The sequence below is a fragment of the Cyclospora cayetanensis genome, unplaced genomic scaffold, assembly GCF_002999335.1.
Source record: "Cyclospora cayetanensis isolate NF1_C8 unplaced genomic scaffold, CcayRef3 CcayRef3_contig_88, whole genome shotgun sequence".
In the NCBI taxonomy this organism is placed as follows: domain Eukaryota; phylum Apicomplexa; class Conoidasida; order Eucoccidiorida; family Eimeriidae; genus Cyclospora; species Cyclospora cayetanensis.
In genome coordinates this window covers 55,439-162,291 of record NW_020312761.1, presented here as the reverse complement: position 1 = coordinate 162,291, position 106,853 = coordinate 55,439, and the positions used below count along the sequence as shown (strand labels likewise).

At 52.2% G+C, this 106,853-nt stretch overlaps 11 protein-coding genes across 11 annotated transcripts; 7 read left to right on the top strand and 4 right to left on the bottom strand.

Annotated features, from left to right (window-relative positions):
- The first annotated feature begins 1,435 nt into the window (after positions 1–1,435).
- LOC34621515 (syntaxin-1B) lies at positions 1,436–5,205 on the top strand. Its single transcript, XM_026335983.1, has 7 exons — positions 1,436–1,823; positions 2,426–2,695; positions 3,639–3,730; positions 3,971–4,043; positions 4,300–4,410; positions 4,601–4,656; positions 5,125–5,205. Exons 1-7 carry the CDS (start codon positions 1,436–1,438, stop codon positions 5,203–5,205), a joined length of 1,071 nt encoding a protein of 356 aa, XP_026191768.1.
- A 360-nt stretch (positions 5,206–5,565) lies between these two features.
- On the bottom strand, positions 5,566–9,762 carry LOC34620414 (the record flags this gene model as incomplete). Its single annotated transcript, XM_026335980.1, has 4 exons — positions 5,566–5,741; positions 6,090–6,210; positions 6,496–6,832; positions 7,565–9,762. Coding segments are annotated over 4 exons (2,832 nt in total), but the record flags the coding sequence as incomplete, so codon positions are not given.
- Positions 9,763–10,648: 886 nt separating this feature from the next.
- LOC34623443 (profilin) lies at positions 10,649–12,093 on the top strand. The gene is made up of 3 exons (XM_022736566.1): positions 10,649–10,741; positions 11,467–11,685; positions 11,896–12,093. Exons 1-3 carry the CDS (start codon positions 10,649–10,651, stop codon positions 12,091–12,093), a joined length of 510 nt encoding a protein of 169 aa, XP_022590868.1.
- A 55-nt stretch (positions 12,094–12,148) lies between these two features.
- On the bottom strand, positions 12,149–18,106 carry LOC34617444. Its single transcript, XM_026335979.1, has 8 exons — positions 17,828–18,106; positions 17,465–17,558; positions 17,082–17,231; positions 16,613–16,815; positions 15,551–15,973; positions 13,880–14,681; positions 13,303–13,567; positions 12,149–12,293 (listed from the first exon to the last, which is right to left on the bottom strand). Exons 1-8 carry the CDS (start codon positions 18,104–18,106, stop codon positions 12,149–12,151), a joined length of 2,361 nt encoding a protein of 786 aa, XP_026191764.1.
- Positions 18,107–19,252: 1,146 nt separating this feature from the next.
- LOC34617445 lies at positions 19,253–21,279 on the top strand. Its single transcript, XM_026335978.1, has 3 exons — positions 19,253–19,556; positions 19,592–20,977; positions 21,017–21,279. Exons 1-3 carry the CDS (start codon positions 19,253–19,255, stop codon positions 21,277–21,279), a joined length of 1,953 nt encoding a protein of 650 aa, XP_026191763.1.
- Positions 21,280–22,899: 1,620 nt separating this feature from the next.
- On the bottom strand, positions 22,900–30,764 carry LOC34617446 (heat shock protein 105 kDa). The gene is made up of 11 exons (XM_026335977.1): positions 30,600–30,764; positions 29,883–30,026; positions 29,183–29,405; positions 28,220–28,478; positions 27,361–27,551; positions 26,614–26,765; positions 25,734–26,037; positions 24,241–24,905; positions 23,488–23,601; positions 23,055–23,189; positions 22,900–22,941 (listed from the first exon to the last, which is right to left on the bottom strand). The coding sequence occupies exons 1-11, from the start codon at positions 30,762–30,764 to the stop codon at positions 22,900–22,902; spliced, it is 2,394 nt and encodes a 797-aa protein (XP_026191762.1).
- Positions 30,765–37,991: 7,227 nt separating this feature from the next.
- On the top strand, positions 37,992–43,445 carry LOC34617447 (CTL-like protein 1). The gene is made up of 12 exons (XM_026335976.1): positions 37,992–38,081; positions 38,406–38,503; positions 38,893–39,029; positions 39,316–40,112; positions 40,440–40,596; positions 40,867–40,943; positions 41,304–41,703; positions 42,007–42,068; positions 42,358–42,450; positions 42,761–42,829; positions 43,038–43,221; positions 43,357–43,445. The coding sequence occupies exons 1-12, from the start codon at positions 37,992–37,994 to the stop codon at positions 43,443–43,445; spliced, it is 2,253 nt and encodes a 750-aa protein (XP_026191761.1).
- A 5,145-nt stretch (positions 43,446–48,590) lies between these two features.
- LOC34617448 lies at positions 48,591–56,858 on the top strand. Its single transcript, XM_026335975.1, has 15 exons — positions 48,591–48,821; positions 49,011–49,165; positions 49,270–49,384; positions 49,936–50,244; positions 50,808–51,111; positions 51,315–51,428; positions 52,049–52,358; positions 52,478–52,593; positions 53,142–53,259; positions 53,453–53,612; positions 54,131–54,315; positions 54,546–54,723; positions 55,089–55,313; positions 55,573–56,091; positions 56,541–56,858. Exons 1-15 carry the CDS (start codon positions 48,591–48,593, stop codon positions 56,856–56,858), a joined length of 3,357 nt encoding a protein of 1,118 aa, XP_026191760.1.
- Positions 56,859–58,652: 1,794 nt separating this feature from the next.
- On the bottom strand, positions 58,653–74,327 carry LOC34617450. Its single transcript, XM_026335974.1, is given in 43 exon segments — positions 58,653–58,819; positions 59,205–59,321; positions 59,487–59,593; positions 59,752–59,857; positions 60,037–60,227; positions 60,441–60,798; positions 60,919–61,091; positions 61,276–61,329; positions 61,460–61,550; positions 61,815–61,863; positions 62,021–62,158; positions 62,332–62,421; positions 62,543–62,656; positions 62,888–62,941; positions 63,232–63,331; positions 63,604–63,767; positions 63,992–64,067; positions 64,205–64,257; positions 64,868–64,957; positions 65,083–65,164; positions 65,549–65,726; positions 65,885–65,987; positions 66,169–66,267; positions 67,112–67,182; positions 67,314–67,432; positions 67,675–67,779; positions 67,949–68,031; positions 68,213–68,395; positions 68,664–68,798; positions 69,014–69,114; positions 69,311–69,365; positions 69,546–69,627; positions 69,846–69,946; positions 70,155–70,391; positions 71,134–71,237; positions 71,395–71,541; positions 71,867–71,987; positions 72,234–72,348; positions 72,650–72,761; positions 73,264–73,282; positions 73,549–73,638; positions 73,919–74,023; positions 74,205–74,327. Coding segments are annotated over 43 exon segments (4,962 nt in total).
- A 1,750-nt stretch (positions 74,328–76,077) lies between these two features.
- LOC34624308 lies at positions 76,078–83,318 on the top strand. The gene is made up of 14 exons (XM_026335973.1): positions 76,078–76,354; positions 76,466–76,634; positions 77,013–77,406; positions 77,728–78,335; positions 78,732–78,840; positions 79,144–79,269; positions 79,584–79,706; positions 80,057–80,548; positions 80,935–81,078; positions 81,442–81,784; positions 82,106–82,272; positions 82,354–82,587; positions 82,720–83,028; positions 83,268–83,318. The coding sequence occupies exons 1-14, from the start codon at positions 76,078–76,080 to the stop codon at positions 83,316–83,318; spliced, it is 3,546 nt and encodes a 1,181-aa protein (XP_026191758.1).
- Positions 83,319–86,525: 3,207 nt separating this feature from the next.
- On the top strand, positions 86,526–101,173 carry LOC34622030. The gene is made up of 28 exons (XM_026335972.1): positions 86,526–86,667; positions 87,013–87,122; positions 87,442–87,636; positions 88,108–88,195; positions 88,549–88,676; positions 89,066–89,332; positions 89,792–89,941; positions 90,538–90,739; positions 91,032–91,165; positions 91,398–91,483; positions 91,905–92,053; positions 92,491–92,591; positions 92,988–93,099; positions 93,421–93,521; positions 93,706–93,793; positions 93,990–94,117; positions 94,499–94,664; positions 95,269–95,376; positions 95,863–95,958; positions 96,225–96,422; positions 96,779–96,887; positions 97,626–97,765; positions 98,315–98,450; positions 99,041–99,173; positions 99,557–99,756; positions 100,074–100,121; positions 100,327–100,579; positions 101,132–101,173. Exons 1-28 carry the CDS (start codon positions 86,526–86,528, stop codon positions 101,171–101,173), a joined length of 3,810 nt encoding a protein of 1,269 aa, XP_026191757.1.
- Positions 101,174–106,853: the final 5,680 nt, after the last annotated feature.

Here is a 106,853-nt window from a genome sequence, read left to right as displayed (position 1 = left end):
ATATTTACAACCCTTTCTCTTTTTTTAACCACTTCACTCTCTTCCGGTTTCCTATGGTTACTTGCGTGTTGGTGTGTGCCTTTCTCGTTACTTTGTCTGCTTTCCTCTCTCTGTCTCTCTGTCTTCTTCTCTCCCTCTCTCTCTCTCTCTCTCTCTCTCTCTCTCTCTCTCTCTCTCTCTTTGTCTCTCTCTCTCTCTCTCTTTCTCTCTCTCTCTCTCTCTCTCTCTCTCTCTCTCTGTCTCTCTCTCTCTCTCTCTCTCTCTCTCTCTCTCTCTCTCTCTCTCTCTGTCTCTCTCTCTCTTTGTCTCTCTCTCTCTCTCATGCGCGTCTTTTTAATCATGGATCGTGCATATCACAACGAGCCGCTACCCCTTGTCTCAAGCGTTTCCGTGTGGCCTCTTGATTTGCACGTTCAGACCTCGTATTCTGCAGTGTTTCGACATTTAGGAAATCCATCTGTGCGCGGCGTAAAGGCCAGCAAGTGCGATCGTGCCCCCTGGAAAGATTTTTTCTTCAGGAGAGCGCCTTGCGCGACTCCTTCCTCGTCGAACTTTTGCGTCCTTATGGCACTCACTCCAAACATAAAGGCCAAGGGTCCCTGCTCTCGCTGACGCTGCATTTATTTTGTGCCTCTCTATGTGCGTGGCTAAAAGTCGATCCTCAGGGTGTTCGGAGCGCTCCCGCAAAAGTTTCGTTTTTTCCCCATAAACGCGTGTGTGTGTGCTAGATGGCAGCAGCCGCTGTAAATAGGCTGAAAAAAGCAACGCCGATGCCAAACAGATTGGAGGAGGAGGCACAGTTTTCTGCCAACAGGGGACAGGGGCCCCCCCCCCTCCCTGCGTAGCGTGGGAGGGGGGGCCCCTATCGCCCATGTCCGCTAGCAGGGGGGCCCCCTCCCTGTTCGCGGAACCCTCTGGCGAGATTTATTTTTGTCTTCAAGGAGGGCAAAGATATGTTTTTTCGCGTGTAGAGACAGCAGATTCTGCTTCTCCTCTCGAAGAAACGGCGAAGCGCCTTCCCCCCTTTGCACCCACGCGCACTACGGAGGGTTTCTGTTTGCGCGGCTTCCCTCTTCGTACTTTTTTGTCTCTTGAGGGGCCTCTCCGCGGAGAGCTCCCGTGTGCTTTTTCGCATTCGAATTGCAGTGTCTTTCGTGTGTAAGCATAGGTCTCTAGGCTTCTCAGGCGGCGGGGGGAAGGAGCGAGCGACCACGCTCGGCTGCAGCGGCTGCGTGGCTGCGCTTGTGGAGGCCCCTTTCTATCCTGCGCAGCTGCCCGCTTGCTTCTGCACTGCCTGTCTGCTGTCTAGACACCCCTCTGCAGCGAAGAGCTGCTCTCCTTTCGGAGGAAGAGATGGGGAGGCCTCTGGCTGGCACACAGCTGCCCTCCGCCGTCTGTGCAGGCAAGCGTGGCTTTGCAGCTTGCGATCTTGAAAATGCGTGACAGATTCGAGGAGCTGCGCACATTAGCTGTGCAGTTACACCCAGAGGCAGCTGCCCTGATGCATCGGGGAGAAGCTGCTGGGAGCGCCAGTGCTGCAGGAGGGGGGGGGAGGGGGAGAGGAGGCTCCCCCCTCCTTGCCGGCGACGCTCACGCTCTCCTTTCTGCTGATCTGGAGGCTGGAAGACATCCCGATCGCTTGCTGGCAAATTTCGCCGTCGAAGAGGCTAAGGGGCCCCCTGATGAGGAAGCGTTTCTGAGCGGCTACTTCCGCAAGGTGGCAGTCCTCACAGCAGCCTTGGCAGAGATCGGAGAAAACGTAGAAAAGATGCAGGAGCTAAAAAGAAGGGTTGTCGAAGCCACGAACTCCGAAGAAGAAAAAGGTAGCCGATGAGGAGTCTCAGGAAAAGACCACTTGTGCATGTGTGTATTTGTGTGTATGTGTATGTATGTGTGTATTTGTGTGTATTTGTGTGTATTTGTGCATATGTGTATGCATGTGTGTATGTGTGTGTATTTGTGTATGTGTATGTATGTGTGTATGTGTGTGTATTTGTGTGTATTTGTGTGTATTTGTGTGTATGTGTATTTGTGTGTATGTGCATGTATGTGTGTATTTGTGTATGTGTATGTGTGTATGCGTGTGTCTGTGTATTTGTGTGTGTGTGTATGCGTGTATGTGCATGTATGTGTGTATTTGTGTATGCATGTATTTGTGTATTTGTGTGTATGCGTACAGTCGTATATCTGTATGTGTGTGTCTGTGTACTTGTGTATGTGTATTAGTGTGTATATGTGTGTATGTGTATTTGTGTATGTATTTGCATCTGTGTGTGTCTGTCTGTCTCTCTGTCTGTGTGGGTATGAAGGGGGGTAAGTGTTTCTTCACGCCGGTAGAAGCGATGCGTCTCCAAGTTGCGCATGCCTCACAGCATGGCAGCTTGTGTGCTCAGGCAATGCATGCGCAGCTTTTTCTTGCGAGCAGATGTCTCGCATGAGCTGCACAAGGTGTTGGACGGTACAACTCTGCTCATGCAGAAGACACAAAGGGCACTTGAGACGTTGCGAACGGAAAACAGGCGATTCGCAGAGGCGCAACGAGGCAGCTTGTCAAGTGTTTCTGAGCTGCGCATACGCCACAACCTCCAGCAGACACTTGCTGCGCAGCTGCAGCAACATCTGCAGCTGCTGCAAATGCGACAAGCAGAATACAGACTGCAGGTGAAGAAAAAAGTTCTCAGACAGATCAAACTCGGTATGCTCTACTCGTTCTCCCTTACTAGCCTCCACACTGACTGACGCCACGTTCTCCCTTGCGGAGAAAGGACATACATATACACATATTATGCAACCGTATGTGAATCTACATGTATGCACAAGCACATTTTATCGGCTACACGCATGTAGAGTTACTAACAAATAAACACGGACAAAAATATATATCTATATGTGCACATGTACACACATACATACACAAACACACATACACATACATACATAAACACATACACATACATACATAAGCACATATACATATACATACACATACACATACATACATAAACACATACACATACATACATAAGCACATATACATACACATACACAAATACACACACATACACACATACATACCCATACACACATACACATACATACATAAACACATACACATACATACATAAGCACATATATATATACATACATAAACACATACACATGCATACATAAGCACATATATATATACATACACATACACATACATACATAAACACACATACATACCCATACACACATACACACACACAAATACATACACATACACACATAAACACATACACACATACATACCCATACACACATACATACATACCCATACACCCATGCACACACACAAATACACACACAAATACACATACACACATACATACACCCATTCCTACAAATACAAACACATGTGTATATATATATATATATATATATACAAGTATAGAAGCGCATATGAACATGTATCCACCCCAATCCAAGCGCAGAACGCCCTATAAGTTCGCCTTGCTGCACGCCTTGCGCACTTCCCCCGTTGCAACTTGCACTGATTCGCGAAAAGCAGACGACTAGAGAAGTTTTCTTGTGCAGTTTTGGAGTGGGAAGTTTGCCAGCCGACAGCTGGTGCATCGTTGTGTCGATTTATTTTGCAGTGTATCCTGAGGCTGTGGATTCGGAGATCGAGGGGTTAGTGGACTCCGGGGAGCTGACGGCTGTTACTGCCATCAAGATGCGGATATCGGGAGTGTGTGTGCAGCATTTTTTCTCCTTTTTTCCTCTAATTTGCTTGCACACACACCCCTTCTCTTTGCAGAGTCTCGCGGGACGGTAGTGGTGAAGCGGTGGGAATGTCTGCTAGCCGCTTCTGGCGCGTCGGCCTGTAAGAGTATTCCTCTCTCACGCTGACAGCTGCCTTCCTCTCTCCCCGTGTGCGTGCGTGTTTGGGTATGTGGCTGCACGTGTTGCTCTGGTGCATGCGTTGCAGAGCAACCAAGCCTTGCGCAATGCCACCGCAGACTTGCAGTTCAAGTATCGGGATATTCGCCGCTTAGAGCAAAGTCAGCAAACGTTGCGTAAAGGGCGGCGGCAGCAGCGTCAGTGCGTGCAAGGCAGCCGTGTAGCACCGTGCGTGTGCCTTGCCGCCGTAGGCAGTCATGCAGAGGGGATTGGTTTTAGATCAAGAGGCTCGCTCAGCGGCTGTATTCGCCCTTACAGGAGGCAGACAGAGGGAGACGGGCAGTTTTCGTGCAGCCTCGCGAATGTAGGGGAAGGGTGTGTGTCTGTCTCTGTGTGTGTGTGTGTGTATACACACAGGCGTTACTGAGCTGCATCAAATGTTTGTTGAGCTGTCTTTTCTCGTGGAAGCGCAGGGGGATATGGTGGAGCATATCCAGTATTCCGTAGCTCAGGCCAAGGAATATACAGGTTCGCTGCATGCAGCAGCATGGTCTGCGCCGCCCGAGTAGATCCTTCGTTAGAGTCTCTCTCGGGTGTCTGGGGAGGTAGGAGAGCGTTTCTCATGAGGCACGCTCTGCGGGGGTGTCTGGGCATTTTACTTGCTCGTGGCAGCAGCGTGCAATTCGACTTTGCCAGCCTTCTGTGCGTGCTCCCGCAGCAAAGGCAGAAAAGGAATTGTTGCAAGCGCGGCGAAATCAAAAGTCTGCTAAGGCGGTGAGCGTGGTCAAGACGCTTCTTGTTTACCCTAACCGTTCGAAGGGACGGACAATTTGAAGGGGGTTTAACATCGCATCCTCCTGAATGCTTGGTATAAATACCTGTTTGGAGGTGTACCTCTATGCGATGTGCAAGTGTAGGTACACGCACATACATGTATTTACATGCGTCTGTAGTTGTGTATTAAAATGTTTGCGTAAATATGTATGTACATGTGCTTCTTTGTGTGTACAAATGTGCATATATGTATACATGTGAATACATGTGTGTGTATGCTTGTATATATTATGCGTGTATGTGTGGGGTGTACACAAACGCGCACCTCGTGAGTGTATGCATGTCCGTGTATTACGGCTATTAAATATACATGTTTGTGTATGTTAGCCGAAAGTATGTTGCGCAATCTTCTACACACATAAAAATACAGTTCTCAATGGAGTTGTGTGTGTATGTGTGTGTATGCAGAGGATGTTTTGGATAACGGTTATTTTCATCGTCCTTGCAGCACTGGTGCTGGTTCCTGTGATTGTATCCCTCCTAAAATAGCGACCCTTTTAGATACGACGCAGGCAGGCACGAGTTGAGACATGCCAAACGGCCTCTACGTTTAGATGTGCTGCTTTTATGTCAGCGCCGGCTCCTTTCCTCGTTTCGACCACTCGGTGTGCAAAAAAGCCAGAGGCCTCCCGCGAACGCTCAAGGGTGCTGTGTACTAAGACGAACTGCCAAAATAGAGGCACACACAGATTTATTGCCTTTTGCTCCTGTTACTACGCGCATTCAAGAGGCGCTTCTTTGCAGAGCCATGTCCACCCTCTCTCGTTTCCCCCTTCCCCCCCCTCCCTCCATGCCAAAGTTGCACACAAATGCAAAACACGCCGCCCCGCGCGTGAGGAAGACTTGCACTCACAGCCAACACAGGGGGGAATGCCGCACAGCAACCACCCCCCGTGCAGTCGACGTCTTGCCTGCCTTCCCCTGCAGCAGCTGCGAAAGAAGGCTCTGCGAAGCGTGGCGAGACGCGGATAGCGGCTGAGAGGCGAATTCATACAAGCGACTCACAAATGCGCGTGCTCCAAACGCTGCAGAAACACAAGAAACACACAGAAAGCGATCTCTAGCGGAAGCGGAAGCAGCGCGCTAGAAAAATTCAAGCTCCCCGCTCCAGCCCTGCTCCTTCCCGCGATAGAAGACTGCATGCAGAATTTTTTTTCGAAAAAAAAACCACCACGTTGCAGCGTCAGGCTCACACAGGCCACTCGCAACAGCAGTCGCCAACACGCCTCTCCAACACTCTTGCCCTCTCTCTCTCCCCCACCCCGTGTTTGTTCCTCTTTCGACTCTTCCCACGATCTTCGCCGCAGCAGCACACAGACTTCAGCAGCGCCTCTCTAGCTAGCTAGCCAAAGAGAGACAGCGTCTCGCCTTACAGGAAAAAGGCCGAAGGGGCTGCTGCGTTCTCTGATCAAAGAGGAAGCCAAAGAGCAACTCCAATAAAAACGCTGCATACAGCGCCGCTGTCGGAGACGGTCCTGCTGCTGCTGCTTCCCTCTGCCGCAACTCACTGCTGCTGTCATGACACCGCCGCTTGCCGTCCGTCACTGCTGCTGCTCCTGCTGCGAGTTCATAGGCAGCAGTCTTCCGTCGCTTTTGAGTGTCACGATTCTGAAACGCCATGGCCAGAGCACCCATGGGGGTCGAATTCACCCCCTCTTCTTCTTCTCCTGTTTTGCTGCTGCTGAGACGGCGACGATCAGCAGCAAAGCGGCAGTCGCTGGCAGCACTGCTGCTCTCCTGGAGAGTAGCAGCGCTGCTGTTGCAAGTACCGAGCAGCGCAAGTTGACTGGCATCCCCTTCAGACAGCGTTTCGGTAGAGCCCTCTGCCGCGTCTGCATGCGCTCGCTTGCGACGTAGACGTCGACCACTGGCCCTTTGCTGCAAACTCGCAGCAGCGGCAAACTTCTTGCGAGCATCTCCCCCCTCCCAGCCTCGATCTCCTCGCCGAAAGGCTTCCCAAGCAGGCATGATAGCCAAGGCTCCCCGCGACGTCAAACTGCCAGCCGTCTGCACCTGCCGAAGCCACCGACGCAGCATCAAAGTCTCCGCTGCGCACCACTCACTGAACATTATGTCCAAAGCAACGAGATCCGCATGCGTCACAATCTTGAAGAACCTAAAAACAGTCCACACAACGCCTTAGACACACAGCAGCACTGCTCTGCCACGCTGCCACTCCCCCCACACAGCCCTCCTACGCAAAGGCTAAAGACAGGCCAAACACGCCACCCCCTTCAATACAAGCATACACATGCATACACATACACGTAATAAACATACACATAATACAAATAAACATACACATAATACACATACACATACATACACATAATACACATACACATACATACACATAATACAAATAAACATACACATAATACACATACACATACATACACATACACAAACATACACATAATAAACATACACATAATACACATACATACACATACATACACATACACATGCACATACACGTAATACACATACACATGCACATACACATAATACACATACACAAACATACACATGATACACATACATACACATACATACACATACACATGCACATACACGTAATACACATACACATGCACATACACATAATACACATACACATGCACATACACAAACATACACATACACAAACATACACATACACAAACATACACATAATACACATACACATACACATAATACACATACACATACATGCACATACACATACATGCACATATATGTAGAGCGGCCTTCCAAACGAGAGGACAGGTCGCAGTTGTGGCGTTGCATCTATACACATATATATACATATATATACATGTTCATGTTTGTATTTGAATGCACTTACCTCTTGACGATTCTCTGAGCCGTTGCACACGCGCAGAAGAAATCCTCCAGCCGCAGACCTCCCGAATGTGCAGCGCACAGTCGCAGCCTCTGCCGTTGCTGCTGCTGCTGCTCGTCTGCTGCTTCGGCGATATCGCGATGCAGCAGCAGGAGCAGCGGAGTCAGTACGGCAGCAAAGCAGCTGGAGAGGAGAGACATAAGACTGCTGCAGGGATAGGGCCGAATCTCCGTGAAATCGCAGACAAGAGGCGCAGCGCCCACAGGAGGCGAGTGAGCAGCGGCAGTGTCGCGTGGAGCGGGCGCGTACCTCGCCGCGCTGCTGCCTTCGGGAGCTTCCGAAGCAGGCGAGAAGAAAGCAGCAGCGGCTGCTGCTGAGGCAGCGGGCTGCAGAGAAATGAGCTGCAGCCTACTAGGTCCGAGAGCTTGCACGAAGATGCGATTTTCGCGGAGGGAGAAGGCAACAGCAGCTGCGCCCACCGCAGTGTGCTGCTGCACGGCGGCAAGAAAGAGGGAAGCAACGCCTTCAGGCAAGGCTTCTCTCTCCAGAGGCGCTTTCTGCCCGCTTGTTTCTGCAGGGTGCCGGCTGGGAAACCGCGCAGTGTCGGCAGTGGTGGAAAGCGGCGCACCTGCGAGTTGCACTTCGTTTCGCGTTGCATCGTCGCCACCGTCCTTCATTATTTCTGCAGCCTTGAGAGCCGCCACGGCTAGCAGATCCTGCGCTGCAGCATCCGCCGCCCTATATGTGACTCCAGAGGCAGAGGCTGCTGTACAGACAGCTGATGCTGCTGTCTCTGCTGCTGCTGTCTCTGCTGCTGCTGCAATGTGTTGCCTCATGAAGACCGGACCGCAGTTTTCGCTCCAAGTTCTCTGGAGTCTCTGCAGCAACTGTGTCTTGATGCGACGTGCTGCAGCATGATGCCTGTCTTGCAAGCTCAAGAGGAGCTTTCTATCAGCAAATAAGCCGCCGAGACACCACGCAGCTGCTGTCACTGCTGCGCTCGGAAGGAGAGGGGGATTGCCGTCTCCGCTGCTGCTGCTGCTGCTGCTACTGCTGCTGCTACGGCCCCGTTTCAGGTGTCTCTGCAGCAGCAGTTCGTCGGCACGGAGTCGGCGTACAATGATGAGTGCCTCACGCCGATGCAGGAGAGACTCTCGGCAGTCCTTACACAGCAGCACAGCTGCACGAGGCACTGCCGCACATGCTGCTGTCTCCAGTGCTTGCTGTGGCAGTCCTTTTCCAGCGGCTGTTCTTTCTCCCGCTTCTCCATCTGATGCTGCGGCAACCCCCTCGCTTGCTGACGCATGCGTAGCGTCCACCGCTGCCGAGGCTGCATCTGCGGCTGCATCTGCGGCTGCATCTGCTGCACAGGTGCTCCTCAGATCCTTGCCGCAGCGATCACAGTACCGACTATGGATGCATCCCCAAAAGACTTGCCGCCACGCTGCTGCTGCTGCTGCTGCTGCTGCTGCTGCTGCTGCTGCTGCTGCTGCTGCTGCCCCTCCACTTGCTTCTCTGGGAGTCGAACTGTCAGGCTGCTGCCCTGCTGCTGCTGCTGCTGCTGCTGCCTGCTGCTGCTGTTGTTGCCGCTTCTGTGCAGCTGCAAAGCGGCGAAAGGCCTTAGCGGCAGGGAGACGTCTCAAACAAAGCTCCCTATACGCCACGGCAGCGAGAGTCGCCTCGACAGCGGCTGCCGCTGGAACCTGCGCTGCAAGGCGTGCTGGGGGTGGGGTTGGTGTGGTGTCTCTCCAGCCAGCAGGTTGCTCAGGAGCGGCGTGAGGCGAGCGGGGGGGCCCCACAGCAACGAGGAGGCTGCGGATATCCGCCGACGAAGGCAGCAGCATCAAAATTGGGGTAGCCAGAGAGGGGCTCAGCAGCAGCCGTTGCAGACGACTCGCTGAGGCTGTTGCTGCTGTTTGTGGCTGCGGGGAGCCATCAGGGAGTACGATCTCACACTCATCCGTGTCGCTGTCGCTGAGGGTCGCCTCTTCAGAGCTGCTGCTGTTTCCGCAGTCTCTGTCGCTTGAAGCTACGTTGCTGCCGCTGCTGTCAGAACTGCTGACGCTGCAGCAGCTCACATCGCCTACCGCCTCCTGCTCCTGCCGCGTCTGTCGCAGCCGCGAACTGTGGCATGCGGGGGCCCCTACGCCAATTCCGACAATTTCGACGTCTGAGCCGCTGCTCGGACTGCCGCTGCCGTTCCGGCTGTCTGTACAGCCCGTGCGGCAGCGGCTGGGGGGGGGAGGCCCCCCTGAGACGCTCATGCAGAGGAATTAGAGGAGCGCGGCATCTCCTTGCTCACGGGTTTACAGTGCTACCAATAATGCCTTAACTCAAAGCAATCTCATGCGCAACATTCAACTATCCGAATACCCTACGCGGGGCCCTGCTGCAGGGCCCCCTCTACTCACCATAGACGGAAATCTGTACTCTAAACGTTACACCGTGGGAGGAACTCGGTTCAACTAGGCTCAAACGCGCGTAGGGCTTTTTATTGCTCTAAAGAAGCACTTTGTGCCACTATAAACACCATCCCGCCAAGGGGGTCGGGTCTTTTTCACGTGGTTCGCAGGTCAGAGGGGTCGCGTGTTTTCTGCACACCGAACCTATGGCAGCGCCCGATTCTGCCACTCGTGAAAGCAGAGCACTGCTGGAATTCAGGATTGTAGAGGCGTCGAGCTAACTGTGCAAAGCTGCCCAAAGCGGGCATGTTCTGTTCGTCCTGCCCTTTCACGCGGCGCTGAGCGGACCACGATGCATCATGAACGTGGCATGCGTTGCACACCGCCGCTCCCGTGGAAAGCGGAGAATTCGAGGGGGATTAAGAGGCTGCCAACGAGCGCAAGTATTTGGCAGCAAAACGGTAGAAGCATTAGGGAGATTACGCACGCATGCGGCCCCTTACAGCCATGCCGGTGCATCCAGCTGCAGCAGCACATCTCCCGCACACGGCAAGCCAGGCCAAGAGCAGCAGCTGCTGCTGCTCTTGGCGTTGCTCTACGCTTCTTGCAAGTATTTGTGTTTTATTTGTCCATTGAGTTAATCCATATATTGCCACCCCTCTTTATCTTTTATTTCCTCTGCAAAATGGGAGAAGAGGCAGATACGCAAGCCTGGGATGCAGCCGTCAAGGAGTACCTGGTGGACACTGGGAAAATTGCCGCCGGCGGCGTTGCTAGCGTAAGTGTTTTCCAGTAGTGGATGCGGCGCACGACTCTTTGATCTTTCTTTACTTTCACAAGGATGTGCACTCCTACGCGATTTGGAGAACCCGAGTGTATGCCAACTGCGTGGTTACAGCAGATGGCGCCGGTCGGGGGTCCTGCCGCGCTTTCGCGCTGTACCCGCAGGTTCCTCCTTTGTTTGGTGTTCAAATGACGCATGAAGCATTTCATGACGCGATTTGTCGTCTCATTTCTATTTTCCGAGGGTATGGCGCCGCGCGTTCAATATCTTCGTCATGTTAGCCTTCCGGCTGCGCACTGCAGGTTTTTCTGTCGAGAACAGTGCTTCATGCATCTTGCTACTCACTGCTTGTTTGCGAGTACACTTTTGCCTATTCTTTCACGGCTCCCTCGATAACTTTATGAAGGGGGGCAATGCAATTTCCTGCACACGTGTTCTAGCCGCTCGGCGTTGCATGTTCCACTTGTTCTACGGCGTTTCAATATTCATGAGCAACTTGGGGCACGTCTCTGTTTGGTAGCATCGGCGAGGTACAGGAAGTTGTATTGAGTGCCAATGTTATCGCTATTTAATGTGTAGTGGGGCGTGCCGCTCGGTTTCATATCAAAGGCCTGAGTTTCAGTATCGAAGATCGTGTGATTTCCTTTGACTTGTGCGGAGGAAGCAGCGGAATACTGGATGTAGAGGGCAGTGCTTTGTGTGTGTATGTGCGTTTTCAGATTGCTGATGGGTGCCGGATGTTCGGTGCCGCCATTGACAATGGCGACCCCTGGACGCAGTTGGTGAAGAGCGGCTATCAGATCGACGTTCTTCAAGAGGACGGGTCCACCACGACGTGCGATTGCGACGAGGCGGAAACTATGCGACAGGCGATTGTTGATGGACGCGCACCCAATGGGGTGTACATTGGGGGCGTCTGCTACAAGTTGGCGGATGTGGTGAGTTGAAATTATGGCAGCAACACAGCACAGGCGGTCTTCTTTCTACCTGGGGAAGGGCACGTATCATTAGTACATCTGCACGGACTTTCGCTCTGGAAAAAGTGCTTTCAGAAGACTAAGTCCAAGCCGCTGCTTGATCTGGATCGAGTTGTGAACGCGTTGTGCGTAGAGTAGTAGGGTCTTTAACGTGTTTGAATTTTTTTGCAGAAACGCGAGTTCACCTACAACGATCAGAACTACGACATCGCGATCCTCGGAAAGCAGAAGGGCGGTGGCTTCCTGATCAAGACTCCCAATGACAGCGTTGCCATTGCTCTCTATGATGAGGAGAAGGGGCAGAACAAGGTCGAGGCGTTGAACACAACGCTCGCTTTTGCCGAGTATCTATTCCAGGGCGGCTACTAGGCGTCTCAGCCATGGGAGTTTGTTTATTTGTCATTTAGAGAGCACGACACAGCGATCACTCTCTATCCACTTGGCAACCGCAGTTGGCGTCGTGTAGGGAGGCCCTACTATACACCACTCGAGGCACGGCAGCGGGGGGCAGAGAAGAACAAACAGTATTATCTTTTAATGATAATGCATGATCTTGTGTTTTTTCGTCCCTGACACCCGAAATGAGCGTTACATTGAAAGTTAGGCTTTGGTTTGATCAACAGGGCGTGCGCGATTTTGTACGTCATCGTGTAGGCGCCGCAAACGGTGCAGCCACCAGGTGTACATACATACAGGGGGTGGGTTACGCTTCGCGTGCACATTGTGCTGTCTTGCGTAGGGTTCAACAAGAATTAGTTTCTATACGTGCTGCTCGCCGTAGCCATAGTAGATACAGATACGCATCCATTTTAATCATTAAAAATCCACGAAAAAATCGTGGTCATACCGTAGAGAGGCACGGGGACGGGGTGGCGGAAAGAAAGCTGCATCTTATTCGGCAGCGCCCCCCCCTTCGTCATCCGCACTGCTTTTGGGCGGATATGATTTCGAGCACGCATCCATCGAGCTGCTGCTGGAGTAGCGAGCGAGAGTGTCAGGAAGGGTGCAACCGGTGCCTGTGTTGTCGAGCTTTATCTCATCACCTAGTCCTCATTCGGTAACCTGGTCCGTGAAGTGCAGTATTCCTCCTCCTCCGCGGTCCTACTAATATGTCGCATGTGATGGGGGGCGCTGCTGCTGCTGCTAAGAGGGGGCGTTGCGGGGACGTTCCCGCCATGAGGTGTCGGGGGAGGTATCTCTATGCTTGCCAACCCTAGACAAGGCCGCTTTTTTCCCCCGTTTACTGTGGAGGGGCTGCCGTAGGCGGCGAGTGCTGCGGGTGTTGTTGAGGCCGTGCCTGGAGGCACAAATTTCTGCACTTATTTGTATTGCAGGAAACGCAGTGCGATCGCACTGTGCACAGAATTCGTGAGGGAGCAGGCAGCAACCAGTGTAGCAGGGCACGCCGCCGCTTATTGCGAGCTATAGTCTATCTATAAGGAGACGTTTGTAGATAGAAGGCTGAGGAGGCGCCCTAGAGGGGCCTCTTATTAGCATCCAACGTCAACGTCTGTGTTCTGTAGACATGACATCAGCCCTCCCCCCCTTCCCTCGCGTTACTAAAGCGGCAGCTCGTGCGTCCTTGCTGCTGCTGCAGGTGCTCGAGAAAAGTGACTGCAGGAAGATGTGGAGCGGCGCTGCTCGGCATTGCCCGTGAACAAAAGATCCTGGAACGACCCTGAAGAACTTAGAGAGGACGCTCCTCCCCAGAGGGCTGCAGGATTTCCCTGAGGAAACGAATGCTGGCCGTCTGCTGCTTCGCCGTGCTGCCTTTGCATGCGGGGTGGAGCGCACTGTCGATCTCGCTTGACAGAAACCGAACATGTTGGTATGCCCTCAGTTTCTGCACAATGGAAACACCCCGCCGAAACAATGGGAAACAGATAATGGGCGTGCCCGCTAGAACAGGGCTCACTCAACAAGCCGCAGCAGCAGCAGCACATGCCTTCTGCACTCCCAAATACACGCGATACACGTTCGTGCATCTGCAGCAGTCGGACGGCTACAGAGAGGCACGAGCACAGGGAGCACACCGACAGCGGCCAGGAAGCAGGAGAAAGAGAAGAAGAAGCAGCAGGAGAAAGAGAAGCGAGAAGAGGGCGGTGTTTTATATATATGTATATGTCTATATATATATATATATATAATCTCGAGCTGTGTGACAAATAGGTTGTTGGAAGTGGATTGTGAGGCAGCGAGGCGTTGGATGGACCTGATTCTGATGTGACGAAGATTTCTTCTTCCTGAGGGCTCTCCCTCGTCTTGTCTGTAGCCTCTTCCCTCTGTGAAAGGAGAAGAGACAGTGCGTGTGGAGGGGGGGTGGGGGGGGGTGGTGATGGCTGCGCCGATCTGCGCGAGTGGTTGGTCTCGTTGCACAAGGACTGCCGCTGCTCTTGCCTCCGAGCTGCTGCGGGGGTGGGCGTCGTCTCCGAAGTCTTGCGTCTGCGTTGAGTGTGCAGACGTGGCGGCAGAGGCTTTGCTTGCGAAAGACTGCTGTTTCCCCCGTTTCTCAAAGCGTGATGTGCAAAGGGGGGGGTGGTTGCGCTCTCCCCGAAGCAGATACTGAATCTTGGCTTGTAGTTCAGCTTCTCATGAAACTCCCTTGGCGTCGAATTCTGAGGGCATCGTTTCTCTGGAGGCACATACTCGCCTTCGGGGCTGAAAGGCAGCATGCAGCGCCACAGCGGCAAATACGGGGGAGTCGAAGTGTCAGCGCGAGCTTCTCCGTCAGCGGCAGCGGGAAGAGGATGCATGCACGAGGCGGGGAATTCCAGAAACGTCATCACCACGGCAATGCATGCGTGTGGGCGCTCCGCAAGCAGCAAGTGGTGACAACTTGGAAACACAATGGCAGCGTGATTCGGAAGAAGTGAACAAAGCTGCTTGCAACATTGAACGTCTACCACGGGATCCTCTCCCCCCCAAAGCACTAAGCAGGGTGTTTGCTGAGCACCTAGCTGCAGCATCATCACGCAACAACAACGGCAAACACGCAAAAAGCAAAGACATTGCTAGCGAGCTAGTGCGGCAGCAGCACCACCACCTCTACACAAGAACAACAACTGCAAAAAAGCGCAAAAAAACAAGGGCATTGCTAGCTAGCTAGCGGTAGCACCACCTCTACACAAGAACAACAACGGCAAATAAGCAAAAAAGACAAAGACATTGCTTAGTAGCTGCAGCACCACCTCTACACAAGAACAACAACGGCAAATAAGCAAAAAAGACAAGGATATTGCTTAGTAGCTGCAGCACCACCTCTACACAAGAACAACAACTGCAAACAAGCAAAAAAACAAGGGCATTGCTAGCTAGCTAGCGGTAGCACCACCTCTACACAAGAACAACAACTGCAAAAAAGCGCAAAAAAACAAGGGTATTGCTAGCTAGCTAGCGGTAGCACCACCTCTACACAAGAACAACAACTGCAAACAAGCGCAAAAAAACAAGGGCATTGCTAGCTAGCAGGAGGCACTGCGCCGTAAAAAAGGGAGGTTTCTTCTGGCTGCCAGCCGCGAGAAGGAAGGGAGGAAGGAACGAGCATCTCTGCGGTTGGCGCACAGCCACACGCCTCTGTCAAGAAAACAAAAGGTGTACCCCCCCATACAGACAAGAACATCGCAGAAGGCAAGCAACCATGCATGCATGCATGCATGCAAGCTGAGCCAGCATACATCCAGGCTTGCCCAAGCGGAGAGAGAGAGAGAGAGAGAGAGAGAGAGAGAGAGAGAGAGAGAGAGACAGTCTGAGCTTACGAAGAGTCCTCCTGTGAGGCAGCACAGCGGGGGGAAGATCAGCAGCAGCAGATCGCATTGCGTCACTACACCTGTTCATATATACTTCGACCGTTCCACATCGGCACATGCGTGACGCAGCCGACGAACGTTGAAATGCTGCCTTTCTTTGCAAAAATTTGCCATGTGAGGCGCTTCCACAGAAGAATGCCAGGGTTGTTGGCGACGCTATTCCGAGAAGCTGTCTCCCTGGCGTGCGATCCTTCCGTGCCTGTGGAAAATTGCGATTCTCGAGCTGCAGCAGCGCTGACAGACTGCGCTTTTGCGGCAGATCGACTTTCTGCGGTGCTGCTGTTGACTGCGTGTTGACGGCGAGTGCTGCGGCTGTTTGTTTGCGCCTGCTGCTGCGTCTCCGCTGCGTTCACTCCGAGAGTGGCGTTCCCCCTCGAAGAGCTTTGAGGATCTTCGTCAGCGCAAGGTCGCCTACTTCTCTCTGAACCCTCCAGCTCGTATCGCTGCATGCATGCAGATCCATACACACAGGCACAGGTAACAGCACGCGCAGCGCATGCAAGTGCTGTTCCCCCAAGACTTGCTCGGCTCCCCTAAAGGGATGGCAAAAGGAAGCAGCGGTAACGCCGTTATAGCCGTCAGGATCGACGATAGAGTGCAGCATGGTGATGCATACATGCAGAGACACACAGAGACAGAGAGAGAAAAAGGGAGATATATATATATGAAGAGATAACGAGAGAGATAAAAAGAGATAAAGAGAGAGAGATAGAGAGAGAAAGATATATGAAGAGATAACGAGAGAGATAAAAAGAGATAAAGAGAGAGAGATAAAGATCGGTAGTAGCAGTGCTGCGGCTTGCCCCCCCGTGAAGAGAAAGCAGTTGGAGAGGAGAAAGAGCACTATGAAAGCGAGGGAGGTTTGTGTCTGGTTGCTAAAGCAATTCTCTCGTTCGCGGCTGATCCGCATGTACGCAGATGAGCAGATGCAAGCCCAGGCACTAAGACGCTGCATGCGAAAAAGCCTCTCTCATAGGTATGCCTGCGCTTCACGAATACTCCTGCAGACGCGCTAGTGAGCAGCTACTTAGGCCTCGGTGTATGCGAAGACAGCGGCGGGAGAATGTGACTCCATCACCTACCTTTAAAAACGCCTCTCTTTCAAAGCAGCAGCGGCAGAGGCAACAGGGAAAACACAAGTACAGGGGGGTGCAGCACCAACCACAGTGCTGCAGAAGAGACACGGGGAAGGGCTTTTTAGGGAGAAGACCAGCGGCAGAAATCAACGCAATCGACGTCACCAACGAAGGATACATGCAGGCGTAGCGTGCCGCAATTATCCCTCCTGCAAGCGCATGCAGACGTCTCAGAGACAGCCGCGCTGTCTTTGTACAGCAAGCACTCAATCGGTCCTAGAGGAAGCAGCAGCAGCAGCAGCTGCTGCTGCTGTTGCTGCCCCCGGAATCGCCAGAAAAGCAGTACCAGAAAGTCAACAAGCTGCGCCTCGCGCGCACGCATGTGGCAGCAACGCGTGCAAAAAGCCTCTTGCTTCCCCCCGCCGACAGCCGCGAAAACTGCGAGCATCCCCTCATGCTCCCCCGTTTTGCTTGCCCATGGAAAATCCAACGAGTGACAGCGGCGTGTCGCTCAAGTTCAGATGCTCGAGGAGTTCGCGGCTCTGCGCAACGAAGAAATCTGCGGAAAAACGCTTCTTGAAAAAGCTGTACTGAGGGGCTGCAGAGAGACCATGGCCGTACAGATCTGCACGCAGGAGAACAACCCCGAAAAAAATCGAAGCCGCCTTGCAATTCCGCATCTTTCCCACCTCGGAAGCTGCTCCGCAAGTTCTCCCTTTCTTTCTCTCATGAAAAGTGCCCCTCAATTGTCACTGCTTCGAGGCAAGCCACTCAGCAAGCGAGGGCAGTTTTGCAGTGGCACTCGCAACGAGGGCATGCTAAGCCCTCATGACAGCCACCACAGTTGCGGCAACACACCGAAAGTGATCACTCGAAATCCAAAACTGGCAAGAACGTTCTGTAGGTCTTGGAAGGTTTGCATGGATCCGTTAAGCCCATGAAAAGTCAACACCTGAGACGCATCGCGTTGCACTGCACGCAGGGCGCTTGTTAGAGGGGCGAAAAGGGAAACCTTCGCAGCTAAGAGAGCAAAAGAAGATCCCCTTTGGAGGTGCCACTGAGGATTCATGGCAAGCGACTGCTACGCATGGTGCTGGTGGTAGTTCCCTCCCCCCTCCCCCGTCACACGCCTACACCTACACGTACACAAACATGCACACAAACGCGGCTAGACGGCCCTCGCAATGTGTGTCAAGGGTGAGATCCTGTAGCTGGCTTTACCGTCTTGGTGTGTTGCATCCCCAAAACCTCGTAATTGATGATGCCGTATTTGCCTTTAAAGGTCTTGGCGTAGTCGCAAGGAGCACATACACCCTGGCGCCGAAGCCAGGCTGGTACTGGATAGTCTTCCTCCACGCTATGCACGCCTTTGTCTTTCGCCAGGATCTCCCTCAAGGAGAGGATGCGCTCATGCCGCGTGTCTGCTGCTGCTGCCTTGGCTTTGTAGCCTTTCGCAGTCAAGCGGCGGAAGGCTCCCCGCAGCAACCCCGATTTCTGCATTCCCGGATTCTGCTGGTGCTGCTGCTGCTGGCTGTGGCAGCCTGAAGGCGCACCTCCTTCCCGATACACCCGGGGGGGTGCCATGTGCAATCTCTTGGTGCTGGAGAGGCCTGCGCATCTGAAGCGCGAAAATTTCCCAGCCGCAGGCTTCTTGAAGCCACCTTCTGGCAGAAACGCGCGGCTTCTGAATCCGCTGCGAAAGAGGCTTCGAGATGCCTCTCGACGCCAGCACGGCACGAGAAGGAGCTTGCTGCCTGCCTACGCCCCTCCTTTAGAAACTCAGGATTTTGTTCGAGCCGATTCTCGGCCTCTTGGTTTCAGAAACCGCCGCGTCTTTTTCATGGGCGGTCACTCGCGCCGAGCTGATCATGAGACAAGCAGGCTTTAAGGCTGGAAGCACAGCATTGAACGTGCTGGGTGTACCTTACTTCTAAGGTCCAGAAGCGGGCCTTTTCAATGAACTCGTGGAGGCCATTCAAATATATTCAAGAAGAAAACGAAGAAAAGAACGGGTTCCCGTTTTCTGGTGAAGCTGTGCGCCTACGATTTAGGAAGTCGCACGCCTCTGCTGGACGGCGAACAGAAGGCGATGCAGCGCCCCCGTGCAATTCAAAATCCCTCTTTTCTTCATCAGCTTCCCTTGCCCACTCAAGCCTCAAATTCTTCCAAGTCAGAAACCCTAAAACCAAATATCTAAGCTCGGTTTCGCTCACCAACCCGAGCGCATGCATGTTCTGGTGTGACCAGCCAACTGCAAAGCTGCATATTCGACACGACCCCTGTTTTGTTCGGATACCGAGCGAACAACACCCCGCATGACTCAATGAAATTAATAGCAGGAAGGAAAGAGCAACAAACAACCGCACTTTAGCCCTGTGTCTTTGCCACTAGGCAGGAGCGTGCAACAACACTTACAGCCTCTGCCAGACAGACAGACACGCCATTCCTCCTTATCTGTAACATTCTTGACTTAGCCGTCCTCCCAACCTCCCCTCGGCGCTCTCTTTTGCGGCTTTAAGCCGCTGACGTTGCACCGTGTGCTTTCAAAGCTCATTCACCAACGTTCCCTCCTCCCCCTCCCCACTCCCCTCTGCCTTTTCCTCTGTGCTCTCTGCTCCCTAAGAAATAGCCGCTTTTAGCTAAAAGATGGGGAGTGCGTCCTCGTCTTCCGCGAAGAATGGAAAGAACATCGATGGCGCAGACAGCACCATCCCTGCCAGCCTCCTCCCTCCACTGAACTGGGAAGCCCTATCTTCGGATACAGTTTCGCGTTCACAAGTACTTCGACCATCAGCACTGGATTTGCATTACTACCCTCTAGACGGACGCCCTGAGCACGGTCAGTTCATAAACCACCTGCAATTAAAGATACATTATTACATATGGTATCCTCCGTGCAACAGCAGCAGACTCCGCAGCAGCTGTTGCTGCCACAAGACCAGCAGTAGCAGCAGCGGCATCCGTCCAGGGGAACGCTCCACCCCCATGTGAAAAGTGTGTGCAAGCGCGCTGGCGAGTCTCTCTTTGCCTCATGCGAAGACCAACAACAGCAGCAGAAACATGGCGAGCTGTGCGATCAGTGCAAAAGAGAAAGCGTGAAACAGAGCTGCGGCATCGTGGTGCTACTGCATGGCTATCAGTCGCATGCACGATTTTCCTGGCTTCGTCGGTGGGGAGCTCCACCCCCCGTAAAGAGAGACCCCAGAATTCATGGATATGTGTTGCATGAGGATTTGTCTCTCCTTCTTGCAGCAAACAAGGCGCAGGATACTGTGCCTGCGCTCGGGAGCTCTCTCGCTGCCACCACAGTCGCATCGGCAACAGCCGCACAGCCAGCAAGTGAAAAAGACGATTCTTTAGAGGCATGTGGCAGTTGCGCAGGCTGCTTGGGCGACCCTCAGTACAGAGGGAGCTTTGTGGAGCATTTGAATCGTCTAGGCTTCGTCGTGGCAGCGGCAGACTTGGAAAGCCAAGGTTTATCCGAGGGCTGGGGGGGTTGTAGGGGGGGTTTTCGAGAGGCGGAGGATCTGGCGTTGGATGCGATGCAGCTGCTCCACGTGCTGCGGCGGAGGATGCACGCTGTTCTTCAGGAGGATGAGGGGATATGTGGCAAGCCGAATGCGGAGGCAGGCGGGGAGCTAGGAGCTGAGGGCAAGACGCAGGAGGGGGGAACGGCAGAGGGCGAGAAGGCACTCGAGGCAGGGAATACTAGCACAGAGGATGCCATTTTAGGCAATACTGAGTTGCCGGTATTTCTAATAGGCTCTTCCTTGGGTGGTTGGACTGCTGCTCGGTGTGTAGAGCTGTTCAGAGATAGTGCAGCCATAAGGCGAGCGCTGCCCGCCGTTGCTTCTGCAGCAGCAGCGCGAGAAGGGGAGCAGCAGTCACCAGAGCCTCTGGAATGGGCAGCAGCTGCTCCTTGCTTGCGCATTCAAGGGTTGGTGCTGCTGTCTGCCATGTTTGATGTCGCCATGGCGAAGGCTGCCGCCATGTGGCGGTACACTCGCCCCTTCGTGCAGCAGCTGGCGGTATGGGCCCCTCACGTTCACATCAGCAAGGGAACCCACACGACAAAATTCAAGACTGAAACAGAGCACCGACAAAGGGATACTCTGTATATTCAAGAAGGGACAAGAGCGCGGACTGCCTGTGAAATCTTGCAGAAGGCGGAGGTGCCTGTACACCCGGATGAAACGGCTAAGATCAAGGAAAGTAGTTGTCGCGCCCTTTTGGTAGTTCACAACACCCTAGACGAGCAGTGTGGCATAGAGGGAGCTCTCACCTTTTTCAAAGGCGTGCAGCTTCAAGACAAGACGCTGCTTGCAATCAACGCGATACCCCCTGAGCGAGAGCCGGGAGAGGAGCAGCAACGCATGGTGCGCACAGAAACGGAGCAAGAGGGGGGCCAAGAAGGAGGGCTGCTCCAAGGAAAAGGCGATACGCAAGAGCATGACGGAATCGCCCGAGGGAGCCATTTCGAGCCGTTGCACTTCGACAAACGCGTTTCTCCCGAGCTTCAGAGAGAGCTGCAAGCCTGTGCCGACTGCTCGCTCAACGGATTGGATGTACACCACAGCATCGCCAGTGAAAGCGACGGCGATGTTGTGCTGGAAAAAATTGCACAATGGCTGCAACAGCGCGCCATCGGAGCAGCTAACTCGGCCGCTAGTTAGAGGAAATCTACAGCGTGTCGGGACGGCAGTCTGAAACGGAGTCAGACTCCTTCCTGCACGACGTGCGGGTGCCATAGGCAGCTGCGTAGAGATAGCTAAGCGCCGCGAACGGCGGCAGTGTTACTGATGTAGGAACTGTCTGGCTCGCTTTGACACTGCACGTCATTCCGTAAGGCAGAGGGCGGCCTGCTCCCCGCACAAGTGCTTTGCAGGAAGTAGGCGGTGTGAGGGCGAATGCAGCCGCAAATAGTTTCTTATTTCATGACCTTTTCCGAGCTTCCTTTTTAATCTCAGCAGTGATGCGGCATGGATTTCGTGTAGAGGGCGTTGTGCCTAACTTGATGCACACCCGCCTTGAGCGGATCCGTAGACAGCCCGCGTGTGCAGCGACCAGATGCATCTTCCCCATGAGCCGAGCTCTGAGAAATGCGTGTATCTGTTTGTGCATGCGGCACTTTTTGTGCCAAAAACTTTCCCTCATGTAGAAGCTGCGCAAAGGCACGGCGGTGCGTTCGCAGCCTATCGGGAGTCAAGAAAAGCGACAGCGCTGACAGGCAGGCAGCCTAGCTGCAAATTTACTGGTCCTTACGGTATTGCATGAGCTGCGTGCATGTACGTGTGTAGCTAGCGCGTTGCGCAGCCGGCGAGTTCTTTTGTAGATTGTGTCATGTCGAATATAGCCTACGGCAGCAGCGGCCCCTCTTGCTGCCCCCTACACTGCCCCAAAGTGCGTGACATCGCCCCTCCCTCGAGGAAACGTGAAGAAGGCTTTGGGAAGAAAATAATACAGCTCTCGGAGCCATGAATGTTCTGTTTGATGCTGTTTATCCCATCTAAGAAAGGGCAGGATAGCACAAATATATAGGCTGCTTGCTGCGCCGAGAAAGTTACACAGCTCCGTCCCCTTATGTTCATGAACCTCCGCAGCATCCCCGCCCTCTTCCCCCCATGTCTCGTCGTGATTGATGCTTCCGCTGCTGCACTGCTCTACTCCCCTTGCACACCTGCCAAGGCACCTCCCCAGTCTTTCGAAAAGCTCTCCCTTATCCTACGGGAAGCAGCTTCGCGCCATGGCCTACTCTTGAACGACTCTACAGAGAACCCCCCTGAGAGCTGCATGCAGTCATGCGGCTGCAGCCCCTTCTTCCGCCATAGGCTCCTCAGGCCCGTCATCCGTCTGCTGAGATTGCGACGCTCCCTGCTGGGGATGATGCGGCGTCTTTGAGGAAGTTGTTCCTTCAGACGGCACCCCCTCAACATCCATGATGTCTTCTTCCGTGGCAGGGGGAGGGGGAACCGGGCTTAAGGCTGCAGACGCAATACAAGTGCGTACTAGCAGTGCATGCAACACGGCGAAGGGACAAAAACTCGCGAAAAAAAACCTAAGCCTCCCTAATTTTCCTTCACAGGCTTCGTTTGCTGCCGCCTCCCGCATCACTAGCACACACTTCTAAGGCGTGTCAGATCCTAGCCGTGCCGAGTCACCGCCAAACAAGAAAAATTGCGCACTCTCTCTCTCCCCTACCCCCCCCATACCCCCAATGCTTCATGCATCCTTCATGCCCCAGGCAGCCGCCTTGGCCCCTGTCTTGCCCTCTAGTCCCCCCCGTTTTTCCCCATTCATTCTCCCCCGCTTTCCCTATAAGAAACCTCGTTCACTCCCTTTAAAATAGGCTCAGGAGGGGGTTAAAAGAAGGCGCAGAAATCGTAAACGGGTCCCCTTGTGCTTGTGCACACAACACAGCTGCGTGGGAGAAGCAACAGGCAGCAGCCACTGAGTCCTCACGTCTAGGCTTGGGCGTAGAAAGAATCTTTTTCGCAAGTGTCTCCAGGTCTGAACATCGCTGATCGATCTGCTCCGCAAGGATTGAAGGGTCCTTGAAGAGTGGAATGGCAGCCAGCTCTTCAAGCTGCATGCACATGAAGCCGGAGAACACGCTGCAAGTATCGCGAAAAAAAGGCACTCATGATGCAAAGTACATCGACGGTTCATGAATTTCGGATACAACATCCGACGCGCAAACACACAGAGAGACACACACAGAGAGACACACACAAACACACACACAAACACACACACAGACACACAAGCACCTGCATCCACAGACACCGTTTTGCAGGTCCAAAACCCCTGCTGCCCGTAATGCAAAGTAAGGCATTGGAAGTGATGTACAGAGTCTCGGGATGCCGCTCATGAATCTTACACACCACTCTGTTTAGCCACGCCTCGTCCGCCTCTGCTGCCTGCAACAGTTGCTGCATCTTCGGGAGCTCGATATGTGCGTAATCGGGAGACCCTCCTGTTGCAGCTTGCCGACTCTCCTGAAACACAAATACATTCCACAGTCCGCATTGCTCTAACTACACAGGCGTCAGCACGCTTCGCAGCGCCGGCAAGCGCAGTACAACTCACGCAGCAGACGTATCAAGTTGCACCAGCACCACCCTCACCCCCATACATCCACATATACACAGAGAGAGAGACTAGTCCCCGATACATACACATCCCCATACACGCATACACATACACATACACATCCCCATACACGCATACACATCCACATCCCCATACACGCATACACATCCACATCCCCATACACGCATACACATACACATGCACATCCCCATACACATACACATCCACATCCCCATACACGCATACACAACCACATCCACATCCCCATACACGCATACACATACACATGCACATCCCCATACACATACACATCCACATCCCCATACACGCATACACATACACATCCACATCCCCATACACGCATACACATGCACATCCACATCCCCATACACGCATACACATACACATCCACATCCCCATACACGCATACACATGCACATCCACATCCCCATACATGTACACATACACATACACATCCACATCCCCATACACGCATACACATCCACATACACCTCAAGCGTTGGGAGGCCCTGCGAATATTTTACCTGGATGGTTGCTCGCAGCTTGTTGACTGCGACTTGTCTCAGTTCGCTCTGTTGCCGCCTGTACTGTACAGGACCTGCAAGCTTTTTCAGCGCTTGATCATTCTCCCCGATGGCGCTCTTTGTGAGCTTCGGATCATCCTGATGGTCACCAACCCACATCTCGAGGTCCTCCAAAAGCTTGAGGAGGGCAGCCTTTTCCTCGCTCGACGCAAACACAGAAAGTGGACCACCCAGATCGTCGCGTACAGCATACACCTCCGTCTCGAGCTCGTTGAGCCGCGCCTGAATCTCCTTGAACCTGCGATCTTCATTTTCCATCTGCAGTTCCAGCTCCCGATACGTCTGCAGCTCCTTTTCCGTCAAGCGGCTGGCGCAAGGGATCCTGTGCACAGGCACCTCCGTCACTGTCTTGGCAGGAGGAGGTGCCTGAGGCGAGCCAGCGGCGGGGTCTGCGAGGGGGGGTTGTTGCTCAACCTCGGAGCTTTCTCCCCCTGCTGCTGCCCCTGCCGCTGAATCTCCCTGCTCAGCAGATGCGTCTGCCACATCCGCTTCCAGACTCTTCATGCAGGCACGCGGGAAACGCACGAGTCCGTTGTAATTCAAAGAGCAGAATACATGCACTTCGCGGGGGCCGCATCCCTCAGGCAGCTCCACGCGGCAACCCCCTGATGCAAAAACGTCGACAAACATGCAGAACACACACAGACGCATGAGAGCCAAAGGCTCAAAGTTATGCCTTTGTGACACAAGCTCTCCATGAGGAAGAGGAGCTCTCCGCGCCTCGCTACACTCATAAATCTAAGGCCTCATCTCAGTCAAATGAAAAAAAAATAAATGCAGACCTCAGTCCAAGGCGCATGTGTGCCCCTAAACCTCGGCGCGGCAGGAAAGCCGCAAGCAAACGCACACCACCATTGCGGTCACGTGCAAATGCATACATATACGTCATACGCATACACAACATCCATTATATATATATGTTACATTCATACGATACACATATTATAACATGCTGAATCAACATAATACACACATCCATCCAAAAAAACCTCCATATCCATTCAACATCACACTACACATCCATCCGAAAAAAACCTCCATATCCATTCAACATCACACTACACATCCATCCGAAAAACTAGCTGTACATCTATTCAAGAACACGATCCATATCCATTCAACACCACACTACACATCCATTCAACATCATAGGACACATCCATCCAAAAAAACTAGCTATACATCCCTTCAACACCACAGTACGCATCCATTCAACACGACAGTACACATCCCTTCAACACCACAGTACACATCCCTTCGACACGACAGTACACATCCCTTCGACACCACAGTACACATCCATTTTAACACCACAGTACACATCCCTTCAACACCACAGTACACATCCCTTCGACACCACAGTACACATCCATCCGAAAAACTAGCTGTACATCTATTCAAGAACACGATCCCCATCCGTATTTCGCACGCACCCAGATCAGCAGCCTTGCAGTCCCTGCCCAAATCCTTGTATGCGACGCGCAGATCGAAGGAGCCGCTCCTCAAAAAGGTGATTTTCCTCAAAGAATTCGTAGGCGTGCCCACTGGCAGCTCGATCTCGTGCGAGCCAACAGGGGGGAGGCTGTCAGAACAAGCAGTGCCGTCCGCTGGTTGGGGTTGGGTGCAGGAAGACACCGAGAGAGGGCCTTCTCCAGACCATGTGATAGACAAGGGATACCACAGCTTCTCGCTGAAGTCGAACTCCCTTACTTTGAAGTGCAGAGAAGCCATGGCCGCCTGAAAAAGGAACAGCGTCGGCACAAAACGGCACACGAAATGGAGAACACAGCTCTGCGAATTCGTGCAAGAACAGGCACCCCGAATGCCTGACGCGTCGGCTGTCTCGAGAGAGGCCTGCAGACTTTGCAGCGGTGGCAGTTCAAGACAGCAAATGCGGCGTTCGCTGTCTTGAATTGCTGCCCTGCAGCTGTGCACCCTAAAGCGGCAAATACAATGCACTTACATATGCACATATATATATATGTATATATATGTACATATTTCAAGCTCAAGAGCATCTCTCACTGCAATGAAAGAGAGTTGAACGTGAAAATTCAAAGACGAAACAAGCGACATACAAAACCATGTAGGGGCTTAGGCTGAGCGTGTGCTTTTATGACACGATTTAATTGTATTTTATTTATTTTGTTTTGTCCGGGTATTTTAAAGTGTTAATTCGTTTCTTTTGTATTTCTTCCGTGAATTTTCGCCGGAGACAAAACGTGGACCCAATTTAAGAGCAAAAACACCTTCCTAACGCTTGCCGCGCACCCCACCAAGGGAGAGTACGACGACCTGAGCAGCGATACACACCTGCAAGGCGCAGCCTCTCGCTACACATTCATCTCCAACCAGCGTCCTCGAAATGCCCTTTCCAAAAGCCTCGCTGATGCAGCGTTGAATCCAGGGAATGCGAGTGCAGCCGCCGATGGCCTCGACGTGTGCAATATCCGCGGAATCCACGCCTACAGAGCAGAAAGACACGAGCGCGCCTATGCGTGGAAGCGATAACGTGACGCCAGCAACGCGCATGCACGGCATGCAGCACACACATACTGTACGGACAAAAAAGCCCTAGTGCAATAAAAACCTGCACCTGTTGTGCCCAGTGAAAAAAACACCCTAGACATCCACAGGTACCAGAGTTTGAAACCATACAGCCACATGCAGACAGTATAGCACCACCGCTGTATCTATGCAAGTATTAAAAGCATAAATACACATGGGTGAAGAAGAGGCTCCAAAGAGCGAAGAAAGAATTCTACACGTTACCCTAACAAGCCGCGGCACACAGCACAAACAGAACCTCTTGATGGGAAAGACCAATGCACATATGTTCAAGAAATATACACATACATATATGCACGTATCCACATACATATATACATCTATCCACATACATACATATGTACCTACATACATACATATGTGCACACATACATATGTGCATACATACATATGTGCATACATACATACATCTATACACACGACCACAAGAGACGGTTATGTGCGGAGTTTCAAGGATTCAGAAGAGGTAAACCCGCAGCATGCACCACCCACCACTCAGAGTGATTGCCTGCTGAAGCAGCTTCAGGAGGAGTGGCTTGAAAGTGTCTTGACACAGCTCCTCGAAAAGCTTGCGAGTGATTGGACCCGACCAGTCTTTCTCGTCCATCAGGCATTCAACGGCAAAGGTAGTTTCGATATTTGCAGAAAGAATCTTCTTGGCTCGCTCTGCCTGATCCTCCAGCCTGCGAGACACGGGCGCAATTGCGCAGCATGCGTCAAACGCAGTACCCGAGACAACGATTAAAGGTGGGGGACGAACGAGCTAAAAAAAGAAATACGTCAGAGGAAACGCATGAACCACAGGATGCCCATGGACAGAGCGCGATGCGGTGTAATCGCCGTTTCGACACCTTCACAAGACACAGCACTTCTTCTCTTCTCTGCAATGTGCATTTTTAATGGTAATCCTAGAAGGCAAAAGGCCAACAGCTCTATCGACAAGAGCAACAGACCACTATCCAACCACATCCATATCCCATTACTATGAACTTCTCAAGTGCCCGATTCAAAACTTGGCACACAACAGAGCGCCCGTGTATGGCGAGAATCGTATTACACCTTCCCCCCACCGACCTCCTATTTATACCTTCCCCACCACTCATCTCTTACACTCATCTCTCATTAACACCTTCCCCACCATTCTTCTCCTACACTCATCTCTTATTTTCACCTCCCCCACCATTCTTCTCCTACACTCATCTCTCATTAACACCTCCCCCACCATTCTTCTCCTACACTCATCTCTCATTAACACCTTCCCTTCGTGCTCCCTCCCAACGTTCTCCACTTCAGACGCGTAACCTCAAAGTGCAAAAGGGGGCCCCTGGCAGCTTCCCGTGTGTCTACTCACTTGAGCTTCGCTTTGACGTTTGTCATAGGATTCATGCCATGCTTCTTTTCAAATGCTTTTGCAAAATGCTCTGCAATTAATAGATCCATGTCTCTTCCTCCCAAATCAGGATTCGAAACTTGAGCGAGAACCTCGGCTCCAGAGGAGGTGAAAGACGAAATACACACTGACGCCGTCGAATGACCAATTGACACAAACGCCACGATCGTCTTTGCATCCGAGAAGTGCTGGCGACGATAAAGGCCATAATCCAATGCAGCTGCAACAAAGAAAGAAGTGCCCCAAGCAGCAGCAACGCATGCCAGAAATGCTCATGAGCAGCACACCACCGCTTCGCCTTCTGTCGAGTCCCCCCCTCCCCGTAACGTACTTACACAAATGTTAACATACACACACACGCGCATGCATATATGAACATACATTCGCCCATACATGCATAACATATACATGTTTCCATGCATTCATACAAAATATATGCAGGTGTACACACATACATAGATTCACGTACGCATATATACATAGATCACATACATCTATACATGCATACATACATACACTCACACATACATATATACATACATACACTCACACATACATATATACATACACTCACACATACATATATACATACATACACTCACACATACATATATACATGCATACATACACTCACACATACATATATACATGCATACATACACTGACACATACATATATACATACACTCACATATACATATATACATACACTCACACATACGTATATACATGCATACATACACTCACACATACATATATACATGCATACATACACTCACACATACATATATACATACACTCACATATACATACATACATTCACTCACACATACATACATACATACACACATACATTCACGCATACACCTACTGGCCCTGGCTTGATAAGCGCCTCTTTTTCGAACCCGTGAACAGGGAGGCTTACTTGCAGTCATGTCACTAATAATCCGGAGGCAAGGAAGACCAGCAATTTGCGCAGCATCAAGGAGAGCCTCTCGATTCGCCTCTCGAAACCATGCAGGACAGGCAATTACAACCTCCCCTACAGGTCGCTGTGTGGAAACCTCCGCCACCTGTTTGAGTTTGGTTAAAAGGGCGGCGCAGACACGAGTGGCAGAGATGACTTCCTCGGCATCTCCCACCATTACCTGCGGCAGCAGCACACCACGAGCGCCCACCGACAACGCACTGCTAGGCTGTCCATACACCTACGTCCATACCTACATTCATACATACATATAAACATATACAGTTATGCATACAGCTACCGACGTACATGTCCTTCAACCAAAAGGAGGGCCAGCCAGACAGCACCCAGTACACCAACACTCAGCAACACCGAGTCAGTGATCGCACAGTTCAAAGGCGAAACACGAGGAAAAAGAGAGCTGAAAAGGGGCAACACCACCCCCAGAGCTGGGCACTTGGCTCGAATGCAGGCAGGTGCGGAAAGCCGCAGCTCTATGCACATCTGCATGCACGGTGTTTCCCCTTTCAAAAAAGATGAACGCCACTACATAGCGTCTTCGAGTGCGAGTCTTCCCGATGGGGTGCAAGGAAACCATGGGGAGGATAGGCAACAGCAAGCCTGCTCTAAATCGGCGTTGAAAGCCGAAGAAACCGACTTTGAAGCCAGCGACACCCCCAGGAGCCTCCGCAATTTCCGCGAGTTGAAACATCCTCTCTCGTTCGACGCGCGACGATCCAGAAAACGCCTCACCCAAAAGGTTCTTGAAACCACGGCAGCAGGCCTTCGCCTGACTTCTCACCTGCAACATGGATGCAAAAAATCGCAAAAAGTTTCGACATCCCAAAGAATGCATGCGATGACGCATTGGAAACGCGATGCCTTTTGCAGCGCTGAGTATGCGCGTTGGATAGCACAGGGTGCAACAAAAAGCCAACTTGACGTTTTAGTCCCACACAAGCCCGCATTTGAAACACGAGCACTTAGGCGAGCTCATGAGAAAAGACCTTCTCTAGAACACAAGTCTGCATGCACGAGTCATTGGTCTCCCTCTCTCTCCTCTCCTCCCCTCATATGCGATTCCTATTGCCCCTCGAGCGCTACTGATCTCTGTGCAACGCGCGTTTCAAAACAACCATCACGCCTCTGCTTTCACCGTCCGTCCCCTCCCAAAAAGCCCAGAGGGTGCCGCCACAGGCCAAAACACCATCTCTCAATGACGTAACGGGCGGTGCAGAAACGCGCTCTGATACAGAGCGCGTTTCTGGTCGGTTCAGACGAGGCATGGATCTTCAACCCCTGCAGGACGGGCAGATTCAGGTGCAGAAAGCAGCCTTTTCCACCCGAAGCCAGTGCAGCATGATCGCCAGCTTACCAGAGGTGCAGCATGATCACCCATGAGGCGGTGCCCCTGGGCAAAGAGAACTAACGAAGGTGTCAACCTGTCCGCCAATTCCGTTCGAACCACTGAGACAGACCCTTTATGAATAGTGGCGAGCACGCTGCTTTGCGTGCCGATGTCAATCCCCAAGACCGCCATTTTCCTGCTCAAGGAAGCCTCTGACACGTCCTAAATAAACTGAAAACGACCAACCCTCAAGCCAAAGCCCGCGAGCAAGGGAACGGGCGCTTCTCAAGTGCCACGGTCCACGAGGAAACTGAGGCTGAACAGCACTCTACCCTACAGACCCTGAACTCTCGAAACAAATTGCCGTAGAGATGAAGGTGGGGAGGGAAGGCGAAGCGCTGCACTGCGGCTGTGCCACGGCTTCTTCACCCCGTGGTATCTTCTACCGTTGTTGCAGCTTCTGTTGGTGCTGCAGCTGCACACTCTCCGGTAGCGCTGCCGCCGAGCCCGTGTCTCTTTTTCCGAGGTATTTATTATTCAGATGGACAACAGAGACCATGCAACATGCTTAGGCACCAAGGGTTAATGCGTGAGGCTACAGACACCGTCAACGAATGCTGCGCAGGAAGCCTCTCCTCCCCCCACAAACCACCTGGGCCCTCTCGCGCTGCGCGCTAGAACACGTCGTCGGCTTTTGTTTTTAAACCTTTTACACAAATTTGCACAAGGTAGAAACCGTTGACTTCAATGGCACGGGCGGGGCACATGGTTTCTATTGGCAGGCGTATCTCCGTCCTTCCCCGCCAGGCAGGGGAGGGGAGCCGAGAGAAGCGCTGGGGGGAACTGCACGGAAAAAACAGAGTGCAATACCAGGAGTGCCATCAATACCCCAAGTTTGGGCTTCTAGAAATATCTGCAGGCTTGTCAGAGAGAAGAGAGGTCTGTTAAGGCATTGCCAAGGAAGTGCTGCAACTCGGAATGCTGTTTCTTCATAAGCAGGGTAGAGGCGCTTTCTCACTGCGCTCTGCTTTGTATCGTCTGTGCAGACGAAGTAGTTGAAAGCACGCGCAAAAATTATCTCAGTTTCATAGGAAACCTCTAGGGCTTAGTGCGTAAACTCGCTATTGAAGCCTCAGAAATTAGGTTCGAGGCGCTAGAGTCCCAGTATACTGGACCGAGTGGTACACTTCGACGCTTTCTACTGCACAGGTTGGATTTGATGGAGCATAGGTTGAGTGTATCGTCTTCTTGGTGTCTGCTTGTAAGTGCAGGTTATTGCAGTGAAACGTCAGCACGCTCCGTTCTTTAGATGCCCAAGTTTACGTGCACTCATTTAAACCCTTTCTAATACATTGCTTATATACAATCAGAGGCTAATTAGAAAAACGCCTGATGAGTTGCCTGTTCATACATCTTTTATATTGCAGAGAACTTTTGGCTTCGGGCAAGGCTGCGCGCATGCGGGCTAAGTGCTATGCGCAACGAGCTGTGGATGAGCGGACGTTTTAATGCTGCGGCTATGTGCACCCTAGCTGCCCTCTGAGCATACACAGCTAGCTATACATAGCCGCTAGCGCACGCACAGTACGTCTTTCCTCACATCGGCAATTCTGGGAATAAAGGGTAGGGGGATGCAGGAGCTCTTCTTGAAAGCACTGAAGAAATTTTTCTTTGTATTGTTTCGAGTCTGGAGTAGAGCGTCTCATAACGGAGACCTAGAACAGGGTGGCGGTAGCACCCCATGATTCGATGCACTTTTTCGCCGCTCGTCTGCTAAATGTCGAAGAAGTGGGATTCCACATTTCCCCTGAACATTTGTATAGCTCCGACAAAATTATTTGAAAGTTCATTACTCTATTTTGGGCAGCAGTCCGCAGAAGGACCCTATCGGGGTGGAAGCGGACTGTAGCCCATGCGGGGGTCGGCGGCAACAGCCAGCCCGCAAGATGATGCGAATATAGTATCTCTGCAGCATGGAGAAATGCACGAACTGTGAGCCGAAAAATGTTGGTGCATGCATTGCTAAGGGTATGCCGACCAGAATAGTGTGACAGGTGTAAGGATGGGCAAATACTCGAAACGTTATCGGCAAGCTGAGGATATACCTCGCATTTTAGACCGTATGAAAGAGAAGCGAGTATATCTTGTGACCTGCAAATTGGAGGAAAGCCCATTTCGAGAATGGCTCTATTGATGTATCATAAGCCGTATTAGTGCAAGAATTATTGCACTTCAAGCCTTTCTACAAGTCTCGACCCATTGGTTTGTGCTGAGATCGGCCCCGCAACTAGCTCTGGGAAATTTGAGAAAGCTAGAGCAGAGGAATCTATAAATGGATCGCAAGTCAAGAGCCATAAGACTTTGGTTCACGAAGTCCACAACGTAGAATATCAGCTGCTTTATCAGTCGTTACCTTAGGTTTACCCAAAGTTTTAGGTGTAGTCACAACATGGGCAACTCACTGATAAACAAGCGGCCGTGGAGCTTCACCAAGCGATGGATTACTTGGAGCTTTTGAAGCGAATGAGGGTACCTTTTTGCGTCTGTGGTCAAACGGATACACGCCATCATTTGGGGCCTATATATGAAGTCTCAGCCAGCCCAAGGCTACAGTCTACGCTGAACAGAAAGAGCCCCAGGGACCCGCGCTGCCCAGCAGCCCATACAGTCCCCCAACAACGCACCTGCTAGGGTCATATAAGTCATAAGGACAGGCGCATGCAAAATCCAAAGTACATTTAAAACGATATTGAATGCAGAGGAAGTAAGTAGAAGGAAGAGGACAAAGAAGGCAGATCACGGACAAGGAAAGCCCCTAAGAAAACTCTGCGGCTTAGCGAAGGAGGCTACAGAGGATAGAGCCGCTGTTAGGGACCCAAAAAAAATTGTGCATTTATGCAGCTGATAGTGATATTCAAAAAATCTGGAATTACCTGACACTGGATGTAGAGTGATTTTGTTGTCCGAGGACACGGCGTAACCGAGCTCTCTGCCCATTCACTTGGTAGGCCGTTCCTAAGACTCAGGCTTACTGACGGTCAGCATAACACAAGGATCTACACGGCTGTGGCAACTAAATGCTACTTTGACTGGAAATAGGGTCTACAACATCGTCTGTGGCTTTTATGCTGCGTAATCTGACGCATGCCATGGCTTACCCAGTGGAAGGAGCGCGTGCGGCCACACGCTACGTGCTGTGGAGCAATAGCGTGTCAGCAAGTGCTACGAAGAACCGAATTCTGGTCTCTCCGACAACACTGATATCCTTTGTGCTGCTCGAGGTAGGGTTGCTCCACCAGTCTAGCGGGGCAGAGTCAACCTGCGGGCGGCTTATTAGGGCAGTGAGAGAAGACAATTCTGAGCATGCATCCAGCCTCATTGGCTCTGCAATTTCTTTTTTACTGAAGAATTAGTACGAACGATCAGCGAAGGAATATAGCAGGCAAATAAGCAGCAGCTCTCAATTGTGCAAAACTGACGAGCTGCTAGCAGGCGGGCCATCTGCTGAGTGTGCACGAAACCTATTAGAGGTAACTCTCGAGTGGGCCTCCTCTTATTTCCAGAGGTAAGAATATTCCCCACTGCATGAACGTTAGATTAAGCAGCAGGCGCATGATCAATCGAAAACAGGCTAAGGGTAGGAATCGACCGGCGATTTTAGGTTTAACTCGGTGTTCCTGCAGGAGCAGGCGAACACTAGAGCATTCCCTTTAGCTTTTAGCCCCTGAACGGGATTACGACAAAGCAAAAGGTCCCAATGCCTCATATTGACGAGTTGCCTGCGCTACACGGATCAATACATTATTCAACATATTACTTCGCCCATCCCCATTCACCTTGCTAACATGCTCAAAACTGCTGCGCTCGCAGTCTCGAGTATACCTTTGTGCCTTGTCGGCTCTTCAATGCCCCAGCTGGACTGAGGCCGAAATTTAAATGAGGCTTCAAGGGCCTTGAGGAGAACGTTTGGTTTTTTACATGGAGAGCCACAGTATTGAGCCGCAGCCTTCAAAATTATCTACAGCATCTACGGCATGCTCTATGGCTGTTGTGAAGAAGGAGTGGTATGCGAAGCCATGCAAGTGTTTGGACTCATGGGAATATTTGTGTTTATGAGATATTGTGTTGCGATCGAACCATATCCAGCAAAAATTGGAGCAATTAGGGTGTGGTCTTCACCTTCAAGCACCCGTAAGGACGTTGGGAAAGCTCGAAGTGCATGCATCTTCTCACCTACATTTCATCCCTCAATTTGCTCGGGCCGGTGCTCCGTCGAGTACCCTATTTCATGAGGTGTAGCCTAAAATCTAGGCAGAGGAGGCTGATGCATGAGCAATGACGCTTATCGGTCGCCTTACAACTTCTCCGGTCCTTGTGCTGCCCGAATTTGAGTGTCAGTCTTCCTAAGGATGCAAAACTATGACGAGGTGGAGAGCGCCATTCTCTCTCGACAGGCTACGGGCTCCGCAAAGGGGTTATTTATTGCCTGCTACTGTCAGCGCTCTACCGATATCAAGCAGGGGAAACCAGTGCGCGAAAAGGAAGGCTGCGGTGTGTTGGGGAGTGCAAAAAACGCCAGCATTATTCATATTGGCACGTTCCTGCTCAATCCGATCTTCAGTTTTTGATGTGCCTAACAAAAAGTTTTTATGCCTTTCTTGAGTGGAGAGCTGTCCGCTCTCACGGAGGCCTCCTGCAGTATGACTTTATGGTGAAGTACTTTAGGAGAATCGACGATGCGGTTGCCGACGCTCTCCGGCGACGCCCCAGCAGTTTGCTGCTGTGCTGCGCACCCACTCTTGTCTTTGGTTATTCACGACCTTCAGCCATTTTGTTTGAGACGTGGGGTGCTGAAACCCACACATCCCCTACAACATTTGCCAAAACCCACAAGAGCAAACGCGCGAAGCACCACCACTTTCTGGATGGCCTGGTGTGGTTTAACGCAGGGCAGGGACTCCGCTGCTTGTAGAGTCCGACTTCGCTCTGCAGTTCTCTTTTGCGCAAACGCACATCATTATGCACGTTTTGGATACAGTAGAATTCATGCTAGAATGGAAAAGCTAGCAGGGTCCTTGTGGTGGCACATTGCAGGTTACGCGGCAGAGGAGCATGCACTGTTAGGTCCGAACTTCAGTGGCTGAAGCCCCGAAAATTTTTTACGCCCAGCATCTTGCAAATTCTTCCGATTCCTGAGCGGATTCGGAAGCACCTGACTTTGGACTTCACTGTTAGAGTGTAGGTGGTCCAGGGTCAGGATAGCATCTACGTCTACGTCAACTGACTCAGTAAAGATGTCCCTTTTATCCCTAACTTTAGGTCTGAAATGGCTTGGGAGGTCACCCACTCATGCTTAAGTTATCCCTGGAGGCCTTACACATTTCCCAGCAGTGTAATAGCGAATTGGGATCTGAAGCTAGTAAGAGCGCACGAGGCTCACCAACCGCCCGTTTTTCTGCATGCTTTGCTACCGTATGCTCACAAAAATTTATATAAGTGGCTTGGTGGTCTTACTTGTGCTTAGAAGAACCTATAGTACACCAGGATTCTCGCCTACCCCTTGCTAACCCGAATTCCTGGGTTAGCAACTGCGGGCTTCATTGGCTGCAGACCAGCTTTTGGCTCTACCCTCAACACTAATCGTCGTGGCCAGTCTTTATCGCGCCCCTTAGTAAGTGTCATCTTCCAGCGCTTGCTCTGCCCAGATAGCTACTTTCATCTATGAGTTTTGCCTGAACAGTTCCCGGTTTATATTATTGATGTTTTCTTTACATTGGGGTCTATTCGTAGGTACCCGTATGTATGCTGTCTTCATATTGTTTTAGAAAGGCTTCTGGGGGTCTTGAAATAGACTAGGTTGCATGTACCGGCGGTATCAGCGTGCAGATTTTGCTTTTACGGTGTAAGGGCTCCGCTGAAATAGTGTGTAGTTTGATTTCGTTTACAAGTTTGTTTGTCTACTGTTTTCTCGTACCAGCAGGCTCGCATATTTTAGCGCTTTGCTACAACGAACCGTGGCACTGCCTCTGTTGTACCCCTGCTCATTCGTGACTGTGTCTCATTCTTCCCTTCTATTTTACTTGAGTGATTATTGCACACAGTTGGGATTTATGCTTCATCTACGGCCTCTGTAGGGGGACACTGTTTTACCGACTGAACAAAAACTTACTAGGAAGTCATCGCGTGTTTCCCAAAAGAACTGTTGCTGTTCCCTAACCTCTCCCCTAGGGAGTTCTATGGGCGAGGGAGAGGGGCTAGTAGGGTGCGCATTGTTGCACTCTCTAAGGTTTTCGAGCCTTAGCACCTAGTTGCACATATCATTGATCGCACAATGGTAGCTCTGTGACACTTTCAGCTCTTGGGTTAATCAATAGAGAACGAGAACTGAGTCATGAAAAATAGCAAATGTTCGTAGGCTACTGACCGCAAACTACATTGTTGGGTCACCTTATGGTGCGCCTCGTAAAGCCTTACGATCCATCCGAACCGAATTTCTAGACTAAGGCACACACATAGCTAAGGTGTGTTATAATTCTGCTCTTTTTGTTGAGGCTTAAGCATGCACTCGCCTGGACTAGCAAGCTGCATTCTACGTCGCTCCGCTGCAAAGGTGGCCGCTGACTCTAGGTCACCAGATCCACACATGGATCAGAAAGGCGCTCGTCAATGGAAACCAAGGACGAGCGAGAGAAATCGCGTTGTTCCACGTATAAGCATTCCCATTATTCGCAGCTCGTTGCACATAGCGTCCAGCGCACACACACACAAAGCTGCGTTTGCTTCAATTGATCTACCGCCACCCGGCAATAAGTAAGGTGAATTAACAGCCAAACGCCGATAGTTAGCCTTCAACTATACATAGTTAAGTATTACTGGCATAGTGGAAAGTGTTTTAGTACACTAGCCCACTCCAGCGCTACAGGACCCGGCCATGTGCGCTCTAGTGCCTGCTGCCCAAGGGGATCATGCAGCAGCACTGACTCTATGTTCATGGCATGCTCAATGACTGAAGGCATTTGCAGGGTGGCCCCCGCCGCCCTCCTGCCATATCCACCTGCAGCATCTGCTATAGTCGAACTGGGGCATATACAATCCCGTAGCTGCCGCGGGTTTACCACCTCGGCACTCCCCTGATAAGCACAGATTTTGGAGCTTTGGGAGAAGTGTGAATATTTGATGCTGCTGCCTCTACTAACTTTACTTGGACTGAGGGACTGCGAAGGGACGTGGCAGCATTAAAGTACATGCGGGAACAAAAAGGCAGTTTGCTCGTCGTCCTAGCGATAAAGCCCTTCAGCAGGTCGTTCTTGGCCGTAGAAGAGCTTTGTTTGATGTCGAGAAGGCAGCCCTTTTTGCCATCATTCTTGCATGTTTCAATGTGGACGTACACCCGAGTGTGCAGGGAGTGAGATAATAAAGATGCCTACTCCACCAGCCCTCATTCAGCGCACACTTGATATCAGAAGGAATGAAAACTCTTTTATTTTAATTTTCCTGTGGGAAACCAAGGTAATCTTGGTCCGAAACCGTCCATCTTTCGTCTGTCTGGTGCTAGCGACTGCTGTGCCTGTGGTCCTCCTGAGGCGCAGCCGACACGAAGCCCCTTTACCGTAAAAGGCGGAATCGTCCATGTTTGCTTTTGTTCTTCGATTTCTCTTCTTTTGATTATATTCAAGGGGAGTTACGGGAATTTGTTGTCTCGTGCTCCGTGCTGCACAACGCACAGGAGAAGTCGCAGCCGACCGCTGCAGCGGCATTTCCAGGTGTTCCTCACACCTCGGTTCTCCGCGGGCAAAGTGTAAGTTCTTTCGCCACACCCCTCCAAAAATAAAGCGCGTCTTTGCATGTGCAGGGAGCGACGGAACTGCAGACTTCTTTTCACGTGGGAAGGGGGCTTATCGAGCTGTAAGCGAAGGTGCAGCAGGCCTCATGCTCCTAAATCTTTCACCCTCTGCCCAATGAACGTGTCCTCTCTCTCGCATCTTCTGCGAGATAACGAGCACTCAAGAGAAAGGCCAAAGGTCACCAAAGGGCGCACAGGACACAGCAGCACTCAATGCGCCGAAACGCCGCAGCAGGCAGCACTCATTCCGGTGCACGGGGAAAGCAGCGCATTTTCTCCGTTACGCATAGCTCTCTCCTCGTTTTTTCAGCATTCTTTCGCCACTCTAGAAGCTCTCCAGCGCTGCTGCCCAATCTTTGTAGCCTCGTCCCTTCCTCTCATAACTCGGCTCTTTCCCTTGTCCCTTTTCTGCTTTCCAGTTTCTCTCAGTTTGAAAGATGCAGCCCACCGGCGCCCCCGAAAGTTATATACCCATAGGGGGTGGGGTGCCACCCCTCCACGGGTATATTACAGCCCCCTATCCGCCTCACGATGGCTCTCCTGGTTTGTCAGCGGTGCTACTGCCACAGTTGCTAGTGCTGTTAGTCCTGCTGCTTCTACTGCTTTTCTTGCGAGTGAATAGAGCTCTAGCTGCCTCTGCCTCTCTGTCCGTGTGTAGCTAGAAAGTGTTTCGCACAGCCTTGCCTTCCCAGTGTGTCGCATAGTCAAGTCTTTTTCCTCCGAAGGAGGTTTTAACCTGCTGCAACAATGGCAGCAAACGGGGGGGCAAGGGGGGGGAGGGAGGGCCCACCAAGCACACGCCACCTAGCTCAATGTTGCAGCCACGCACTACACAGGCTCTAACAAATGCATTTCGCGTGTGTATATGTACATGTATGTATGTATGCGTGTATGCATTAGGCGCTCCAGTGCATGAAGGCGCCTACGCGGGGCCCTTGCCGTGTGCAACGACGGCTATGCTGAATTCCGATATGGAACCAAAAAGAAGAGTTACGGACCGAAACTGGCTTGCTGTCTTTGCTGCATTTTTGCTATTTTGCTTGTGTTTCGTGCTGGTGGCGCTCACCGAGGGGAGTCCTGCTCGCCTTTACAAGGGCATGAACTACCAAGGGAAGGCGTGCGGGGTAGATGAAGCCGTGAAGGATTTGCCATACTTGTACTTCCCCCTCGATCCGCGAGAATCCTTTGCCTCGATTATGCTTCAAGATGGGCGCTGCGTAGCAAAGTGCCCTACAGAAGAGGACGTCGAAAACGGAGTTGCCATACCGGTTCCGGTTCGCGAGACGACGGTAGACACTTCTAAGACTTCGGCTATGACAGTTGAATTTCTGCTTCTGTCACCTGCCTATGCGAGCACCCTCATGGCAGACGCCTACTGCATCCCCCTAGACCCTTCCCTCCGCTCGCAGCTGGCGCCAGCGCTGAACAGCACTTTCCGGCAGCTGCAGCTCGCCATCGGATCATTCTTCTGCGCCGGGGGATCAGTATTCGGCTATCTCGTACTCGCTGTGATCTTCTCCTTGGCTTTCGCTGCCTCCGTTCGAGCGGCTCCTGGATTTGTTCTTGGGGGCGCTGCCGTCAGCACCATTGCACTTGCATTCATCAGTGGCGGAAGTCTCATCAAGAGTGGCTTTAATGGGGTGCTCGATCAAGACAAGGGAAGCTTCTATTCCTTCGACTATACGCTTGCCATGATTGTGAGCACCAAAGCCACCCCCAAATTTAGGCATATCTGGCTTCCCCTCATAATCGGCTCTTTCCTCTCAGTTCTTGCACGTGTGCACAGGTGGGAGCCTCCTGGCCTCTGCCTTCTCCCATGGATGTCTCACTCATGTCTCTGCCGGCTTACGTGAATTCATGATTTTTTTTTCTTATTGTCGTCTTTGGCTCATTTCTCCTTATTTCATCGCCTTATTGCTACTCTCAGACCCTCGATTGTTTCCCTTGCTTCCCTTCCGGCTGCCTGCCTTCCACTACTGTCGGGTGCTTTCTGCTAATCCTTCCCCCCTTTTTGTCTGCCCAAGGTTGGATTCGTTCTGCTTTTCATTGGCTGCTTCCTTTGCGCGGCCCTCTTCGTGGCGAGAAGAGCTATTGCAGCATCTTTGCGGGTCATGGAGTGCATCGCGGAAGCCATGAGCGACATGCAACAAATCTTCATCGCACCCCTCTCTTTCTCCGCAGGTAGGCTTGTTGGCACCTCGGCATACACCCCAATAAAGCAAGACTACACGTCGAGTTCAAGTTCAATACGCGCTAACAGACTTCCACAGGGCGAGTGGCGCCATGCAAAACCGCAAAATCACATGCGATTTTTAATGGTTGGTCTCTAGCTTCTTTTCTTCCAAATGGGGCTTTAAAACCAGCTTATGTGGAAAATGCATGCACTGCTCAATGCGGGACGTTGTGAAACTTTTCCGCATGACTGGCATTTTCTGGCTTTGTCCTCTGCAGGAACCATCGTGTGGGTTCTTATTTGGCTCTGGTCGTACTTGTATATCGCCTCGGCTGGAAGCGTGGGGGCCACTGAGGTAAACGCTTTGTGGCGGGATAAATAAGTCAATGTAACCCTGTACTTGATGAAATGCGCGCACTGCTTTGCCACTTGAATATCGCCTTCCTTCCTGTTGCATGCAAGGGGCCAGCCGTGCTGCGTTGCAGCGGCTGCTGTTACTGAAGGACTGCAGATAGCACCCTGTTCGATTGCGCTCGGATGCTGTTGATTCTTTTGCCCGACTTGCTTGCTTGACTCTACGCCTCCCTCTGTGCGTTCCCCTGTACTTTGTGTTTCCTGATGTGCTAACGACTAGTGTATCTGAGGTCCACTCAGGGATCGACGCATTTCTTCCCTCTAGCTGCACGAAGCATTAATTTTGCTTTTCATTGTGCAGATTCCTATGGGCTTGGAACAGAACGGCGACGTCGGAATTCTGCCGCTCCACAGGGAATTTGTGTGGGACGTTCGGTTCATGTTTTTCGGCTTCGTTTGGTGGATTTGCTTCTTTTGGGTGCTCGAAGCACTCCTTGCCTTCTCGCACTTTGCTGTTTCGTACTCTGCAACAGTTTGGTACTTCTCTCCTCCCGAAGGAGCAGACGAAAGAGACGTGGGCTGGTTCCCGCCTCTTGTAGCCATGGGGCTCGGTTTCATTCATCATCTCGGTAGCTTCGCTGTCGGTGGTCTAGTGATGGGAGCGACAAGGGGAATACGTCTGCTCTTCCCTTGGACAGCGTCAAAACATTTGGCGGGTACAGAAGACTCTCCAGTTGTCCAAAGTCTCAGAGATTCATTTGGTGAGTTCCCGTACTTAGTTGGTGGTGTTCATGTGTCCTTGGATCCTATTGGCGTGCGCCACCCTTCCTGTTCGCGCGCGACTAGATTTGCTGCCGTTCATGTAGCGGAACCCCCAAATAACCGAGCAGAATAGCTCATAAAATCGGTCCTGGTGTGAGTGCAAAGCAGCCAGTGCTGCGTTGCAGAAGCGGATTGAAAGTTATCTCGAGGAAAGCACACTGCAGTGTTTCGGTGGTCGATCAAACGTAACGTGTAGCCCCCAAAACTACGCATTAGAATGTTTACGTTTGTGTTCGCTACAGGGAGTATCATGAGCCCCTTAACGTTTATCGTTGATCGATTTACGTCTTCCGGCTACATCGAGGTCAGATTGCCGGGAACATGTTATGGGCAATGCGCCGCATCCCATGCTCCTCTGCCCCCTTTCTCCATAAGAGACTGCCAGTCTCGGTGATGCGTAACGGAATGAGGGCTGCACTTTGAGGCGTTCCATTAAGGATTAGAGAATGGGATTCAAGTTGTTTGGATGCCTTCTAGAGATGGGAAATTCGGGGTTTACGGTTCGCTTTCTGAACCCGAATTTAGAGAGTGAATATTCTACTATTTTCTGGTGTCCATCGACCTCAGCTTATGCTATGTGGGCTGTGGTTCAGATGTCCATATCCTCCAAGCCATTCTTCCCCGCTATGGATAAATCATACGCTCGCCTTGCTCAAGCTCGGTCTCCAGCCACTTTGCTTCATGGGGTGCGTTAATCTGCTCTTTACTGAGAGCGAACTGCAGCATTATTCGCTGCATCCGTCGCATGTGCTCACAGAAGATATCCTTCTGCGTCTCTGTAGAATGATCCACAGCCACCGGGTTCACGCTCTTGCTTCCGATGTGTACGCTCCTACCTAGACTACATGTTACACCCCAGCATGTGTTGTGTTCTACACTACTTTGATTTTCCCCGTGCCAATGTTTCTAATGCGCTGTGGGGCACTGCGCCCACTTTTGCCTTTTTGCTGCTTGAACATACCACCAACTAGTCGCTTCTTCATTGCTGATGCTCAGATCGTGTCAACCGCCTCAGCAGTGGGCTCGTTGTTCATCTCTCTGCTCATCGGCGCCATGGCCTACTCGGTGAGTCCTTTTTCTTATCTGTGTCTACCTTTACCTGTTGCTGTGGGTGCTTCATAATGCCACACTTGAAGTAGATGCATTGCAAATAAAGCCGTTTGTCGCGCCATCCGATCGTCGGAGCACCTCGACGCACCTTTCACCTGCTCTGCAGTTACATTTCTTCCCTGCACGAGCAATTCTTCCAACTTTTGCTTTTTTTGCTCCGCAGACCTTAACTGCAACAGAGAAGTACTCCTCCATTACTTCCGCCTCATTTGTGGCGGCTCCACTCTGCGTTTCCCTCTTCACCGCTCTGTGCGCTTTTTTCATTGCCCTCCATTTCATGTCCGTATGGGATATTGTCTCCGATACGTTCATGTACTGCTTCCTCGTCGAGTCTGTCCAACCGCCAGGTACTGCACAACACAGAGTCACTTTTAAATCAAACAGAAAATACGCAAGCTTGTTTATCGATGCGTTTTTCGCTAGCAAGGCGCTGCACCCCCGCCACACCCGTGTACATCGCAGTTCTCTCCTGTTGTTCCCAGTCATCGACGAGAATCCTCTGACCAAGGTGCACGCCCCCGCCTGTCTTCGGGAGCTTCTCCTCGATGCGCAAAGGAACTTCAGAAGCTAGACAACATAGCATTGGCGAGCTACGGACCGGAACCTCTTCGTCCTCAATCAAGCGGCCGCCCCCTTGCGCCCCCTCGCTGGCTTTAGTTTCTCTATTTCGTGGAGGAGAACGCATGAGTCGAAAAAGGGAGAGAGGTAAACGGAATTTTTAGGAGGGGCGTCTTGTCACCTTTCTCTGCTGTACTCGGCGACACCACAGACCATGACCGAGACAGCGTGAAGCCTAAGTGCCATTCCCTCATGACGGTGTTCTGCCTCTGCCTCCCTTTGTTTTTGTGTTCGCTTTGATCGCTCCCTCACGCAAGGAGATAATATGTGCAGTGCTTCGAGCGTGCGTCCTGCCTCTCCTCGGGCTGCATCTTTCGCAGCTTTTCTCTTTGGCTTTAGACTAGTTGCTGCTGCGTTGCAGCCTACACCTATCAGTCTTTCAAAAACAGAACTCTAATTAAGAGAATGCCACAGGGCTAAGAAACGACCTCGGGTGGTGCAGTAGCTAGCCCTCCATACTGCCCAATTCCTATAGCATCGATAACGACTGCAGTCTCGCTCAAATAAAAGGTCGCGAAAAACATCAAATTCCGTGATAAAAATGAACGGCTACAAAAACACGGAGAAGCATAAACAGGCAGCAAGCCGCAACTCTGGTAGCTGAACCATTAACTGGCCGTAGCAATCAATGGAGCTGTTAAACAATGCCATGGCGGCCCTCCTAACCGCAGTCAAAGTTTAGAGAAGAACGCCTCTCTGTGCAGAGCTGATGATTTGAATGATGGCCGACCCCACGACTACGAAGAGGAAGACGCCCAAAACGATTGGACCCACTGGGTAGCCCTTTCCTTTCTTTTGCCTGCTCTCGGGAACCTGACCGCGCTTGGTTACGCTTCGGTCGAACGCCTCAATCTTCTTGGAATACTTCCTGCTGGTTCCCTGAGCCATACGTGACAGAAATGAACGAGAGCGCAATAAGCAGTAGTGATTTGAACGCACGGGGCACTGGCGGAGCCGGAGGAGGGCGGCTACCAAAAGGGAGACAAGCGACGTGGGAGAGAGCACCAATCCAACAAATGGGTGTGCCAAGCGATGGAAGAGGGGCTTTAGAACGGATAGCAAAGCAGAAACAACGAAAAATGAAAGCGCCCATGAGAAGGAGGATCGCATCGGCCTTCCAAAGGAAAGAGCAGCACTTGAGCTAAATAATGAGGATCATCCATCTTCTCCTTGGCAGAAAAGTGCCCAAAAGCAATACAACAACAAGACAGATGACCGGCTGAAAGAACGATCGGAGACACGGCCAAACAAGCATGCAAACACCCAACTGAGCGAGCATTGAGACAGATAAGCACTGGAGGCCCCCCTCGACATTTCGTGCCTTTCCGCAGACATCAGAATATTTTCCTCCGCATTTTAAAGTCAGAGACCTGCGAGGCCCATCTCCAGTTTGTACACTCACTGCCATTTTGGGTAACGAGTACGAGGGAGAGGGAAACAAGGGGAGGCAGACGACAGGGGATGTCTGCCTTGGTTCAAGATGATCTGCAGACAAAACAATTCCTCTTGCCTTTTGCAAGCCGATAAGGCGAAGAAACAGAAAAAAGGGAGTGGGGCATTAGCCACCATTCGGCCATGCGACAGACAGCGCGCGGCGCCAGAGGGAGAGAGGTCATTTTTGTCTTGCGTTTGCTTCCAGCGGTTTCTGTCATTGTGTGGCCGTTTCCTTTATTGTCGAATGTTAAGTACGACAATTAAATTCATTATTTTTGGCTTTTAGCTGTCCTCAATCATAGTTTCGCTGTAGTTAGACTCTGGTTCACGTTCTTCTGTGGACAACGGGGTGTCCATGCATACACGGAAGGTGTTAAATGAGAAATCAGATGCACACGTTTGCGAGCATGCAGTACTTGACTATTGTATTGGCCTCTGTAAGCCAGATCAATGTTCAGAGCTCCGAACAAGCCTGTCACTGAACGTATGCACAAAAGTGCACAAGGTGCAACATTTCTTTCAAACTCCAGCAAATGAGGCGCTAAAAAATCAGGGACACAACTAAAAAAGTAGTGCCCAGGAGTGTCTGTCCTTAGGCAAGCTAAGGCACACTTCTTTGTACTCTCGTCCTGGATAATCTATTTCTTCGACCCAAGCAAAATCGGAAACGTTTCGCCCTAGTTTAAGTAAATAAGCGATTTAAATGAGGCCTGAATGCACAATTCGATGATGCTCTGCTCTGCGTATTGCGGAGCTGGATTGTCTTTATATTATTACCCCATCGGTTGCGTGCCATTCTGCCCTGAGGTAATCTGTACACCTGCACGAAAGTGCCTGAACTGCTCAGAGTGTGCCGTTCGTACTTCCCCACTGTTCATTATAATCTTGGACCCGGTGGCCCTTACTATGAGCGCAAAGAGGGAAGATGTCTGTCTTAAGAACTGATTTCGGGGTATTTCGCCCCTATGGTTTCGCATCGATTTGGGCTGCATGCGCGTCTCTGGAAACCCTCGAGAGGAAGGCCAGGAAAGCGAATAAAGAGAGCGTCTGGTTTTCTTTTACAAGATACATCTTCACTTCTTGCCATGAGGTGACGGACGCCTGGACTGACGAGAGAAGGGGTCTACTATGGGTGTAGTTACCTACATTGTTGACATTCCATCAAAGGTCTTTGTAAGTAGACAAATGATCCTAGACCATGGACAAGCGTGATAGAAGCGAGAAGTCTTACTCCTGCTCGTGTCCTTATCCCTGTTAGTTCTTCTCATGAGCGAAGAGGAATAGCTGGGTTGCGTGTTGCTGCACCGCCCACTCTGAGCATTCACAACTAAGTTATACTTAGCATCAAGATCATGCGCAGGCAGCACTGCATCTCGTTGTGCTGCACTAACAGTTCTGTGCAACAAATAGGGCATCTCGACAGGAAACCCCGTTAAGGCAATTGTTCAAGGGTTCTTAGTTGGACATAAGTAGTGTAGTGGAAAGTACTTCAGTGTTACATCGCCCGCTCATCCACTTTCGGGCTAACAGAGACAGTTTCACACACACAGCTATCTTGAATAAGAGTTTTGATCCTATTGACTTTCCAAATCACGATATTTATGCACAGCAATCGCGGAATCTGTCGAAGAATTACGTTGTGGCGGCTGAAGCTAGTAATTAATATGCTTTTAGTTGGACAAATTTCGCCACACCTGACCTCACAGTAATTCGAGTATGCAAGTACACACATCACGAATCCATGTATCGCTTTTGCTTGCGAATCAGCATCTACACTTTTTGTTCTTGACCCCTAGGTGACCAATCTTACTGCAGACTCGACAAACTGTCTAGCAGCTTCTGGTCCTTTAGGCGCCGCTTTCGCTTCTTGGCAGACTTTAAACTTGTCTTCCTTGTAGTCTATCGCTAGAGCTCGCTCAATGATAAAGTACAGAAATTGCAACTTCCTGAGTGAGGATTGAAGACCAGCAACCAAATCGTAGTATGTAAACGGAGCCGGGGTAAGTCGCGCACGCCTACTCTGTTCACTTGTAGCTCACTTCCCTCAAGCGTCCTACTGTATCCTTTGCAAGCCTCTTCATCAGCTTTTGCTAGTTCTTCTTTGCCCATTCTGAGTTGTTTCATGTGCTACAGCCATTACCCCATGCCACTATATCCCACTATGGCTGAATCCCAAGCTTATGTGTTTAAAATTACCGCATATGATCAGGAAACGCATAAAGATCTGTTTGGCCTTGCTGATATTCTGCTTGTTCTTATGGAGACATTCCATACAGTTCTGCTGCTGAGAGAAGAACTTTTCGCTCTGCCTTCTTCCATGCGGAACTCGTTGGCTTCCAATGGAGGCGAATGACCACTGATAGGAGAAGAGGACTGTTACTAAGAAACTAGTATAATCGTAATCGTATATGACTATAGGCGCACGGCCTACCTCCCCGGTGTGTATGCAGCTATACGTATCTATAGATATCCGTGGTTGTGCACCTAAATGTTCTGTCATTCCACGCAACTACTTCACGAACCCATAAAGCAAAGCATTCTGGGCAACATTTCAGTAAAATACAACGTATATCTCATCGCTTTTCAAATACTCGCCCCTTTGTATCTTTGAAAGTCAGAGGCCGCTGCCCTTCGTAGCAGGAGCACCAGCGTAATAATACAGTGGGCGTTTTCCTGTTTGTTGGTTTTCTCCCGTCCTTCCTGTTCTCATTCCTTCCTTTTTCGAAACCACATAACTGGGCAGAGACAAAGCGGGTGAATTCATTTGTTGCGTCAATAGAGGCATTTGACGCCCTCGATATAGACTGTGTCCTCGACGCAGCACAGCGGTCGGCCCCCCTGCTCCCCAATTCTGTTATGGGTGCTTTGTTCCTCTTTCGATTCCACCTGTTTATGCCGCGTTTCGCTTTCTTCTCATGCGATCATTTCCCAACCGATCCGTCTAAACAGGCACCGCCCTCCATATAGTCACTTGCACAACTTGGGAACGCCCCCAAAGGGCTGCTCTCTACTAATCCCGTGTTGCCCTCCTTGCACTGCTCGTCTCGATCCCCAATACATCCGCCAGTTTGGCTGTTTCCATGCCTCCAGAATCTGCCTTGAGATTGCAGCGGCACTAGCACAGCTGGAGACGCGTGACTCCTTGCCATCCTTGGCTTGTCCCCTGCCCACTGCTTCCGCCTCTCGAGCTTGCGGCCGTTCGAGTGGAAGGCACATACATATGCATGTATATGTATATCTCTATAAGGCTTTCTCGCGTGCGCCGCGTCGGGAGTTTCCCCTGCCCCCGGAGTAAGGCGCTGGAGGTCTTATTGCCTCAATCCTTTGTGGCGACTTCTTCCCAGCTTCCATTCCCCGTAACGCGTTGCCTTGCCGCTTTGAACGCACGATCGGCATTGCCTCCCTTCGTTGAATACGCCGTTGTGAAGACTGCAGCACGTTTGCGTAGGCCCCTCACAGCAGCGCCAACTAGAGCAGCCCACGCCAGCAGGTTCTTCCCCCTGCTCCCCTTGCTGCTCCCCTACGGCAGACGGAAACATCGCAAATCGCAAACTTGACACGCGTGGCTCTCCGACCCTGCTGATCCCCACTGCTGGCTGCGACACGCGGCGTGCAGTCTCTACTAGCTCCACAGAGCAGTTCGCTGCCAAAACAAGCATTCTTTATGCATCCAGGGAAGTCTGTTTTCGCGATTGGAGACGATGATTCGGAACAAGAAGAAGACCTCCTCGCCGCGGGAGCACGCCGCCTGGGAGCGCTCGCCGCTGGGGTGTCTGTACACCTAGATGCCTCCCCTGAGATGGCTCAAGAAGCCCTTAAAAGTGGCTCGCCAGCAGCGACTTCCTCCCCTTCCAAAGAGGGGGCACCCCCTTGTGCTGGATTCCCCAAAGAAAAGGCAGGAAGAGAAGGAGAAGGAGGAGCAGCAGCACGCTCCTACGCTTCTGCAGCTGCACGGCCTGCTTCCTGTCGGGGAAGAGAGGGCTATGCAGAAGTGCAAACCGTCTGCAGGAGCAGACGCGGGACGGCTAAGGGGGAGCAGCGAACGACAGCAGCAGTCAACAGCAGCGGCAAGGGCCCTTCCAACGAAAGCAGCAGCAGCAGCAGCAGCTGCAGCAGCAGCAGCAGCAGCAGCAGCAGCAGCACTGCCAACGCAAGCGGCCGTGCGGCTCATCGGATTTCTCGAGCATCCGAAGGTTCCTGGGTTTACAGACCAGAGACAGATGGTCCTCCCATTATCGGGTAGGTTTACTTCTAATTCTTGGAGAAAGCGTCTTTTCTACTGGGTTGGAGGGGGCTTGACGGACGGCGACTGTGTGTGTGTGTTACTGCTTTGCCGCATGCAGAATATTTGTAGTTGCAAAGGCCGCCTTGCGGCGTCCAGAAGTTCTTTTCGCGCATCAGCAGGCGCCATGCAACTGTTTGCCTCTGCATTCTCACGATCTCGCACGATACACAGAGGTACACAGCCGACCTCCTTCGCCTCTGCCGCCCTCTCTGGCTCTTCCCTGCGTTTCTGCTTCCGCCTTTTTGTTAAACTCTCCACTCCGATGCACGCGACTTACCCACAGCGGCGGCCTGTATGTACAGAGAGCTGCGTTGTTGCTCTTTCCGTTCTTTTGCTGCCGCTATCCTTCCTGATCGTTTCGCGCCTCCTTCTCCTCGTTTCTTGAGAAGAGACCTCTCTCTTAGCGCCTCTTTCAAGCCAGTCTCCTCCTGAATTTACGCTGCTGCCTGGTGCTGCACCCTCTAAAAGACCCCGCCTCTCCTCCTTCTTCTCGACGGCTGCTGCTTGTCTCGAAGTGACGCATCCGGCGAAACTCCTCCTCTTCCGTCCTGCGCTGTTGCAAGCGGCAGTGGCTCGGCAGGCACTTTTCTGCGCGAGTCTTTGCAAAAGCTGCATGCGCCTGCAAGGCGGTTCGTGTGTAGCGCCTTGGCGAGGCCTCTGCATCGGCTTGGAGGTTGCTGCTGCACGTCTCCTGCTGCTGCTTCGTGCGCTTCATTGCGTGCAGCGATCTGTGTGGCGAGGGCACTCCCAGGCGGCCGAACAAGGCAACTTTCCCTGGAATTTGAACAGCGGCTCGACGCGGCTGCTGCAGTGGATAGAGCGCTTCGCTCTTCCCGAAGAATTGCCTTCAGGCTGCGGATCGCTGCTGCAGGGGGAGTCCGTTGACGGCCTCACAGGCGGCTTCTTAGGAAGTGGGGGGCAAGCTGCGGCAGACATGCGGCTGTCCTCTCATCTTTTCTTCACCGTGCCGATGGAAAAGAGTTCGTGCTCCCTCTTTGGTGTGTCTTGCTATTCTGCACGGCGCGAACGGCTGGTGAGAAAACAAGGGGTTCGTTGGGTGGCAAGGAGAGAGAGAGGCAGAGAAAGAGAGAAAGAGAAATAAAAACAGAGAAAGAGAGAGAAATAGAGACAGGGAAAGAAAGAGAACTAGAGACAGAGAAAGAAAGAAAAATAGAGACAGAGAAAGAAAGAAAAATAGAGACAGAGAAAGAGAGAAAGAGAGAAAAACAGAGAAAGAAAGAGAAAACGAGATAGAGAAAACGAGAAAGAGAAAACGAGATAGAGAGAGAAAGAGAAATAGAAACAGGAAAAGATAGGGAAAAACAGATGGAGAAAGGAAGAGAACTAGAGACAGCGGAGGAAAGCGAACTAGAGGCAGCGGAAGAAAGAGGACGAGAGACAGAGAAGGAGATAGAAATAGAGACAGGGAGAGAAAGAGAGAGAACAGACTGGCAAGGCGGCTATTAGCGCTGGAGGGGTGAAAGGGGTCCAACTAGACTAGCAAGGCCAAGGGGAGTGGAGAAAGCTAATTAGAGGGGAGGTGGCTATACGTATGTGAGCCTCTGCACACGCGTGTGTGTATGTGCGTTTTGCCAGTGGGAAGTCTCTGCCCCCGAGTCTTCAGAAGGCCTTTGCGCTGTCTGCGTCGTGGCGCGCATCCCCTTCTGGGGCTTATTGCTCTTTCGTCTCCTTCCCGTTAGCGCAGCCTTCTTTGAGTTGATGGAGACGGCTTCAGGGGGTGGGCGTTCGACCGCTGAGAGCTCCTCGGGATTGCCTACGCAGGTTCTTCTGCAGTTGTACGATCAGCTGAACACCGTCAATTTCCATCTGCTGCGTTACACGGAGATCACGTTCAACCTGGAGGGTGGTCTCCCACCGTTTATAATGGCCATGAACCCCCGTGCGCTGTTTTGCCTCGTTTCCCTTTATTGTGTCTCTCTTCTCTCTGTCCCTCTCTCGCTGCTTTTCTTGCTACGCGTACTGCGTGTTTCGGTCGTGCGCTCTCGGCAGGAGCGTTTTTGACTGATTTCGATCGTCGAGGCTGGGAGGCGCAGTCCTTGCACTGCAAAGGCTGCTGTTCACCCTGTGCGCTGTTGAGAACAGAGCAGCTTCTCGTGCTGGTGAAGGCGCTGCTGCTAGAAAGCAAAATCCTCTTCTTTTCTCGAGACGCGTCAAAGGCCTCCACTGCCGTCCTCTCCCTGATCTCGCTTTTGCCAGGTGCGCTGCTGCTGTTTTGTGCGTGAGCGATGTGTCTGCGCACGGGCGCTGGGGAGACAAAGCCTCGTTCCCGCCTCGCGAAAAGGGGTTGCCGAAGAGCAGGTGCCTGAGGGGCAGTCGGCAGTCTACACGGCTTGTGTTCTGTTGTACAGGTGGGCTGGCATGTGGATTTTCAAGCGATGGCTTCGGAGAACACGAATACCGATGGAAGCGTCATGGACTGCCCTTCAGGATCTTCGATTCCCGCTCGGCTTTCTTCCCCCTGCTCCCTCTAGAGCTCGTCGACGATCTCTTGCTGCAAAAGCGAGGCTTCCTCATAGCCACCACGAATCGGGCAGTAGCGACACATCCAGTTGGGAAGCCAGACATCACGGGCAAGACTCACACACACGCCGTTCACACCCAAGCCCTAAGGCGCATGCAGTGTCGCCGTTTTGTCCCCCTCTGCGTGGCGCGTTGTTCGTTCGCGGCACTTTGTCAGAAGCGTCGAGGCGAAGGGAGGGAGAAGGGGCTATTCTGAGTGTGCATGCAGGAAGCTGGCAGTGCCGGTCGGTAGTCTCAGTCGCTTGCGGGGTGTTGCTGTTTGTGGGGGAACAATGCTCCTTTTGCTGTGTGTACAGTCGACGTGGACGCGCTGGAGGTAGCAATTCAGAACCATCTCCTGGTGCCGCTGCTGCAATTGACAGCGTGGGAGGAGCACTTCGCTCAGCGCATTGCACGGGAAACAGCTTTCCTTGGAAGTCAGTCCCTCGATGGACAGACCCCAAACAGCAGCAGCCTCTCAAAGCACGCCACAGACCTCCTGCAGCAGACCATTTCGACTCTTGCCAGCCATGCTGCAGCTCATGGGCTCCCCTTTCTCAAAGGCAAAGATGAAGGTAAGTGTGCACTTAGGCGTGCTGTCGCGAGAGCTCAGAGTCGCCTTGTGAGGCAAGGCTCCCCCCCTCGTTGAGGCGCACTGTGTAGGCCACTTTTTCGAGAGACAGGCGCTTAGGGCGTCGAAAAGAAATAGATTTCGGAAAAGCGTATCTCGCAAGCGAACACCGGAGAATGCAAGCATTTCTGCTCCGTTTCTGTCGCGGTGCAGCAGGCGGATCTCCCTCGAGAGGCGCTGCCTTGACAGACTTCTCCCAGGCTGTCAGCCCCCCTTCAGGAGGAGGAGGGAGCTCCAGCAGGACGGATTTCTTGCAGCAGCAGAAGCAGGGGGACGCTTTGCCAGCGGACGGAAGTAGGGGGCAAAGCAGCAACAGCAGCGGCGATGGCAGCCGTCAGCTCGACGAAGACGGCAAGCACCTATTTGAGGAAGCTGTCGCTCTGGGGGCACAAACTCCGTCTCAGGAAGCCGCTACTCCCTCATCCAGCGGCGAAGGGGCAGCAGTCACCAGCAACGCTGCTCAGTATCAGCAGGAGCAGGCTTCTTCTGACGCGTTTGCCACGCCCTTAGCCAGCGGAGGCAGTGGCTGGCTAAGCAGCCGAATTCGGTGGACTTGGGAGCGCTCAGGTGAGGATACAGCTCGAGTGCGCGTCTACTCCTGCGCGTGGCAAGAAGGCTACGGAAGCGTGTGTGCTGTTGAGGCGACATGTGGAAACGTGAGAGCGCTTTCAGGGATGCTTCAAAAGGCCTCGCTTGCCCGGTGTTTTAAAAGGGATACATGGGGAGCTTTCGGCTGAAAGGGCGCACGGCGGCTTCTGTAATCCTTTGGTTCGTCGCAGGAAGCAGCAGAAGTACCAGCGACGCTACAGCCCCCCCGTCGCTCTTTGACCCCAATTGGGAAGCGCATGCAGACTTGATTCGTGCGGCCTTCTCGCAGCACCTGGAGCAGCTATGCAGGTCGGGAGCTGCTGCCGCACTCCCCTTGTTACGAAAATAGGTAGCGCCGAAGGAAGGCTTGTCTCAGAGAAGGGAAACAAGCGCAACAAGGCATGCGATGCTGCAGGGATGTACGAACCGCGCGGGGGAAACTCTTCTATCTGTGTGTGGCGAAGCGTGTCGTTCTGGTGTGTGCTTGCGCTCTGTTTTCAAGAAAAGCTGCCCTTGCCGCGGGTGCTGGGCACTCGCGGCAGCAGCTGCTGCGAGTGCTGCAGCAAGAGCAGCAGCGTGCCGCTACTGCCGCGAACAGCGAAGGACTGAGTGTTTTTGGGGCAGAATGGTTGACGGCATGGACAGAGACTTACAATTTTCAGGTGGGTGCTGCGGTGATATTCTTCGCCCCTCCAGCTTCATGGCGCGACCTAGGTGTCCGTACACCTGACTTGGGGCTTGAATTAATCAGGAAAGTCTCTAGAAAATTGCCTGGCCAGCAATCCATACGCTTCCTTCCTCTCTCTGTCTTGTGCTGTCGCTCTCTGCAGTTAGCTACCTCGTATGTGTGTGCGTGTGTATGTGTATGTGTGTGTATGTGTATGTTTGTGTGTGTATGTGTATGTGTGTATGTATGTGTGTGTGTGTGTATGTGTATGTGTGTGTGTGTGTTTATGTGTATGTGTATGTTTGTGTGTTTATGTGTATGTGTATGTGTGTTTATGTGTATGTGTATGTTTGTGTGTTTATGTGTATGCGTGTATGTGTGTGTGTGTGTGTGTGTGCCCTTGCCATCCGTCCCCGAACATCCCTCGCCTCGTATCCCCTCCCTGCCCAGCCTTTCCCTGATATACATTATACATATGTCTGCCTTCCTGCGCGCACTTTGTGGCCTCTGCAGGCGTGGCTTCAGGAGCACCGCTTGCCGAGTGAGGAAGCGGCTCCAGCCAAACATGAGACACTGCAGTCCCCGCCTACCAGCGGCTATGCCCGGTACTTCTACAGCAACGGGGACTGTTATGAGGGTCAGTTCGCGGCATCGCTTCGGCACGGAGATGGGATTTATTCCTCCGCTGACGGCATGCGGTAGGAGCCACAGGGATGAGGCGGAGGGAAGACACACGCGGGAAGCATTTTTTGCCACAACTTATTTTAGGGGGCTTCTGGGCGGCTGCCCTCGATGCTCCAGAGGCCTCGCGGCAGCGAAAGCGGATGCTTCCTAACGGCCACCACGGCATCTGCGTAACTGTCTCTCCGCGAGACACCGTCCCCTAGTTCGTCGGCAGGCTACGCTCTCTGCGTTGTTGCGTTCTTAGATATGACGGCTCATGGTTCTGTGATGAGCGGCACGGGCATGGGGTGCTGGCGCACGAAGCAGCTGGATATTTGTACGTCGGGCAGTGGCAACACAATAAGAAGAGTGGCGAAGGGCACCTTTATTCGCAAAAAGAAAGATATTGGGGCCAGTTCTACGATAACAAATATCACGGAAAAGTCAGCTCTCCATCTACCCCTACGGCCAGCCACCCCTAATTCAGAGGCACAGACGCACCGATGAATATATATTGGATATATATTAATATATGTGCACGCACATCTTCACCTATACACACATGCGCCTGCATGCATGCATGCATACATATATATCTGGATATCTATATATCTATACCCATGCAGACGTATACACACACACCTATGGACCCATATACACATGTCTGGTGGTGTGCTAGCCCGTGTGCAACTGGAGGTGTCTATGTTTTTCCGACGAGCCACAGACTTGCTCAAGCGCACACCATGAGATTTGTGCTGCACTGCTGTCACTGTACACTTTAGCGCTTTTGGAACCTGTGTCTCTGCAGGGGCGGTATGTCCAGCGGGACGGACTAGAGTACGAAGGCGAATTCGCGAAGGGCAGGTTTGAAGGTCTCGGGAAACTAACAATAAGCCAGAGTGGATCGGGGAGAAATTCGCTTCGAAACTATCGCAAGGGTGTTGTCATTCGGGGCGGCTTCGAAGGCGGCAAAGTGTCAGGCACTGTTACTGCTGTCTATGCTGACGGACGGACTTATACAGGAGGGTTATCGGTGAGGCTGCCTTAAGCTGAAGCTGCTGCACGAAACGCACTCGGAAGATCTAGGCCTGCGTGACACTTCACCCTCTTAAATGAGCATGCTGTCGGCTGCCTTCGTTATCGAGGCACGTGACTTGTGCTGAAAGACCGAGGCAAACGCTTCTGCGTGTACACCGCCATCCTTTGATCTGCGTGTCTGTTTGTTTTATCGCTGCCTGGCTTGCTCCGTTGCGTGTGTGTCTGGCATTTGCCTGCCGCCTCTGCGTCCCCAGCCAGAGTCGCTGCTTCCAGACGGAAGCGGGAGCATGCTTTACGCAGACTGCTGCGCTTACGATGGCCAGTGGCGGGGAGGACTGCGACATGGAGCCGGGGTGTTAAGCATCCCTGTTGGGGTGTTACAGGGAAGCGGCACAAAGGGAGGTCCTGTCGAAGACACGCAGGAGACACACGCGGGAGCGGCTACGCTTGAGGGCGAAGTGGTAATGATGGACGGGCAGTGGCTAGATGACAAGCCTGCACCGGATGCAGAGTGGAGTGTCACCTTCCCCAACGGTGACAAATATTTAGGCAGACTCAAGTTCCCAAATGCGAAGGTCCCCATAGGCGAGGACGCCCCCATGGCAACTGACGTGCGGGAGGAACGCAGAGAAGAGCACCCGCACACAAGTCCAGAAGGACGGCGGAAACATTGCCAGAATATAGTGCCGCACGGCTGGGGTCTTTGCAAACTGAAAGCATCGGGGGAAGTGTACGAGGGGCAGTGGATGGACGGCATGCGACACGGAAAAGGAGTATGTCATGGGATCTTTCCATGCTTGGGTTTGGGGGGCCCTTACAAGTCTTTTGCCTGGTTTTTATGCCTGCTTAGCGTTGAAAAATGCGTGAAACTCTAATTGAACCACTCCCTGTATGCAGCCCTCCTCTCCTCTCCGTGCGTGCCCGTCTGTCTGTGTTTCTTTCGCGTTGGCGTTTCCCTGACACCTTCGGATCTGAGGCTGCGCAAGGCGGCAGAGAGCTGGGGTCTGTGATTGGCCTGTGGGCTTGCCAATGTGCGCGTTCCTCGTGAATTATGTGATCACAATACCTTCTCCCTGAGCTCGACAAAATAGGAAGACGATGCTGCACATGCATGGAGTCATGGCACGGCCTCTCTTAGTATGCGGTCTCCTAGGGAAATTGCATGAAGATTTCCCGCCTCCTATTTTTCTCAAGCTTCACGGTCTGTCGTGCGCCTCTTTAGGAGTCGATAACACACAGTGGGGCACGCCACTGCGGCCAATGGCGTTTTGGACATCCCCACGGCACTGGCCACCATATTGATGCGACATCAAGTTGTACACCCGAGGGAGCGTTCCGGTATGAACAGTTCGCGGGTGAGGACAGTCCTGGGATTGTGTTGGAGGAGGAGCACTGCACTGAGCCGCCCCCGAATATTCCAAAAGTCGTATTCGAAGCGTTTTATGCGTTTCCACTTAAGAACTGCCCCCTCGTTGAGCCGCCACCCACACCCTTGCGGTCTTCTAGTTCTGTTTCACCCTCCCATACACCCAGGGACTAGAAAACTGAAGCACGTGATGACACACCTCTCGTACTGCCTTGCCCGATCTAGCATAGGAAGAGGCACTCTTACAACTCCATTGACGGCTTCGAGACAGACTGCACCCGTTCAAAAAGGAAATTAATAAAACAAAACCGATTTGTTGGAGTGGAAACTCGCACCTTGCTCGGTTCCCGTTGTATGGTAAGCGTATAGTGGTTGTCTAAGCGGGCACGAAAGCGTTTTGCCAAGCGCTTTTATATTGAAAAGCACGACTGCATGCTAAATGGTGATGCGTAACACAACACGCCCTGGCTTTCGTTTAGACTTCACGCATATGCAACGTTCTGAGGGTGCCCGATCCATAAACTTGAGGCCGAAATTCCCAGAATCCAAGTCCGATTTCCAATCCCAGACCAAGAGTTCATAGCTCTGTGGGCGGAATTGTCAGTGCAGTGTTAAGGTATGCACCGCCTGTTGCTTGCTCCTTATATATCGCCTACAAAGCTAATATTCTTCGAATGATGAACGCGTGAGCTCGTCGCAATATTCTGTCTTTCTAGCCCCGAATAGGGACGTTGCATTCGTGCCGCTTTTGTAGCGGTTTTCCCACCAGGTGCGAAACGTTTTTACGTCTAAATAATAGTACATCAAATTTGCCAGGATGTCCAGCTCCTCACATCTGCACAGAGCAGCAAACTCCTATTATCGTTTTCTTGAACGAAGTATTTTACACCGAGATAACTCATTTTTTGTCGCATGTTCAATACTGGTGCATTGTTGTTAGTTTTTATTTCGCAACAGTAGCGATTTATGGCTACAGGAACCCGTTATCTACAAATTGCACGCCTTTATTCATGGGCATTCACAACAAAATGAGTGTATAGCGGCTTACCGGAGGTTTGTAGGAAGGCGAAGACTGGTGCGTATGTGAGCCATGAAATGCCGATAGCGCCTCTGGAAAGCCACACAGCTTTTTCTAACCAGCATTAAGGATGGCGTGTGAAAACAACGCTACATGCTTCTCTGTAGCTCATAGACGAGGCAACGTGACTGTCCTTTCTAGTCGAGAACTGAATCATGCAGATTTCAGTATAGCAAAAGGTATCTCATGTACCCAACATACATCAAAATTGCACAAGATAGGCTCACTATAAAAATTAATGACTACATGGAATGACGAATGGGGTGCTTTAGGGAATAACATTTGTCACCTGGAGAACGTAGTATGGTTTCACAACTAAATTTGTCAACAAACAGTTTGGGTAGCCTCACCCTCATCTCTGTCCTATTGACTGTTTCTTCTGCATTTTCTGCCAACTCTTCAAAAAAAGTTCCTCCAGTTATGACGCTTTCTTCCTGCGCTTCGTTGCGCAGCCCTTGCGTCACGGACTGCCTGTAGATGAAAAATAGCAGTAAGCCAAAAACTGGGTATTTTTTAGAGGCCTCTCACCATAACGATCCTGTAGGATCTACAGCTAACACAACTTTCAACAAGTGTGACATAAATCTCCGGGGCAAAATAGGGAGATGGGATGCGTATGAACTACAGCTTAAAGAAAAAGGCAAATGCAGAAGACTTTATCTGAATGGAGATGAGTCACCTACCTCTTGAACAAAAGACTGGAATCCGGCGGCCTATCGACCTCTGGCTCTTCCTTCTCCTTCAACCTGTAAGTCAAGGTATGAAAGCGCATCTTTGAGCGTATGGACTTCGGATGAGACTCTAGGTGTATGAATTTTATTTCCAGTTTCTATGCTTGCAACTATTCATGCCAAGTATATGAGCTGCCTCCCCCCATTTAGCTTATGTTGTCAACTATTGTGGTGGTAGGGCTCAAAGCAGACGCAGTGAGATACAAAAACAATTGCGCACTTTCCGAGCAAAAGTAATATCACTTTCAGCTTAGAAATCGCCCGCTTTAATTTTTCCAGAGGAGAAGAATAGGCCTGGGCAGCTTGGGACAAGCTCTTAGAGTCCCCTGAGTGGCGACAGCACAAGCAGCAGAAAAAGTAGTAACAATAGCAGGAAGAACAGGTAAGAAATTAGCAGGATCAAAACTAAGCTAATACAGAGAAGGACAAAGTCAAGTACAGCGCCTGACATTGCAACTAGTCCTCCGTTCCAAGTAAAAGTTCTTAGCTATGCGCCTCATTAGCGTTCAATCAGGAGTTTGAGCTTAGAATCGCAGAGCTTTGGCCTTTGGACCAAAACCAGAACTCATATTAAACATGTGCACACACGTCTTATGACAGAAGTACACACAATCACACGCTTGGGGTGATGAAGTGACACAGAAATATTTCTCGAGTTAATGAAAACATGACGGGCCCGCTATGAAGTTTTAGAGCTAAGGAACTCCGGACCTGAAAGGATGAGCTGGCAGGCGTTGAATACTGCCGTTTCCGCTTTTGAAAGGAGATGCCCAAGGTAGTGGTCCAAAATGCAGTCGCGAGATGTGCCACTTTTACTGTCTTTCTCTTCTGAGGTAGAAAAAATGGCACAGGTCGAAGATTGCACACGAATGTTTAGCTGCTTCTCTTTAAGCAGTGAAACAGATTTTTGATGCCTTCAACTATGTATTATGATGCAAGAGCCCTGCGGAAGCGGTAACTTCATGGATAGCTATCAGCGCCAGTTGGTCTTACTGGGGTGACAGAGAAGGAAGATTACATCGCTGTCCTGGTTAAAAAGTTCCTCTTTTGGGATTCTGAAGGGATAATGCTCTATGTACTCCATCACTTGCACGTCAGACCTATTCAGGGGTTCAGCGTATGACAACAGGTTGCGAGAACAGTGCCCACAAATCTGCTACGCTTGCGTAAGCCATGTATTTAGCAGTAGAGGGTCCCAATTCTTCAAGCAAAAATAAGGCGTCTCTCTTGCAGCAAACGGCTAGTCTTTGCTGCTTACGTTTCGGAGAGGTCGAGTAGCCAAGTCAGAAAAGAATGGGATGTAACATCACCCTCAGATTTCGTACATGCGGTCTCAAAGTCATCATATGACACGGCCGTGTAGCCTGAGGCGCATTCACCACACAAACCAAAAGTATTTATTTATGTGAGCTAAAAACCACGTTTCGAAGGTTGCCAGGAAGACTGGTTGATTGCAGCAGTCGGTTGGGATAGGACTATTCTGCCAATTGCTCCTTAGAGTTGGGAGACTGTGGCACAATTCTGAATACTGCAAGGCACGTACTTTGCTTTTCAAAATAGTCAAGAAGCAGAAAGAGAGAAACCAGCCTAGAAACAATGTGCTTTTCCACCGCAAAGTTGATATAAACTAGAAACATATCGTTCACTAGGTCCGGAATTACAGGGCACATCTTGTCGCTTGCAGCCTTCGACTGCATAGTGGCTGCAGCACACAACCAACGCATTAAGTTCATTCTAATGTATTAGCAACACACACTGTAAGACCGAGCTGCATAAGTCACCACTTGCGAAGTGACTTCAAAATATTCTGTATAACAGGTGTGAAGTTTCCTTAGTTGCACCAGAGATGAATACTATTTAACCCAGAATTCAATGTCATTGAAGCTAACCATGGTTCTCGACTGTTTCAAGAAGTACCGCGGGACTTATTCATTCATCATTAAAAACTTTATAGGATACGCACGAAAGATCGGATGATCCGTAGGGTCGAGCTGAATGAAGTTTGCCTTGCTTGCGTCCTTAGAAGTGACGGGGGACGGGACATTCGGCTGCTTAGGAGCTGTCACCGGAGCTCCTCCATCCGTTGGCTCTGGCGATTTATGATTACCACTGGCGTTTGGTGGTTTACTCATGGCTGTAGAACATACCCATATGATTGGCACAGGAGCAAGGCCCGGTTCAAGACGGCATACTTTCTTTGATAGCGATCGGCTTTTGAGTTTGACCTTTTGATTAGGACGTAGTATATACTCTTGATTAGGTTTAGCCCCAAAGGACTTCGCGCGATTGTTTGACGCACTGCAACCTGAGCACGATGAGGTTTGAACAGCCCTCTGCTGCCTCGCACTCGCTTACTACCACCATTTGATGGATAACAAGTCGGCCTCCAGGCAAGGGAGTCAAGAATTGTGAAAAAGAATCTTACAGGTATCGGCCTGGCCAGATATTGGTACGCCAATATCTCGGTTCAGAGCTGCTAGAGCCTGTTCGTCATCCAAGTTGGGGAGGACCGCTTTGATCTTCGGGAAAAACCTGTTTGTAGGACGAACCGTTTCGAACATGTCGTAGAAATACGGATCAGGTAGGCACCAGCAGACTCTGAGAAAAGCAATTCAACCCAGCACATGCGCGCATGAGGGCAGTTGCACCTTGGCAGGATGCAGCCGTAGATATCATGGAGTGCTGAACTCAGGACCAATGGAGGTGCTGTAAGAGGCAACTCCCGTTTTGTGTGATACCCGGCCAACAAAACCGCTTGGTACTGATCGCCCACTGTACATACCTTGAAAATTCATTGTCAGGCCGGTACCGACGCAGCGATGGTTTGTGCACTAGCCTAAAAATGCAGGAAACAACGGACCAACCTCAGATATGCCAGCGTACGGGCCTGTTCACGCTGCTTTGTCACATTAAAGGCAAAAACACCTTACAGGCCGCAGCAAGCAAATCGCCACTACGAAGCATACCTAGTAAATGCATTACGAATAACGGCTTCGTAAATTTCAATGCAGCGGCGATACCGGCCTTGATTAGCTAACAAGACAGCAAGCAATTGACCTGCCGGGGAACCAAAGACAAATGCGTAGTGGTGCTGCCAGTGTGATGAGAAGCACGCAGCTCAGTTCGCCGCTAAATTTACCATTGCAAGCTGATGTAATACACCTCCGGTCAATGAGCCTACAAACGCTTGTGTAGCAAGCAGCTCGCGCCTCATTCACACGATTGTCGAATGGCTCAGGTGCGCCTTTCTTGCTACCCTTGTGAAGCCGCGAAACTGAGACACCTAAAACACCCTAAGGAGGCCCAAGTCGCACGGGGTACCTGTGGCGAGTGTTTCCAAATGACACCTCCCGAGAACTCTGGTCTGCCACTGATAATAGACATGTAAACCAAACAGCGCACCACACAACGACGTCAGTTGTATAAGCCTTGAGCAGAAATGCAACAACCACCAGCTTTCCGGGTGCTATCGTATGACTAGCCGCGTAGACCGCCTAGGCACCATGAGGAGCCACAGCGAGGAGTACCTCTAAAGTTTTGGATGCGATCTCAATCCCTCGTTCCAAAATAACTCCTCCTGATTCGTTTTTTGTGGCGTCAATCAGCAATAGTAGTGACATGGAAAACTCGCGCGCTGCTGTCATTGTTAAAGTATGCCTTGCTCCCTTAAGTAAGCAACGTTGAGACAAAGCAACGCAAGGGCACTAGTCCATATGAGGATGTAGTGCACTTTTATATTCTAGCCCTTGCATATAAGGCTTATGTTGAACAGGCTAACGATTGGCAGAGGAACTCCAGCATGGGCTCTAGATAATGTGAATATTTGGAGGAGTCGTACAAAATGAAAGTCGTAGGCATCCAACGCCCACTGCAGCATCAAGGAAGCACTATTCGCCATCATCGCCACTTGTTCTGGGGAGATGAATTCCTGTAACTGCAGCGCAACATTCATGAGTCGTTACACAATAGAGACGTTAGGATTCAAGCAAGTTGCCACACTTAAAGGGCCTTCGGAGCTTCACAAAACGAAATATTGCGATTAGACAGACCCTGCGATTGCTTCGAAGGCGACCATAGACAAGCGCAAGCTTGCAGTGCGCGAGCATTCGAAGGAGGCCGGCCATTTTTGGAGTAACCGGCGCTGGGGGTATCCCCGCTGGGATCTACACAGAGGCACACACGTAAGCCGCACCACAATTCTTTAGCCCTTTAAGTAGGCACTTGTGTATCCCGCTTTACATCCCGAGTTTGACTTTGGTGCTATTGGATTCGGGTTGCCACGGCCATTGTATAACGATTGGTGGACACCTTCAATTTTACACTGCATAAAAACCTTCGTACAAACGAGTTGCCTGTAAACATGCGAAGGTAGAATGTACAGCACCAAGCCTTACCTTAGAGGCATCATCCGTTGCGATGACAGTCAGAAGCTGCTTTAGGCTCGTAAGCTGCGCATTCCCATAACAAGCGGGAAGAAGTGGCACCACCTCGGCGACCCCGATACGCATGGCTAGCCAAGAATTTCAGCTACAGGAAGTCTGGTGTCAGTGTGTGGAGGTGGGTGCCAGGGCCGTTTCCTATTGATCAATTTTAGCTGTGCTCGCAAGTTTAGCTGTGCTCGAAGGCAGCGCATTACGGGCCACAAAATCAGCTATCAGTAGCATGCGAAGGGACGAAGAAACCAGTTGGGATACTTCAGCAATCGAATTGCAAGGGCAGGGGAACAAACTGCTCGTACGTCTTCGTTTTTCAGAGACACAGAGAGTACTGCGCTGAGGGATACTGCTGCTTGCAATCCCGCAACGCACTGTCGCCAATCGCGCCCAAGGCTTGAAACCCTGGACGCACAAGCGAGTCAAGACAAGACGTGTAGCGACATCCAGCATCCCAGTATAGGTGTCGGACGCTGGGCGACACGACGCTGCTGATGCAAGAACACAAGCTAGCAAGAGCAGGACGGCGGAAGAGGCTTGTTAGCTCAGTTATGCGTCGCATGCATGGCAGCTCGGAGGTTCGAGAACAGTCACCACACACGTAATGTGCTTTTGCGAGATGTACTTCGGGAGGGGGTGGAAGGCTATTTTGGAGGCACACACGTTGCAACACTCACCAGGCCTGTGCAACTGTTACATCAAGAGTCGAAGGATGATGGCCGCCCCAGTGGAAGTCCAGCACCCGCTGGATCCTGTGCGCACTAGCCACTAGTTGTGCCCTCGGAGGAGGCTGTGACGAGCCATGTGCGTCTGCCAGGAGAAGCAGCAGGCGTGCCGGGACCTACAACCAACAGTAGATGACATGCATACCCCGGAAGGAGTGTCACACCACTTTGACGAAAGCAGCATCTGTCTAGAACAGCCGGGCGGTGCTGCGTGCTGTTTTTAAATGCTGCTCCTGAGCAACACCCCGCTTTTGTCTTGTACAACGCTCCCGTCATGAGAAATGGCAGGCCGCCATCTCGCTCGTTCGAAAGCGGTGGTATGCATCCATGGTTCACGTACCGATGCTGCATGCGCCTCGGGGTATTGCGCGATACACCGCTGTGCCAGGAGGTGGGCAACATCCCAGGACTCGTATCTGCAAAAGTATGCATTTCGAAGCTCGAAAGGAGGTCCAACAGCTTCAAGCTGTCATGTGCACGACTAAGGATACGTGCGTGCCAAGCTTTGGGGTTTCGGCTTGATGGCCTTAAGAATTGGTTCTAGAGGTCTAACCGCAAGGCGATGCCAATGAGTTCCACCGTGGCATCTTCCACATCCCATGAATCCTAATGCCAAAGAATAATAGACATGCAGGATACATTCATCACCTTGAACTTGATATGCACACGTCAAGCATCGACGTGACGTGCGCGGCTACCTCCTCGCAAAGACCAGTCCTGACTGGTACAGCTTTCGTAGCTTACCTGGGCAAGGAGCAGTGGATGACCTTGTGTAGTACTGTACATCGAGGTGAGGACGCGAGAATCTAGACCCTTGCCTATTTCCTTGATCACGTGCCATAAGGGACTGCTGCACTGCATTACAGCATGGCCTAAGAGTCGCGCCACAACCGTTTGGGCCGGAGAAGGCATCTGTATAATTGTAGAACTGGCAGGGCTAAGAAGCGGCAGGTTTGAGGGATCTCGAACCACAGATAGCAGTGGGAGAGATTTCGGCACAATGACCGAACGAGAAAGCTTGGGCATCCATGTCTTCATGCGGAAGCAGACGCACAACAACATTCCAAATCAAGTTCCTATTCATAAACCCCTACAGAACGTCCTGCTACCCCACCATTAGAAGTTGTGCTTTCAAGCTACACGCGGGCTGAGGGTGAGAGAGTGCACTTTAGATGGATGAATCACCGCGTGCTCTAAGAAAAAGATGTCTACTCACTCGGATGTGAGACGGCATGAGGGGGAATGCTCGATCCAACAGGTTGCCAATTGATGCCGTGCAGGGAAGGAAACTTATTCCACAGTGATGCTGCGAAGATACGGGATATCCATACAGCGACATGTGTGCTCAAAAGTACCTCAGAAGCTCTTGGAGGAACCAACGAAAGCTTGTGACCCTCAGTACGCGCTGCGTGTAGGGTCTACTGAACTCACCTGTAATGATACATAGAGAGCTGGCAGGTAGATTCGCTCCTTTCGCACCATCGATGCCTCGACGCCAAACAATTTTGAACATCTGAAGCAAAGCCGGCGCCCAAGCAGCCCCTAAAGATGAGTTAATTAGTCTTTCTACCTGATTAACTCTCCTCTCGCTACGGACTGTTTGGGGTGCACATTGCAGGAAGTAGGGTTTGTGATACACCGAAGGAGAGTAGTACCTGCAGCAGAGGAAACCTCGCCAGAATCCCTCAGATTCGGTGCAGCTCCCAATAGTCATATTAAACAAATTTAGGGCTACAATGTCAGGCCTGCAGTTGCAACACGAAAAAGCAGAGACTCTGATGACATTATTCTATTCTCGGTTTACTCCTTACTCCCTGCACACTCGCAGGTTGCCGACGTAGGGTGCAGCCTGGCACTATGAAGTTGCTGTGCAGCGACTGGATGCCGTTCTGCATACCACGAAAAGGAGCGAAATCTATGCTTTGATAAATTCAACAAGTAAGGCGAATCGTCTAGCAAGCGTGAGGCAACGAAGAGTGGAAGTTCCAGGAAGCCTTCCCTCAACAAGGACTCCTTGCTGTACTTGTGATAACAAGCTGAGGAGTGCGTAAACCAGTTGCCACCTCGCCACACCGCTACAACCTTTAACTCTTAGGGTCCTCAACGATGCGAGGCGAAGGACGGGAGCAAAGCCTGCTTTAGCCTGGACACTCCTCGTATGGCAGCCTGCATCTGGCTCGGGTGTTATAGAAACAGCACTAAGCAAGACACGCCTCGAAGCGAGCATACACACCTCCAGCTTTCACAAGCTCGCCGAAAACGGTGGAGTCGTCGCTTGTGGCAGTACTCAGTGCATCGTCATCGACGCCCTTGAACGCAAAGACAGTCAAAGAGCACTGCTTCAAGGAAAATGGCACAAATATCGAGGCAGCGTAGGTGGGTGGCGTAGGCAGGCGTAGAGGCCATAACATTGCAGGGGCAAGTTGCTCCAAAAGCGCAGCACGCGACTAGTGAACATTTTCAACTAAGCTCAGGCTTATGCAGCAGCCTTGTATGTGTTCTGAAACGCCTGTATACGTGCTCCTTTACGCAGAATAGCATTCTCCGGGCGCTCAGTGTGGCGAACACTAAAGAAGCTTTTGAGATGAAACCACTTTGCTGTCCACATGGCGGAGGCTCACAAAAGTGGGGAGGGAGGGAGGGGCGGGGAAATTTTATTTCGCATTGTAAATCAGAACACACATACACACACGTACATCAACAAAGTCTTGCTCATCGCCATTACGCAGCAGACCCTCCACACGCTCTGTAGACATCAGATAGGCAAGTGAAAAAGCGGCATCTCTTCGCATAAGGTTTTAGGGCAATATGTGCGTTTCCCACGAGAAGTGAGGAAATAACGGATAGAGGAAAAATAGCGTGGTAGATGCTTGCCTGTGGCCTTCGTTGTTCCCAAAGCCTCGAGCTCCGTACTTGTACAGAAGATTAAACGCCGGAGCACCTCTTTCAGCAGCTGTTTCAGAGTACGGGCTGTGATAAAGCAAAGGAAGTCTGTCTTAACGATGAAAAAGTGAGGATTCAAGTGATAACATCCTATTTTCCGCTGCTGCGCCTATTACGGTCACAAGCTCCAACAGACAGACATGTGTGCAGGGGGAGTACCCCTACATACTTCCGCTATGCATCTGTTCACACGCGTGTCAATATATATGAGGAAGTGCACACATATGGATGTTTTAGGTGAGGTTTAAGCACATATTTACAACTGTGCACATGACAACATGCGGGCATCATAGATACGCATGCTCCTTTTGCCATGTAGAACAATTTGGTCTGGGAGCCCACTTCAAAGAACGGCACACGCAACGGCATAGTTCGCCTTACCGACAATTTCCACCAAGAGCATCTGCTGTACCCAGGGGCTTCTAGTGCGTTTGTACATGATGCCTGCGCGCAGAGTGACGAATATGCACGCTCTAGTAGTGTTCAAGATCTTCGAGTTTAAGCTAAGCCCTGAGACCAGCTTTTCCTTGAAAAGCGGAAAGCTAGGTGCTGCAAAGCGGAGGCTGCGTTTGTGTGCGTTGCTGGATGCTGTAAGGTGTGCCAAGGGGATCGTACATCCATGCCATAAAAGCGTGCTAGCTCGTTTAGACGAAGCAATGTGCTGAAACATTCTCAAAGATACAGGCGAGGGAAAGGAAGGAGTGAGAAAAGAAAGAAACCTGATTGTACAAAGATACCTAGGAGACGCATGTTGATGCCACGCCTATGCAAGTAACTGGTAAGGGAGATTGAATCATGAGGGCCATATGGATCCATCCTTTCCAGCTCAGCGACGACGCTGCGGACACCAGCAGAACACCTCTTAGGATTCAATTAGCAGATTGGACTGCCAAAGGCAGATTAAACATGCGAAACTAGCTCTGACTATGGCAGTCATACAGTAAGTCATTGCATTCCAAACTCCACAAATAGAATGCAAGCATGGACAATGTGTCCATGCTATGCAAAAGCTGCGGTTAATGCATACAGCACGCCATGTATATATATAGATATTTGTCTCGTTCATGAAGGGCGACGTACTCATTCAGGATAACCGATCTTATTACAGACTTGATAAGCGTCTCCAGCCGCTGACCCTCGCTGCCTGGAGGAGCTTGCCCGCAAACAACTGGCTCGCTGGCTTCTCTGTATTTGCACTGGTATTTGCTGGTGATGAAGTGAAGGCTGCAATCAGACGGAGACGTTTACAGCAGAGTCCGAATCGTCCCCTGATCTGCCTATTTGGCGGAAAGACGCACTAAAGTGGAAGAATAACGCGTTTCTAGCAACTCGGTGGGAGCATTCTATGCCTTACAGATCATCCACAGGAGCATAGAGGCGATTGAAGGGAGATCGCTCCATTACATCGTTGTACCCGTGGCTAGGTGCCGTAGGATCCTAGAGACGCAGCCAGCACAAACGCCGCCCATCCAAGAGTAAACAGCCCCTTACAAATCGACTAAAATACCCGCGTGCCTCCTTCCTGAGGTGCAGTAGTGCTGCTGTCATTTAATGCTTTCCCTCTCGAGTTTTCACCCCCATAGGTTCCAAAATGACATCATTGCTCTCAGCAGGGCACTCGAAATCCGTGCTGCCATTGCCAGACCTTTAGGGTGGTTTGTTGGGGGGCTTCTTGAATATTCTTCAGGGCGAGTTCCATATCAGCCGAGTGCTCAACTGCCACAGTACGGAGGCGCTGTGCAAGCGTAGGAATCGAGGCGGCTTCGCTTTTGCCGGAGAAAAGCGGAAGCGCGTAGCACGTCTGTGTGGACAACGCATGCGGCCGGCCGGAGAAATGCATCTAACAAAGAGTGCACAAGGCGCCTGTTTGCGGCAACGTGGCATGCACACTTCGATTCAAGGAACCCTGGAGAAGTGTTGTGTCTGGCTGCAGCGTTCCCGCAGAAACAGCCGAGCAGAGTCGGTGGAGGCAGCACTATCCACGTTTGAGCTGCATCCAGCGAAAAGCGCTGGTATCCAGCAAGCAGGGGTGCAGTGAGAGCGCGACGGCATGTGCAAAAGAGACTCACCCTATAGAGCATCATCGTATCGGCTCCTCTGTTTTTCAGAGAGAGAAGGATTGTTGTGTCGCGAGGAAGCTTTGAGGGGCATATTGGCCTCAGCAGGTTGCAAATATTGAGCTTGTTTTCGATGTAGGATATTTCCTGGAACAAAGACAGCAGCAACAGCTACATGCCTTCTAACGCCTCTGGCAAGCCCAGAAAGCACAAGTGCCACACCCCCAAAATCCAAGGCCCCGTAGGCTAAACGCTGCGGTAGGCGTTGCACGCTTGGACGGCAAGATCGTGAATCCTCAGTGGTGCAGGAAAATAAGCCTTTTGCGGGAAGAAGAGGACTTGCACATGTTGAGCCAGCTTACGTGGCGGATGCGCTCAGAGAGCGGCTGAGGCCATGCAAGGACCTCTGGTATCGAGTCTGACAGCGGCATGACCACTACTCTGAATCCCTTGTAATCCACAGCTGCAGCAAAATGCGCATGAAACAGTGCAAGCAAGCCAGATTAGGAGCACTCTGCGTACTAGGAAAGGGCACGAGAGGGAGAGCCCTGCCTCCTCCTGCTGGGGCGATCTCCTTTGGCCTGTCACCAAAGCTGTCGCGCCAGAAGTCGTCAGGATGATGAAAAGCGCAAGCCACACTCATCAGAGAGCTGACGCACCTGTCATAAGCAAGGTGCTGAGACATGTCAGTCTGGACGACTTCGAGGTCTTCGCCTTCCCCGGCTAACGGCAATCAACAGCGAGACACAATCCAGCCTATTTCGTCCTCTTTTTCCCCCTCCTCAGTGAACAGATCCTCTAGACGACCATGGCATGAGCTTGGCGGAAAGACGCCAAGGAAAGAAAAGGGACGGAGGCTGGCACTTCTGAGAGCAGAGCACGCTAAGAACTTACTACCGCCTGGGCGGTCTGCCTCTTCAGCGCGACAATTGCATCGTTGATCATCTGTTGGGCCTGTATCTCAATCCCGTAGAGCCTGATCGCAGAAAACGTAGAGACAAACGCCATCGCGCGACACACAGAGGGCCTAGCCATGTGGGGGGAGAGACGACCGATGGGGGCGGGGGGGAGGGGTCTAGAGAAGCTGGCCGCCAAGCCGAAGTGCGCGATTGCTAAGCGATGCGAATACACTTCACGCCTAGAGAGGTTCCCCGCTTAGACACAGTGCCGAGTACGGGTTGCAGGAGAAACTACTTGCTGGCTTCTTCTACGTCCACCTTCTCATCTCCCAAGACAAGAATCGCCAGAAGGAGCCCTGAGCCAGAGAGTCCTGTTCCTTGTCGGCTTACGAAGAGCTGTGGACGAATGCGTAACAGTCCGTCTCTGTGCACCCTGTTGCTGCTATGTAGAGCATCTGATTCGGCGTGTAGTACCGATAAGGGGAATGGTGTTTTTTCAGCAAAGGGTGGACTGGCCGGAGGGCGAAAGGGGGAGATTTTCTCCATGCAGGCAGCTGCTGCCTGTCTCACGCAGAGCTTGGGGGCAAAGCGAGGGGGGACTCACCTCGTCACGCTTAAAAAGAGCGAAAATGCGGAGGGGGTGGCCTGCAGGAAGTCGACGGAAATGATATTTTTCTCTCCACTTGTCCATAAACGTGCGAAGATCACGCAAGTGGGAGCACTTCGTGGAAGTCACCCGTAAGCCCTCCTGGGGTTGCCTGGCTTTTGGTTCGGTGGGCTCAGGCTCTTTCGTCTCCTGCGGATTGCTGTCTTCGTCGTTGCGGTAGAAGGGCAGTGAACCCTGCAGAACAGAGCGCCTGAAAGATTACCCATTAGCGTGTAGGAGGAACAAGGGTGCGATGGCTAGAGCACGGGTCTTATGAAGGGGACGAGAGCTTTTTGGAGTCACCAACGCAGGCAGCCACCCTTTAAAAACTGGCATATCCTTCTTGTGCGCCTCCTCAAGTGCTCTGTAGATAGGGCATGCTTCAGGGGTTTTCAAAAATCCAGCACAGCAATACGCCGGAGGTAGCGTGCGGAGGGCAGGAAGCAGGGAGCACTGCTGGCACGCCGACTTACTATGAGCAGCCGTCCGGCTGTGGGGGAGAAGACCTCCTCCTCAATGATCTGCATTGCATAGTTTGATGCGTGAAAAGCGAACGTCGAGGCGCAGCAGACTGCCTGACAGGTGTTTAGCAAGGACTTGTGCAGATTCGTGGTGCCGCTCTGGCGCATGCATACCACACACACACACATTCACAGACAACGAGTACGCACCGCTGACACGCAAAGCCTTTATCTGCAGTAGAGGAGCAAGACTTGGGAAGCGCAAGAGGCTTGTGCATGCCTAGTGAAGGGGAAGCACAAGCTATTGCTAGGTTATTGCGATACTGCGTAGCTGCATGCATATATTCTATGCCTTCACCCGGGATGCTCCGTCTGTATGTACATATGTGGGGTTGAAAGCCATCACACAGGGTACTACAGGTCAAAATATGGGGCATTCGGAGGCTCCAAACCCTAACTAAAAATATAGTTGATACCAGGTCGAGTCCAAATTTCTGTGAGCTGTGTATATTCGTAGAAAGAGCCTTGTCGAGGAGAAAGTTGAACGTGTTGTTGGCACAGCGATCCCACCCCAGAAACCCTGAAAAGGCAATCCCATCGAAGGTCAATCAATGCCTGCCCGAATCAGGAGGAGAGCTAAATTTCTTTAGCGACTTGAATGTCATCCATGTGCTCCGCACGTGGGGATACGAGGGAAAGGGAGAGAGGCCAAAAGGCGCAAAGCATGGGGAATGTACCGTGTTCTCTCGTGCGCTCCCGTATACTCCCGTTCATAGCCCTTACGACTGTGTCAGAGCTTAACAAAGGAATTGGGGTGGTTGCAAGGATTCGGTACGGATGGCTGTCCAGGAAGAAAGTGGCGAATCGACTGGCAGAACAGTCCCCTGAAAAAAGTACAATGAGCCCAGCGGCTGTCTACCCTGAGTCGACCTCCGTCCTACGTGTCGAGGGAGTCAAAAGGAAACGAAGATTCGAACTCCTTTTGCGCCATGCATTGGTAGGAGTAGTAGTAGTAACCAACCCTCCCCACCTGCTCCGTCGTGTTCGCGCTAGTCGCGGGTTCCAGCTACTCAGGCAGCATTGTTCAGAGTTGCTAAATTCGACTCTCGTTCACCAGTAGAGCTGCGGACAGTCGTGTCTGTGCGCACAGTCCGGAAGGGGTCTCTAGGGGCCCCCACCTGCGTAAGGGATGCATATAAATAAACACACCTGTCTTTAGACGGGTTATCATGGGGACGACAACAACTCCGTCTCTGTCCATTTGCACGAGGAGCTCGTCGATGCGCGAGGTGAGACCTTTAAGATTGAATGTCATCTCACCTGCAATGGGCTACGGCACAGGGCAGAGATGGGGGGGAGGGGCAGGTGGGTGGGGGAGCAAGGACAGAAAGGCCGCACAAAGAATGCAGCAATGTCTCAATTCGCCGGAGAGACGCTTTGAAGATGTGTTGCAGGACCGTAAAGCGTTCTTGTGGGAGAAAAGAGGGACGTCTGGGTCTTAAAGTCTCTTTTGACCCCGCTTAGCTGAATATGCATGTAACACAGGAGGGCTTCATAGAAGAGGCTAAAAAGGTACCGCTGAGAAGGCTTCAATCTTCTGCTCCAGTATTTCTTTGCGCGCCTGCCTCAGGAGACCTCGAATGGCGCTAGAATTTTCGCACTGAGCCTCTAGTTGGGGCAAAATGTTTTGCCTGTTTCATAGCATTCTCACACACAGAAAGCCAGCAGGATTCATAAAGAACGAGATCAGCTCGCCTTTCCGGGCCGAATTTGCAAGGAGTCACCGCGCGTCTGCTGCTGGGAGTCACTCGGAGCCTCCTTTGAGAAACCAACCGGCCTTGCAGTGGTGCCACACGGCTAGACTAGAGAGGCGTATTCTGGGACTGCCCCCCTAGGAGCGGCGCCTCTGTAAAGCGAAGCTAGTTGCGCCCCTTCAACGAGTTCTCAACGCAAGGCCCCTCAAACAAGTTAGAAGCGAGCAAAGCTGCTGACCGCTGCTGTGCGTATTCATCGTCCGCAAGGCGCGTTTTCTGACTCCAGAAGAAACTGAAACTCTTGGCCTTGACGGTGGTGTATTTCAGACGCACACTCATGTGCACAGTCCCTGAAGACACAAAGAGGCTGCCACTGTGCACCTTACACCGACTCCCTACAAAGCCTGAACGCGGTACCGCCCCCAGAAGCATGCCTCCCTTAAACCGCTTCTCCAAGCCGTGTCTTTTAAGCAGTACACCACACACTCTGCTGCGGGCCTGCTGACACTGCAGGCACCTGTAATGGGTGCGTGAGCATGCCGTTGTCGACGCTTGGCTACGCTAGAACTGACTTTGCTGGCGTCCTTCTAGTGCTCTAGCGTCGGCCGAGCGCCCCGCCGCCCCCTTTGAAAGCGTTGCCTTTTACCCAGGATTTCTCTGCTTTCTCGCTCTATTTTCTATGAGCCACTGGAGTTTTCTCCAGCGAGATTCGCTAGAAGGCCCTTGTGGACGCACCCGCCGAAACATTGGAGTTTGTGCCGACGAACAGCCCGAATGCGTTGGTGGGAAGGAGGGCACTAAGACCTCTACAGCGGCGACCCAGAGAAATCTGCGCGCTAGCCAAGCACTTGCGCAGGTTGGAGAGGCTTTCCTGAGGGCAAGAGAAGCAGGGCACCCAGCGGCAAGGAGGCAGACGGGAGGCTTTACACCCACACGACATAGAGAGGCCAGACTAGAAGGGGAAGGAAAAGGAGCAGAGCGGCACCGCCTCAAAAGCACGCGCGCGACTTTGGACTCTAGGCTTGAAGGCACACTGCACGGGAAGGGGCTAGAACCACCTCCCTCTTTTCACGATCGTAAGGCCTCCAGCATGCGCCTGTCATGCTTAAGTTTCTAACCCAATGGGAAGGGCCTCACCAGCATCACGTAAATTTCCAGGCTGGGGGATGTCATTGGAAACGCGGAGCTGAAGGGTAGCTGGAAAGCGTTGTTGAGCGTCAGCGTGACCTGCATGCACAAGCAAAGAGTCAAACGCACATTGAGAGGCTCGACAGTTTGAGGTTTTCTCTCCCCAAATCTTCCACAACACGACCCCCTCGGAGGAGAGAAACGTGGCCACCGGATTTGGGAGCTTGCAAAGAGCTAAATCCGAGAGATGCCAAGAGTCGCAGAAGGGAATAACCTGCGATCGTTTGTAGGGTGCCAGCAGCGACACCTACGGCGGCAAGCGACCCCAGAACGCGCCGCACAAAGACAGCAAAACACAGAGTTGGCTATAAGGGCGCACCAAGGTATCATCTATCTTCTTCCTGAAAACTTTGTAGCAGATGCGTCGAGGGTCACCACATGCGTGTGGAAGGTTTTCCCCTCTGTATATCACGGCAATAGAGACCTGCGGGAGCATTCCCAGGAGGGCAAAAGAAAAGCGCCGATGGCTCGAAAGATGGCTCGAAAGCATGATGGGCATGTCTAGCTGAACCTGTTCAGCACTGGAATGTGGAGGCAAGCAAGGGTAGCGTCAGAGGTCCGATAGAGCCTTAGCCAGCGGCGTCGCGCAAGGTGCAAAGCCACACCTTGTTTTTGTTTTCTATGAGAGGCAGCACATCTGTATTGAACTTCATGTAGGCCAAGCGCACTTCCAGGATAGGTTCCTTCACGGCGGGGATCTCCCCGAGGGAGGCGCCGTAGGTCAGCATCTTGGCTTCTTACGGAGGAGGGAGGGTTAATGAAATATGGTGGGTGTCGACGTGGAAGCAGCGGCGTTTGGCTTCGCAGACCATCGACACTTTGAAGGCGTCCCCGCCACACCCTTCCCGAGAGAGGCCTTTGATGCCAACGCGGTCCTTCGCCTCGCCTTAACGCGGAGTCGCACAGCGTATCGAAGGCTGTAGAGGGGGAAGCAGAAGGCTTAAAATCCAGCGTGGCGGGAGCAGCAGCGGCAGCGCTGCCGCCGCCGCCTGCGCGATTGTACTATGGGCGCCTACTGAATGGTCTTCCTCCATGAGAATTCAGTTCCGCAGTTTGGACAGAAAAGCCTTCCCGCTTCATTGGTACCTGTGTGTGAGTGTGAAAAGTCTTAAGGGACGAGAGGAGCAAGCTCTAGAACGCCGGAGACTACGAGAGACTCTGTTTCACTCGCCCGCCTCTGAGGAGAGGAGGCACCACTGCACAGTGTCGCGTAGCGGCGCTCAAAGGCTCTGGAACCTGTAGGCCCCTCGTAGCACCCCATTAAATAGGTATTTCGGTGCCTACTAGAGTCGATCAAGAACCTTTCTGTCGTCTAAAAGAGCTAAAAGGGGCAATTTAACGCCGCGTTCTCACGCCTCACTCACAGGCGGGTGGGCGGCCTGGTCTGGGCAGTAGTAGAGTGCCTGCGTGGTGTGAGGCTCTATGTGGCGCGAACTGCTGCGTGTTTCTCTTCTGGCCTTGCTTCTTGAAGCCTTCCAGGGGGGCATGTGCGGCGAAAAGGGCCTTAAAATACGTGTTTTTGCAAGCCGAATGCGCCAGTGCAAACATTTCGAGGGGCCTCTCGGGATTTTTTAGCAAAGTCACGCCACAGGCGGCCCCACGGACGCACTACGTACTGCTACCGCCGGCAGCGGCAGCGGCAACCCTTTAAACTCGAGAAACTCTGCCTCCCTGCAGCCTCTGCCGCCAAAACATTGCAAATATCGTCTTTCGAGACCTAGGAATACCCTTCTTCTTCCCCAAGACACCCTGCAGTTACGCCAACGCAAGCCGCCTCCCTCTCCCTCTGGACGCCCTTATACATAGAGGAGCAAGTCGCGCCTCCTGCTGCTGCAGGGGCAGTGCAACAGCAGCACCAGCAGCGGCAGCGGCAGCCGCGTTCTCTCTCGCTCTCCAGTATTTCACCGCAGTCAAGTATTTTTTGCTGCCTCTTCGATATTCGCGCATTGAGCCCAGAGGTACATCGCCTCGCCTTTCCTCCTGCGCCTTCCGCAGCAGCAACAGCAGCCAACACGCCTCTTCCCGCGTGACTGCAGCACAGCTCCATCCAATGCGCTTCCAAACGCGAAGCGAGCCTCCTTGAGAGCCCCTCGAAACGCCTCAAAGCCGCTTTCTGCAGACACCTTCCTCAGGAGTCGCAGCAGCAGACACCGCCTCGAACAGGGGCCCCCCTCCCAGCTGCTAGTGCTGCAGCAGGAAGGCTCCTACTGGAGAACAGAGGTCTCAAATTGTTTCCCACGCTGTGCGGAGAGGTGGCTGCGCGCGTCACGACCTCCCACTTGCCACGGGCATGCTGCATGTCTCGCTCGTTTGCCCCCCTTCCTTCCCCCCTCTCGCGCGCTCCTCAGGTGTGCCCTCCCCTGCAGCGAGCGCCATCGGAATGGCTAGCAGGGGCTTCTGAGGCGTCTCCGCACCCTTTTTCTCCACAGCTCGCAACGCCGCGAGAGCCTCGCTTGCACGCGAGGCTCCTCCGCGCACATGGGGGGGGTGGGCAGTACTGTGCAGTTTGAGGGGGCCCCCCCCCTGGCTTGCCGCAGATCCGCAGGCGAGGAGGCTCCACTGCCGCTCGACAAACGAGAAGCAGCGTCCTCTTCCACAGGGTTCCCCTCTCCCACCAGCCTCACGCGGCAGCCACCCGCTGGCTTGTGGCAGGCAGAGGAAGGAGACAAGTCTCTCGACGCTGTGCTGCACACGCTCAGAGTCTGGGGAGCTTCTGCTACTACTACTTCTGCTACTTCTGCTGCTTCTACTACTACTGCTACTACTACTGCTGCTGCTACTGCTGCTGCTACTACTGCTGCTGCTGCCGCGAGAAAAGGAGCAGGGGGAAAAGGGGCCCCCCAGGGGGCCCCTCCTTCTCAAGGAGGCCCCTCTACGGGCTGCCTGCTGCGGCAGCGTCAGCTGCTGCTTGCGTGGCGCATGAGTCGGAGAGGCGTTCCTGGCCGCTGCGGCTGCTGCGAGACGCTTCTTTCCCTCGAATTACCGAGCAGTGCGAGCCGCTTTCCTCAGAAAACAGCCGGAAATCCACCAGGGAAGCGCGGGAAGGGGAGGAGCCGCTCCCCAAAAACCGATGACACTCCCCCAAAGGGGGGAAGAGGGGGCCCCTTCTTGGCAGCTTCCCGACGCCGACTTGTTGGAATGAGTTCTCTCCATCTCGATGCCTCGAGTTGCTACCTCATCGTGCATGTATACACGACTTCGGCGCAGCAGCCTCACGCGGAGGGGCCTCTCCTGCTCCCTTGTGCGTGCGTCAAAAACAACGAGCGGCGAGGCAGCCTCCCCTCTCCAAGCCACGCAGGAGGCTCTGCTGCTTCAGCAGCAGAGCCTGCCGCCGACAGAGGCAGCACTGACGGCTGCCAGCACTCGCCACAAAGCCCCTCCTCCTCCGCTCGTTGCGGCAGCAACACTTGTAGCAACAGCGGCAGCAACACTTGTAGCCTCTCCGCAGAGACGCTGCTGAGTGCAGATCTCTTGCGCCTCCTCTCTCAAGCGCATTCTGCAATTGCATTGGACAGCTGCAGTCGGAGCGTGTGGCATGCCGTACAGCCTTGCCAGTGTTGCATGCAGCTGACAAATCAGCAGCCTCAAGAGCAACAACAACTCGACAGCAAGGACGGATTCCATAGCAAAGCCAGCACGAAGACTTCCCAGACAAAGGCGCCGCAGGCTTTCCTCAAGACGAGACATTGCTCGCAGGAGGAGGGGCAGCAGCAGCAACTACAAAAAACAGAGCAACAACAACAGCAGGAGCAGCACGTGTGGGCAGTTTACTTGTGGGAGGGCTTGGAGGCACCCCGCTATATCCTCGTAAGCTGAGAGGATGTATGTACATATGTATGTATGTGTATAGGTGTATATGTATAGGTGTATGTGTATGCCTCTCCTGCGCTCTTTCCCATTCTGTCTCTCTCTATCTCTTCATATGTCTGCATCTCGCTATCTCTCTATATCCCTCTCTATATCGATATATATATATATATATCTCTATCAATCTCTCTTTCTCTCTCTCTATCAATCTCTCTTTCTTCTGCCCTTATTCTATCGTTTTGTTGCGCCTTCTAAAGGCCACGCGGAGGAGCTTCATGGCTGCTGTTGCTCGTGTGGCTGTTGTTTCTTTTTGTTTCGAAGGATCACTCCCGTCTGCGCACTTTGCGTCTCGTGGAGGCACTTGAAAGCTGCAGTCAGAAGGGACCGCAGTGTCTGTCTCCCGCAGCGTTGCTGCCGTGGGGAGTCTTGGCAGTCATTCAACCGCATCGCGGAGAAGCAAGGAGAGAGGCAAGAAGGGGGGGGGGGTCTGCGGAGCAACTTGCAGGAGGAGGGGAATGGATGTCTGGCGAAAAAGGAGAGCAGCAGCAACAGCAGCAGCAGCAGCTGATGTCTTCGGCAGAGGCACACGCACTACTCGCCCGCAACGCGCTGCTGCAGCGGCTGCTGCTTAAACCTCCCCAGTTGAGCTGTGGGGTGTCTTCGTATTTGGCAACTGGTGGGAAGCAGTCTGGGGAAGGGATAGAAGTGCTTGCAGGCTGTGCGACCGCTTCTGCCGACTCAGAGACGTCTGCAATAAGCAATCAAGGTGACATGACACCTGCCAAGAGAAACATCCTGCATCTGCAGCAAACTCAGGATACAGCTCAAGTGCAGCTGCACGAACAGCTTCACCAGCAGACTCCTGTGCAACGCACTGCTGTTGTCGTTCCCCCCCTCGCCCTCACAGGCAAGGGTGTTCCTTGTCTGCAGCTCCAGCAGCTACAGCATCAGCAACAAAAGCAACAGTCGCAACATCAGCAACAGTTGCAGCAACAGTCGCATCATCATCAGCAACAACATCATCATCAGCATCATCATCAACATCATCAGCATCAACAACATCAACATCGTCAGCATCAACATCATCAACATGATCAGCAGCAACAACAGCAGGATTCTCGAGCAGCGCTCTTTGAGGGCTTTCCTAGCGGTAGCGTAGCCGAAGCTGTTTCTTCTCGAAGTGTCTCCCCTCGACATTCTGATGGTTCTGTCTCGCACCGAGGGAGCCACAGGGTGCCTTTTGCCAACGACGCTGCTCCGCCCGACTCCCCAGCGGGGAGCTTTGCTGCGGCTGCAGACTTGCAGGAGGGGACTGCTGCTGCTAGGGGAATTCCCGCTAGGGGCCCCCCCTCGCGTTTACAGGGGGCCCCCCGACTGCAGGGGGTTCCCAAGCTGGCGATTCCGAGGCTGGGGAGTGGGGGGGGGGGAGGGCATTCTCCTCCTTCCTCCGACACTGCAGCGTCAGCAGCCTCCTCCTCTCCAGCCGCGAACGCGGTAGCGTTGCATGCTCAGCAGCGAGGGGGGGGGGGGGCCTCTTTTCCCGCGGCAAATTCTGCAGAGGGAGGCGCTGCTGCGCGAGAAGGCGCTACTTCAACAGGCGTCGCGCTTCTGCCCGTGGAGGGAGGAGCTGCCTCCTCCGCCTTTCTTCCTGCAGGCAGCAACGCAACGGTCCAGATGCAGCAGAAGCAGCAGTGTGCTGGGATGCGGCTGCCAAGCCTTGCTGGGGGGAAGGCTCAGGGGGGCGGTTCTGTCTTTTCGCCTTTTGCTTCTCCTGGGGGGATGCAGCAGCGTCACGGCAGCGACTCTAGGGCTTGTGGAGCTTCGACTTCCCTCCTTGGCTCGAGGAGAAGGCGGACTGAGGAGGTAAGCACTTGACGCAACAGGTGCCAAGCGCGTGCAGCAGAGGGGGAGGAAGAGGAAGAGAGGCAGCAGAGAGAGGGCGCAGAGCGACGCTTCGTTCAGTTATTGTTCCCGCCTGAAAACGTGTCTCTCCTGGAGAAGGGGGAGTGGGGGGAGGAAGAGGGGAAAAAAAGGGGTATTAGGCGAGTGAGGAAGTGCAGCATCCTTCAGCGTTGCGCGTCCTTTTGCCAACTTGTGCGCCGTTGCTGACGCTGCTGGTGCGACTGCTGATGCTGCTGCTGGTGCTGTTGTTGCCGCCTTCTTTGCCTGCTTTCCAGGACGGTGTGAGCTTGTACAGCCGAACAAGGCAGCAGCAGCTCATCAACTTCCGCCGCGTCATCAGCGATGTATACGAGGGACGCCTCTTTGTTTCGGGAGCCGCTGCTGCGTGCGACGTACAGGTGATTGCCACGAATCGTGCGTCTGCCAACACAGATGCAGACTCTGTGCGACAGAAACTGCGGCAACTGCTGCTGCGGCTGCTGCTGCACTGAGACAGACTGGCTGCATGCGAGCAGCGGAGTTGAGGATTCGCCTCCTCCTCAGGAGGTGCTCCCTTCTAGCTCACGGAAGCAGTAGCCAAGGGATTTCTCGCGCGTTCTCTCTTCCTCTCTCCATGCAAAGAAGCACATGCCCATCTGTTGTATTGCTTTCCACCATGGTGTACAGACACCAGGGCCTGCCAGGAGTGTATGTGTATGTGTGTATGTGCGTGTATGTGCGTGTGCCCTTTTACGGCGTGTGCGTGCAGTGTCTGGAAGCCGCTGGCATTACCCATATTGTGAATACCATTGGCGATATCTGCCCCAACATCTTTGATCGCCTGTTTGTATACAAGACTTACTATCTGAAGGATACGCGGCAGCAGGATATCATGTGCGTGCTGTACGACTGTATTCGATTCATATCTGAGGCAATTCACGCCACAGAAAGCGACACCGATGCGCCTCCTACAGGAGCAGCCGCTGAGCCTCTCACTCCCTCCACAAGCGAACGCAGGACCAGAACAGAAGCAGCAGCAGCAACAGCAGCAGCAGCAGCAACAGCAGCAACAGCAGCAGCAGCAGCAACTCCTGCTGCTGCTTCTGACGTGGCAAGCTCCCTGAGCGGCAGCCGCAGGCTTCGAATGAAACCAACTCGCGTGCTCATACACTGCAAGGAAGGCGTCTCGCGCTCAGCAACGCTGGCCATTGCTTTCCTCATGTGGAAGCTCAGACTTCCGTTTGCTGAGGCGTTCGAATGGGTAAGCAGAGAGACTCCTCTGAGATGCTTTTTTCTCAAAGCAGCAGCAGCAACAGCAGCAGCAGCAGCAGCAGCAACAGCAGCAGCCCCTGCTTTACGCGCAGCCTGAGACGTGTTGTAGCGCGGCGTCTGTGGGAAGGCAGGCGGGTAGATGGATTCTTTCACTGTTTTCAAAACAGATTTACGGTTACTTCTTCTGGAGAGAAAGAAAGAGGGGCATGTTGGAAACGGGGTGATGCCGTTGTTGTACCCTTAGAGGCTTACTAGTGGCCTTTGGGGATTTTCTCAGCGGTTTCTCCGTCGTTGAAGCGAGTGGCACTTTCAGTGGTTGCACGTGTTGTTTTGTCCCTTTATCTCTCTCTGTGTGTGGTGGTGATGCGCATGCAGATGCGAAAGCGCCGAGCTATCTGCAGTCCGAATACAGGCTTCACATTCCAGCTGTTGCTGCTGCAGAAGCGCTTAGCACTTAAGATCCCGCGATCGCTGGTGCTTTCCCGAGACGTGGCAGACGACGCGCGAGACTCGCAAGACGCTTCTAGAGGGGGGGGGAGCCTCCTGCCGAAGGAGGGAGCTGGAGGCGGAGGGCATGCAGAAGGAAGCCCTCGAACAGGAGTCGAAAACGCAGACTTAAAAGAGCCGTCAGGGGAGGCAGGAGCGCCTTCGCGAGAGGCGGAGGGAGGTGCCTCGAGGAGGCTTTCTGGCGATGCAGCTTGCCTCTCTCCGCCTTCCTCCTCCGCAGAGGGGGGGGGGAAGACTTGCGTTGTTGTTCAGCGGATTCGCAGGGAAGGCGCGGAGCGAAGGAAGCCTCCCAGTCTCCTTTCGGCGTCTCTTGGGGGGCCCTCTAAGGGGATTGGTCCCAGAGTCACCTCCCTGCTGTCTGAGCTTCCCAGACAGCCGGGAGGAGACTCTGGCGAAGCCGTTGTTGAGGGGAGCAGCAACTGTCGGAGCGCGCAGCAGCAGGGGGCTTCCCCGAGAGACGACGCGTCGTTTGTGCTGCTGCTGCGTCTGGTGATACACTCGCCTCATGCTCCCGATTTCCTGCTGTGGTCAGAAATGACGGACTGGAAGCCGGGGGGGGGGCCCCTCCCGCCGATCTCGGAGCAGGGTGCCTATATGCTGAGAAAAGGCTCTCAGGGATGGATTTGGCGAAACTCCAGCAAGTGTCTTCGCTCGGAAGCTGACGTCGAGGCTGCAGTGAAAGCCTATGAAGCGAATGTGGCACTCGTGGAGGGGCGTGGTAAGCTGTTGCTCTTTGTGTTTTTTTTGTGTGTGTATGTGATGTTGTCTGGGTAGGTCACAGTGCTGCCTGCGGTAGGGGGAGGGGGGCCCTTGGGGAGGGTAATACTTTTGCGTGCATCGCGAGGGAGGCGCTTAAAGCTTCGCCTCCTCTTGCTGCTGCATCTAATGCTGCCGACTGTGCTCTTCTGCTACTCTCTTCCATGGCTGACTCGACTTGTGGGCGCTGCGCCTGCTGCACAAGCGCTTCCCTCCTGGGGAGCTAAAATTCTCCCCAACAGCCTATGTAGGGGCACGTGCTGTCTGTTTCGGTGCTTTTCAGTCCTCCGTCTAGAAACCGTCACCCCTGGCTCAGAACCTCCCGACTTCTGGAGCACTCTCGGATTTTCAGTGCCGCCTTACCCGCATCTGGCTTCTTCCCATGTCGCTTCGGGGGTGAGGAAGGCGTCAGCTCGCTTTTTAAACGGCGGTTCGTCGCGCGAATCAGAGGCGGGGGGGTGGGCTTGCTGCTGTTGAGGATGTATTTCTGTGGCTATCGCGTGTCTGTTGTGTGTTTTGCCTCCTTTCGAGCAGCTTGAAAGAACCTTGCCTGAAGATTCGGAGGAACCTTTTCACTGGAGAGACTACTGCACTTTCGATCCGTCCGCACTGGGAAGGGGAGAATTTCCCTCCGCGCATGGCTCTTGCGCAGAGGCGGTCCAAGAGCCAGCAGCCTTTCAGAGGCAGCCACTCCAGAAAGGGATTTTGCAGGAGTCGCTTGGTCTCTATGACGAGGCACAAGGACCTGCTGCGGAAAGCTGCAACGCCAGCAGCAGCGTTTTTGCCTCGGCAGCCTCTCTGCAGCCTTCACTGAATCTGTCGTCTCCCCCTGCTGGCACCGCTGCTGAACCTCCCCGTGCAACAGCAGCCCCCGTGGTAGGGAGGGAGGACAGAAAGGCTGCAGCCAAACTCTTTTGCCTGCCCAATCTCGATGAACCTCTAGACCTCTTTGACTCGGAAGATCTTTATTCGGACGGCATCTTCTTGCTGATGGTAGAGGAGGGCGACACGTTTGAAGCCGCCAGCGGAGGCTGCCGCTCTGCAGCCGACGTCGCCACGGAATCAGAAAATGCCGGAGCGAATGCGTGGCTGTGGGTAGGATCGGAGGCTGGCTTTGATCTTCAAAAGGATCTCGAGGCTGTTAGAGCTTATATTATGCAGACACTGCAGCTGCAGCCTGGAAAACAACTGCATCTCGCGATCGAAGTCCGTCGTGCACGTTAGGTTCCTTTTGTCGCAGCGGGGGAGAGGGGAGGAGGAGGTGTTGTTGTTGTTAATACCAGCTACTGCCATTGCTCTGAGCCTAGTCTTTTCTGCAGGAGTTTACTCTGGGCTATTGCTGCCGGTGCTCGCTTGGTTGTGCATCACAGTTAGGAGGGTGTCTGTGCTCCTGCATGTCATACACCATCGTACGATGCTTCCTTGTGCCACGCGGTGTTGTGCAGCTCGAGGGGGAGGAGTCCGAGGCTTTTTGGAGTTATTTCGCCAACGGATGAACTGAGTACCCCGATGCAAGAAGGAGGGAGCGAGGGAGGCGTTAGAGGGGGAGGGCTCCTTGCCGAGTAGCTCTATATCTGCCGTCGAAGAGATTCTCAGGTGCTTAGAGGGGGAACGATGAGAGCAGCTCACATTTGTGGGATTAAGTGTATAGCGCGAAGTCAACGTTCCGGCTTACCAGTGGGCTAGGCTGTAGCAGGCGCAGCGGCAGCTTGGCCATTGAGGGCGTTTAGGCAGACTCAACAAACATCTCGGATACGTTTAAGGGGTTGTTACGAAGAGCACGAGGGGCTTTGCTCGTTAGTTGAGAGGATCTGGGGCATAGGGGGGCCAAACGTTACAACAGAGGCACCTTTTGTAGGACGGGTAGGGTATCTTCAAACAAGAATAGCTCCTCCCCTACCTCGTGCTTTGTCGAAACCACGTATGTATGCCGCCTAGTGCTTTGTCGAAACCACGTATGTATGCCGCCTTTCACAAAGGGCAGTTGAAGCGAATCGCAGCCATGACCGCTGCACTAAAACGCAGCCGTTGGCGCAACGCGAGGAAGGCCCAACTATGCACAAGCATTTGTAGCATCTTGCACGGCGAATCGCCATGGCTTCTTCACCTAAGAGCGCAGAAAAGATATATGTATATGTATATAATGACATCGGCACTGCATGCAGATTAGGGGTATAGATGCCGCCGTACTGCTGCAGGCTTACCAGGCAGCGCACCCATGCGAGGTTGTATCAGGGGCCGTCGAACTTGACGGTCCCCACAGGAGGAGGAAGGGTAGTGATTTCTCCATGCCAGTTCGAAAAAGAGACGCAGCAAAGCCTGCTTTAGTGGCTTTACTCTGCCGATGTTCATATGGATCGAAAACGGGAGTACAACAGACTTCGTGAGCTGTTTCCTAGGGATTTCCCAGCATAATATGCCTTCCCCATACCCGCACACCACACGATGGGAGAGGCTGAGCGGTGTTGCATGGACCTCTCTGATGTAAGCCTTGCGAGTATGTCACGTTGCCTGGCAGCTTCTGAGGAGCTCGAACACTAGGGCGCATATTCCCTGAGGTGTGTAAGGGCCAAGTATTCGATGCTGTTTCTATGAGAACCAGCCCTTTGTCCAATGCTTTGCCTCTACCGCCGTGTGGAACTACCTGTCATTGGCTTACTACGCCTGCAATACTTCTCGTTCTCCTGCTCTTCTGGATATATTTTACTAATGTGGTGCCGCCGTACATAGGCTTGACCCTATACATATATATATGTATATATGCATGTTCGGCGGCTCATCAACTGTACTCCATGGGAGCAGTGAGGTGTATCTTGAAATCGCGAGGACGTTGCGGGAAAGATACACTTCACGTCCTCCTGGAGGAGCTGCCTTATGGACCTCTAATTCTAAGGTGCAACCTCGCGAGCCCGACTCAACCCCCACCGTGCAGACGGAGTGCCATGCGCCGAACCACCTGCACCCCCGTAGAAATCTGCAGCAGCACTCCATGCTGCACACGCCAAATCATAGGATGGGCATATCAGGTGTGCATCATACGCCTCACACTATGCTTGAGCAAATATGACGCGTTGAATAATGTGGCTGTTCATTCACAATCTTTGTTGCGGGGTAGAGTTAGGTTAGCACGATACGTTTCAACGCTGTGCGCTTGCCTGTACAGCCTCGGTTGCTATACACAACTCGATGTACTTTGCTCGATGTGCTCAAAGGGTGCAGCAAAGCCCATGCACCGAACCCTGTGGACCCTTCCCTACTGCAGGAAATCCTGCAGTAGGGAAGGGTCCATGGGAAGGGAGAGAAGAGACCATTTTCAGAAACAAGGCTCAGCAGGTTTCTCGTAAGTTGTGTGTTTGGCATGTGGCCTACTGTGTATCCCTCCACAGTGCGTTGCACTATGGGGTTCCCCGAGTCAGTGGAGGGACCTTTTGACAGTCCGATATGCTGGAGTTGAACTGGCGCGTCTGTCTACAGCGCCGTAGCGAAGGATGCCACAGGAAGGACTAGGCTTGGCGCTCACCCATTAAGGATGTATCTTTAGGTTTTTTCAAAGGCACATGTCCGACCAGAGGCAGCCTGGCGACACGCGTGCCCCTGTTGGACCCCATTGTAGCAGTGCAGCTGCATTCGATTCTATTCCTACACCCTAATAGAAGTGATTTTTTCGTGCTGCATCTAACGGAAGGCAGGGCTGCAGAGCACAAGGAGCCGCCTTGCGTCGGTAGGAGATGTGCATACGTGTCTGTCTGTAGGAGCTCAGGCCTTCGACGAGAGTGGAAGTATGTGGCCCCCTCATCCGAGTTATGTAAGATAAAAGCCTAATAGAGGGAGAAGCGTTTTATATGGGAACGGGAGCGCGTAGGACGGCGCTGCATGCAAACAGACAGACGGAACCGATGAGCGCTGCAGCACGTGGGAGCCGCCTCTGAGAAGGGCTAGGAACGGTTTTGTGTGGATGCTTTTAGGATTTTCTTTATCCATCCATTCCTATTTATTATTGCTATCCAGCTTTGGCTTTAATAGAATCGGATGCCTAGGGAGCCGCTACCGCGTTCTTACCCGGCGCAGGCGTAGGGCTTTCAAAGAATTTCCCGCGTTATGCCCGAAGGGATAACAAGGGCCATCGTCTGCCCCTCCTTCAGTTTAAATACTTTTCATTTGTTTCGCTTTTCGCAGGCGTGCGCGAGTACAGGTGCCACAAGGGCTGAGAACTTATTACAAGGCAATTTCCGGGGTAGTGGGGTTTTCCTATCTGTGAAGGCGCTCGCTGCCAGTTAGCTGCTCTGCTTCTCCCCTGCAAGAGGCAGAGCGTTCCTCCTCTTCTCTGCAGGGGCGGCTGTGTGATCGTGATGCTCGTATTATTGAGCCACGCTCTCCACATCAGGCTCCTCCTTGGCCCCTCCAACAGCCACCTCCTCCCCCCCAAGCGGCTCCGCGCTACACCCCGACCCCTACTCCTCAGAAGCACTCGCAGTGCCACCGCACGACCAGCTTCAGAGAGCTCTTTCCTTCACGCACTCGAACGCCTCCCGCTTCCCCTGAAGGCACTGCGCCTGCCGGGGGCCCCCCCCGCAGAGCAAGCAGGTGAAGTGCACCGCTGTGTGCTGCCTGCCGTTGCTGCTTCTCGCAGCCTCTCCTACGTCGGCAGCTGCTGCGCTTGCCCAAGGCAGAAGCTGCAGAGCCGCTGCTGCCCATTTGCCGCCATGGCGAGGCCTCTCTCTCGATGGCGTCGCTCCGCTCCGCGAGACGGCGCAGGAGGCTCTTCGAGCCTCTCAAGGAGCGCCCCCCCCCCCGACGCTGCAACTCCTCCAGCCTCGACGGCTGGCTTCGTTTCTCCTCCCGCGAGCGAGCGCCACGGCTTCTCAGGCGCGCGCAACTTCGCTTCCTTCAGAACGGGGGGAAGCGGCGCGGGGGCGTGCCTAGAGACGCCTCCTACCAGTCAAGAGCCAGGGGGAGGGGGAGGGGGAGGAGGGGGGCTTTTTCCTTCGACTCCGACGCCTCCTCAGGATGCGGATACTTCCTCCCTGCAGCAGCGAGTTGGGCACCCTCCCAGCTTCACGCCTTCCACGCTGCCGCTGCCAGCCGCCTCTGCAGGTGCAGCTGCCTCTGCAGCTGCACCCCCACACAGTCGAGAGGAGGGGGGGGGGAATGCGGGAAAAGCCTCTTCTTCCCCCTCGCCTGGGAAGGCAGACATTCATGTTCTTACGAGCGTTCTCTTCGGAGATCGTGGCCTTGAAGCCTTCAATAGGCTGACTCTAGACGATGAATTCATTCTGCACTTTTATGGAGTTCGACAGACGGTATGCATGCACATGCACATGCACACATGTATGCATGCATGCATGCAGGCAGGCATGCGGGTGGCAGCAGCAGGAGCTCTGAACACCCCGCAGAGCGCCAGCCAGCCCTCCTTGACTCCGTGTCGCTGCGCTCCTCTCTCGCTCTTTGCGGAGGGGGGAGCCTGCAAAAGAGGGGGTTTCTATTGTCTCTTGGTGGCTGTCGGCAGCCGCACTGGGAGTGGCTGTGTGTGTGGCTGTTTGAACGCCTCTCTGGGCTGGCAGGGGCTGGTGTAAGTGTCTTCTTTTTCTGTGTTTTGTGTGCTCGCCTGTGTGTCTTCAGTTCTCGAAGCCAGCCGTGCAGGAGCACTGCGAACGTGCCCCTGGAGGAGGCAGCAACGGCGGATTTCTGCATACGGTGATGTGGACAGTGCGGGGGAGAGAAATGAAGGCAACTGGCATTGGTCGGTCGAAGAAGGATGCAAAGAAAGAGGCAGTGAAATCGCTGCTGCTGCAGCTGGGAGCTGTGGCCGCTCAGGTAAGAGGGAGGGAAGAAGGGAAGAAGGGAAGGAGGGGTAGAGAGAAGAGATGGAGGGGTAAAGAGAGGAGAGCAGGAGGGGTAAAGAGAGGAGAGAAGGAGGGGTAAAGAGAGGAGAGAAGGAGGGGTGAAGAGAAGAGAGGAGGAGGGGTAAAGAGAGGAGAGAAGGAGGGGTGAAGAGAAGAGAGAAGGAGGGGTAAAGAGAGGAGAGAAGGAGGGGTGAAGAGAGAAGAGAAGGAGGGATAAAGAGAGGAGAGATTGAGGGTAAAGAGAGAAGAAGGGGTAAAGAGAGGAGAGATTGAGGGTAAAGAGAGAAGGAGGGGTAAAGAGAGGAGAGAAGGAGGGGTGAAGAGAGAAGAGAAGGAGGGGTAAAAGGTGTTAGGGCTGAGAGGATGCAATTTCGCCTTTTTTTGAGACAGAGGAAGGACGGCCTTTATCATAGGAAAGCTTCGGCTTTGTTGCTACATGCAGGAATATGAGCAAATGACGCGTGTCATCTTCAACACGCTGCGAGGGAAGCTGAACGCAAAACAGAGAGTCATTCCAACCTCAAGACCGCGTGAGTAGAGTTTTTGTGGCAGCCTGCACTTTTCTCGTTGTTTGAGTGTAGGAATGGGCTTTGTTTTTTGGGGGGGAAACTAGGGGAGTATAGGCAGCAGCGGGAATGCGTTGCCAGAGGTGGACAGGTGTGGGGAGGGAGAAAGGGAGGTGAAGCTCTCGAGTGGCTTTTGTATTTGTGGTTTTGTGCCTGTCTCTCGTAGCTGCTGCTTGCGTCTCCGCTTTCGCATTAGAGTGGCATGTGCTGCTGGATGTATGTGGGGAAGTGGGGGAGTGTTTTTTTTATGTGCCTTGAGAAAGCCAGTGTGCATTAGTTCTCCTGGGGCGTTTGCACTTTGGTGGGATTGCCTGCAGAGCACAGCTTTGAGTGGACGTTCTTGATGGATGGCGAGATGCAAGTTGTGGAGGCTACGGGGAGCGGGAGTCATGCGGCAGAAGCCGAGATTGCTGCCATGCAGGATATGTATATTCGCGTGCAGGAGGTGAGGAAGTGTGTGTGGCGGGTATATTAGTATTACGAGGGGTAGGAGTAGGGGGATTGGAGTATATATCTATATATATGTAAATATATGTATATGCGCATGTACCTGTTGTGTGTGTGTTTGGGCAAGCACCGTCGTCGTAGAACAAGGCTAAACAGCCAAACGCAGCATGCGTGTGTGTGGCTCTCTCTGGAGTTGGCTGTTCGGCTTCAGGGGAGAGGAGTGTGATTCTCCACCTATCCGTTTGAGGGCCTTAAAATCTTGGAGGGGATGTTGTACTTCTTGTTGTGGCGTGCCCCACCTGTTGTGTGTTTCTTTTTGCACTTTTGTGAGCGTTTAGGAGCCTCGCAGCGAAGCGATTTTTTTCCGTGTGTCTTGCGGCTTCTCAGTTGAAAGAAAAAGCTGCGATCCGACGGGCTGTCTTGAATGCTGAGGCTTCAAAGAGCAGAAAGCAGCAGCAGCCTCAGGAGCATCGCAGTCCGATTGCGCGTCCTTCCCAGCTGTCTAAACACACGGCTGGCGAGATCAACATGCTGCACAACACCGTAACTGCACAGAATCAGATTAAAGCCACCGAAACTATCACGGAGGCGTCTGAAGGGCATAAGTGCTCTCTTGAGTGGAAATGGAAATCGAACGACGGAAGAATGCATTCTGTAAGCCCCGCATTATTCTTCTAGAGGCCCCTTGGTGGCTGCATAGAGCAGCGTTTTAGAGGCATGCATGCGTAGCGGAGAGTCGCGAGTGCTCCCGCAGAAGGAAGAAACACTACCAGCTGCTCCTCTTCAGGAGAGCACACGGGAAGAAACCGTCGTTTATACGCATACGGATAGCTTGGCAATTCTTTGCGGGAGGAGGAATTTCTGAATTTCCTTTGCGCTGGAGGAAGCACAAAGGAAATTCTGCCGAAATATACATGGTTTTGCACCGAAATATACATGGTTTTGCACCGAAATATACATGTTTTTGCAGTCTTTTTAGTTCCATTTGAACCCTTTCTGCGAGGCCCTCCAACTCTCTCTCGCCTTCTAGGCTCGCGTTTTGTGTGTCAGCGTAAGCAGTTTAACGTGTGGGTGTAAAAGGAGTTTCTCTCTTCTTTCTGTCGTTGTCTGCAGCACGTGATAGAGGCAGTAGGCTCTACAAAGGCAGGCGCGCGTGCGCAGGCAGCGATGCAGATGATGCAGGCAGCAGGCTTCATCGAGCACGTGGAGGACAAAGACAGGCAGGCCGCTATGGCAGTTGTCGCTCTCGTGGAGAACAAAAAGGTGAGCCATTGTGGGGGGTTTGTGCGTGGGGTGGACGCTGTTGGTGCCTACAAGAAGGGTTAAACTGTGGAGGCGGAAGAAACACGTCGGGATACACATATACATATTTACAGATATACATGCAGGAGGAGGCTGTGCTGCAAAATGCAAGCGGGAAGTAGCAGTTTGCTTTGATGCCATTAACGGCCTTCTGGCGGCTTTTTCTTTTTCCCTCCCTTTCTCCCCCCTTTGGCAGAGAGGATTTTGCCGTAATGGTGCATACACGCCTCCCGCGTCTCTCGTGAGGTGCCGTTCCGCTATAGGGGCATCGCTGAGAGACACGGGGGAGGGGGAAGGGTGGTGGGGGGCAAAGGGGGGGTTGAAGCTGCATGCATCTCTGCATGATTGCATCTCTGCATGATTGCATCTCTGCATGATTGCATCTCTGCATGATTGCATCTCTGCATGATTGCATCTCTGCATGATTGCATCTCTGCATGATTGCATCTCTGCATGAATGCATCTCTGCATGATTGCATCTTTGCATGATTGCATCTCTGCATGCATCCATGCATGAATGCATTTGCATTGTGTTATCCCTCTGTGCTCCGTTGTAGGACCTAGCGTTGTACGTGGAGAGTGCATGCCGGTTAATCGCGGAAACTCGAGGGGCTGTGTGGCGTTTGTTTTTACCCGTTGTTTGGAGAGCGGCGATGGCAGAAGGCAACAGGTCACTTGTGAACGTTCTCATTGATCAGCTCAAGATGCAGGCAGCACCCAGATCGGCAGTGGCAGTTGCAGCGCAGGGAGAAGCAGCAGGTGGGCAGAAAGAGCCGTCCCTGTCTTTCTTACAGAACTCCTTAGCCTTCGCGTATGCGGCTTCTGCTGTCTTCGTGATTAGATTTTCTCCCCCGCTTCTCACGTTGAGCAGCGCATGTGACGCTTCCTCTCGGGTGTACCCGACTGCAAGCCTTTTAGTGCCGCGCATGCCTCACACACCCTTCGATACACAGGTGTGTCTGGCTGCTAGCTGCTTCTCCTCCATGTGCGTGTGTCTAAATATGTGCGGGGGGTGTGTTTTTGCGGCGGGGGATGGTGGACGTTGCCACAGGCCAAGGCCCCTCCGGTGTATCTACACAGGAACCTGTCAAGTCTTCCTATGACGCTCCTAAAGTGATGCCTCCCGATCTGTGGGAAACGCTTCTAGACGAATGTACAGTCCTGACCAACTGCGAATTTGGACAGGTGCATGCGCGCGGCTGGAGCTTGCGGGGGGAGAGGGAAATGGAGGGGGGGGAAAATGGTGGGGGAAATGAAGGGTGGATGGAAGCTCTTGGTGCGGGGGGGCCAGGCGAAAGATTGCTTTTTAGAGGGGGGTCTTTTAATAAGCTTGAACTAGTTTTCTTATCTTCATCGTGCCTTTCGATACTTGGCGGAAATGCGAAGCTTTGCATGGCTGCCTTGCGCGTGCATGCAGTCAGTGTTGCACGAGCTGGGAGGCCTTTCGCTAGACAGCAGCTGGTTCCCATCCACACTGGCGATGCGGTACTTCCACAACTATCGGTAGGCTGCCCTCCGTTCCTTGCCGCTGCTGCATGCATGTGTGCATGCATGTGTGCATGTAGGTATGTATGCGTGCTTGCTTGTAATACGTACATACAAGCAATGCCTGATGGCGTAGTTTTTCTTTGAAAAGGGGTTGCGCTTTTTTCCAAGCTGCGGTCGCGATTTGTTGAGGCATCCCTGCTAGTGATGAAGAGGGTGCAGAAGCCGCCTATGGCGTGTCTAGCTTGACGTGCTTTGGCTAGTGGTGACCTTTCGAATAGAAGATCTGTATTTCTGTTCGCGGCTTGCAGAGGTTGTTTGTACGTATGGTGTGTATTGTGTATGTACATGTTTTGTGTAGATGTATATATATGTGTGTTTGTGTGTGTATATATAAGTATATATATATGTGTGTGTGTATATATATGTATGCCCCCAGGCTTATGTTGGCTTTGGAGTGGCAGGCGCAGGTGGCAACAAACATCAGTGACAGGAGAGCTTTCGCGGATTTGGGGGAAGGGAAACACGTTGTGCTTACTCGCAAAGCGGCGACGTTTCCCGTTTTCTCTTTTTCTACGTTTCTTAGAGGCAAGCCTTTTTTCACGCTGAGGCGACAGCGGCGGAGAGAAAAAAGCTGCGCGGGGGCTGGTCGTGGGGGCCTGCGATGGCGCGTGTGCTCGCGAGGTGTATGTACAGCGGAGGGAAGGGGGGCGGAAAAGGCTTTTTAGGGGCACTCGAAGCGTCGCGTGCGTCGATTTCGGCTGCCTTCGAGGCATGCCTGAAGTCAGAAGGGCGGGGGCAGTTTGAAAGTTTTGGTTTGAAAGGGCAGCACATTTGGCTGCGCAGCAGCTGCGTCCTGGCGAGGCTGATGAAAGATGTGTCTTTGGCTTTGATTGTTGCTTGCATCGCGTGGTCGATGCTTTTTGCATGCTTGTGCTCCTTCTTACGGCCACCTTCCGGCTTCCTGAGCGGTGCCAAAAAAGAAACATCAGAGAGTTGCGCGGCGGGGGTTGTTGTTGCTGCAGAGGAGGAACGTATTTTCCTCAGAAGCGTTCAGTTCAGAGAAGATGATATTGTACTGCTTCGTCCTGCAGACACGCATACGTTTACTGAAGAGGAATCTTGGGTAAGAGACGGTGCAGGGAAGGGCAGCAGCTGTACAGCAGCTGCAGCTGGTGTACAGGGGGAAAGTGGGGGGAAGAAGGGGGGGCATTTCTTGCAGGTGGTGCAGCTAGCCGAGGCGCTCGCTGTTCCTGAAAGATGGTACACCAGGAGAAACTTAAGCCTTGGATTTTGAGGCTCTGAGCTTTCCAGCACGTGCATGCATTGTTGTCGGGGGGAGAAGGGGGGCGCTGCCGTCGAAAATGCCTTTTTGTGTTTTGAAAGGTGGTCGGTGTTTTTCCTTGGCCTTTTGAGGAGGCGCAGAGGGCCCTGCCTGCGTACAAAAAAGTCGTTTGCGGCGTTCTGTGTGTTTGTGGATAGCGGTATGTCGGCAATGTTTGCGTATTGTGTGTGGTTGCAGCAACGATGTTTTGTTGGTGTTGTAACCAGCGTGAAGGGAGATTTTTCAGATTCTATGAATGTCAATATCCGTGTGGCGACCGCAGAAGTTAAGAAATACCCGGAAGTTTTCAGTAAGGCCTCTTTGCTTCTCCCTTTTCCTTCCTGTCTTCTCCTTGCTGTTGCATGTTGAGCAGCAGCAGCAGCACTACTACTGCTTCTACCGTAGCAGCATCAGATTCAACAGGGGCATTCGAGGGGGAGGGAGGAGAGCGAGAAACTTTCTCTTTCTTTTCGCGAGCAGCGAGACGCTCAGGCAGGATACCACGAAATGCATGGCCGTTCGCAGTACAGCTCGTCTGTCGCCGCGCTGGTGTATCGGCATTCTTGCCTCCCCCCCTTCTCCACTGAGCTGCACCTTCCGTTCGTCTCTGCAAGTGTCGTTGGCTTCGCAGCTTCCAACAAGTTCAAGCTGTATTACTTAACGCCGGCAGTAACACATGACAGGATGGTGCAGGCGCTGAGAGGTCTCACCATGTCCAAGCATCCCGCAGGCGTATGTCGAAAAACAGTCTTCATGTTCTGTCTCTGCCTCTAACGAGCGCAGCTCGCATGCATGTTGGAAAGACCTTTGCGCTCAGGCTGCTGCCATAGCCACGCGCTTCTTAATGCAGTAGAATGCTGTATACAGGGAGCTTCTCCCCATGTGCCTCTTGCGCTGTTGTCTTCCAAAATGCCAGAAATCCCCCCCTCCCTACGTCTTCGCGCCGGAAATCCGCTACCTCCTGCTGCACACCAGTGAACCCGTTGCGGAAAAGGTCTCTGGCCGTACGCTGCACATCTGACTGCATTTGTTTTTGCAGCATCCTCGCCACGAGCAACACACACACACACACATATACACACCCACACATACACATAGACTGTCAAACCGGCACATTTCTGCCTACACATACAGCATGCGTGGATGACGTTGGCATGCGCCTTCTCTGCCCCTGCTGCTGCTGCTGCTGCTGCCTCTTAGGGGGCCCTGTTCCCCAGCTGAGCGACACGGATCCTCAACAGTACAACCCTCTGCATCAACTCGATGAGCTTGCTGACGGCGACTCCTGCAAAAAACAACGGGTACAATCTTCTCTTCTGCAACAAGTTGTAAGCTTGTGGAAAAGCCCTTCTTTTGCTTTTTTCGCGCGCTCATCATGGATCTGTGTACACCGTAGATATGCTGCGTATTGCATATATTTTATGATATATTTCTTTATGTACATCATGCATATTTATTCATAATTTACATTCCATATGATGAGTATCCGTTGCTAGAAAAAATCCACGGCTTTCTTGCACGCCTCAAGGCGTCCTTCTCCGTTGACTTTTCCCTTCTTCCCGCCAGCCAGCATGACGGGGGGTGGGGAAGAATGATTTTCTACCTTCGCAGCTGCCACGCAAGGCGTCTCTGGCGCTGCTGCCCCTCATAGCCGTTGCCTCCGTTCGTATTTCAGATCCCTGCGGTGTATGCTCTTCCTGCCGTGGTAGGCCATGCAGGCCCGTCGTCAGACTCCTTCCTCCAGCCGCAGCAGCATGGAAGACTCTCACGAGATGCTGGCAGACGGCTTTAGACTTCCGACGGGGTTGCCTCTCAACGAGGCGCAAAGGCAGGCAACTATCAGCGCTATGACAAACAGACTGACGCTTGTGCAAGGTAAGACGCGTCGAGACAGTAGCTTCCCATTGCTGCCGTCGATTCCAGACACACATATATACATACATACACATTCACACATATATGCACACAGACACATACATACGTCCATACATACGTCCATACATACACATACACACACATACACACACATACACACACATATACATATACATACATCCACATATATGTACATATACATACATACACATACATATACATCCATACACAGACTGCACGACGCAGACTTCTCCTTAGGCAGCACATTACACCTGTTTAACACGCTGCCCCTCTATAACTGCTGCGCAGGAGGCGGCGTGTAGCATAGTGATGCATTGTAAGACTGTGTGTGTGGCAGCGGGCTGCTGTCACTCCTTCTGACGCTGGGATTTCTTGTTGCCGGCCTTGTGTTGTTGCTGCTGACGCTGCTCCTCTTCCTCCAAGACTTATTGCGCTTTGGAAGAGGCGTTCTCCTGCGTCCTCTTCCCCCTGCTGCACTACCCCCCCCTCAAAATTCTTCATTTTCTTTTTTGCCCCCCTTGTGTCTCTCAGATTGAACAATAAACTGTTTCTCTTTGGGTGTTGCTGCGGCTGCGCACTTCAGGGCCCCCCGGAACAGGCAAGACGCATGTAGCCTGTGCAATCATCGACGCGTGGCAGCGGCTGAATCCAACGAAGAAGATTCTAGCCGTTGCTGATTCCAATGTCGCAGGTCAGCACTTCTTCGTCTTTTGTATGTGCGTGTGTGTGCAAACGTCTTCTTGCGGACGGTATATTTCTCACTTGCTGCTTGGGGGGAACCGTTTAGCTAGAGGCGCCCGTTGGCGAAGGGGGCCTAGGGGCTGCATGTATGTGTATGTATATGTAGATGTGTGTATATGTATATGTGTATGTATGTATGTGTGTTTACATGTATGTGTGTATATGTATATGTGTATGTACATGTGTGTAAATGTTTGTATGTATATGTGTGTATGTGTATGTATGTACATGTGTGTATGTGTATTTGTATGTATATGTGTATATGCGTATTTATTTGTGTGTATATGTATGTGTGTATGAGTGTGTGTGTATTTGTGTGTATATGTGTGTATGTATTGCCGCAACTCTTTCTCGTGTTGTCGAGGTTCTCATATTGCCTCTTTTTTCCTGCGATGAAACTTGGATTTTTTGCTCTTCTTGCGTGGTGACTGTGCAGCGGATAACTTGATGGAAGGGCTGAGCAACCGAGGCATCCGCAGTGTGCGCGTTGGCAGCGGCAGCGAGTCAGATCTGAAGGAAGAATCAATTCAAGGTGCTTTCAGCGGCTGTTCATAGAATTTGCCACAAAATGCGCATGCATATGCGGACGGTCCCAGCGTAGAGTGTGCATGTTTTTTGGTTTTTTTCTGGGTTGGCTGTGTGTCTTGACGATTTCTGGGGAGCTCTCTAGTGCATGAAAGTTTTTTCGTGTCGGTGGGGTTGATGGGGGTGGAAGAAAGGGGTGTGTTTCACTGTTGTGCATTGTGCTTGTTTGTTTGGTTCTTGTCTCTTCGCTTTCATTTCAATTCTCGCCTACAGATCTCCCGAGGTATCGAGATCTCCTAAGGATGCGAGACAAAAACTCTGGAGAAGCGCGAAGCCTCCGCATGCTGCTCGTCAGGGAGGCCGTTAGGAAGTATAGCGTCATTATTGCGACTTGCGTCGGAAGTGGTCACGAGATGTTTGACGACGTCACTTTTGAACGCGTTATAATTGATGAATGCGCGCAGTCCATTGGTGAGTACAATGCATACATGCACACATGCATGCAGGGATGCATGCATGCACACATGCACGCAGGGATGCACGCATGTGCGCAACACATGCACACATGCATGCAGGGATGCATGCATACACAACACATGCACACATGCATGCAGGGATGTTTTTTCGGGGCCTGCCGGTCGTGGGGTGCTGTTTTTGCTGGGCATTTATCGGTCGGCTGCCCCCGCTGGCGAGGCGAGGCGAGGCGAGGCGCTGTTAGTTGCATTCTTGACAGCATGCGGCTTTTTTGCCGAAGAAGCGAGAGACCATCACCCTTCAAGAGTGCTGCTGCCGCTCTGTCCTGCTTTGCCGCATGTGTTGCCTCGCAGAGCCTTCCAATTTGATTCCTTTGGGGCATGGCTGTCGGTCGGTCGTCCTTATCGGAGATCACAAACAGCTGCCACCTACCATAGTTTCGCGGGAAGCCAGTGATGGGGGGTGAGCGTTCGAAAGCAAGCAGACAGAGCACTGTCTGGAAATATTGCTGTGTCTCCTGCATCTGACGAAAAGCTTTGATTGATGTTTTACGAGCTCTCGCACTTGCGTGTGTTGTGAGCTGTCTCCTCTTGGCCTCTCCTCCTGCTGCTTTTTCGCTCGGCTTCTCGTGCTGCTGGGTGTTATGATGTCGTTCTCCGCGTTCGGGTGTTTTGTTGCTGTTGCCGTAGGCTGCTGGATTTATAGAGCTACTAAAGTGTGCTGATGAATGGGGCCCTCTCTTTTCGTCTAATAGTTTGAATTCCCTGCATGCCAACTCGTGCAGCAGATGTCGTTGCACGCACCCGAGCCAGACACTTACATACACATGCATGCACACAAATACATACAGACTCGCATACATGCACATACATACAAATACACATACAAACACACATACGTACAGCCACACATACACATAGATACATACACCCATACACGTACACATAGATACATACACATTCACCGCTGTGTAATCTTTAAGACTTCTTACGGTCCAACTCTTTTCCTTGTCCATACTAGCGCCTCGATGCCGTCGCTTTTTCTGCGCATTTTCGGAGATACCAGTTTCTTCCCCTTCACGTGCTCTCTCTACTTGATTGTTGTTGGATTCTTTTGCCGTATGTATATATATATATGTGTATAAATATGTATATTTCAAGCATAGGCATTACGCTTTCTGGTCTTTTGCGCGTTTGGCAGGCTGGGAGTTTCTCTGTTAGAACGGTTTGTAGGGAGCGGCATTGCACCGATCCATCTTCTAAACGAGCAGAGGCGGATGCATCCCAGCATCGCACATTTCCCAAATATGCAGTTTTATCAGGGAAAAATCTTTAGCAGAGGTAAGATGAGCTTTCTGCTGGTATTTTGTGTAAAGGTCAAAATGTGGCGTGGCAGGGCTTCTTCCTGAGACGCTTTCTGACGCCGCCTCCTCTCTTCACACATGGTCTATGCTTTGTATCTACATATATATATATAGATGGATGTATGTATATATGTATATATATATCGCTCTCTGGCCTTGTTGCCCACGGATGCCTTCCTCTGGCATGCCCCTTCATGTGTGTATCGCTTCTCGTTCTCAGCCAAAGTGTCGCTTTCGTATGGCAATGGTGCATATTTACATATATATATATATATCTGTATGTATGCCTATGTTTTTATGTATGTATGTATCTGTGTGTATGTATGTGTGTATATACGTCTCGGTGTGTATGTGTATGTGTGCGTGTCTGCACGTATGTGTATGTATATATTTGTGTCTATGTATGAATGTGTTTTTTGTGGCATATATGTATGTGTGTATGTATGTATGTATGTGGATATCTGTATGATGTGCTCCCGCTGCTGCCGCTTACGGTTGCGTGCGTCTGCTTTCTGTGATTTTGCAGACGTGGATGATTGCAATCGCCCTCCCGTCGCAGGCTTTCTCTGGCCTTCTCCCCACAGCCGCGTGTGCCTCATAGACATCTCTTCTGGCCTCGCCAACATGGAATTATCGCTGGGAACATCGAAGTACAGCCTGGTGTAAGTCGGCTTTGCCTTCCACACTTCTAGGATTGCGCAGCAGCAAGAGGCAGACACCTGGTTGCTACTTGCCGCGTGCTTGCTTTGCCGGGGGGCAAAGGGGAGGGAGGGAGGCTGTGAAGCTTTTCACGAGAGCACCAGCCTCCCACGAACAAGGTGCTCCTTCGCACGTGCCTACGGGTGCTTGCCGGAGACAGCCTGGGGGGCTGTTTGAAGGGAGGTTAGCTCTTGCTTTCTTAGTGGAGCGCCGGCAGGGCAGTAGAGGCCTCTTTGTGCAAGCCAAAGAAACCTGCAAAAAGGCCTTTTCTTCTTCCCTGTCTTCCCTTCTAGCAGTCAGTGCTCAGAAAAGGGAAATCTGGAAGTGGCTTGGATCTTTAAACAGGGTTTCCTGAGGAGGCAGACGCGACGTCTGAAATACGTTGCACTCAAGGGGCGTTGCAGAGTTGCTGCGCTTCCAGGAAATCTCCACTGTGCTCACTAAAAGTCGGCGGCTGCAATGAAGGGCCTCCCAATGTTCAGTTAGCACTGCCCGGGCGTGATTGAGATGTGCTCGCAAGCTTGCCGTCTGGTGTGTGTGTGTGTGGCTTCAGGGAAATCGACCCTATATTGGCGATTTTGCGGTCCGTATTGCAGTGTGGCACCATTCGCCCGAGCGAGATTGGTATTCTTACGCCGTATGATGCGCAGAAAGCCCGCATCCGCTTCGCACTGAATGACTCCTTTGTAAGCTGCTTGGTCTTTTGAAGAGGGAGCTTGAGCGCGAGCGGCAGAGTGGGATTGCCCCCTTCGAGATCGCAGTGTGGAGGCAGACTGTCGCATTGCCTGGGGTATATATGTATATGTATATATATAGACACTCAAGAGTGTGTTTCTCCGGAAGCTCAGGGTTCGAAGGACGAGGGGGGAGGGGGGGAGGGAAGGCAGGCAGGCAGGCTTTCTCCGAGGAGAAAGGAAGGAAGGCGGAGCAGCGACGGGGTGGATCTGAGATCTGGGCAGGGGCACGCGCACTCTTGAAAACGAGGAGAGAGTGCCTTAGACAGACAAGCACAGCGGCAGGGAGAATTTGCGGCTGGAGATGTGGCTTCCGCTGTATTGTGTGGTTGCAGGACAAGGCGTTAAGCTACCAAATAGATGTGGATTCAGTTGATGGATTTCAAGGGAAAGAAAAGGATCTGATTATTTTCAGCGCGGTTCGCTCGAATCCGCGAGGCGAAATTGGGTTCCTGAAAGACGCGAGACGTCTCAACGTGATGTTGACGCGGGCCAGAAGGGGGCTTCTCGTCGTAGGGGATCAATTGTCTCTCTGGTAACATCTTAAGAGAGGAGTTTCCAGAATAGGCGGCTGGAGTATTTAGCAGTATTCTGTGCAGCGGGGATGGGTATAAGCACGAGCAGGCATGCAGTGCTGCTCCTCGCGAAAGAGAGGGTGCAGGGGTGTCTTTTTGTCTCTCGGCGTCTTCTGCGGCTGGTGCTGCGTGTTATTTGGCGACGAGTGTCGAAACTGCGCGCGCGTGTGTCTGTGTGGAGTAGAGGGGGGTTCATGTCGTCCATTTGTAAACCGAGGGAAAAAGAATGGCAGTCGCTAAATACATGCGTTCTTGCGGCGCTTGCAATCGTACACAGGGCGGATACTGTTAACTGGAGGCCGTGGATTTCTTGGGTTGGAAGCCAGTAAGCCTCTGTGGCAATGCATGTTCAGCTAGCAGGCTCGTGCTTACGCGCCCCCCCCCCCCGCTTTTGAGGTAGTGCTGCCGCTTTGCTCTGCCACCCCTTGTTGTTCATTTTTCCCCTTTCCGCCCCCCTCTCCCCTCCCTCTGTCCCGTCGCTCAGGAGGTGTCTCTTGTGTGTTTGCGACGGTTTTTCTTCGTGGTGTCAGGCGTTCTATTATCCCCGTTTCGCGGCTCAACGACTATCTGGAAGTTCCCACATACAACTTCAACCCCGTGTCCACCAGCGGCCCCCGTGTGGGCGCCACTGCAGGTGTCAGTGTAGGCGCAGTGGCAACAACCAGTGGAGCGACGGCTCTCAAGTCGGCGTATATGCCGCAAGGTTTCCAAGCGGACTTCGGATCCGGTGGAATGAGCGCTCGGGGAGAGGACGGGCGTGACGCTGCACCTGAGCCAATGCATGTGAGTGTTGTCAGCACTTGAAGCAGTGCATGTGTGTTTGTGTGTGCATGGGTGGTGGTGGGTGTGCAGGGTTGGTGTGCAGGGTTGGTGGTTGGTGTACATGGTTGGTGGTTGGTGTGCAGGGTTGGTGGTTGGTGTACATGGTTGGTGGTTGGTGTGCAGGGTTGGTGGTTGGTGTGCAGGGTTGGTGATTGGTGTGCGTGGTTGGTGGTTGGGTTGGTGATTGGGTTGGTGTGCATGGTTGGTGACTGGTGTGCGTGGGTGGTGGTTGGGTCGGTGTGCGTGGTTGGTGTACATGGTTGGTGGTTGGGTCGGTGATTGGGTTGGTGTGCGTGGGTGGTGGTTGGGTGGGTGGGACTGTGGAGATATGGGTTTGCAGATGGGGGTGGTTGGGTCTGGGGGTGTCTGCATGTGCCCTGGTTCTACTATCATGTGGGTATGTATCTAGCACGTGGCATGAGGCCTCTTTCTGGCTCTCTTGCGTCCTGCATCATGCAGATTGACGGGTAGGGAGGGCGATTGTTTCCTACGGCTGCATGCTTTAACTTTCAGGAGGAGGAGGAGGTTCCCGAAGACTGGGAACAACACCTCTGAAAGCCCCCGTGCAAGGGCAGCCGTGGTATCCATGGTAAGGGTATGAAGGCCCCCGCAAAGGAGAGGAGGCCCCTACACATGTACTTCTGGGCTCCCAAGGCGCCCCGTAAAGGTACTTTCTGTGCATGCACAGATACATGTGGCGTTTGGTTGTTGCTGGTGCTGGGAAGGCAAGAGTTTAGTGTTCGGGGATGCTTAGGCTGTCATGGCTTACGCACTCCTTGTAGTAATAAGTCGGCGCTCACGCTGAGAAACAGCTTTATATTGACTCGCAGTGCCTCTGTATAACTGGCTAGGTGCCAGGGCCCTGCATGCCACGCCTTCTTCTGGTGCGGGTGGCTGTCTCTTTAGCCGTAGCCTCGGAAACCCCGAAAGCTTTGTGGGCTTGCCATTCGAGTGCAAGGATGTGTCAATTGGGGGGGCAGGTCCAGGGGAAAAGTATCAGGGGCCCCCAAGGGCTTGGGGATTGGGATGTATAGGCTTAGGGTATAGGCTTTAGGCTGTTTAGATGGGGGTTTAGTAGTTGATGGAACAAGTCAATACACGTAGCAACCTACAGAATTTCCAAAGTGCCGGCAGGTGACCACTCTGAAGGCTTTCAACGAATTTGCTCTCGGTACGCTGTAGCGGCTTCAGCAGGAAGGGCTGCCAGTGCGCCTCGATTCTTTGTGGCATAGCGTCCAATATGCCTCTAAGAACTCCATTTATCGTTTGGCGAGGGAGCTCGACCCTTCGAGCTTCTTGGGAAGCACTACGCGCCCTGATTTCCTGTAGTTGTCGGCACAGAACGCGCTTTCGAGCCCATTGCCGCCGACATTTGGAGTGAGCTTGCACTCAGAATGGGGGACCAAAGTACAAGAAGCAGATGAGGCCTGAAGCAACGTCCTCGTATGGGGAAACATGCCGGCGCTGCGTACTGACCAAGCCCAGTAGCTTCACTTGCACACTTTCGACTGCACTACTGAGACATAGTTCATAGTAAATGGTTCACTATTTGTACTGGTTGTTCGTGTGTCCTATAGAGCAGAGCACCGTTAGCTCGATACAAAAGGAGGACGCACTGTTATGAGCGGGTACAAAGATGCTTTCGCAACTAGCTGTGAATGCTCGGGTTACTTTAGATTGTGCAGCTACACGCACCCTGGCCGGCCCTCTCCTCATTAAAAATTCGAGGGGCGCGAGAGCAGGGGAAGATGCGAAGTCTTTTGGAAGAATACTCATTGAATTTCTAGGAGGCTTGTGTAGTCCGAAGCTAGCTTGCTCTCCTCGGAGATAGGTCAACGGGTACACAGCCTGGAACCCTCAATCTAACGTTTCCTGACGCTTAATTCTCGACTCAATACATGCATAATAGAAAATTCATGAGTGCTCTAGGCATAAAAGAATTTTGCCTTCCCCTGACTGTGTCCTTCACAGCTCCCGACGTGCGCGGATAGGGACAGCTAGCTCACACGTTGCTGCACCCTCTAAGCTTTCCAAGCATTTCCGACTAGTTACACACAACAACTAGCGCTGATGCACGCAACGGAGCGCCTCTCTTGTATCTAGCTGAAAGTTGTTTGCTATAATAAGATGTTCAAACAGGTAAATCCATTGGTAAGCTCTTTGTCAATTCTTGTCTGAATATTACTACACTAGTAATATTTAGGCAAAAAATGCTTGATTATAGCATAGCCCATTGCATATCCCCCTTTCGCGTTAAAATGCACGCTCTCTTCTTCCGTAGATCCGTGTCGCAACCAACTGCATAAAGGACAGCAAAAGATTATCCGCACTATCGCCACTCTCCAAGCAGGCAGAAACGCGAAAACCGTGCATATGAGGAAACCAAATTTACTATGCATCAGTCAGTAGAGGCAGAATCGACGATAAGAATGACGCACACATTCATCAACAACAAATGTGGAACCAAACCTGCATGACTACTATGGTGGCACGATGACTCGCTGTCGTCCGTGTGCTGAAACGCGCGAGTCCCCGGCTCACGAGAAAACAAGGCCAAACTAAAAGTGCATGCGTAATCCAATACACCTTTCGTCATAAGTGACTCCGTGCCTCAATTTCTGGTAGCATATGCGGGCAGCTCGTGCAGCATAAACGATTTCAGAGCCACAGCAAAAGCGTAATGAAGAATATACGCACAACATATCTTAGAAAGCCTGAGAATAAACCTAAGTGTAGAAAACATCTCAGCAATAATAATTGCACAGATGAAAACCAATACTTATAGATAAAAGAAGCAATCTAAGGCAAAGCATGACCTGCAGAAAGTCATATATCAAGTGGAGCGGGGAATAAGGTCTATGGCGGCAGAGCGTTGTTCATCAAATAGAGCCGCGAGTCCTTCTGCAGGCAGCAAAGCCCAAAACTGTTCGTCCGTCAACCATTGGGACTGGCGTTTCCTGCGCTTTCTCACCAGAAACCCTCACGTAGTGTCTCCTAAGCGCTCAGTACTCCTAGAACTTACCAATTGTTCGGCCCCATATAAATCCTCCGCTTCCATGCGAGTCAATTGTCTGCGCGGTACAGTTCGCAAATGAATCTCGGAAAGTTTTGAAACTTCTTAAGACAATTTGGATCATTCTGAGGGTTTTCCAACTTGTAGGGAAATTATTGGAAAATGGAGCATTGATTCATGAAAATATGGCAAATAGCTCCGGCCTTCTGGCAGCAAACTTCTTCCAGTCCCTTCTGGGACACCCCCTAAAGTTTGCCGATCTACCTAGGCCAAATTTTCAGGCTTGAAAGACACTACCAGCTGCCGCTTATTGAAATTTTGTGCGTTTGTCTCTTTAAATTCGAACATAAATTCACGCCCTCTAGCCAGCAGCTCTCTAGATCCCTTCGCTGATTATAGTGCCTGAGGACCCTGGACCACCAGGTCCAGGCCCAGAGTAGATAGAGGCTCCTACGTAGACCAGGACATCGATATCTTCGAACATAATATGAGGCTCAGCCAGGAGCTAGCTCTATTCGGTTTTGTGCGCAATCAGCAGGTGGCCAGCCTGCTGGCAGCTAGTCAAGTTGAGCACTTCTGAGAACTGCTGCATATTCGCCTACTCTATCCCTCGCCTGAACGTTAAACATAATTCCCTCATAAAGACGCAGTTGCATAGCAACTGTACGCACGCTCAGAATTGTCTCCTTTCACTGCCTAATTAGCTGCCCGCAGGGAGACTCTGCCCCGCTACACTGGTGAAACAACTCTACCTCGAGCAGCACAAAGGAGATCAGTGTTATCGGGAAGACCAAGAGTTGCTTCTTCGTAGCACTTACTGACACGCTATTGCTCCACAGCTAGTAGTGTGTGGCCGCACGCGCGCCTTCCACTGGGTCAGCCATGGCATACTTCAGATTACGCAGCATAAAAGTCACAGACGATGTTGATAGAGCCTATTCCCAATCAAAGTATCATTTATTTGCCACAGCCGTGTTGATCCTTGTGTTCTGATGACCGTCAGTAAGCCCGAGTCCTGAGAGCTGTCCTACCTAGTGAAGGGGCAAAGTGCTCGTTTGCGCCGTGCCCTCGGCCAATAGAATCACTCCACTTCCCATGTTAAGTCGCGCTCGAGAGTCTTGAATATCATTATCAGCTGCATAAATGCATACTTGATTTGGGTTCCCAACTGCGGCTCTATCCTCTGTAGCCTCCTTCGCGAGGTCGCAACTTTCGTGGGGGCTTTCCTTCTCCCTGATCCGCCCTCATTGTCCCCTTCCTTCAGCTTGCTTCCGCTGCATTCAGTCCCGTTTCAAAAGTTTTGCATTTTGCATGCCTCTGCCCTTCCGAGTTGTACGACCCCAGCAGGTGCGTTGTTGGGAGGGGTGTATGGGACTGCTTGGGAGAGCGAGCCTGATTTTTCGAAGTTCAGCGGAGACTGTAGGCTTAGGCTAGTTGGCACAACCCCTACAGCAATTGATTCCAAATCCAACTTGGCTCTTCCCTTTAAGCCAACATATAACATGCGCTCATTTGCTCCCATAACCTCGAGTACGCCATTCGTGGAAGCCCCACGGACAGTTGCTCAGTTGCTAAATCGTTGGCCGTTCTGCGGCAATCTGGCGTGACACTTTAGGTGCACCCAAGACAATTACTCATAGGCTGGTAATCTACGCTGTGGCTTTCGCAAATCAAGGATTCACACATCGCGAAATAACAATATACTGATATTGTTTTTTCTGCCCTAGCTTTTCCAACTTTCTCGGTCTTCCCAGAGTGTGCTCTTGAGCTAATTTTGGCACAAAGTGATGATTCAGGTTTTGTATGAAGGCTTGAACTGTAGTAATCCAAGCAGGCAAGCAACGCCCTCTGCATGAACAGAGCCACTAGTGCACAGCTTCTCCCTCCAATACATGTGTCTCGAGGAGCACGCATTCATGCTGTGGTAAAGGGCGAGACATATCTCCAAATAGCTCATGAAATCTCTGAGTTGTTGCCCCATTTACGGCCTGCATACTTTGCTAGTCGGTATCGCCTCCCCGGCGCATCGATAAATATTTTATCGAAAGTCATGCCTTTCTGGCAGCCGTGGACCTAATGCCTTCATATTGGCTTGTGAGCTGGACTCTTACGCCCCAACAGGCGTTGTGTGACCGCCTGGTTCCATCGATAGGGGGCGCTTCTCAAAATGTGTTGACAAAGCATATCTGATTATTTCTCACCCAATGATTTCTTAATTGATTCGGACAACTGGTAAAGATAAGCCTGGCATCCGATTGCATCGACAGGCAGTAGATGAACGGGGAAACACTGAAGCCAATCATTCTGTGTTGTCAACTGCGAAGCTATATCTACGGTTTCCGGGCAAAGGCATTTAGCTCCATTCCGTCTGCAAGTTTGATAGAAATTCCGAAGGACCTTTTGCCTTTCGCTGCCCACGTGTCTCGGGGTTCCCGACATAAGGGGAAAGGGACAGCTAGAACGAGCATAGATGCAACCTCAAAGCACTCCAACGCATTCACACCCATTTGCACGTAGCATGCAGCACAAAGACACCAAACATTTCGTCTTACACTATCGAGCTAACAGTACCACGTTAATCTCCAAAAAGCGTTATGTGAGCCGACAAATCAATGAGTCAGTTCTTTGCAGATTCTTTGCTAATATAAATAGTTTGGCTAAGAATGTTAGAGTGTAGCCTAGCCCGCTCAGGGTCCAAAGCGCTGAGACCGCGTTGAGCCTCCCCTGTGCTGCTTTAAAATGCTTGGCCTTCACACCCTAATTTTCCTCATGCTCAGCCACCACCACGGTTCTGGAGCCCCTAGATGCACTTCCCCCTCTTCTCCAATACACAGAAGCGCACATACAGCAGACTTATTCTATATGGGTGAACAATGAAACAGAAGGCTCCCACTGTAGCGCGCACCCCCAAAACACCACAGCCGCGAAGTCACGTAGTTTGGATCCTCCGATAATCGAAACGCCCGGGGAATGGGGGTTTTCTGTGTTGCATCCTGTGCCCTACATCGTCCCCACTCTCCCCACCAGCAACAGGACAGACAGAAGTACGTTAGCTCGTTTTCACGCAACGAGAATTCGTCTAACCCGATAAAACTGCGATTGTGCTGTCATTCAGAGGCGATATTCTCAGAAAGTCTTCCAGAGAGGAAACGCAGCCGGTCGCGGTTCCTTGGGGCTGGGTGCATGCAGTCCACATGTCTGGGGCTTTCTGCGAATGTCGGT

Excerpts from the sequence above, each read along its gene's own strand:
- LOC34622030 (XM_026335972.1), top strand. The coding sequence starts at position 86,526 with ATGGCGAGGCCTCTCTCTCGATGGCGTCGCTCCGCTCCGCGAGACGGC. Across the intron at positions 91,166-91,397 it reads CCAACTGCGAATTTGGACAG|TCAGTGTTGCACGAGCTGGG; the intron begins GTGCATGCGCGC and ends GCGTGCATGCAG. Across the intron at positions 95,377-95,862 it reads TGCTGATTCCAATGTCGCAG|CGGATAACTTGATGGAAGGG; the intron begins GTCAGCACTTCT and ends GTGACTGTGCAG.
- LOC34621515 (XM_026335983.1), top strand. The coding sequence starts at position 1,436 with ATGCGTGACAGATTCGAGGAGCTGCGCACATTAGCTGTGCAGTTACAC. Across the intron at positions 1,824-2,425 it reads GAACTCCGAAGAAGAAAAAG|ATGTCTCGCATGAGCTGCAC; the intron begins GTAGCCGATGAG and ends TCTTGCGAGCAG. Across the intron at positions 3,731-3,970 it reads TCAAGATGCGGATATCGGGA|AGCAACCAAGCCTTGCGCAA; the intron begins GTGTGTGTGCAG and ends CATGCGTTGCAG.
- LOC34623443 (XM_022736566.1), top strand. The coding sequence starts at position 10,649 with ATGGGAGAAGAGGCAGATACGCAAGCCTGGGATGCAGCCGTCAAGGAG. Across the intron at positions 10,742-11,466 it reads CCGCCGGCGGCGTTGCTAGC|ATTGCTGATGGGTGCCGGAT; the intron begins GTAAGTGTTTTC and ends GTGCGTTTTCAG. Across the intron at positions 11,686-11,895 it reads GCTACAAGTTGGCGGATGTG|AAACGCGAGTTCACCTACAA; the intron begins GTGAGTTGAAAT and ends ATTTTTTTGCAG.
- LOC34617448 (XM_026335975.1), top strand. The coding sequence starts at position 48,591 with ATGCATCCAGGGAAGTCTGTTTTCGCGATTGGAGACGATGATTCGGAA. Across the intron at positions 49,166-49,269 it reads GATGGTCCTCCCATTATCGG|AATATTTGTAGTTGCAAAGG; the intron begins GTAGGTTTACTT and ends TGCCGCATGCAG. Across the intron at positions 51,429-52,048 it reads CCTGATCTCGCTTTTGCCAG|TCGACGTGGACGCGCTGGAG; the intron begins GTGCGCTGCTGC and ends CTGTGTGTACAG.
- LOC34617444 (XM_026335979.1), bottom strand. The coding sequence starts at position 18,106 with ATGCAGAAATCGGGGTTGCTGCGGGGAGCCTTCCGCCGCTTGACTGCG. Across the intron at positions 15,974-16,612 it reads AAAGAGAGGCGTTTTTAAAG|CGATACGAGCTGGAGGGTTC; the intron begins GTAGGTGATGGA and ends GCATGCATGCAG. Across the intron at positions 14,682-15,550 it reads GTCGAAGTATATATGAACAG|CTAGGTGCTCAGCAAACACC; the intron begins GTGTAGTGACGC and ends ATGATGCTGCAG.
- LOC34617445 (XM_026335978.1), top strand. The coding sequence starts at position 19,253 with ATGGGGAGTGCGTCCTCGTCTTCCGCGAAGAATGGAAAGAACATCGAT. Across the intron at positions 19,557-19,591 it reads CCACAAGACCAGCAGTAGCA|ATGTGAAAAGTGTGTGCAAG; the intron begins GCAGCGGCATCC and ends CGCTCCACCCCC. Across the intron at positions 20,978-21,016 it reads GCCGGGAGAGGAGCAGCAAC|AAGGAGGGCTGCTCCAAGGA; the intron begins GCATGGTGCGCA and ends AGGGGGGCCAAG.
- LOC34624308 (XM_026335973.1), top strand. The coding sequence starts at position 76,078 with ATGGGGGGGGTGGGCAGTACTGTGCAGTTTGAGGGGGCCCCCCCCCTG. Across the intron at positions 78,841-79,143 it reads GTGGGGGGGGGGGAGGGCAT|GGGGGCGGTTCTGTCTTTTC; the intron begins TCTCCTCCTTCC and ends GGGAAGGCTCAG. Across the intron at positions 79,707-80,056 it reads CTGCTGCGTGCGACGTACAG|TGTCTGGAAGCCGCTGGCAT; the intron begins GTGATTGCCACG and ends GTGTGCGTGCAG.
- LOC34617447 (XM_026335976.1), top strand. The coding sequence starts at position 37,992 with ATGCCTACTCCACCAGCCCTCATTCAGCGCACACTTGATATCAGAAGG. Across the intron at positions 38,504-38,892 it reads GAAGGTGCAGCAGGCCTCAT|GGGGTGGGGTGCCACCCCTC; the intron begins GCTCCTAAATCT and ends ATATACCCATAG. Across the intron at positions 41,704-42,006 it reads AAGTCTCAGAGATTCATTTG|GGAGTATCATGAGCCCCTTA; the intron begins GTGAGTTCCCGT and ends TGTTCGCTACAG.
- LOC34617446 (XM_026335977.1), bottom strand. The coding sequence starts at position 30,764 with ATGGCGGTCTTGGGGATTGACATCGGCACGCAAAGCAGCGTGCTCGCC. Across the intron at positions 30,027-30,599 it reads GTGATCATGCTGCACCTCTG|GTGAGAAGTCAGGCGAAGGC; the intron begins GTAAGCTGGCGA and ends TCCATGTTGCAG. Across the intron at positions 29,406-29,882 it reads GGGGTGTCGCTGGCTTCAAA|GTAATGGTGGGAGATGCCGA; the intron begins GTCGGTTTCTTC and ends CTGCTGCCGCAG.